Source organism: Salvelinus fontinalis, chromosome 18, assembly GCF_029448725.1.
Source record: "Salvelinus fontinalis isolate EN_2023a chromosome 18, ASM2944872v1, whole genome shotgun sequence".
Classification (NCBI taxonomy): domain Eukaryota; kingdom Metazoa; phylum Chordata; class Actinopteri; order Salmoniformes; family Salmonidae; genus Salvelinus; species Salvelinus fontinalis.
The window spans coordinates 46477794-46606613 of NC_074682.1; the positions used below are offsets into that span (position 1 = coordinate 46477794).

The 128820-nt window shown below is 43.5% G+C and overlaps 3 protein-coding genes and 2 non-coding genes across 13 annotated transcripts; all 5 read left to right on the top strand.

Moving 5' to 3' along the window:
* The first annotated feature begins 14366 nt into the window (after window positions 1-14366).
* On the top strand, window positions 14367-23772 carry LOC129815637 (keratin, type I cytoskeletal 18-like). Its single transcript, XM_055869617.1, has 7 exons — window positions 14367-14952; window positions 16540-16622; window positions 20884-21040; window positions 21606-21770; window positions 22221-22346; window positions 22717-22937; window positions 23598-23772. The coding sequence occupies exons 1-7, from the start codon at window positions 14470-14472 to the stop codon at window positions 23629-23631; spliced, it is 1269 nt and encodes a 422-aa protein (XP_055725592.1). The 5' UTR covers window positions 14367-14469; the 3' UTR covers window positions 23632-23772.
* A 17721-nt stretch (window positions 23773-41493) lies between these two features.
* LOC129815638 (eukaryotic translation initiation factor 4B-like) lies at window positions 41494-75908 on the top strand. 8 transcript variants are annotated; one of them, XM_055869618.1, is made up of 15 exons: window positions 41494-41567; window positions 45275-45427; window positions 45669-45874; window positions 56769-56885; window positions 57287-57341; window positions 58221-58373; window positions 58800-58979; window positions 59534-59698; window positions 59977-60235; window positions 61012-61115; window positions 65745-65985; window positions 66161-66195; window positions 67387-67516; window positions 69399-69546; window positions 75544-75908. In XM_055869618.1, exons 1-15 carry the CDS (start codon window positions 41555-41557, stop codon window positions 75622-75624), a joined length of 2040 nt encoding a protein of 679 aa, XP_055725593.1. In that variant the 5' UTR covers window positions 41494-41554; the 3' UTR covers window positions 75625-75908. The 8 variants fall into 8 exon arrangements, 7 of the variants coding, with proteins under 7 accessions (XP_055725593.1, XP_055725596.1, XP_055725594.1 ...); XM_055869621.1 differs by having other exon boundaries at window positions 69399-69471; XM_055869619.1 differs by having other exon boundaries at window positions 59534-59692.
* LOC129816073 (small nucleolar RNA SNORA16B/SNORA16A family) lies at window positions 49587-49722 on the top strand. The gene has a single exon (XR_008753517.1). It is a non-coding gene; the product is annotated as a small nucleolar RNA SNORA16B/SNORA16A family (small nucleolar RNA).
* On the top strand, window positions 58420-58603 carry LOC129816082 (small nucleolar RNA SNORA81). The gene has a single exon (XR_008753525.1). It is a non-coding gene; the product is annotated as a small nucleolar RNA SNORA81 (small nucleolar RNA).
* A 5871-nt stretch (window positions 75909-81779) lies between the features above and the next one.
* LOC129815641 (protein DEK-like) lies at window positions 81780-97528 on the top strand. Of its 2 annotated transcripts, XM_055869625.1 has the most exons (5): window positions 81780-82440; window positions 90130-90181; window positions 90365-90534; window positions 90701-90769; window positions 91022-97528. In XM_055869625.1, exons 1-5 carry the CDS (start codon window positions 82324-82326, stop codon window positions 91034-91036), a joined length of 423 nt encoding a protein of 140 aa, XP_055725600.1. In that variant the 5' UTR covers window positions 81780-82323; the 3' UTR covers window positions 91037-97528. The 2 variants fall into 2 exon arrangements, 1 of the variants encoding a protein (XP_055725600.1); XR_008753456.1 differs by lacking the exon at window positions 81780-82440 and having other exon boundaries at window positions 82447-90181.
* Window positions 97529-128820: the final 31292 nt, after the last annotated feature.

The following is a 128820-nucleotide window of genomic DNA, read 5'->3' on the forward strand; positions in this document are numbered from 1 at the left end:
AGGTCTAAGCTGTGGTCTGGAAAACCTTGGTAGAGCATGGGTGGAGTAGTTATTGTGGTGCTCGTGAATTTCCTTTCTTTTTCGGCTTTAGACCAATGCCTATTCTCACTTAAAACATAATTTTTTGTTTTTAATAATATAAAGTATTATATGGTTGACTGTAATTAATGTGTTTGTAAACCCCTGTATTGATTTTTGTGTTGTAATTATTGGTAGATGTAAAGCTTGTTTGATGGGAGAACCTGGTCAAGGGGTTTCAATAAAGGTATGTAAGTAAGTAGGTAGTAACAAACTAACGAAGGGCTGGATTCAATCTGTATTGCCGAAGCATTGTGGAACATCCGTATTAAAATGTGAAGGTAATTTCCGATTGAGTCGACATATGTAGTATTTGCCGTGAAAGCAGTCTCCGCAACAGCGGGAACATCTTCAGCTTTACGGATTGAGTAGTACCAAAAGTAAATAAGCTTTATTTTTACAGCCCACTATATATATATATATATATATATATATATATATATATATATATATATATATATGATATTTAGCTCACAATTACAAGGTAAAATGGCAAAAACACATTGATTACAATCACATTAATCATGTGTTGTCCTGGAGTGATTGAGTTTTGCATTATTGTTACTACATCATTTATCTGTAAATACAAATAAATAATTACTGAAATAGGACTGTAAAATCAAATGTAATCAGATGTTCTTGTGTGTGAATGCATACTGTCTTAATCTTCCTGTGCAAGTATTCTAATAGAAAAGACGTGTCATCCAATTTATACAAATGTAATTGTTTTCATAACCTCCTTTCTAATCATTAGAAATGTGTGTTTTACTGTATTCCTATGTTCCTAAAGAGTATGAAGGTTGACTATGCATTTTCCTTGTTAATTAAAAGGATAATTATTGGTTTTCTTACCCTGTAAGCAGTCTAATAACGGATATTGACTTGCGTTGGTTTTGGGCCACACATGCTAAAAAGTTCAACAAAACCAAAGTAGGATTGCTGTCTTATCTTGTCCATAGAAACCTACAGGATAAGGAAACCAATATATATATATATATGTTTTTAATTTGGGTGAACTATCCGTTTAAGAGGCTATTATGCTGTGACTATGCATTTGCAGTGGAGTGTTCATGAAATTGTTGTCATGTAGGGTGAATATTGGTTAAGTGAGATACGTAACAATGTGGGACACTTGCATTTTATGTATTTCTTTAAATGTGTACAATAACATCACCAACAATCAATGCCTGTGTGTTACTGAGGAAGTATGCGATGATGTTTTTAATGGGTACGATGTCATTATTGTGGGCGTGGCATCCTGTGGCATCCTGTGTAATGACACGCATCTCCAGAGGCATAATGGTAAGTAAAATGAAATAGCATTCTCAGGTAAATAATGTTATGGTTAAAATAAACTAAAAACGTATATTCAGTGTATCGTTACAACATGTTTTGTAATAGGATGGAATTGTGAATCAAAATGACTGTAAATGGATTTCATACTACTTTTACGGCTAAATTCTTTAAAACAATGTTGGAGGCAGCTTATGATAGAAATATGGAGATTATTCAATTCTCCGGCAACAGCTCTGGTGGACCATCCTGCAGTCAGCATGCTAATTGCACGCACAATCAAAACTTGAGACATCTGTGGCATTGTGTTGTGTGACAAAACTGCTCATTTTAAAGTGGCCTATTATTGTCCCCGGCACAATATGCACCTGGTGTCACGCCCTGATCTGTTTCACCTGTCCTTGTGCTTGTCTCCACCCCCTCCAGCTGTCGCTTATTATCCCCAGTGTATATATCCCTGTGTTTCCTGTCTCTCTGTTTGTCTTGTTTTGAAAAGTCAACCAGCAGTTTTCCTAGCTCCTTTTTTCCCCAGTCTCTGTTTTTCCTAGCCTCCTGGTTTTGACCCTCGCCTGTCCTGATGCTGAACCCGCCTGTCCTGACCTCGAGTCTGCCAATCACCTGGTACTGTTTGGACTCTGACCTGGTTTATGAACTCTCGCCTGTCCCTTTTGTTATAAAAAATATTGGAGCTCAACCATCTGCCTCCTGTGTCTGCATTTGGGTCTCGCCTTGTGCCCTTATACCTGTGTAATGATCATGCTGTTTAATCAGCTTCTTGATATGCCACACCTGTCAGGTGGATGGATTATCTTGGCAAAAGAGAAATGCTCACTAACAGGGATGTAAACAAATTTGTGCACAATACTTGAGAGAAATAAGCTTTTGTGTATATGGACATTTATGGGATTTTTTTATTTCACCTCATGAAACGTGGGGCCAACACTTCACTTTGCGTTTATATTTTTGTTCAGTCTACTTAGAAGGATATTACCTCACCAACATTAACCCTAGCTAGCGATATTTATAACCATGCAAGTACTGTATATGACCAAAAAAAAGTTTATTTAGCTGTATTTGAAACAGTCATTGAAATTGAGGGATGAGGGGTCTTTCTGGCTGCATTCTACAAAATGTCCACTAGAGTGTAGCATTGAAAATGTTTACCTGATAGGCTTAGATATGGTTCTTTATATTTTATATAAGCTATACAATTAAATATGCACCATATAATTATAATCAAGTATGATATTAATAATAATACATGATAATTATGAATGTTACATGGGCTCCTGAGTGTTGCAGCGGTCTAAGGCACTGCATCTCAGTGCTAGAGGTGTCCTTACAGACCCTGGTTCAATTCCAGACTATATCACAACTGGCTGTGATTGGGAGTCCCATGGGGCAGCGCACAATCAGCCCCACGTCGTTATGGTTTGGCCGGTGTAGGCCGTCATTGTAAATAATAATTTGTTCTTTAACTGACTTGCCTAGTTAAATAATTAAATACATTTTATTTGTATGAATGATTGTAGTTTATCTTGAAATTATGTAGGCTACTCTCTAATTTCTCCTTCTTTACAATAAATAATTAATGCTAATCTTGCCAGTCAAGATGTCCCAATTTGCCAGTATCGACTAAAAAAGGATGTAGTCTCAGGACCATTTGTAAGTAATCCATTCTGTGTTTAATATTTATTTGTTACTTCTTTTGAATAGTGTAGTAGAGTTCCTAAGCTATTAATGATAGTACCATATTGGGGGTTAAGACAATAGGAGGATTTAATAAGGTGAAAGCACATTTTCAGAAAGTGTCCACTTTACAGATACCCACCCTACGTGTGAATGTTAAAAGGGAGCATATTAATTAAGCAGGCCATTGGGCTGACTATGCATTTTCTATAGTTAATGCATTTGTTGTCATGTAGCTGTTGTCATGTCAGTTGGTAGAGCATGATGCTTGTAATGCCAGGAGAGTTGGTTCGATTTCTGGGACCACCCATATGTAACATGTATGCACCCATGACTGTTTTTATTTATTTTATTTAAGCTTTATTTAACTATTTAATGACTGTAAATCGCTTTGGATAAAAGCATTTGCTAAATGGCATATGATACACAAGAATCACTCTCAAACAATGTTCTGCTTTTACCCCTATTAAAAGGTTTAAAAACAAACAAAATAAAGATGATAAATTATGTTCACCGGGATACCACTGGAAGGCATTGTTTGGATTTTTATCTACCCTAACAATGTTACTCTATATATTTATTACCAATTTCCATTGTATATTCACTTTCTGCTTCACACTCATGAAATGTCTATTATTTTGAGATTAAAAATGTGCCGAAATTATAAAATACATCAGCCAATTCAGAAGGGGAGAGTGTCACGGTTCATGAATCCACTGCCTCTCTTTCTCTCTCTCTCTCTCTCTCTCTCTCTCTCTCTCTCTCTCTCTCTCTCTCTCTCTCTCTCTCTCTCTCTCTCTCTCTCTCTCTCTCTCTCTCTCTCTCTCTCTCTCTCTCTCTCTCTCTCTCTCTCTCTCTCTCTCTCTCTCTCTCTCTCTCTCTCTCTCTCTCTCTCTCTCTCTCTCTCTCTCTCTCTCTCTCTCTCTCTCCCATGTTTGTGTGGGCGTGGTTCCCAATCTCGGCCTGATTGTCTGCGCCAGCTGGAATCACTTATCTTCCCTTTATATGTTCTGTAACCAGTGTTTCTTGTTGTCAGATCATTGTTACTTCCCTGAGGTTGTGTCGTGTGTCTGGGCTCTTTCTCTCGGCGCCCTTGTGTGGATTATCTTCTGGGCTCCTTCCTACCCATCCGGACACATTCCCCTGGATTTCTCAGCACGCTATCATCGGTATATGCGCCATAGTCCCTGGGTCGGATTCCGTCTGAGTACAGTCTGTTTGTCCTGTTGCTGCTGTAAACTGTATTTCATTAAACCATCATTGCTTGCATCTTGCATCCGCCTCTGTGTTGGCACAGAATGATCTGAACTTACCATGGATGCAGCGAGTTCAACGAGTCTGACCGAATTCATTTCCCGCAGTATCACGAGAATGGATCAACAAGAGGAGAACATCTCCAGCACAGGTCGGGCAGTACAAGCCCTTGTGACGCAGGTATCCCAGCTGACCCAACAAGTACAACATCTGAGGGGTCTCGCTGCGCCACCTACACCGGCAGTTCAACCCGCCCCGCCAGAGCCGGATTCCCAGCTAGAGCCACGGCTACTGACACCAGAGGGTTATTCAGGTGATCCTGACTATTGCAGAGCTTTTCTTACGAGATGTTCCATGCATTTTTCGTTGCAGCCACGGACCTTCAACCATGAACAGTCTAAGGTAGCATTCGTACTCACACTGCTATCAGGCAAAGCGGCTCTTTGGGGAACGGCGGTGTGGGCGAACCAGGACCCATGCTGCACCTCTTTCCAGACACTCTCCGAGGAGATGAGAAGGGTCTTCGATCGGGCCGTGGCGGGTAGGGAGGCGGCCAGACTACTCGCTGACCTTTTTTTAAGGAGACCGTTCAGTATCGGAATACTCCATCCAATTCCGCACTCTGGCCGCAGAGTGTCAGTGGAACGAGGAGGCGCAGTGGGACATGTTCCTGCATGGGCTGGGGGACCGGATCCAGAGGGAGATCTATGTTCTGGACCTTCCCAGGAGTTTAAATGGACTAGTGGAACTAGCCTTGAGGGTCGACGCTCGTCTGAGTCGTATTGGCCGCCGAGCATGCCCTAACAGACCGTATAACGACACGGAGGGCTGGCATGCCAGCGGCGGGAACACGGCCAGTTCAGCCTCCGCTCACGAACCCATGCAGCTGGGGAGAGCTCGCCTCTCCCGGGAAGAGAGGGAGAGGCGGAGATCCCAAGGACTCTGTCTCTACTGTGGTAGAGCGGGCCACTTTATCCACTCCTGCCCGGTAAAAGATCAGGCCCGGTAGTAAGTATGAGGCTACTATCGGGTGGTGTCACCACAGAGAAGACCTCATCATCTACTCTCCTCCCGGTAAGACTAAGATGGGCCACCCACACGCACGACACCCAAGCCTTACTGGACTCAGGAGCAGAGGGTAATTTTATGGACTTCAAGCTCGCTCACAAACTCCAGATTCCTATCACCTCACTCACGCACAAGATATCCGTCAACGCTCTCAATGGTCAAGAACTCCCCAACATTTCTCACACCACTGAACCTATCACACTCATCACTTCTGGCAATCACACTGAGACACTATCATTTCTACTCATGGACTCACCCCTTGCACCATTAGTTCTAGGCCACCCTTGGCTCACCCAACACAACCCCAGAGTTGACTGGGGTCATAACTCTATATCCATGTGGAGTAACAAGTGTCTTGAGTCGTGTTTAGTGTCTGCTTGTTCATCTGTGTCCGATTCTGTGTTTCTAGAGGAGGCAGTGGATTTGTCTAACGTGCCCGTTGAATACCTCGACCTGAAGGAGGTGTTCAGCAAGTCCCGTGCTGCTTCTCTTCCTCCGCATCGTCCCTATGACTGTGCAATAGAATTATTGCCAGGTGAGTCTCCGCCTAAAGGCAAGTTATATTCACTCTCTGTTCCTGAGAGGGAGGCTATGGAGAGATACATCTCTGATTCTCTGGCCTCTGGATTCATTCGTCCTTCCTCTTCTCCAGCGGGGGCGGGGTTCTTCTTTGTGGGGAAGAAGGACGGATCTCTGCGTCCTTGCATTTATTACCGTGGGTTGAATAACATCACAGTGAAGAATACCTATCCCTTACCGTTGATGTCCTCAGCCTTTGAAAGGTTACAGGGAGCATCCGTGTTCACTAAGTTGGATTTACGTAATGCATATCATTTGGTTCGCATAAGGAGGGGGGATGAATGGAAGACCGCGTTTAACACCCCCAGAGGGCACTTCGAATATTTGGTCATGCCTTTTGGGCTATCCAACTCCCCAACGGTTTTCCAGGCACTCGTCAATGACGTGCTGAGAGATATGATTGATCAGTTCATATATGTTTACCTGGATGACATACTGATTTTTTCTTCTTCTCTCCAGGAACACGTTCAGCACGTCAGACGAGTGCTTCAGAGGTTGTTGGAGAATGGACTTTTTGTCAAGGCGGAGAAATGCATTTTTCATGCACAATCCGTTCCATTCCTAGGTTACATCGTCTCGACTGAAGGTATTCACATAACTCTCTATGGTTGAGTACGCTCACAATTCGTTGCCAGTGGCAGCCACGGGTCTCTCTCCGTTTGAGTGTAGTTTAGGTTACCAGCCACCTATCTTTCCCAGTACGGAGTCCGAGGTCACTGTGCCCTCCGCTCACGCTTTCATCCAGAGGTGCCGTCACGCATGGAGCAGAGCCCGGGAGACTCTTCTCCGGGTGGGGGCGCGCACCAAGGCTAAGGCCGATCGCCGCTGGTCGAAGCCTCCGGTATATGTCGTTGGCCAAGGAGTGTGGCTTTCTACTAAGAACATTCCACTCCGATCCGTTTCGAACAAGCTTGCCCCCAAATTTATCGGCCTGTTCAAAGTCACCAGGATCATTAGTCCGGTGGCGGTCCGGCTCAAGCTTCCTCCGGCGTATAGGAGAATTCATCCTACCTTTCATGTGTCTAAAATAAAACCTGTGTTTCAGGCACGCATTAACCCGCCGGTCCCGGTTCCCCCGCCGCCACGACTTGTTGATGGGGAACCCACCTTTTCTGTCAATTGTATTTTGGACTCTAGAAGGAGGGGACGCGGAATCCAGTACCTGGTGGACTGGGAGGGTTACGGTCCGGAGGAGAGAAGTTGGGTACCTGCTAGGGACATTCTGGATTACTCCCTTATCGATGATTTCAATCGACAGGTAAATTCGCCTGGGAACGCCAAGAGGCGTTCCTAGGGGGGGGGGGTATGGTCACGGTTCATGAATCCACTGCCTCCCTCTCTCTTTCTCTTTTTCTCTCTCTCTCTCTCTCTCTCTCTCCCATGTTTGTGTGGGCGTGGTTCCCAATCTCGGCCTGATTGTCTGCGCCAGCTGGAATCACTTATCTTCCCTTTATATGTTCTGTAACCAGTGTTTCTTGTTGTCAGATCATTGTTACTTCCCTGAGGTTGTGTCGTGTGTCTGGGCTCTTTCTCTCGGCGCCCTTGTGTGGATTATCTTCTGGGCTCCTTCCTACCCATCCGGACACATTCCCCTGGATTTCTCAGCACGCTATCATCGGTATATGCGCCATAGTCCCTGGGTCGGATTCCGTCTGAGTACAGTCTGTTTGTCCTGTTGCTGCTGTAAACTGTATTTCATTAAACCATCGTTGCTTGCATCTTGCATCCGCCTCTGTGTTGTCACAGAGAGATTAACTTTGGAGGAAGCTTCTTTTTTAAGGTAGCTCTCGAGACTAGAGTTTCTTTCTCGGATCAACAGTTATTATAAACTGGGCAAGCACTGCCTATCAGTCCACTGTCATTGGAGTGCTCTGTCCATAAGGTTTCTGGCATTTGAGACAGAATGGAGTGAGAGACAGAGACAGTTTCCCACTTCGGGGAGTGGTTAAATTTTGCCTACTTACGAATTAGTTCAGAACTTCATTGATGGGGATATCAATGAAAACTCCATCGGAATACAAAAAATTGTATCCTTAAGCTTAGCAAACAACTCTCTACCTATCAAGTTACAAGGTTGAGTGGGTGAATACAGAAAATCATGTTCAACATTCATTGGACCTATTGAACAGGGCATGGGGTTTGTTTCAACATATATTACGGGGTGGTATTCCTTTTGTTCTTGACGTATACTCTGATTAACGTGGCAATTATATTTTTTGTTGGAAGCTGTTTTAAAAGCATATAAAATGTGCCGGTTTTGTCTGACACGTTATTTTCCAGACCCTTTAGACAAGGCATCCAACAATATTCAGGACCTCAGGGTGTAACCAAGGCATCCAACAATATTCAGTACCTCAGGGTGTAACCAAGGCATCCAGCAATATTCAGGACCTCAGGGTGTAACCAAGGCATCCAACAATATTCAGTACCTCAGGGTGTAACCAAGGCATCCAGCAATATTCAGTACCTCAGGGTGTAACCAAGGCATCCAGCAATATTCAGGACCTCAGGATGTAACCAAGGCATCCAGCAATATTCAGTACCTCAGGGTGTAACCAAGGCATCCAGCAATATTCAGGACCTCAGGGTGTAACCAAGGCATCCAACAATATTCAGTACCTCAGGGTGTAACCAAGGGCATCCAGCAATATTCAGGACCTCAGGGTGTAACCAAGGCATCCAACAATATTCAGTACTTCAGGGTGTAACCAAGGCATCCAACAATATTCAGGACCTCAGGGTATAACCAAGGCATCCAACAATATTCAGTACCTCAGGGTGTAACCAAGGCATCCAACAATATTCAGTACCTCAGGGTGTAACCAAGGCATCCAGCAATATTCAGGACCTCAGGGTGTAACCAAGGCATCCAACAATATTCAGTACCTCAGGGTGTAACCAAGGCATCCAACAATATTCAGTACCTCAGGGTGTAACCAAGGCATCCAACAATATTCAGTACCTCAGGGGGTAACCAAGGCATCCAACAATATTCAGTACCTCAGCGTGTAACCAAGGCATCCAATAATATTCAGTACCTCAGGGTGTAACCAAGGCATCCAACAATATTCAGTACCTCAGGGTGTAACCAATGCATCCAACAATATTCAGGACCTCAGGGTGTAACCAAGGCATCCAACAATATTCAGTACCTCAGGGTGTAACCAAGGCATCCAACAATATTCAGTACCTCAGGGTGTAACCAAGGCATCCAACAATATTCAGTACCTCAGGGTGTAACCAAGGCATCCAACAATATTCAGTACCTCAGCGTGTAACCAAGGCATCCAATAATATTCAGTACCTCAGGGTGTAACCAAGGCATCCAACAATATTCAGTACCTCAGGGTGTAACCAATGCATCCAACAATATTCAGGGTCTCAGGGTGTGTCTGGGTCTTTATCTAATACCTCTAATTAATTTAAAACGATCAATATCCACCCTCCCATTTTCCTCTTTCCTTCTCTCAGATATGGCACAACTCGTGGTCATGGGATTGAGTAAGTACCGTTGGCATAGCATTGGCTCACACTTTATTTGTATAGACCGGATTTTCCATCTGTAAATGCTCTACAGATGGTCATACTATCTGTTGATAAGTAACTGTTTTCTAAGGTTACGGTTAAGGTTGGGGTTAGAGCTAGGGTTTGGGTTTGTAGATAGTTTAAATATTATCGATAGTCTGTATATAGTCCATCTGTAGATGCTCTACAGACTATCCAAATAAAGTGTTACCTAACATTGTAGCAGTATAATTGTTTTAGCTGGGTAAGTATTCCCGAACTCAGGGGTAACAAAAAATAAGAATAAACAAGTTCAAGTTGATCTAAGAACGATCAAGCTGGGAGCTTTCATTCTTTGACGGTTGTCCAGAACCCATGAAGCACATGAGCTCCTGTTGAGTTTCCCACATTCCTGTTGTTATTGCTATGAGTCAGTCTCCATTTTCTCTTCTCTTTTAATCCCTCTTTCCCTCTCCCCCATGGCCTCTCTGGTCTGAGGATCTCCGGAGCTACTGCACATGCAGCAGTTTAAAGTGATAGTGCCCTCTGAAATCAAAGTTGGTCCGATTTTTTCGGACTTCAAAAATATACCAAATGTTGAGTCCACAAATGTCGCCATCTGTTGTGTAGGAAGTAATAGTAGGTTTGCAGTATCCAAAACCATTCTGTTTATTTGACCGTTCAAAAAATGTCAACTGCACAAAAACAGTGTGGGCACTTATATATTGAGCATGTGAAGTAAATAAGAATGAAGTATTTTGTTATATAACGCATGCCATAATAATTGCATTGAACCTGCAACCCATTGGCATCACCAAACTCTTGTATTTTCCTTTTTTGCAGCCATTTCAGTTGTTGTATATTTTGTGGAGTTTCTGACTTCAGTCGTCTCATTAGCTAAACGCACGCTCCATTGAATTTAAAGCTAGACATGGCCTGTATATAATTTCCAGGTAGCACTTCAGAAGTGCATTTGATTTGCACAATGAAATGAAATGAAACATCTGACAAACTTTGATTTTGAAGTGGACTGTCATTTTAAACGTTTCGAAATGGCATAGAAGTAGTAAGATGAGTCATTCTGATTCCATTGAGAAGTTTCTCTTCCTCAACCATTAAACCATTCTAAATCACTGAGGTTTAAACTCCTTGATATATGATATTACCAAACATAAGTACTGTATTATATGAGAGTTGTTCTGATGTAGAAGGGAAGCTTTGAAACTTGATCAACCATGAAGGTGAGGTAGAGTGACAGTATAAAGAAAACAATGGAAGTGTATGAGCTTTAGCCAACTGTGTGTTTTGTTATTTTGTTCTCTGGGGTACATTTTGTGAATCCGCCCTAGCCAGGGCATACAGTAGTCTCGTCAGAGAAAGTGGTTGGGAACCTACTATTTTCCACTGCTCTAAACACCACCACCTATTAAATTTGAGTCCATCTAGTTAAGGGCAGAGGTTTTATTTTGGAATGTTCAGTTACATTTCAACACACAACCAGCCCTTCATTTAATAATGTCTAAGATACAGAATATCTGATGTAAGTAAAAAAAAAAAGTAACTTTGTCCGAGCCAGAATGGCCCATATTTCTGTAGCGTGAAGCAGCTTGACATACAAGTACACCCCCTGGACAGGATGCTAGTTTATTGCATGGCCTAAGAAGCCATAAAATCCCTTGTGAACATAATTTGAGGCTAGAAAGTTGCTTGTTTATTGTGAGACTAAAAGTGTCAAGAGTCCGAGTAAAATGTTACATACTGGGTTCTTATTCATATATTATGTAATGAATTACTGTATATGTTATTTCTGACACTCACAGTCCTATTCTAGTATGTTTTCTTAAGAACAATGGATATTGATGGTTTTTTTGTGTACTGGATTAAAAATTCAATGGCTCTATCTGTCTGTGTGACTTTATTACCTTTCGGGTGACACAATCAACACTCCTGCTCAATGAGATACAAACTAAAAAGATACCACTAAAAGATTAAAACCATGAAAGGTATCACAGCTATCTGCAGATATCTACTCAAGATAAGATATTAACTGAAGAATTTTGTGAAAATAGTGCCCAGTGATCTATCACTCAAAGGTGACTGAAGAGCACCCCTTCCCTGCCCTCCCCCAACCCTATCCCTGAAGACAGAGAGACATATACACTGTGGTATCAGCATACCAAAGTCTTTGTGCACACCTAATTTGATTAACCTTTACATCTTCTAGGTGTGTTTGAGGGGTTTGGGTGTTTCCTGTTTAATATGGGATATGGGGTCTTTCAAAACATGGTTGTACTACACTGAGTATAGAAAACATGAAGGACACCTGCTCTTTCCATGACATAGACTGACCAGGTGAATCCAGGTGAAGTCTATGATCCCGTATTGATGTCACTTGTTAAATCACTTCAATCAGTATAGATGAAGGGGAGGAGACAGGTTAAATAATTATTAAGTCTTGAGACAACTGAGACATGGATTGTGAATGTGTGCCATTCAGAGGGTGAATGAGCAAGACAAAAGATGTAAGTTCCTTTTAACGGGGTATGGTAGTAGGTGCCAGGAATACTGGTTTGTTTCAAGAACTGCAAAGCTGCTGGGTATTTCATGCTCAACAGTTTCTATGTGTATCAAGAACGGTCCACCACCCAAAGGACATCCAGCCAACTTGATACACCCGTGGGAAGCATTGGAGTCAACATGGGCCAGCATCCCTGTGGAACACTTTCGACACCTTGTATAGTTCATGCCCAATGAATTGAGGCTGTTCTGAGGGCAAAAATGGGGGGTGCAACTTAGTATTAGCAAGGTGTTCCTAATGTTTGGTATACTCAGTGTAAATGCTAATGGAATGACTGTTGTTGTTATCACTGGTTTATTCACAAATTCATCATAAGTCGGTCCAAAGAGGTTTGGTGTGGTAAAGTTAGCCATTCCAAACAAGAGGTGCAGGGAAATAGTTTGTGAAAGTTGGTCAAAGTTAGCTAACATATTCCATTAGTTTTGTTTAGCCCTGCTGAGAAGTGCATCCATATCCAGCTATTTTGGGGTTTGGCTGACCACGTATGTTTAAACTATGCAGCAACCGTTACAAATATGCCTTTTATGGGCAAAACCAGAAGAATGCCAATGCATGCTCAGATTAAAAACTCTTAAATTATTTTCTTCTTCATTCACTCCAGTCTTTTATTATTTTCTTAATTATATGTGTTTGTTTCTTTTTTCCAATTAAAATATTTTCCCCTTTTTTTTTTTACAATGTGATGAAGTTGTAAGCTGGAATGTCAAAGTAGTAGGAAGTACTTTTTTAAATATACAGTACCAGTCAAAAGTTTGGACACACCTACTCATTCCAGGGTTCTTCTTTGTTTTTACTATTTTCTACATTGTTAAATAATAGTGAAGACATCAAAATTATGAAATAACACATATGGAATCATGTTGTAACCAAAAAAGTGTTAAACAAATCAAAATATATGTTATATTTGAGATTTTTCAAGGTAGTCACCCTTTTCCTTGATGGCAGCTTTGCACACTCTTGGCATTCTCTCAACCAGCTTCATGAGGTAGTCACCTGGAATGCAGTTTAGTTAACAGGTGTGTTTTGTTAAAAGTTCATTTGTGGAATTTCTTTCCTTCTTAATGTGTTTGAGCCAATCAGTTCAAGAACTTTGAAAGTTTCTTCAGTGCAGTTGCAAAAACCATCAAGTGCTATGATGAAACTGGCTCTCATGAGGACCCAGAGTTACCTTTGTTGCAGAGGATAAGTTCATCAGAGTTACCAGCCTCTGAAATCAGCAAGTAACTGCACCTCAAATTTCACCTCACAGAGGTGAGACACATCTCAACATCAACTGTTCAGAGGAGACTGCATGAATCTAGGGCCTTCATGGTTGAATTGCTGCAAGGAAACCACTACTAAAGGACACCAAGAAGAAGAAGAGAGTTGCTTGGGCCAAGAAACACGAGCATTAGACCACGGACATTAGACCGGTGGAAATCTGCCCTTTGGTCTAATGAGTACAAATTTGAGATTTTTGGATCCAACCGCCATGTCTTTGTGAGACGCAGAGTAGTTGAAAAGATGATCTCCACATGCGTTGTTCCCACCGTGAAGCATGGAGGAGGTGTGATGGTGTGGGAGTGCTTTGCTTGTGACTGTCAATGATTTATTTAGAATTCAAGGCACACATAACCAGCTAAGGCTACCACAGCATTCTGCAGCGATACGCCATCCCACCTAGTGTGCACTTAGTGGGACTTTTTTCAACAGGACAATGACCCAAAACACACCTTCAGGCTGTGTAAAGGCTATTTGACCAGGACGGAGAGTGATGGAGTGCTGCATCAGATGACCTGGCCTCCACAATCACCCGACCTCAACCCAATTGAGATGGTTTGGGATGACTTAGACCACAGACTGAAGGAAAAGTAGCCAACAAGTGCTCCGCATATGTGGGAACTCCTTCAAGACTGTTGGACAAGCATTCCAGGTGACTACCCCATGAAGCTGGTTGAGAGAATACAAAGCTGTCATCAAGGCAAACGGTGGCTACTTTGAAGAATCTAAAATCTAAAATGTCAATACATTTGGTTACTATATGATTCCCTATGTGTTATTTCATAGTTTTGATTAATTCACTATTATTCTACAATGTAGAAAATAGATTTAAAAAACAACAAAAAACTTAAATGAGTAGGTGTGTCCAAACTTTTAACTGGTACTGTATGCTTCTCATTAGATGCACGCAAAAAATAGGGGAAATAAGGAACCGAGTGAATGAAAGCATGAGAGAAGAGGGAGGAGAGCAGGAAAGAGAGGATGGGGGTGTGGATGTAGGCAGGGTCTTGGAGGCCGGCCTGCGAAAGAGAGAGAGAGGATAGTTGTGTAGGGGGAGTATTAGTTCTCCGGTTCATTCTACCCGCGTCACTCTCTCTGTATCTCAGCTCAGTCTCCTCTCGCTCTCTCTTTCTTCTCCATTCTTTTTAACTCCTCCATCAGCAGTCATGAGTTACAGACCGTCCAGCAGCCACACCTCTTTCCAACGCTCCGCGCCCGTGTCCTCCTACCGGGCCGCCAGCACCTATGGCGGGGCCGGAGGCCAGGGCACCCGCATTTCCTCCACAGCCTACGGGGGCCTCCGCAGCGGTGCCCCGGCCAGCTCCTCCTCCTACTCCACATCCTCCTTTAAGGTGAGCGGCGGTGGTATGGGCATGGGTGGTGGCATGGGCGCCGCTATGGGTTTGGGCATGGGTGGTCTGACCAAGACGACGGCGGCAGGTGGTGGCGGTGGTCACGTCATGGGAAACGAGAAGGGGGCCATGCAGAACCTGAACGACCGTCTGGCCAACTACCTGGAGACGGTGAGGAACCTGGAGCAGGCCAACGGACAGCTGGAGATGAAGATCCGAGAGGCCCTGGAGAAGGGAGGACCAGACGCCCGCGACTACAGCAAGTACAGCCCTATACTGGACGACCTGCGCAAGAAGGTGGGGGTGTGAATGAGAAAGAGAGAGAGGGGGGAGTGATAGTGAGAGATGCAATATGGGGTCTCTTGAGTAGTATCACATTCAAACAAATAATAATACAGTATCATTACAAGAGTGATAGAGACAAAGAGAGAGTGACAGGGAGAGAGAGGGGGTTGTTGATAATGTGTGTAGAAAAAGGGTTAAGGTGAGGAATTTGTTTTGTCTTTTGTTGCTTTAGACAAGTGTGTTCATAGATAATCCTTATTTGATTAACCTATAAATCAAAATATCCATGTAATGTCACCAATGTTGCAACTTTTCTGTGAACTAAAACCCATATGGTATGAGAGATGTCCCTCCAAGAATGAATTTAAGCGTAGTGAAAATGATTTATTCACCGATTTATACTTTGCTTCTCACTCTTTCTGCCTTCACTTCAACATTTCTGTGATGAACCCTGCTTTGTAACAACTGCCTTATAAAATGTCCTAACAACTGAATAGAGGGTGGGGCAGGGTGGGGCAGATATCCCCTTTCCTTCCCCCTCCTTCCCTAGTTCCCTCACTCCTCAAACTAGTCAAAGACTTCCTCAAATGAATCCTTTGGTGGAAGCAGTGAATCATCATCAAAAAACTGACCAAAACCCATAAACAATGTTCCAAGATGGTTTCCAACCCACCGGGTCATTCTCCTGGGTTACTCTGGGGCGTAGTGTGGTGTGGGAGGGACCAGCAATGTGAACCAGATGTGGTGTGACAACACACAAAAAGAATCCCCTGTGAGATTTGAAACACATGGTGGGTGTGCTGGTTGTATAACCATTATAGCTCCACACAGCACAGTCAAAGTCTCTGTAAACTACTCACAGCACAGTCAAAGATCTATGTAAGAATTCCAACAAGATCTCATGAATTCCTGGCAAAAACAGACTTTTGTCCAAAAGAATTCAGAGTCCCTCTATAGCTTATGATGGCACTCTTATGATGAATGTTAGCCTTGTTCCACTTGCCGGACACATAAAGGGACAAGAGTTTCCTTTTTTGTGTGATTCACACCAGAATGCCATGGTTAGAAACACACAGATTTTGGGGTGGGGGGGTGGGGGGGCTCTCTTTATGGTTTTGTGGGGGACAGGAAGCCCCGCCTTTTTCTTTAAACAATGAAAATTGAGAACAGATTCAGCCCTAGAGCGAGAACTAATTTTCCTGTTCTTCCGTTTGTGGTTCCTCTTTTTTCTTAGAGACATGTGACGGTAACCATAGATTCATTTGTGATTCACTCAACCTGCAGTTTCAATATCACTCCCCTGAGAGTCTTAGATTTAAAATGGTGGTGATGAGCAGCAGATCCCGTGATGGAATGTTTTAGTTCTTCTTTTTTATTGCCAGCTCATCTGTGTATGACGCACACAATTATAGTTAGAATTAAGAAGTAAGTGGGGGAAAACATACAGGCCTACAGCTTTCCTCTATAACTGACATGGATTCAAAAGTTAAGTTAAATAAAGCATCATAATGCTCATGTCATCTGCAAAATTGTCCTCCAAAAGATTTAGTCTGTTATTGTCATGTATTCATTAGCATTAACAATCTTTTTCTCCAATAGGTCTTTGATGCGACAGCGGACAATGCTAGCCTGGTGCTCCAAATTGATAATGCCCGCTTAGCTGCAGATGACTTCAAAGTAAAGTGAGTTTACCACTGTAAATGACATCTTTCTGCACACTGGTTGATCCATGAATTTGTATACAATACAAGGGTTCATTTGCGATTTTGTAGATCGTCACTCTGTCAAAAAAATCTATTTATCTGTTTAATTTCATACTGTACATGTGCTTCTCACAAATTAAATTGGTTTAAACCCACTATACACAATTAGGTAGTGTATCAGCCATTCAGTTCAAGGAAGAACTCTCAAGAGTTTGAGATATTCCCCAATTTCGTGGTATCCAATTGCAATTACAGTCTTGTCTCAGTGCTGCAACTCCCATACAGACTCTGGAGAGGCAAAGGTCGAGAGTCACGCGTCCTCCGAAACACAACCGAACCAAGCCGCGCTGCTTCTTGACCAAATGCCCACTTAACCCGGAAGCCAGCCATAACAATGTGTTGGAGGAAACACCATACACCTGGCAACCGTGTCAGCGTGCAATGCGCCCATCCCACCACAGGAGTCGCTAGTGCGCAATGGGACAAGGACATCCCTACAAGCCAAACCCTCCCCTAACCCGGACGACGCTGGGCCAATAGTGCGCCACCCCATTGGTCTCCCGGTCACGGCCGGCTGCGACAGAGCCTGGACTCGAATCCAGAATCTCTAGTGGCACAGCTAGCACTGCGATGCAGTGCCTTAGACCACTGCACCACTCGAGAGGCCTCCCTCCCCAAATCCTAATAATAATCAAAAGTAGGGAGAGAATCAAAATTGACTTCAGATAGTGTCTGAGTCAACACATTTTGGTTGAGCAACTGACTAGATATCCATTTTCCCTTTCATAGTCAACTGAAACACCCCATCATTTCGAGACCTTGGTGCTATAAGGTTCAATCTGATATTTTTGTCAAAAATGAGATAGTCACATAAATGATCTTCAGAAGGTTCTTCAGATGATTGTGAAGTCAAATATTTAAATTAAATAAACTACTGTACATTTTAAATGAGAAAAAAAATGGAAAACTAGAAACGTACATCTGCATAAACCCATTTGAACTTGGCGCTATAAGGTTTTATCTGCAATCCAATCACAAGCCTTAGTACGGTCCAGGCTAGTTTAGCCAGCAATAATGGCATGCATCAAAAATCTTAAAGTAAATGATGTTGTCGCATCATTGTTCAGTGATGACAGTCATTTGTCTGTTGATCATAATACATTTCTTAATGTATATTATGATGTGTTCTGACTATCTTGCAAGGGCGAAATTGTAGTGTAGATATTGGGGGAACGGACGAACAGTAGACAACTTCTTGGGTATGACACTACAAGCTTGGCACACCGGTATTTGGGGAGTTTCTCCCATTCTTCTCTGCAGATCCTCTCAAGCTCTGTCAGGTTGGATGGGGAGCGTCGCTGCACATTTTCAGGTTTCTCCAGAGATGTTAGATCGGGTTCAAGTCCGGGCTCTGGCTGGGCCACACAAGGACATTCAGAGACATGTCCCAAAGCCACTCTTGCGTTGTCTTGGCTGTGTGCTTAGGGTCGCTGTCGTGTTGGAAAGTAAACATTCGCCCCCAGTCTGAGGTCCTAAGCACTCTGGAGCAGATTTTCATGAAGGATCTCTGTACTTTTATATCTTTGCCTCGATCCTGACTAGTCTCCCAGTCCCTGCCGCTGAAAAATATCCCCACAGCATGATGCTACCACCACCATGATTCACCGTAGGGATGGTGCCAGGTTTCCTCCAGATTTGACGCTTGGCATTCAGGCCAAAGAGTTCAATCTTGGTTTCATCAGACAAGAGAATCTTGTTTCTCATGGTCTGATAGTCATTTAGGTGCCTTTGGCAAACTCTAAGCAGGCTGACATGTGCTTTTTACTGAAGAATGGCTTCCGTCTGGCCACTCTACCATAAAGGCCTGATTGGTGGAGTGCTGCAGAGATGGTTGTTCTTCTGGAAGGTTCTCCCATCTCCACAGACGAACTCTGGAGCGCTGTCAGAGTGACCATCAGGTTGTTGGTCACCTCCCGGACCAAGGCCCTCCTCCCCTGATTGCTCAGTTTGGCCATGTGGCCAGCTCTAGGAAGAGTCTCGGTGGTTCCAACCTTCTATTTAAGAATGATGGAGGCCACTGTGTTTATGGGACCTTCAATGCTGCAGAAATGTTTTAGTATCATTCCCCAGATCTGTGCCTCGGCACAATCCTGTCTCAGAGCTCTACAGACAATTGCTTCAACCTCATGGCTTGGCTTTTGCCCTGACATGCACTATCAGCTGTGGGACCTTATATAGACAGGTGTGTGCCTTTCCAAATCATGTCCAATCTATTGATTTTCCGTGGATGTAGAAATCAAGGCCGGTCTGGACTGCACCAAAACAAGACGTTCAAAAAGCGTTGGCGTCGTTCCGTGCATACTGAGGTGCCTACAGTGTTGCCTGAAATGTAATTGTATGAATGCCCTTCTATGTGGTAAGCCTACCATTTGTAAAACACCAAAAAAAGACGACGACTGACCGTGCTTACTGGGGTGTAGCCTACCATGTCGGCCAGCAATGGAATTGTATGAATGCCCATCCATGTGGTAGGCCCACCATTTGTAAAACAGGCCGTTGCATTGGCTTTATTAGTCCTGATTCCTGTGGCTAATTAATTTGGCTATTTAAGCTCTGAATATCAGCTACCCAACTCTATCAGGAGTTATCGTAAGCCTATTTGTATTGTGTTCACCCAGTTGGAAATGCAGAACTATTTAGTTTTTCGCTATGATCAGCTTATCAAAAATGTACGGATACAAACTTGAAACCACTGATCATGACAATGAGGTGAAACACCAGCACGGAAGTTGTGATTGTCAATTCCACATTGTCCATTTTACTTTTACCTATCCTGTTTTTAGGATGTGTTGTTTGTTAACATGACAGCGCATTTTTATTTGATTGGTTACTTGATGAGAGAAACCTGCAGGATGTAAAATGTGTCCGTCTCATTACATCGTCATACATTTTATCTCCAGCCTGTAGGCTACAGAAAAGACCACATACTCTTTCTACCATATGCTAGAAATCTGCTACATGATTTATGTTGGATGATTTTTTTGACAGAACATTGGTGTTGCGCCTGCTGTGATGCGTTTCTCCAAAAGCACCCTGGAGAGGCGCGCTGGGAATGGACAAAGTGGGCACTTCTTATCACAGGGTAGCATCAGGCTCACCTAAAAAGACCAAATGCCACCGGTTGATAGAAATTGTCAATGTTTTTCGGCAGAAGCATGTGAGGTTTTTGTGTTATTGGTGGTGCGTCTTGCTCAATTTAGCTCAGAAAATGCTGCCCTCGTCAATCTGCCGCCATAGGCAGCCACCTAATCCTGCCTAATGAGCGGGCCGGCCATGGTTAGAACCTTCGTAGGAACATTGTTAAATCTCTGAGCTGTTGAATTTAACGTTGCACTTGAAAACGCTCGTAATCTTACGCCTGCCTCAGACCTCTCGTAGAACAGCTAAGTGTGCACAATGATGTGCCAAATCTGTGATTTTGTGAATTTTGAATGGGTAAGCATTAGAATGACACGCCTCAATATTTGCCGTATGTGGTAATATCTCTCTAGGACCTGATCCGCCATCAGTATTGTGAAAGAATTCTAATGCTACGGTAAGATTTGAATGGAGAAAGCTGATCCGAGAGCAGTGCTCCCTTTCTTTTGATCCTACCAGTATCGACACATGCTCTAACGACTCACTTAGCGGCCAATGTCTCTGTGTGGTGTTTTGGGAAACGCATATTACACCTTTGGCCATTGTAAGAAAGATGCATCATTAAAACACACGTAAGTCTAAGTTCCATCGCTATCGGGAAGCCGGGTCCTGTTCTCCCATCCCAGTGGCAATTTCACCCATGCTATCTTTGTATTATTCTATCATTTATATATTCAAATAGCTACACTTTTTTTTTTTTTACTGAACATGTCAAATTCAGAAGTGTCAGATAGAGGCTTATGGCTGAATCCAGATTGAGATTTCAGAGCCACAAGGTTATATCTGCTATTGCACCCCCCTAAAAAAAATGATTTAAAAATGTCTAAGGATTTTTATACTCTGCACTTTAGGTACCTTTAAGGTGAGGGTTATGAAAGAAAAATTCACTACAAAACAGTTCAGAGATCTGGGATGTGAAAACGTTGTTGCTTAATATCTCAGAACAATGCTTTTTCAGATTAAACCTTATAGTCCCAAGGTCACAATTTCCAAGTATTTCATGTCAACAAGGAGTGTAGTGACAGTCTCCCTATGCCCAAAGGTTTGAATCTGAGAATGGCATTCGCCAGTCAGTGGAGGCGGACATTGCCGGGTTGAAGAAGGTCATCGATGACACCAACATGGGCAGGATGAACGCGGAGAGTGAGATCGAGGCCGTGAAGGAGGAGCTCATCTTCCTCAGGAAGAACCATGACAATGTGAGCTATAGTATTAATATTGAATATCCACATCAAATTATAATTTTTCAATTCATATTTTTATTGTATTTGAATAGATTGAAGACTAATATTATTATTGGAAGCGTCTCATGGGGGGGATTCTCAAGACATAACATGCTCAATTTGAGCTACTCCAGGTAGCGACATTGCAGGCTAGCTCAGTGCTGCCCCCTCGCATTGATTGTCTCAAATTGAAGGCCGACTGGGGTACTGCAGGCTGCCGGTAGCAACTTGATTATGCTTATAACTTCTTCTGTGTGCGATTTTAAAATAGTTGGTTTAACTTCATGGCTTCAATGAGACGCGGCAGTTGTTCTCTCCTGATTGAGATTGAATGTCCATGTCAAACATTAGAAGATTTGCATGAAATAGAACATTTCCAGACTAGATTTAAGAATGATATAATTCAGGAAGAATGATGATAACGTGATAACAAAATCAGACTAACCTAATCACTAGCTATGAACTTTTCACATTTCACAGTTGGTAAATTTTGAAATGCCTTACTATTTCTCATGTCTCTGTCTCTCCCTCTCTCCAACAGGAAGTGATGGAGATGAGGAACCAGATCACCCAGTCGGGGGTGCAGGTGGACGTGGACGCCCCCAAGGGTCAGGACATGTCACTGGTCATGGAGGAGATGAGGGCCAAGTACGAGAAGATGGCTCTGAAGAACGCAGAGGACCTCAAAGTGTGGCACGAAAACCAGGTTTGCCCATCCTATCTTTACAGTGTTCAGAAGGAAAGAAGGATGGATATGTTCTTATCATTACTTCATACATACTAACATTACACACCACATAAAGTCCGGGTTTGGCTGGGGTAAGAATAAATAAGAATTTGTTCTTAAATGACTTGTCTATTTAAATAAAGGTTTAATAAAATAAAATAGGTTAATAAAAATAAAGCCTATAATACTCCGTTTTTGATCCGCATTTGGAATTGAAATGGACTACCTCACACCTACAGGCCAATATAAAATTGTGTATTTGCAAAATGTGTAGCTTTCCAATAAAAACTTGTTTTGTTGCACAAACCAGTATCCTATCTGGGTAGTCTAGTCACACAACAAAAGCCTGAACTACAAAACATGAATTCACCTCTCAAGTTGACTCAGCTTCTCTCCCTCTCATCTCTCTCCCTTTGTGCTGTGGTATAGATCTCAGACGTGCAGGTGCAGGTATCACAGAACACAGAGGCCCTGCAGGGGGCCCAGGTTGAGATGAGTGACCTACATAGACAGCTACAGACCCTCGAGATTGAGCTGGCGTCCCAACAGAGCTTGGTAAGGACATTCTTTCAATATGATGATAACATATTTCAGTTAAATTCCTATATTCCACAGAGCAGAAATGGAACTGATAGTAACCCCAGTATGTCCTCTATGTCCAACAGAGGAGGCTGGTGGGAGGAGCTATGGGTGGATGTGCTCATTGTAAGGGCTGGAATAGAATTAATGGAATGGTATCAAACATATGGAAAACACATTTGACTCCATTCAGTGTATTCCATTCCAGTCAATACAATGAGCCTGTCCTCCTATAGCTCCGCTCACCATACCTTAGCCATACCTTCCATATCTCCAAATTCCAACATTCTAATAATCCCAATGTCATTCAACAACATTCCCAAAATTCTCCTCTTATTTCAAACAGAAATCCTCCTTAGAGGACACCTTGCATAACGTGGAGATGCGTTCCAACATGGAGGTGGAGAAGTACAATGCCATCCTCATCCGTCTGGAGGGCGAGCTGACCAACCTGCGGGGTAACATCCAGCATCAGGGCCAGGAGTATGAGGCCCTGCTCAACATGAAGATGAAGCTGGAGGCCGAGATCGCCACCTACAGGAGCCTGCTCGACGGAGGGGACTTCAAGTGAGTGGACGAGGGGATGAGGGAGATTGGTTCAATCCTAAATCGACCCGTAGACCAATTAGATAGGTATAAGCATTATGTTCATAGCTCCACCTTCCACCTTGATAGGCCAGGTGGAAGTTTCATCATATTGGTTATTTCAATCAAATCTTCTCAGATCTCCACAAGTGCATGTGACATAGGGCCTGAAGGTTGATTTGGGATTGGGCCATTGACTGACTATTGGGGTGCATCTTAATCAGTTATCACGCAAGAATAAGAACAAATAGTTGAGGGTCAAATTCTTGATTCAATCACAGCTATGCTTCAAGCTCAACTACCACAATACGCCATGGTGGGTGGATCAAATCAAATCTATGAAGTTGAAACAGGATATAATGAGATCGTGAGGTGGGGGTGACATTTACCATGAGTCAAATTCTTGGAAGTTGTGACAAAGTCAAATGGCAGAAACACAAAATGATTTTGGACACATCTGCAGCAAGTAGGCCTTGCTGCAGAGCTTGAAGCAGAGCTGCCATATCTGTCGGCGCCATCTTACTAATGTGAGTGGATGAGGTAGTTTGACGCCATCTACAGTATAAACCAGGTATAGCATGATTGTTTGTCCTGTTAATGAATGAATGTCCTGTTTTTGAATACCTATTTTTTCTATTCCAGGCTCCAAGACGCTATGGATGAACTGAAACCCTAAAGGAATAAGGCGGGACAAAAGTGATGACCAACTGTCAACTTCATGGAGAGAGATACCCACAGACACGGAGGAGTTAAACCCATCAAATGGGCATAACCATGTCATAAAAATAAAACCTTGATGCAATGGTTTATCATTTAACGTGTTGTTTCTCATATTTATACCTAAACACTGCACCGAGCCCATTTTTTATTTTACCAGGCAAGTCAGTTAATAAGAGCAAATTCTTATTTTCAATGACGGCCTAGGAACACTGGGTTAACTGCCTTGTTCAGGGGAAGAACAACAGATTTTTACCTTGTCAGCTCGGGGATTTGATCTTGCAACCTTTCAGTTACTAGTCCAACACTCTAGTCCAACCACTAGGCTACCTGCCACCCCATTAAACTGAGCCTATTGAACTGAGCCTATTGAACCGAGCCCATTGAACCGAGCCAATTGCAAGATTTTAGGAAAGCTTAAAATGTATCTTCTTTATGTGATGGATAGAAAACTGTAATTCCCTTTTTAAAATATGATTTATTTTTTATAGTACAAAGCAAGGGCAATCAAAAAGTCCCAAACTCACAAACACCCCTTGTGTAGCAATAGAATAAATACAAGAAAAGTTACAAATAACTAAAAGCCATCATCACACATAGGGTTAGTAACAGAAGAAGATAAAAAATGATTAAACTGACAGAAATATTGTCCTGAAATTACCTCAATGTACAGAAAGAGGCACACATAGAGAAGAATGCTTTAGGAAGAAATTGATGCTTGTGCTCTTATTGAATTTAGGTAGGCTACTCAGTTACACTACATTATTGCTATTATAAACTGGTTGCCAATGTAATTAGAGCAGTAAAAATACGTTGTCACAACAGTGGTATAAGGGCCGATATATCACGGCTGTCAGCCAATCAGCAGTCAGAGCTCGAACCACCCAGTTTATAATAGGCAATAAATAAGAAAGACCATATTGCAATACATAGTTTATGCGTAGCTCCTCATTGTGAAGGCCAGCACGTTATGTCATCAATATACAGTATCTGCAAGCTGTCTCTCAAATAGCCTACCACATTACTGCAGTCAAATAGTTTTGAAGAAGTAAAAGAGAAAGAATGCACTTCTTCAGAATATTGATCTGTTTTTGGCAAGGGCTGCAAACAGTCACGGATTATATAGGGAAAACCAGCTGCATGGCGAGCACCTATGCCTATCTCGCAGACAAGTAAAACACTTTTTATGCTTGCTTCGAGGTAAACAACATTGATCCTCCTACATGGGCCCCCGCTGCTCAAGATGACTGTGTGTGCTCTCTATCTCTGTGGCCGACGTGAGCAAGACTTTTAAACGTGTGAATACTCTCAAAACTAGACCAGCTGGTTTAAGGACAGATTCAACCTCTCCCTGTCCTAGTCTGTAATCCCCACATGCTTCCACCATTGTTCCTGTACCCTGGCAAACAAAGGTAACCTGCCTAAATGACTATCGCCCTGTGGCACTCACTTCTGTCATCATGAAGTGCTTCGAGAGGCTGGTAAAGGACCACATCAGCTCCACCTTACCTGACACCCTGGACCCACTACAATTTGCATACCGCACCAAAAGATCAACGGACAACGCAATCGCTATTGCACTGCACACAGGCCTATCCCACCGGGACAAGCGGTTTGAAAATGATGTTCATTGCCTGAAGATGTAAGGAGGGGCTTATTACAGTTGTATTCCAGCCACTAGGGGGTATATGGGTGAAGCCCATGGGAAATGAAGAAGAACATTTTAATTGGACTGGGGGAGCTGTTACATTTGCTGACATGGTTAAAATTCATGTAAACAGTACCTTTCGCGTTGAAATTTACATTATAAGCTCATAGATAAAGGTAAGAAATTTGGAGGCACAGCTGAGATTTATTTTCATGTGAGCACCGGCCCATATTCCTTGAATGGACAATGAGTGAGAGACATTGGGAGAGTTGCTAGCTAGCTAACCATAGCTGGCTAACCACTTAACGAACTTTTGCTATCTTGCCATTGCCTGCATTGTCGTTATTGCCACGTGAGTAGGGCAATATGAGTCGAGAGTGGGAAACGTTGTTGGATGAAATTGAACAGAGTTTATGGACTTTAACTGAGGACAATTTACGGCACCTGTGTGTACGTTGTGGAATAGGAAATGTAGATGACTCTGAATTAAGAGGAAAGAGCCGTCGCGCGTTGCGGCGCAAACTGATTGAAGATTACTGTGAGAAGGAGGATTTAATGGAATCAGAGGATGAGGGGATGTCATGGCTGCTTCAAGTGAAAAACGAAATCAAAGTAATATCAGACTCGGAAGATGCTGCAAAAAGTCTGCCTACAAGCCCCAGCCAGTCGGCGCCAACGATGCAAGTGAACAACGAACCCAATGGAGAGACAGAAGCTGTTGCAGGATGAAAAAAAGGAGGGAGGGGCTCCCCCGCCCAGCAGAGAGGTGGCCCCAGCTCCAGAAAGGCACACACCACAGAGAGAGAGTGGAGTGAGTATGCCCAGTCATAAAGACTGATAGGAGATCAGAATCAGAATCAGCTTCAACAGCCTAGAACATCAGATTGAAAATGGACTGAGAAAAGGATACAGTGAATTAGAAATCACAGAAGCCGTAATCAGAGCTGTGAGCCCAGGGCTTAAGATGAGGAGTTATCTGGAGGGGAAAACAGACATGACACCCTAAGGCACATATGTCAGAGTCAAGGCCCGCGGGCCACATCCGGCCCGCGAGAAGGTTTTTTACGGCCCCTGGGATGATCTTGATTTATTATTAGAACCGGCCCGCAGACCGCAGCAAGCCGGCAGCCCGCAGATCTTTTACACGCACCAATACTACATTTCCCACAATGCAACGGTGACGCACCGAGCAGTAGGCTGCTTCATTTCAATATTTATTGGCACAGCAGTCGTCAGCATCACAGTAAAATTAACTTTCAGATACCCATCAAAAATGGCAAAACGGAAGGTGGACACTGAGAACCGGGGGTTTCAAACAAGGTGGGAGTCGGAGTATATGTTCACGGAGGTAGCTGGAAAACCTGTGTGTCTTCTGTGTGGAGAAAGTGTGGCGGTACTGAAAGAGTATAATCTGAGACGACATTATGAAACGAAACACGCGGACAAAAACAAGAATATGGACATGGAACAAAGGCTACAAAAGGCAGAGGAATTAAAACGAGGCCTCAAATCTCGACAGGCTCTGTTCAAAAAAGCCAAATCACAAGGCCAGGCTGCTGTCAAGGCCAGTTTTATTTTGGCAGAAGAGATCGCTAAATCAGCCCGGCCATTTACGGAGGGGGATTTCATCAAAAACTGCATGATTAAAGTTTGTGACGAAGTTTGCCCAGAAAAAAGGCAACTCTTTTTAAATGTGAGTCTGAGCAGAAACACCATTGCCGAGAGAGTAGACCAGTTGTCCATCAATCTAAAAGAGCAGCTTGTGAAAAAGGGAAAAGATTTCATTGCATATTCCTTGGCTGTGGATGAGAGCACCGACATTTCTGACATTGCCCAGTTGTCAATTTTCATCCGCGGAGTGGACTCCAGCCTAAGCGTGACAGAGGAGTTTTTGGCTTTACGTCCTATGCATGGCACTTTTGGCTTTACGTCCTATGCATGGCACAACTACGGGGCATGATTTGTATGAAGAGGTGTCAAGATGTGTAAATGAGATGGAGCTGCCTTGGGAAAAACTCGTGGGTTTGACAACCGACGGAGCACCTGCGATGTGTGGACACAGGAGCGGACTGGTGGCGAAGATACGGGAAAAGATGCAAGAGGAAAACGCGACAGGTGAGCTGACAGCTTATCATTGTATCATACACCAGGAAGCGTTGTGCGGTAAAGCCTTGAAAATGGAGCATGTAATGAGCATCATCACGCGCACAGTTAACTTTATCAGAGCCAAAGGTTTGAATCACCGCCAGTTCAAGGCATTTCTGACGGAGTTAGAAACGGAGCATGGTGATTTGCCTTATCACACAGAGGTGCGATGGCTAAGCCAGGGAAAGGTGCTTCAAAGATGTTTCGAGCTTCGTGAGGAGATTTGTCTGTTCTTGGACAGCAAAGGGAAAGACACAACACAACTCCGAGACGAAATGTTTCTGTGTGAAATGGCTTTTCTGTGTGACATTACGAGTCATCTGAATGCAATGAACTTGCAGCTGCAGGGTCGGGATCATGTCATCTCTGATATGTACAGTACAGTGAAGGCATTTAAAACCAAACTGACTCTGTGGGAGACGCAGATGCGGAAAGAAAATTTGAGCCACTTTCCCAGCTGCCAGACCATGAAAGAGAAGCTCTCTACCAGTGCGTTCCCGAGCGCACAGTTGGCTGATAAAATAGGTATGCTTGCCGCTGACTTTCGACGCCGATTTGCTGACTTTGAAGCACAAAAAAGCAGGTTGGAACTGCTCGGTAACCCATTTGCTGTTGACGTGGAAAGCTCACCACCAAACCTCCAAATGGAGTTGATTGACCTCCAATGCAATGATGCACTGAGGGCAAAATATGCGGCAGTGGGTGCTGCGGAGTTCGCCCGTTTCCTCTCCGACACAATGCCCCAGCTGCGCATCCAGGCTGCTCAAACGTTGTCTATGTTTGGCAGCACATACCTGTGTGAACAACTGTTTTCTTTGATGAACCTGAACAAAACATCACACAGAAGTCGACTTACTGCTGAACACCTCCACTCAATTCTGAGGATTTCCTCAGCTCAGAGCCTTACCCCGAACATTGATGAACTTGTGGAAAAGATGGGACACCACCAAGTATCACCCTCAACCTCAAACAAGTGAACATTACTGTGCAATCACATATTTAGAGTTTTTACTCAGTTCAAGTTTAAAAGTTAAAGTTTAATATTTGTTTTCACTGCATGTTACTTCTCCTTAAACAAAGTGTTGTTTTTGATTAATAGATTTTTGCACTTTATTTTATTGTATTTCAATCCAATTATATTTTAAAAATATTTCAGTTGAGTGGATGATAGAAAATTGCTATTATTGTTTTTTTCTTTGAAGTAAATTTAGCCCACTTTTGCTAAAATAGAAAATATAGGCTACTGATGGTGCCTTGAATACCGGTTTCTTTCATTTAATGTTCATGTTATGGGGATTTTTATATAAAGGAAATTTGTCTTTTGTGTCTGTTGAAAATTAAAGATTACTGACAGAGCCATAAGAAAATATTGCTTTATTTATCTGATCATATTGGAATATATTTGTTAGGTTTTCAGTAGGTTCAATTAGGTTCACTAGACTATATGCGTCATTTAAAAAATTTTCAATGAACATTCGAACAGTCCGGCCCTCGGCTTGTAGCTAAATTTTTTATTTGGCCCTCCGTCCATTTGACTTTGACACCCCTGCCCTAAGGCAAATCTTGAGGACACATTATGCAGAGAAGGATGCCACTGAACTGTATCACAAGTTGACTAAGACAACACAAGAGTCTGCAACAGAGTCTTCCTAGTCCGAGGCAGAAAGACAGAAAGTGTTATCAGCCTCGTGCCCTATCAAGACTGAAATATGGCACAGAGTTAGTCAAGAGCCAATGCCTACAGGCTATTGTTACTAGATCAACAAATTATGTCTTGAGTGGAGTGCTTGAGAAAATGCAAATTGCCCAGGGCAATGAAAGCAAACGCATGCAAAAGGCCATGGTTTCAGGTAAGTTCACCCCTACTGGAGTGAAAGCAGTACAGAGTGAGGATAAATAGGATAGTGGAGAGGAATGTGACCAGGCAGAACCCCTACAGACCACAGTCCGAAAACAAAATAAATACAATCTCCTCCTGAGTAAAATTGATGCGAACAATGAAGCAATCAAAGAAGTGACCTGACAGGTAACATCATTAGTACAGTCGATGCAGAGCCAGAGTGACAGTTCAGTTAGGAATCGCTCCAACAGAAAACCATGTACAACCAAAAGAGAGAGAAGAAAATGCAAAAGTTATCAGACTGGTCATTAGACTGGTCATCAGACTGGTCATCTGACTGGTTATCTGACTGGTCAACAGACTGGTCAACAGACTGGTCAACAGACTGGCCATCAGACTGATCATCAGACTGGTCACCAGACTGGTCATCAGTGATAGCCATTGGGCAGTAGGATGTAGGATCAGGGGCAAAACACATTCATCAGGAAACGCCTGGGGGTCACCACCATGGAACGCAGAGTGACCTCAGATACATCTAGTTCCATCCAGTGTTGCAGCGGCTGCAGGGCAAAGGGAGAGAGAACCTCGGAGTTGAAGTTGTGTTCATTGGGTCATAAAGCTGCCTATTGTTCCGAAGTGTGCCAACAGGATCATTGGAAACAGCACCAACCTACATGTAAGACTAAGACTGCCCGCAAAAGGAAAGACCACAACTCATCTTGTCCCATGAAACAGAGAGAGTGGGGGCCAACTACTCCAGCTATCCCAAGACATTGTAATGTAGCACAGCTCATTGGAAAAAAATGTAAAGTGTGGTGTTATATGGAGGGCGTAAAGACACAGGCACTTTGGGACACGGGCTCAGGTATCCATCATAAGTGAGGAATGGAGAAGACGGTATTTGCCACACACACAATTAGACCACTGGCAAAAATCAATTTCACATTGCAGTAGTGAATACTACCAACATGACATTACCTTACCAAGACAAACAGTGATAGCGACATTACAGGGATTGTTAGTGTCACCCGGTTCCTGTGCCCAGTGGAGAAAAGGTTACTGTAGCACAGGTTCATGAGAGATCCCCACCGGAGCCCTGACACCAGTCACAGAGTGGTGGGACCCCCCTGTAGATGCACAGCAATAGAGCCATGAAGAACAAGAATTAGTCAAAACAGATTCTCAGAGAAGAATCTGCCATTTTTGCCAAAGATGACATGGACATAGGGTGCATTGAAACTCTCCAAATGGAGATAACATTGACTGATAACATCCCAGTGTCAAAGAGATACAATGGAGTGCCACGCCCCTTGTATGCTGAGGTGAAAAGCCACCTCCAGGGGCTCTTGAACTAAAACTTAATCATACACATCACCTCTGGTCTGTGTACGGAAAGAGGAGTCCAGAAAATACACTTCCTTCAGCACTCCTTGGGCCTTTATGAATGGAACATAATTCCCTTTGGCTTATCAAACTGCCTTCCAACGAAGCATGGAGAAAAGTTTAGAGGGTATAAGAGATACCATATTTGGATGATGTGCTTGTTTTTAGTCAGTCATTTGAACAACATGAGGAAGATGTCCGTCAGGTACTCAGGCAGCAAAATAAATAGTGTGAACTATTCAAGAATGAGGTCTGCTGTTTATGAAAAATAATTTCTGCTGAGGGTTACAGAATGTATGTTAAAGAAATTGTAGAAGTGCAAGAACTGGTAAACAGGCCACCAACAAACGTGAGAGAGCTGAGGAAACTACTGGGGTTTCTAGGGTAATACAGGGGTTATGTACAGAACTTCTCACAACATGCTAAATGTCTCTATGATTTACTAGCAGTGAAGTCAGAGACCCCAGCATCCGGGAAGCGAAAGACCAAGATAGCTATGCAGTCGGGACAGGCTCCGCCCCACCAGAAAGTTATATGGGAGGATGCTCACCAGAGAGTATTAGAACACTTGGTAAGTGTGTTGACTAATACACCTGTGCTTGCATAACCAAAATTTCAAGAACCCTTTTATCTTGCACGTTGATGCCTCCGAAGAGGGAGGTGTGTTATACCAACAAGAAAGTGGCAAACTGATGGTAATTGGATATGGCTCCTCACCCTGACATAAGCAGAGAGAAACTATCACCTTCACTTGGGGAAACTGGTATTCTTGGCCTTCAAATGGGCAGTGACTGAACGGATTCAAGATGATCTCTTTAACGCTCCCTCTGTGATTGTACAGGGATAGTAACCCCTTGACATACAGTACCAGTCAAAAGTTTGGAAACACCTACTCATTCAAGGGTTTTTCTTTATTTTTACCATTTTCTACCTTGTAGAATAATAGTGAAGACATATGGAATCATGTAGTAACCAAAAAAGTGTTAAACAAATCAAAATATATTTTATATTTGAGATACACAGTCTGTAGGTGTGTTTTGGGTCATTGTCCTGTTGAAAAACAAATGATAGTCCCCCTAAGCGCAAACCAGATGGGATGATGTATCACTGCAGAATGCTGTGGTAGCCATGCTGGTTAAGTGTGCCTTGAATTCTAAATAAATCACCAACAGTGTCACCAGCAAAGCACCCCCATACCATCACACCTTCTCCTCCATGCTTCATGGTGGGTAATCCGTTCACCTACTCTGCGTCTCACAGAGAGACGGCGGTTGGAACCAAAAATCTAAACTTTGGACTCATCAGACCAAAGGACAGATTACCACCAATCGTGTTTCTTGGCCAAAGCAAGTCTCTTCTTATTATTAGTGTTCTTTAGTAGTGGTTTCTTTGTAGCAATTCGACCATGAAGGTCTCCTCTGAACAGTTGATGTTAAGATGTATCTGTTGCTTGAGCTCTGTGAAGCATTTATTTGAGCTGCAATCTGATGTGCAGTGAACTTGAATGAAGTTATCCTCTGCAGCAGAGGTAACTCTGGATCTTCCTTTCCTGTGGTGGTCCTCATGAGAGCCAGTTTCATCATAGCACTTGATGGTTTTTGCGACTGCACTTTTCCGTATGCAATTTTCCGTATTGACTGACCTTCATGTCTTAAAGTAAAGATGGACTGTCATTTCTATTTGCTTATTTGAGCTCTTCTTGCCATAATATGGACTTGGTCTTTTATCAAATAGAGCTATCTTCTGTATACCACCCCTACCTTGTCACAGCACAACTGATTGGCTCAAACACATTAAGAAGGAAAGGAATTCCACAAAGGAACTTTTAACAAAGCACACCTGTTAATTTAAAATGCATTCCAGGTGACAACCTCATGAAGCTGGTTGAGAGAATGCCAAGAGTGTGCAAAGCTGTCATCAAGGCAAAGGGTGGCTACTTTGAAGAATCTCAAATATAAAACATATTTTGATTTGTTTAACACTTTTTTGGTTACAACATGATTCCATATGTGTTATTTCATAGTTCTGATATCTTCACTATTATTCTACAATATAGTAAATAAAATAAATCCCTGGAATGAATAGGTGTGTCCAAACTTTTGACTGGTACTGTATGTACTAACTACAGCGAGACTGAATACCACTGGTTATCGCTGGGTGGCGGAGCTGTCTAACTTCAATCTCACACTGAAGTATCGTCCTGGAAAGGTAAACACTGACTCAGACTTTCTGTTACGTTCTCCTTTGCTTGCTGAACATTACATGGAAGAATGCACAGAGAAACACTCGCCTGAGACGGCAAAAGCAACACTCAATAATGTTCAGGCACAATAGCATGACTTGAGTAACTTGGATATCCGTGGTCACGCTAAGGCCATCAGTGCAAGATGAGCTGTCAAGGTAAGGGGGAACAATTACAGACTGACTGTCTCCACACGATCTCATGCAGGTTCAGTTAAAGGATGCAGCTGTATCAAGAATCTTGGAACTGAAAGGGCTAAGCCAAAACCAACAGAATGTCAACAAGAGTCATGCAAAGTCAAACAGTTACTGCAAGAGTGGAACAGACTCCATGTCTCACCAGAGGGATTATTACAAAGGAAAACAGCAAAAAGGACACAAATTGTGGTACCAAGTCAGTATAGAACACTAATTTACAAGTACTTACACACTGAAATGTCCCATAAAGGAACAGAAAGAGTGTTGAACTATCACGACTTCCGCCGAAGTTGGTCCCTCTCTGTCACGCCCGGACCTTAGAGATTCTTCTTATTCTCTATGTTTGGTTAGGTCAGGGTGTGACTCGGGTGGGAAATTCTATGTTTTCTGTTTCTTTGTTTTTGGCAGAGTGTGGTTCCCAATCAGAGGCAGCTGTCTATCGTTGTCTCTGATTGGGGATCATACTTAGGCAGCCCTTTTCCCCACCATTAGGTTGTGGGATCTTGCAGATCTTGGGATCTTGCATCCTGCAGCAAAAAAAATATTTTTGAAGACTTTTCCCCAAAGTTTGCCTTTGTGTCAAATATCCATAACGATCAGGGAGGAGAGTTTGAAAATCAGTTATTCAGAGCCTTGCAGAACTGTACGGGAATAGCCAATTCCAGAGCCTTGCCATATCCTCCACAGGGGAATCCAGGGGAGAGATTTAACCTATTGTCAATGTTGTGCACACAGATTAAGAGAGAAATGCTAACTGGGGTGGTTATCTTAAAATCTGTCTAGGACAGGCGTTCCGCTAGCGGAACCCCTCGACAACATTCCGCTGAAAAGGCAGCACGGGAAATTCAAAGAAATATGTAACTTTCACACATGAACAAGTCCAATACAGCAAATGAAAGATAAACATCTTGTTAATCTACCCATCGTGTCCGATTTCAAAAATGCTTTACAGCGAAAGCACAACATATGATTATGTTAGATCACCGCCAAGTCAAAAAAACACAGCCATTTTTCCAGCCAAAGATAGGAGTCACAAAAAGCAGAAATAGAGATAAAATGAATCACTAACCTTTGATCATCTTCATCAGATGACACTCATAGGACTTCATGTTACACAATACATATATGTTTTGTTCGATAAAGTTAATATTTGTATCCAAAAACCTCAGTTTACATTGGCGCCATGTTCAGAAATGCCTCCAAAATATCCGGAGAAATTGCAGAGAGCCACGTCAAATAACATAAATACTCATCATAAATTTTGATGAAAGATACATGTTTTACATAGAATTAAAGATACACTTGTTCTTAATGCAACCGCTCTGTCAGATTTAAAAAAACTTTACAGAAAAAGCAAACCATGCAATAATCTGAGACGGCGCTCAGAACAACAAAAAATAATTCCGCCATGTTGGAGTCAACAGAAATCAGAAATTACATTATAAATATTCCCTTTCCTTTGATGATCTTCATCAGAATGCACTCCCAGGAATCCTAGTTCCACAATAAATTGTTGTTTTGTTCTATAATGTCCATTATTTATGTCCAAGTAGCTACTTTTGTCAGCACGTTTAGGACACATATCCAAACGCTCGTGCAGGTCCAGCCGAACGTCGGACGAAAACTTCAAAAAGTTATATTACAGGTCGAAGAAACTTGTCAAACTAAGTATAGAATCAATCTTTAGGATGTTGTTATCATAAATATTCAATTACGTTCCAACTGGAGAATTCCTTTGTCTGTAGAGAAGCAATGGAACGCAGGTCGCTATCATGTGAAATGCGCGTGACCAGGACCTGGCTCTCTGCCAGACCACTGACTCAAACAGCTCTCATCTGGCTCCACATCACAGTAGAAGCCTCATTCAAGGTTCTACAGACTGTTGACATCTAGTGGAAGCCGTAGGAAGTGCAAACAGATACAGATCCATATCCTACTGTGCATTCAGTAGGGGCTGATTTGAAAATTGACCAACCTCAGATATCCCACTTCCTGGTTGGATTTTTCTCAGGTTTTCGCCTGCCATATGAGTTCTGTTATACTCACAGACATCATTCAAACAGTTTTAGAAACGTCAGAGTGTTTTCTATCCAATAGTAATAATAATATGCATATATTAGCATCTGGGACAGAGTAGGAGGCAGTTCACTCTGGGCACGCTATTCATCCAAAAGTGAAAATGATGCCCCCTATCCCAAAAAAGTTTTAAAAAGGTAATTCATGCATGTAATTATATCACCGGTGATGCTCCTGGGTTCTCACCATATTTCCTGCAATTTGGAAGGGCTCCACTGCTACCTGTTGACCTTGTATTTGGGTTGCAGATAAAGTAACAGAAGAAATCATACCAGGATTATGCTAAGAAGTGGAAACAACAGATGGCGGAAGCTGATGACATCGCCATAAGAAACATGGAGAAATGAACAGCAAAGTGAAAAGCCTCAGAAGAAAATGAGTTCGGTTCTGGTCTCAGGGGATCGTGTACTGGTGGGGAACATGTCAGAACGTGGGGGGCCGGGAAAGCTAAGATCACATTGGGAGGATCAAATACACGTGGCGGTAAACAGGAAAGGTGATGACAGCCCTGTCTATGAGGTCAAACCCGAGAGGGGTACAGGCAGGTCCTGGGTTCTGCATCGCAATATGCTCATGTCATGTAATTCCCTACCATTTGAGGAGCCAGTTCAAGCACTGAGTAGAGGTCTGTGGAGAAAGGAACCACTCCAGCATAGAGGTCTGGGAGGAGCTGATGGTTCAGAGACTTAATCATTCCATGATGAAGTGGACACTGATTCATTGGGGTCAACCATGACCTTGCCCCACCGGTCGGACCGGCGGGGCAAACCTTTAACACTTAATTTTTTATTTATTTATTTAACTAAGCAACTCAGTTAAGAAAAAATCTTATTTACAATGACCGCTTACACCGGCCAAACACAATCACAGCCAGTTGTGATACAGCCTGGATTTGAACCAGGGTGTCTATAGTGACACCTCTTGCACTGAGATGCAGTGCCTTAGAACACTGCACCACTCAGGAGCCACTTTAGGGCTGCCAAGCGCTTATCAGGATATGAATTAGAGATGTTCAGATTTGTTCATTTAAATATAATAAAAATTGACTTTACTAATCACAGTGAGATAATGTTTAGTAGGAGTTGCGTCTTTGCCGATATAGGTAGACTGGGCATGTCTATATAGTTATTGTCACGACTTCTGTTGAAGTCGACTCCCCTCCTTGTTCGGGCGGTGTTCGGCGGTCGACGTCACCGGCCTTCTAGCCATCTCCGCTCCATTTTTCATTGTTCCATTTGTTTTATCTTGTTCCCCGCACACCTGGTTTACATTCCCTAATCAACTGCATATATACATTCCTCTGTTCCCCCCATGTCTTTGTGTGGGATTGTTTTGTTACGTGTTTTGTATTGTATCATTTTCTTTGTATATCCCACACACCTAGCTGGTTTTTCCCCCGGGTACTATGTTGCAACCCGGAGTATGTTTAATCGTTAAACACGTTTTGCTTATTTATGACTTTGCCGCACTTTTGCCTTTGGCTGGAGGTTTGTTGGACACTGTTGCGTCCGTCTGTTGTTTGCTTCTGCCGAATAAAGTGTGCGCCTGATCACAACTCTCTGCTCTCCTGCACCTGACTTCATCACCAGTAGCGCACACGCTGACAGTTATATGGGTGTTAGTTCAGTTTTCTCAGGTGTTCTCTTGACCAGTACTTACATCCTCTGTTTTGAGGCCAGTTAAATGTTTGGGACAACATTCCATTTTTGCAGGGTAGTGTTGTAAGGGGCTTAATACAGTTGTATTCCAGCCACTACTTGGGTGAAGCCCATAGGAAATGAAGAAGAAAAGTTTAAGTGGACTGGGGAGAGGAAGAAAAACAAACAAAAAATGCTGTAAACTGCTGTTACATCATGCTGAAATGATTAAAATTGATGGGGCTGCAGTGGAGAGGTTCAAAAGCTTCAAGTTCCTCAGCGTGCACATCATAGAGGACCTGACATGGACCCATCACACCGTCATCGTGGTGAAGAAAGTGCGACAGCCCCTCTTCAACCTCAGGCAACTAAATAGATTTTGCATGGCCCCTCAGATCCTCAAGAACTTCTATATAGGCACCATCGAGAGTACCTTGTCTGGCTGCATCACCGCCTAGTATGACAACTGCGACCACAAGGCTCTACAGAGGGTGGTGGGAACTGGGAATGGCCCAAAACATCACTGGGAGCAAGCTCCCCGCCCTCCAGGACATTTACACCAGACGGTTTCTGAGGAAGGCCTGGAAGATTGTCAAGGACTCCGTCACCCGAGCCACGGACTATTCACTATTCACACACAGACTATTCACTCCGCATCAGGTCCACCACCAGGCAATCAGACTGTTGAATAGCTAACCCTAGCTGTCTACCTGCCCAGACCTGCACCTTAGATAATATTTGGGTAAGACTTTCTATTATACAGCATTATACATGTACCCATAATGCACTATGATATAGTAATAATTCAGTATAAGTTTAGTTATAGACACATAAAGACTCATATAAACTCATGCCCCCCGAGTGGCGCAGTGGTCTAAAGCACTGCATCTCTAGCACTCAGTGCTAGAGGCTTCACTGGTTTCGATTCCAGGCTGTATCACAACCGGCCGTCATTGGGAGTCCCATAGGGCAGTGCACAATTGTCCCAGCGTCGTCCAAGTTTTGGCGGGGGGCCAACATTGTAAATAATAATTTATTCTTAACTGACATGCCTAGTTAAATAAAGGTTAAATTAAATAAATGCAATTCTTCTGATGCATTACAGTCATAATCACTTATAATGTACAGCAACATATGTAGCGCTTCATAATTGCTGGTCACTTTTTCCTCAAGGATCATACAGCATTATAATGACTGTCAATGTGATTCATTTCTAACCTTTTTGTCAATGAGCAGCACATCATTATTACTGCATCCTAATCTTTGTTTTGGTGTGTTATAGCATACTTATAAGCCACAATAAAGTAATATTCTTTGATTGCTTTAGGTAAGGTGATGAAAGTCAGACAGCTATTTGCTGACATTGAGGTATATGCTGATGTTGAGGCCAAGTCGCTCACCCACCATTGCACCTTGTATCAAATGGTGAGCTGGACCTTGCTTTACATGCACAGACAGTTACATTGTTATGTGTTCATCTACAAAGCCCTTCTGGGTAAACGACCTTTCTACCTCTGTAGCCGGCTCTTGTTCACCAGTAGCAGTTACCAGACACGGTCTACTAGGTGGTTGGTAAAGCCTCAGGGCAGTTACGGAGAAAGGCAAGACTGACTTTTCCTATTGTGCACCAGAGGCATGGAACAGTCTGCAAAATGTGGCATGGAACTTCACCAAGATGTACTAGTGCCCCTTAGTTTTAGGCCAGAGTTTTAAACTCACTATGTTCAGGAGGAGTGTAAATGTTTCCTGTAGGCCGGATTGCTCTTGATAACGTGTTGTTGTATGTTTTTTTCCCTGGTTAAATAAGCTGTTACTGTACAATTCTAAAGTTGTCATTGTATGGTTTTTTTCCTGGTTAAATAAGCTGTTACTGTACAATTCTAAAGTTGTCATTGTATGTTTTCGTGAAATGTCAGGACTTTTTGGAGGGTAAAAATGTTTGACCATTAAAAATGCTATTTTCCCAAACCCCTAACCCTAAACTTAACATTTATCCTAAACCTAACCCTAACCGTAACCCCAAAAACCCTAACCTTAACCCTAACCTTAACCCTAGCCATAACATTAACATTAACCTGAACACCAAAACCCAAAATCAAACCCCTTAAGCTTAAAATAGCATTTGAACAAATTCAGGACTTGAAAAAAGTCTTAAATGTTAGGACTTTTGGAGTCCGGATTATGTAGGAAAACACGCACACACACACACACACTGTCAAAACTGCTGTTCTATTTATATACTATTTTATTCAATTGCAACACCAAGACATTATCCACTTCATATTTGTAAATAAAGTCATACTTGACATATCACATTCATAATTTATGCTTTAACTAGCTATATATGCAAAAGGTTAGGAAACACTGTCACCACTGATAAATCCACAATAATTGAGAATTTCAATAAGCATTTCTCTACGGCTGGCCATGCTTTCCACCTGACTACCCCTACCCCGGTCAACTGCCCGGCACCCTCCACAGCAACCCGCCAAAGCCCCCACCATTTCTCCTTTACCCAAATCCAGATAGCTGATGTTCTGAAAGAGCTGCAAAATCTGGAACCCTACAAATCAGTCGGGCTAGACAATCTGGACCCTCTCTTTCTAAAATGATCTGCCGAAATTGTTGCAACCCTTATCACTAGCCTGTTCAACCTCTCTTTCGTATCGTCTGAGATTCCCAAAGATTGGAAAGTTGCCGCGGTCATTCCCCTCTACAAAGGGGGAGACACTCTAGACACAAACTGCTACAGACCTATATCTATCCTACCCTGCCTTTCTAAGGTCTTCGAAAGCCAAGTTAACAAACAGATTACCGACCATTTCGAATCCCACCGTACCTTCTCCGCTATGCAATCTGGTTTCAGAGCTGGTCATGGGTGCACCTCAGCCACGTTCAAGGTCCTAAACAACATCATAACCGCCATCGAGACATTACTGTGCAGCCGTATTCATCGACCTGGCCAAGGCTTTCGACTCTGTCAATCACCACATTCTTATTGGCAGACACGACAGCCTTGGTTTCTCAAATGACTGCCTCGCCTGGTTTACCAACTACTTCTCTGATAGAGTTCAGTGTGTCAAATCGGAGGGCCTGTTGTCCGGACATCTGGCAGTCTCTATGGGGATAACACAGGGTTCAATCCTCAGGCCGACTCTTCTCTATATACATCAATGATGTTGCTCTTGCTGCTGGTGATTCTCTGATACACCTCTACGCAGACGACACCATTCTGTATACTTCTGGCCCCTCTTTGGACACTGTGTTAACTAACCTCCAGACGAGCTTCAATGCCATACAACTCTCCTTCCGTGGCCTCCAACTGCTCTTATACGCAAGTAAAACGAAATGCATGCTATTCAACCGATCACTGCCCGCACCTGCTCGCCCGTCCAGCATCACTACTCTGGACGGCTCTGACTTAGAATACGTGGACAACTACAAATACCTTGGTGTCTGGTTAGACTGTAAACTCTCTTTCCAGACTCACATTAAGCATTTCCAATCCAAAATTAAATCTAGAATTGGCTTCCTATATCGCAACAAAGCATCCTTCACTCATGCTGCCAAACATACCCTCGTAAACTGACCATCCTACCGATCCTCGACTTCGGTGATGTCATCTATAAAATTGCCTCCAACACTCTACTCAACAAATTGGATGCACTCTATCACAGTGCCATCCGTTTTTTCACCAAAGCCCCATACACTACCCACCATTGCGACCTGTATGCTCTCGTTGGTTGGCCCTCGCTTCATACCCGTTGCCAAACCCACTGGCTACAGGTTATCTACAAGTCTCTGCTAGGTAAAGCTCCACCTTATCTCAGCTCACTGGTCACCATAGCAGCACCCACTCGTAGCATGCGCTCCAGCAGGTATATCTCACTGGTCACCCCCAAAGCCAATTCCTCCTTTGGTCGTCTTTCCTTCCAGTTCTCTGCTGCCAATGACTGGAACGAACTGCAAAAATCTCTGAAGCTGGAGACTCATATCTCCCTCACTAGCTTTAAGCACCAGCTGTCAGAGTAGCTCACAGATCACTGCACCTGTACATAGCCCATCTGTAAACAACCCATCTATCTACCTACCTCATCCCCATACTCTATTTATTTATCTTGCTTTTTTGCACCCCAGTATCTCTACTTGCACATTCATCTTCTGCACATCTACCATTCCAGTGTTTTAATTGCTATATTGTAATTACTTCGCCACCATGGCCAATTTATTGCCTTAACTCCCTTATCTTACCTCATTTGCGCTCACTGAATATAGACTTTTTGTTTTCTTTTGTTCTACTGTACTATTGACTATGTTTTGTTTATTCCATGTTTAACTCTGTGTTGTTGTATGTGTCGAATTGCTATGCTTTATCTTGGCCAGGTCGCAGTTGCAAATGAGAACTTGTTCTCAACTAGCCTACCTGGTTAAATAAAGGTGAAATAAAATAAAAAATAAAAACATTGTGACCACATCAGTTTTACTACTATGCATACTACTTTCTTCTACTATTTGTTTTTATTACACAAAAGGTATTCAAGTATATTTGAAATGCCTGAAATTGGTCTCTACCATGATATAATATTATTAATAGAAAATAGTAGACAGCAAGTGCAAGGCTGGAGGGATTTGAGGCTCGCGACCAGATGCGCGTTCTCGATTATAAACCTCTGACGCCTTCATCCGGGAATCTGGTACGAACTCGCTCTCCAACATGGCGGCGCCAGGTGAGGTTTATGTGGGTGAACGAGCTAGGTCGGGTGGGAGATTTCAGAGGGTATTAGCTCGACACAATTTAGCAAATATCGTTTGACGAGTGTCTACAGCTTGTCGTGTCAATCTGTGTCGGTGTTCTATGTGTATATTTTCATCAAATTACTGTTTCTCAGGGATAAAGACGCCGCTGCCGGCTAAGGGATCTAGCTAGCTAACGTCGTTAGCTTCGCGAGGCAGCTATTTGCTCAGAGTTTAATAATTTCTTCCCGGTGTTTTTCATTGAGTGATATGTTACGGGTATTGCGTTGACTTTAGGGTGTGCCTTTGGATTGTATTAGACATTTAAGTAGTTCGTAATGTTATTCATAAGCAACTGACACATTGTGTCTAAGTAGTCGACGATTTACTGTGGCGCTAAGACAAGCAAGCGCATTTCTTGTAGGAGGGTCTGGTTCAGTGGCATGGGGTTCTCAAGGAATTTCCCACGTGCGGATTTTGGTAACCGATTGGTGAAGTAGGACAGTTGCTGGACGCGTCCTATCGCTGGCCTCCCCTCAAATGTTAGCACGCTGGCGTATTTAATGATGTCAGCCACATGCCATTAGCATAGGCCTTAAAGTATTCCCGGTAAGCAGTCCTTTGCTGACGAAGCCAGTGGATGTAATGACAATGGCTAGCTAAGCAACTAGCTAGCTCGTTAGCTTACTAACATACCAGTGGTAGCTTCAGCTGTATTCGTTTCAGCTGTGTTAGTTAGCTTGGAACCATCCAGTTTCGAAATTATTTGGTTAATGTTGGCTAGGTTAAGGAAATATGGCTACATTGGCAAGAATGACTCACTGGCTATTTCCCCAGTTTGGTTTCACGTAATTCATAATGATTCACCACGTGGAAGGCACTACTTTGCACCTAGGCCTGACTTACACGCTGTTTGCTAGGATAATTTAATATTTTGTAGCTTGTTCTACAGTGTGTATTAATGGTATTGTTGTCACTCGCTGCACGAGTACCATCACCATTCATTGTAAACCGTGTGTGACCCACTGACAAGATACCAATTGTAAACAGGCTGTGTTTGCGATGCTCTGTAGTGTGTTAAAAGAATGCCCTGACAGCTGGGATTTTCACAATGAAGCTGCCAGCCCTCTTTGTTTTTCCCAGTCCGCGTCAAACCAAAACAAACCGACCAAACCTGCTCCATCAGAAGAGCTGGGTCTCATTGAAACCAGTAGCCAACCAATTTAGTCACAATAACAAATGTAATGTCTGTCACACACACACCTAAAGTGTTGTTGCCCTTGAAGAAACAACCAAACTCTCTGTTGCTGAAAATAGGATAAACTGTAAAAGCACTTATCAGTGATGCCCAATTTTGTTTTAGAGCGTTTCAATATAGTGGCAGTTAATATGCCGTGAGAGAGACCACTCCCTGTTTTAGAAGCAGGTTGGCATTCATGGGAATGACTAGCGTACTGGAGGCAGCTTTGCAGGGTAATCACTAGCTGGCCTTAACCACACTTCTAACCTTATGCCTTAACTTTAAATTTAGACCAAAAAGCACATTTTTGTTTTTGTTAATTTTTACAATATGTAGCCAGCTTCAACTTTGCAGCTGGCCATTCTAGTGGAAATCTCTCAGCTCTGCCTCCAGTACAAGATTAATCTCAATAAATGTCATCCTGCAGTTTAGAGTGGGGCCAAGGCTCATCTGGCTGGCTTTGGACCCACATACACTATGAAGACCTATTAGACAGACACACTGTTTCATTGTCATGGCCTGCACGTCATTGCTCCTTTATCTGACACGATGCTGGACTGGAGCACTCCACAACAGTGAGAAATTACTATTTGTTCGCATGCAGCTGTTGGCATAAAGGGTGGATTGAGGACTTTTCTAAACCAATGCGCTTGTTTTGCCTTCGTCAGAGAATGTCAATGGCAGTTTGTGAAAATGACGTAACATAGTTTCAGGAATTTCCACTAGCTCGGTATAGACACTTTCATTGGTTTCCAACGCAATGCAGGACTGCCTGGAGGTAGAGGGCTGCACTCCTGCGGAATGCCAACAGGACCTGCTGGTCCCAATAGAGATCATAGCAGCCAATCAGCATTTTTCATGCTGCGGTTGGGAGCGGGCAGTCTGTCTGACTATTTTGGGATGAAAATAATTGTTTCGCAGATTTGAAAACGGCTTTCGTTTTGCGTTGTATGCATTAGCCTGCCTACTGTATTAAAAACACCTATTTGTTGCATTATTCACATAGTCATAGTGCTTTAAGTTAAGTAGCCTGCCTCTCCTCCTAGTTAGGTGTGCAAAATCAAGTGCGTCTGTATATGTGTTGTCTCAATTAAATAGAGTAGGCTGCCTATGCATTGGGGGAGAATCAGGTGGCAGTTATCTTTCCAAGGATTTTATATTAAATGTGATTAGACAATAGTTTACTACGGTGTCTGTAAATAAATAATAATGTAAGAAGTGAAGGGCGCTCAACAGACTTGAGTCGAGGTGCAATCAAACAAATAGATTATTGAAAAGACACAATGCGCGCTTAGGCTAAAAATGGTGAGCGAGTATTGCCTCTTCATTTTCTATAAATATTTTTTCCCCATTTGTGTCTGCTTGCAAATCGTCCTCCTAAAAGGTAGGCTATATCCTATATGCTAACGAGAAAGTGCAACTGTCCTCAACATTTTTGCTACTTCAAGTTCAGTATCCATACGTGGAGTTCAAGTGCATGTGTTGTCTCAATTCAAGACTAGGCTTGGGTGATACTGTTTATATCATATACTGGGGTATGTTTTGAAATACAGACGGTATGATTTTCAGTACTGTTTTATACATTTTATTTAGGGGGTGTTGTGTGCTACTCAACTGCTTACAAACTAATTATAAGAAATCTAAGATGTCAAATTATACCGACCCGTATACCCCACTATGGTAAAGAGACGGTATGAAAATCTGCATTCCGCCCAACCCTAGTAGGCTATAGCCTATGCATGGACGGCAAAGCACAGGGCCGTTATCTTTACAAGGGAATTTACTTCCTAAATATGATTACTACATTGCCTAGAAATAAATATTTATCACCCATATTTGTCTCTATCTGAAAACAGTCTCACTCCTAAAACATATCTCAAGAGAAAGTGCACGTCTCTTCAAACTACGTCTAGCCTGTTTGATTATCAGCCAGTAATACCGAAAGCCTAATAATGGGACACGTGACAATCTCTGGCAATTTAACCTATTTCTTGGGTTATTTTTGTGGATTTTGATATTGCCTGTAGGGTGCAAAATTGCTTGGACCATGGCTGGCAAGTGAGCTGTGTCACATACGCCTAAAATAACATTGAAGGACTGTGGTTGGGTTCGGACCTGTTGCGCGTATTAGTAGAACAGAAATCCAGCGGAGTGCGGTATGAAAAGCTGCGGGCGGAATGAATAAATCCATCTCTCGCAGACCTCTACCTCGAGTCTAGTAGTCACAAATCAAGTTAAATGGACCGCTTGTAGTGGTCTATGACTTCGTAATTACATCATACAAAATGTCTTCCAAATGTACCCCCTATCTCTTACGTAAGAGACTGGCAACCATGCTAATCCAGACCCTTAGATTGGAAACTAGGGACTAGTGGTCGTTTTTGGACAGTTCACCTCTGTACATTACATTTCCCTTCAATGTTTCATGCAGCCCACTGATCCCCCTCTCACCCTCTCCAGCTAAGAAGAAGGGGAATAAGAAGGGGAAGACCCTGACCCTCACTGACTTCCTGGCAGAGGACAATGGGAGTGGAGGCAATGCTCCACCACCGCAACCCAGCTATGCCAAGTCCACCAGCTGGGCTGACGAGACGGATGACCTGGAGGGAGATGGTGAGAGACACAACATGATGCTTGATGAGATCTCATATGGGGGCTCATCCAAAGATGCAAACTTACCAGGGTTTCACATTCACTAGGGTGCAATGCTAATAACTATGCAGATCAGTGAAATGTAGCATTGGGAATCATGTCTTGTTGTTCCACAGTACATTTCTATCTGTTTTTGATGACGTTGCACCTGTCAATGAAAAAATATATCCCTCTTCCTTACTCCTCCCACTCTTTCTCTCAGTGTCCACCTCCTGGCACTCAGGGGAGGACAGTTATCGGGCCCCGGCCATTGATCGCAACATCCTGCCCACGGCGCCACGGTCGGCCCGCGAGCCCAACGTGGACCGGTCACGCCTCCCCCGCAGCCCCCCCTACACCGCCTTCCTGGGCAACCTGCCCTACGACGTCTCTGAGGAATCTATCATGGACTTCTTCCGGGGCCTAGCGGTACGTACTAGATCCTGTCAGAACGGCAACTGTGTTAACAAAATCTGTGTTTTCAGTAGGCACAAAATGGTGCAAAAATGCTTTGCACTCCTACCTGGACATGTCTATGTTGTGCCGACTCAACATGACTCTGGTGTGGGAAGGATACCACACACTTTTTACATTTACATTACATTTAAGTAATTTAGCAGACGCTCTTATCCAGAGCGACTTACAAATTGGAAAGTTCATACATATTCATCCTGGTCCCCCCGTGGGAAATGAACCCACAACCCTGGCGTTGCAAGCGCCATGCTCTACCAACTGAGCCACACGGGACCACTTGTATATTATTATTTATATATCTTATTTATTTAACTAGGCAAGTCAGTTATGAACAAATTCTTATTTACAATGACGGCCTACCCTAGCCAAATCTGGACAATGCTGGGCCAATTGTGCGCTGCCATATGGGATGCCCAGTCAAGGCCGGATGTGATACAGCCCGGATTCGTTCCAGGGACTGTAGCGATGCGTCTTGCATTGAGGTTAGGGCAGGTTGGTATAACATATTTTGTGATATACTGGTATTGATGCAGTGACCAGTTTGGGTTTTTACTTTACCTTCTAAATCAAATCAAAGTTTATTTGTCACGTGCGCCGAATACAACAGGTGTAGACCTTACAGTGAAATGCTTACTTAAAGGCTCTAACCAATGGTGTGGGAAAAAAGGTGTGTGTAGGTAAGTAAAGAAATAAAACAACATTAAAAATACACTTGAAAAAAGAGTAGCAAGGCTATATACAGACTCCTGTTAGTCAGGCTTATTGATGTAGTATGTACATGTAGGTATCGTTAAAGTGACTATGCATATATGATGAACAGAGAGTGGCAGTAGCGTAAAAAGAGGGGTTGGCGGGTGGTGGGACACAATGCAGATTGCCTGGTTAGCCAATGTGCGGGAGCACTGGTTGGTCGGGCCAATTCAGGTAGTATGTACATGAATGTATAGTTAAAGTGACTATGCATATAAGATAAACAGAGAGTAGCAGCAGCGTAAAAGAGGGGTTGGGGGGGGGGCACACAACGCAAATAGTCCAGGTAACCATTTGGTTTAGTCCAGGTAACCTTTTGAGGATCTCAGGACCCATGCCAAATCTTTTTAGTTTCCTAAGGGGGAATAGGCTTTGTCGTTCCCTCTCACGAATGTCTTGGTGTGTTTGGACCAATCTAGTTTGTTGTTAATGTGGACACCAAGGAATTTGAAGCTCTCAACCTGCTCCACTACAGAATGTGGACGTGCTCGGTGCTCCTTTTCCTGTAATCCACAATCATCTCCTTAGTCTTGGTTACGTTGAGGGATAGGTTATTCTAGCACCACCCGGCCAGGTTTCTGACCTCCTCCCTAGAGACTGTCTCGTTGTTGTCGGTGATCAGGCCTACCACTGTTGTGTCGTCAGCAAACTTAATGATGGTGTTGGAGTTGTGCTTGGCCATGCAGTCGTGGGTGAACAGGGAGTACAGGACGGGACTAAGTACACACCCCAGGGGAGCTCCAGTTTTGAGGATTAGCGTGGCAGATGTGTTGCTAACTACCCTAACTACCTGGGGGTGGCCTGTCAGGAAGTCTAGGATCCAGTTGCAGAGGGAGGTGTTTAGTCCCAGGTTCCTTAGCTTGGTGATGAGCTTTGAGGGTACTATGGTGTTGAACGCTGAGCTGTAGACAATGAACAGTATTCTCACATAGGTGTTCCTTTTGTTCAGGTGGGAAAGGGCAGTGTGGAGTGCAATATACCGGCATTTTAATGTTTGGTTTGTTAAATGTGATACGCCATGTGTAATGTCACTTTATAGTTCACTTTACTACTTGAGTCATCTCCGTTCTTTCTCTCCATGCTACTTTCCACAATCTAGCCAAGCCCCCTGTCACTCAAGGAGCGCATTTGATGTTTCTCAACCATGCCACTTGCGTTCAGTCTGCATGGTCAATGCAGCACATGTAACAATGTTGACAACAACAATGCGCTTTTTACTTTGCTTCTTAATATAAATCCACTAGAGTTCTATAATGGCACGATTCATTTGTTTCTTACATCAGCAAACAGCTTGTTTGTCTTTTCTTAGCAAGTTGCCCTGAATCTTGAGACACTAAATGTTAATTGCTAATAGCTATCTAGCTAGCTAATAAATGTACTGAGTAAGAGCAAACGTCACTAGCTAACACAGCCTGATAATACCAGTGATGGTGTAGACCTAAATCGGCATGTTTGTGCAACAGTATCTTCTAAATCAGAGGAGTATGAAAAGCAAGAATATGTTAGCTACATGAAGTAGCTAAGAGAGAACATGCAATGTAGCCAAAGCTTATAGGGTCTACTAGGAAACACTTAACATTTTAGTTCCTACCCTGTCACAATAACTCCTCCCTGGCATTTTAATTTGTTGTCTCAAACATCACTGTATTCAAAGTGCGCACTATTATATTCTAACCATAGAACAGTCATTCTATTTCCATGATTCCAACAGTTTTGCTTGAATTCGCAAGTCAAATCGCAATTGCAACATTTGGTTAAAAAGTCCTAGATAGGGCTGCACGATATGGGCAAATTATGTGGCAGTGTGTAAATTCTCAATTGAGCACTAGTGTCAAGTACTTAAGTAAAAATACTTGAAAGTACTACTTAAGTCGTTTATTTTTTGGTATTTGTACTTTACTTTGCTATTTTTATTTTTGACTACTTTTACTTCACTACATTCCTAAATAAAATACTGTACTTTTTACTCCATACATTTTCCCTGACACCTAAAGTTAGCAGACAGGAAAGTTGTCCAATTTACGCACTTGTTAAGAGAACATACCTGGTCATCTACTGCCTCTGACCTGAAGGACTCGCTAAACACACATGTTTTGTTTGTATATTAGGTCTGATTGTTGGAGTGTGCCCCTGGCTAGCTGTTTAAAAAATAAATATGGTGCCATCTGGTTTGCTTAATATAAGGAATTTAAAATGATTTATGCTTTCACTTTTGATACGTAAATACATTTTATCAACTACATTTACTTTTGACACTTAGGGATATTTAAAACCAAATACTTACACTTTTACTCAACTAGTATTTTAGTGGGATGACTTTTACTTGAGTAATTTTCTGTTAACGTGTCTACTTTTACTGAAGTATGACAATTTGGTACTTTTTCCACGGCTGCAATTGAGTGCAGGAAATGCGGAAATGATAGAAGTGATGAAATTTGTTTTGGTTGAATTGAACAGTATAAAACAAAAATATCAGAATGGAGAAAGACTCATTGAAATCACTTGGTGTGTTGCCACCCTAGGATCACTCACTACTCATAAAGCAAATGTACAACTTATTATTCAAAAACTAAAAACAGTCAAATACCATACACATTTTTTTTAAATATAGTGATATAATATTTTGGCCATATCGCCCAGCCCTAATTGAGATGCAATGCCTTAGACCGCTGTGCCACTCGGGAGCCCAAACATGTAGATCTTTATGGAGATAGATCTACATTTTCAACACAGTGTAGATCTGTGTTGATTGACTGCTACTATCAGTATATAGGAAAGGGGAACTGTAAAACATTTACTATTATAAGGGTTTGCACCAAAAACAAATCTATTCGACTCTTTACCAAACTTAGTTTTTGCTGACCAGCCTCGTTATCTTAAGAATTATACACCTATTGAACCTGCCAACAGTGAGCCTCTTGGCACCAATCGAAGCCGTTGCTGTTCTCTTGTAGCAGACACGGTCAAATGGATGCCAAAAACAACACTTTCACCGACGGTCGCTGTTCAGTTTGACAATAACTGACTCAGCAACATTAAGGGGAAGGACACTTGATGCTAAATTTTGCCTAGAAATAGCGTGATGTGTATTTCTTGGCAGTCATTGTGATTATATGACAGATCTAGTATGTGTTATCAGGATTCTAATTTGATTTGCCTCCCAATGATCGCTGCAGAAAAGTTTTCTGTTTTGAAGGAGATATGAGAAACTGAATGACTGTGGTTGTGTTGATGCTTGTGGTCAGCTATGTATACACCAGTTTGTATTCCTGTTAGGGATGCACATTTTGGTCAATTTTGCTGCCGACTAACTGACCCCTCATTAACCGGTCAACAAACATCCCCCCCCATCAGTAAAATGAGGTGACCAACAGAAAATACTATGCATGTATACAAGGAGCAGACCTTTTTCTTTCAGAACTGGAAACATGCAACAATAGCAAACCTGTTGTCTTAGTCAAAAGGCTATAGTTTATTATCGAACATTCAACTCCTGTAATGAAGCAGCCAATAAGTCATTTTTGAACATTTGCCGAAGTTCAATTCGTGGGAAATCACTGTTCTAAACAGCGCACTTAAAGCAATCAGATATGTGATAGATAAATCTCAGTTAGAAACCTAGAGAAGGGGAATCTTATCGTAATGACTAGGATGGGTTGCTAATAGGAGCATTGTGCCTTTGGCTTATGGACAATGAAAGAAAGTTTATACGAAAACCAATAGAACAGAAGAGACATTCTGTATCTTCATAAAATAATTGCCTCCTTTCTATGGTTGGATTTTGGCTAGGCTACTTTGAAGCAAGGTAATACATGCCTAATTTATTTAAAGTTAAACGTTTGTTTCAAACAGTTATATTCCTTCGAGCTCACATTGCAAAGTGGTGTGTGACCGTTGATATAGCCTATGCACTCAAATGCTGTTATTACGAGTTGATTGCTGTAATTACAAGTTAATTGTGGCTATAAAACAGTTAACACACAATTACATTTATAATTGTTATTCGTTGTGCAATGACTGGGCTTACAAAAGCACATGCTCTCGTGATGTCTGACAGGCAATATTCTAGTTTGAGGAGCAGAATAGCCTATGATGTATGATGAACGCGTGTAATAAGATGCTTAACAACTAACAAAATATTTAATCCCACAAAATTATTCAAATGTACCCATAGAACAATAAGCATGACCGGTCAAATGTATTTTCGGCGGCTAACCAATTTTAAAGGTTAACCGTTAACATACCTAATTCCTGTCAAACTGAAGGACACAAACAGGACATTAAACCCACCTGAGGTTAATCATTGCCTATATCTATAGGAGGTGGCTTAACTGGAACCATCAACTTGTCTAGCCTGTTAATATACTCTTGAGTGTGCAAAACATTAGTAACACCTTAATTCTTACGGCTGAGATCCCGTTAACGGGGCGATATGACAACAGCCAGTGAAAGTGAAGGGTGCCAAATTCAAAACGACAAATCTCATAATTAAAATTCCTCAGACATACAAGTATTTTACACCATTTTAAAGATGTTAATCCCACCACAGTGTCCAATTTCATAAAGACTATGATGAAAGCACACCAAACGATTATGTTAGGTCGGCACCTAGTCACAGAAAAACCCAGCCATTTTTCCAGCCAAATAGAGGAGTCACAAAAATCAGAAATAGAGATAAAAGATACAAGTATTAAACATGGAACTTTAGATAAACTTCTCCTTAATGCAACCGCTGTGTCAGATTTTTTTTTAACTTTACGGAAAAAGCACACCATGCTATAATCTGAGTACGGCGCTCAGAGCCCGAATAAGCCATAAGATATCCGCCATCTTTTGGAGTCAACAGAAGTCAGAAATAGCATTATAAATATTCACTTACCTTGCACTCCCAGGAATCCCAGTTCCATAATAAATGTTTTTTGTTCGATATAGTCCATCATTTATGTCCAAATACCTTCATTTTGTTTGCGCGTTCAGTCCAGTAATCCAAATTCATGACGCACAGGTCAGACAAAGTCAAACAATTCCATTACAGTTCGTAGAAACATGTCAAACGATGTATAGAATCAATCTTTAGGATGTTTTTAACAAATCATCAATAATGTTTCAACCGGAGAATTCCTATGTCTTCAGAAATGCAATGGAAAGCAGGTCGCTCTCAGGTGAGTGCGCATGTTCAGCTTGTGCCAGACACCTGACTCAAAGAGCTCTCCTTCCCTCAGTCACAGTAGAGGCATCAAACAAGTTTCTAAAGACTGTTGACATCTAGTGGAAGCCTTAGGTAGTGCAATATGACCAATATCCCACTGTATATTGGATAGGCAAACTTACAAACCTCAGATTTCCCACTTCCTGGTTGGATTTTTGCTCAGGTTTTTGCCTGCCATATGAGTTCTGTTATACTCACAGACATCATTCAAACAGTTTTAGAAACTTCTGTGTTTTCTATCCATATCTACTAATAATATGCATATCTTAGCCTCTGAGCCCGAGTAGCAGGCAGTTTACTCTGGGCACCTTTTCATCCAAGCTACTCAATATTGCCACCCAGCCATAAGAAGTTAATATTGAGTTGAACACCCTTTTGCAACTTCGACACGTGGGTTCATGCAAGCAGAATGCCTCTGAACCCTACCAAGTGCAAGGTCCTATCAGTAACCTTAACAAGAAATCCATCTGTCCCATGCCACCTCTGGATTGAGGGCCAGGATCTGTGTGTGACAGTACAGCAGGTAGCCTAGCACTTAAGAGCGTTGGGCCAGTAACCGAAAGGTTGCTGGTTCGAATCCCAGAGCTGACTAGCTCTGTTCCCTTGAAAGAAACTTAACCCTAATCCAGAGCAATTTACAAAAGCAATAAGAGCACCTGCAAAAAATAATTTTAACATTTTAGGGGTAATTGTATAGAAGCACTTACAGTGGGGCGAGCATGTTGCTACTATGCTAACCAAGAGCAACAGATCACTGTTTCTCCTTCGTCGCCTTAAAAGGTTCCATGTGCCACAGGAAGACCTGGTGAACATGTACACCCGCTACATATGCCCCACCCTAGAGAATGCCACTCCTGCTTGGCACAGCTCACTGACCCAGCCCAGTTTAATGACCTGGAGCATATTCAGAAGAGAGCATGCCGCACCATCCCAGGAGGACTCTCCAGTTATACCTGTCCCAACCTCAGCTCCATGAACGGCATACAACTCTGCACTGACTGCTGTCAGCCTCTTAAAATCTAAATTCAGAGACTGGCTACCCCCTCACTGACAGGCAGGAACGTCCGCAGCCAAAACAAACTGACTACGAAAGTCTAGAACTGAATGGTACACGAGGTCACCAATCCCATATTTCTGCTCATTGATTCATGAGTCACTTTAAAATCGCAGGACATTATTAGTTAATTTGTTTTACTATTTCTATTTTATTTTTATCCATGTGTGTCAGTGGTGGGGAAAGTACCTTATTGACTAAAGTGAAAGTCACCCAGTAAAATCCTACTTGAGTAAAAGTCAAAGTATTTGGTTTTAAATATACACTGCTCAAAAAAATAAAGGGAACACTTAAACAACACAAAGTAACTCCAAGTCAATCACACTTCTGTGAAATCAAACTGTCCACTTAGGAAGCAACACTGATTGACAATAAATGTCACATGCTGTTGTGCAAATGGAATAGACAAAAGGTGGAAATTATAGGCAATTAGCAAGACACCCCCCAAAACAGGAGTGATTCTGCAGGTGGTGACCACAGACCACTTCTCAGTTCCTATGCTTCCTGGCTGATGTTTTGGTCACTTTTGAATGCTGGCGGTGCTCTCACTCTAGTGGTAGCATGAGACGGAGTCTACAACCCACACAAGTGGCTCAGGTAGTGCAGTTCATCCAGGATGGCACATCAATGCGAACTGTGGCAAAAAGGTTTGCTGTGTCTGTCAGCGTAGTGTCCAGAGCATGCAGGCGCTACCAGGAGACAGGCCAGTACATCAGGAGACGTGGAGGAGGCCGTAGGAGGGCAACAACCCAGCAGCAGGACCGCTACCTCCGCCTTTGTGCAAGGAGGTGCACTGCCAGCGCCCTGCAAAATGACCTCCAGCAGGCCACAAATGTGCATGTGTCTGCTCAAACGGTCAGAAACAGACTCCATGAGGGTGGTATGAGGGCCCGACGTCCACAGGTGGGTGTTGTGTTTACAGCCCAACACCATGCAGGACGTTTGGCATTTGCCAGAGAACAACAAGATTGGCAAATTCGCCACTGGCGCCCTGTGCTCTTCACAGATGAAAGCAGGTTCACACTGAGCACATGAGCACATGTGACAGACGTGACAGAGTCTGGAGACGCCGTGGAGAACGTTCTGCTGCCTGCAACATCCTCCAGCATGACCGGTTTGGCGATGGGTCAGTCATGGTGTGGGGTGGCATTTCTTTGTGGGGCCGCACAGCCCTCCATGTGCTCGCCAGAGGTAGCCTGACTGCCATTAGGTACCGAGATGAGATCCACAGACCCCTTGTGAGACCATATGCTGACACATGCACATTTGTGGCCTGCTGGAGGTCATTTTGCAGGGCTCTGGCAGTGCTCCTCCTGATCCTCCTTGCACAAAGGCGGAGGTAGCGGTCCTGCTGCTGGGTTGTTGTCTCCTGATGTACTGGCCTGTCTCCTGGTAGCGCCTCCATGCTCTGGACACTACGCTGACAGACACAGCAAACCTTCTTGCCACAGCTCGCATTGTTGTGCCATCCTGGATGAGCTGCACTACCTGAGCCACTTGTGTGGGTTGTAGACTCCGTCTCATGCTACCACTAGAGTGAAAGCACCGCCAGCATTCAAAAGTGACCAAAACATCAGCCAGGATGTACATACATATACATACACACACGTGTGTGTGTATATATTTTTCTATCGGAGCCTAAACTGGAACCATCAACCTGTCTAGCCAGTTAATATACACGTGTGTGTATATATTATTATCCTATCTATAGGAGGGATTACGTACCATCAACCTGTCTAGCCAGTTAATATACAAGTGTATATTAGGGATGCGAGATTATCGGAATTGGCCGATTAGCTAAAAATGGCAACATCGGTATCGGCAAAACCGATGGCAAAGCTGACGTGCATACCTACAGTGGGGAGAACAAGTATTTGATACACTGCCGATTTTGCAGGTTTTCCTACTTACAAATTATGTAGAGGTCTGTAATTTTTTATCATAGGTACACTTCAACTGTGAGAAATGGAATCTAAAACAAAAATCCAGAAAATCACATTGTATGTTTAAGTAATTAATTTGCTCCCACCGGAGTTACACAGTAATGGCATCACTGCTATTAGCTTCACGACTTACATACTATGGAACGCCGTTTGGGTCTTTGCTTGTCAAAGATACAGTAGCACTGTCAAAGCTGTACAAAAAAAGTCTCCAAACACCGGCCACGAACGATGTGTTTACAATACCGCTTTGGTAAAGCATCATTTGTTCGACTGCAACTTCTGGGGTAGCTAGCTTTAGCTTGGTACCTAGCTAGCATCAATACAACCAGCCTGAAAACAATGACCAGTAGAACCTGCAGTCATTTTCATTATTCTTAGCAATGATTTAGGAATCCTTGTAAGTATTAGCTAGGTTGCCACTTGTTCGCCTATTGAAATTGAACTTCAGTTCATGAAAAATAAATACCTAGTCAGCAACTTAACCCTGTTGCCCAAAGCTAATATTTTAAGCAGCCAGCTAGCTTCATCTGGCTAGTGAGACTCGACCACACCTGGTTATGTGTTGTGAAGCTAGCCACAATAGTGGAATTTGCGGTTTGCCTTCAACATAAAAGTATGTCATTTACAGTAATGCAAATGAATACAAATAGTATAACTATGCCATACTTTTATTTTGAAGGCTAATCGCAAAGTCCACTATTGTGGCTAATCCTTAATGTGGCTAGCTTCACATAGATGGGTCTGACCACCATTTATCAAATAAGAACTATCTTATAAATGAGGGTTATTTTAGATGACACCTAGCTATATAGTTGGCTTGCTATTTGACACGTCAGTGTTATTTGATGTTTATCTTTTTTGACACGCAAGACCCAAACGGAGTTCAATAGAAATCCTGGTAGAGAATGAAACGACTAAACAAATGGAAAACAAAATACAGCAAGTAAGTGAAAGAAATAGGTTTTGATTATGTTTTACTGGTAATGGGGACATACATAAATGCCAACAAATATAACTTTTTTGTGTGTGTGTGTGTAACCTTACCCAGGCAAGTGAGTTAAGAACAAATTATTATTTACAATGACGGCCTGGAAGACGGTGGGTCAATTGTGTGCCGCACTATGGGACTCTCAATCACGGCCGGATATGATAGCCTCGATTCGAGTCGGGGACTGTATTGTCACCTCTTGCACTGAGATGCAGTGCCTTAGACCGCTGCATCCATGTGTGTTTAACTATGTAATTGTACTAGAATGTGTTAAAGGCCACTAAAGTTGTAAATCTCGTTGTTTTTTTGGTTAGAAAAATGTCATATTGGTGCATCACTAGTGTATATATTATCCTATCTATAGTAGGCTTAACTGGAACCAACCTGGCTAACCTGTTCTTGAAACCACCAGTTGTCTTCTGGGGATGGACATTAACAGTGTGACACTTGCCCAATGGGCAAGTCGACAGCATTTTTTATTTTACTTGTCCAAAGGTTAAGATGACTTGCATGAAATGTAGCTGTTTACACAAACAAGCACCATATACTGAACTATCTTCAATGTTAACATGGGGGGCATCAAAAATATAGATTTTATTGAAGGAGTTGAGTCGTATAAATGTTGGAATGTAAGTACTGTAGGTTAGCCTATATGGAGAGAAGTTGAATGTGGGAGGAGACCTGCCAATGTATGCAAAGGAGTTTGTCGCTATCCTATTGCCCTCAAGTACATTTTGATTATTCTCATGATACAGTAACTCATTCTTGTAATGTCATTGCAATATTTCTCATCTGTTCTGAGACTGTCCGCATCAGCGATCACTCATCAGTCTAATTTTTGACCTCATACCAGCAAAGTTCTCCATCAGCTCACTCTCACTGCTCTGTCTCCCCTCTGTTTTCAGATCAGTGCTGTGCGCTTGCCACGGGAGCCCAGTAACCCAGAGAGGCTGAAGGGCTTTGGCTACGCCGAGTTTGATGACGTGGACTCCCTCCTGAGGGCGCTGACTCTCAATGAGGAGGTAAGGAAAGGGCGCAAGGAATAGCACCAGGAAGGATCAAAGGGTCTTAATTCTCATTCTTCAGAACACTGATCAATGCAATGCATGATGATCCACTCACTTAGTTGGGATTCATCCCATAGACATCATTTCAACCCATATCAACATCCATTCAACTTTGGTTATTGACTACAAGGGACAAAGAACAAATGTTAGTTTAGTAACAGTAAGAGAGCTTTTCGTAAATGCGTTAATCAAATTAATTGTTCAAGACCAATATATTGCATATTAATGTAAATGACAGGTAAATTGTTTCCAGCTATCACACTGGAACATGCAGGTATGGAAAGAAGATGAGTTGGTTAATTTAGGCCACATTATTGGTAATGACTTGCTTGTTCCCTGCACCTCTGACCTAACAGAACCTGGGAAACCGCAGGATCCGGGTGGATATTGCAGATCAGTCCAACGACAAGGGTGAGTTATACACAAAATCTGAAGAACATGGGCACCTCCAGGTACTTTCCCCAGTTGCTGGAGTTGTAGGCAGACTCATGCAAAACAGAAAGGGAAATGCCGCACACCGCTGCTCATGCGCCCAGGTGATATTTATTTACGTTTCGACCCTTAGGTCTTCATCAGGCATCCATACCTAAGGGTCGAAACTTTGTAAATAAATATCACCTGGGCGCATGAGCAGCAGTGTGCGGCATTTTCCTTTCTGTTTTCCATGAGTTATACACAACCCATGATTCTAGCTTTCTACTGTACTATGGGAACAGAATGGCCAAATGTTCTATCACTTGACCTGGGCTTTGTAAGCATGATAGATCTTGGGCACAAATGGTAGTAACACATCAAAACTGTAGTAGCATCTTTTTTGTCCGATGTTAGGCTGGATTTTTACTCCAAACGTTCCTCGTAGCAAGATGTCATTGACTTGTACGTAAAGTTACAAGCTAAAGCATGTTCTGGAATCTCTGTGGTTTGTGGAGATGTTGCAGAGTCTCTATGGAGTACATCTACAGGAGTTTAAATCCAGCCTTAGACTTTATGGGGAGGTTTCCTGGGCACAGATTAAGCCTAGTCCTGGGCTATAAAGCTAATGGAGAATATTGCAAGTGCTTTTAGTCCAGGACTAGGCTTATTCTGCTTCCGGGAAACCAATCATATGTGTCAGGAGAACATTTGATGCACATCTCACATTTCTCATAAAATGCCGGGGCAAAAAAAACACTGAAGAAGTGCTAGAGCAACAAAATGTTTACTAATGTGGTGCAGAAATAAAGCACCTGGGGGCATTTACAGTGTGTTGGGCTTTAACTTCTAATTCTATACCTAACCTCCTATGGCCAGAGGGGAGAGATAATGGCCAGATGGGCGGACGGGACAGGATGGGCCGTATGGGAGACATGGGGGGCCCCGACAAGACAGACAGTGACGACTGGAGGGCCCGGCCCACTGCTGATGCTGATGACGGACCCCCAAAGAGAGAGGAATCCGCTTTCGGTGAGTCACTCCCTCTAAGCTCAAAGTGGACTCAGCAAGCACACATCCCTTCTTTTTTAAAGCACCCTGCTAAAATTGGGAGGGCGATGCCTCACGGCTTGGCTCTTGCAAGCATGTAAGCACGGGTAAACCAAGGAAGGAGAGAAAAGGCACAGTGTCGCAAATGAGGCTATGGCGGACCTCTTTCTTAATGTCCAATGTCCTTTGTCTCAAGGCTACGTGCTACACTATTTATCTGAAATGTTAAGCATGCATGGTCATGTTTTAGGCTGTCCATCATACAGTTCAAGTTCTTCAACCTTATGACATGAACTGCGTAAGTTCTGTAACTTTGACTTAATATTGCTTAGATCTCAACAGGCAGTCACTTGATTTGCATGCCTTTCGTAATTGTATTAACTGACATTTTCTTTCTGTCCCTCTCAGGGTCACGCGACCGCTATGGAGACCGTGACGGGCCGAGACGGGACAATGACCGCGGATTTGGCGGCGACCGGGACCGCGGATTTGGCGGCGACCGCGGATTTGGCGGCGACCGGGACGGCGGCAGAGACCGTGGCTTCGGCGGCAGAGACCGCTATGACGACCGGGGAGGTGAGAGCGGAGGTAAAACCACTGCTCAAAACTTAGCATATCATCGACAATCTAGAATACGCTTCACTTTGTTATCCAGATCCTCCTCTGTCAGAATGTCATCAGTCCATCAAGCCTCCTGTATGATTATGAATGTCAATCCATATGCTCTTTTTTTGCTCTTAGCCTTGCTTGGGACTAATTCTCACAGGAAAACCGACTAATGGCACTTCCCGACAGTGCGTTTTTGAAAATCTGAATGTCTTTATGCATGCTCCACTGTACAACATCACAGCTGATAAATCGTGAGGATTTTCTTTCTGAAGGGTGATCTCACTTTGCGACTTACAGCTCCCGTGCCGTCGTGACATTGTCTGTCATTTCCACTAGTATAAATAGTTCAAAATTTATACTTTTCTCGAACCGACACACCATGCTGAGTAGCAAGGTCCTGCAGTTACATTGATCTGACTGTGTTTTTGCTGGTGCTAAAATCTATTCGTTTCTCAAGTATGGCAGCTGTATTTTTTTGTTTTGTGAACAGCTTGTAAAGTCTTGGCACTTGTACTCCCTCTACTCCACCACAGCCTTTGGCTCCCGCAGGGACCGGGATGATGGCGGGCGACGTGCCTTTGGCAGTGGCTACCGCCGTGATGATGACGGGGGTGGTGGTGGCCGCTACGGGGAACGGGATCGCTACGGCGGGGACAGAGAGGACCGATATGAGAGGCGTGAGGAGAGAGGAGGTGAGGGTAATTGACCCTCAAATTACGTTCAATATTATTTTGCTTATTGCAGTATATTCTGTATGATGTCAACCACATGTCCATCCTCTTACACCTGCTGACACCATCCTCCCCTCAGGTCCCCTGCCTAGGTCCCCCTTTAATTACTGAGCAGTGTTGTATTATATAATATGAACAGGTCTCCCTTGGTGATGATGTATCCAAGGTTCAAATGCAGATTAAATTAATGCAAAATATGTCATCCCTAATCCACTGTCCCCCCCCCCCCTATCCTCCACACCCAGGTGGTACCACCCAGAGACCCAAGCTGGTCCTGAAGCCACGCAGCACGCCCAAGGAGGAGGAGCAGGCCCGCAGCGGTGGTGGGGGAGCTGCCCCAGCTGCTCCAGCGACTGCCCCCAGCTCCGGCCGTGCCTCCATCTTCGGAGCAGCCAAGCCCGTGGACACTGCAGCCAAGGAGCGGGAGGTGGAGGAGAAACTCCAGAGGCAGCTGGAAGAGGACAAGACCAGGGGCTTTGATAGGAAACCCCGCGACAGAGACAGGTGTGGTGTTGAGGGTGTAGCTGGAAAGTGCCAGAGCTGAAATGTTCTCTCAAATTTTGTGCACAAATTTGTTTGCATCCCTGTTAGTGAGCATTTTGTCAAGATAATCCATCTACCTGACAGGTTTGGCACATCAAGTAGCTGATTAAACAGCATGATCATTACACAGGTGCACCTTGGGCTGTGGACAAGGTGCACCTGTGTAATGATCAAGGCTGTTTTGTCACTACTCAATGCCACAAGTTAAGGGATCGTGCAATTGGCATGCTGACTGCAGGAATGTCCACCTGAACAGTTGCCAGAGAATTAAATGTTAATTTCTCTACCATAAGCCGCCTCCATTTTAGAGAATTTTTCAGTGCGTCCAACCGGCCTCATAACTGCAGGCCACATGTAACCATGCCAGCCCAGGACCTCCACATCCGGCTTCTTTACCTGCGGTATCGTCTGAGACCAGCCACCCAAATAGCTGATGAAAATGAGGAGTATTTCTTTCTGTAATAAAGCCCTTTTGTGGGGGAAAAACTTGTTCTGGGTGGGTGGGCTCAGCTCTCCAGGGGTTGGGCTCGGCTCTCCAGGGTGTGGGCCTATGCCCACCCGAGGCTGCACCCCTGTCCAGTCATGTGAAATCCATAGGGTAGGGCCTAATTAACTTATTTCAATAGTCTGATTTCCTTATTTGAACTGTAACTTAGTAAAATCGTTGAGATTGCTGCATGTTGCGTTTTTACATTTTTGTTGAATATATTTACTCAATCTTTCTCTTCTGTGCTTAGGGACCCAAGTTGGAGGAGTGAGGAGCCACCTTCTGAGCGACCTGCTACACGCTCCCGCACAGGAAGTGAGTCATCACAGACCGGAAGTACATCTGGAGGAAGAGGTGATCAACCTTATTGATCTTCTGAGTTTTATCCAGTTCTCTTTGTAGTCTCTTTGCTTGTGGTGTGAGCACGCATACATGATCAACTTTTAAATGTCAACCACACTATCCATTGTATTTTCACTGTAGATATGTTTTCTGTCAGCTATCAAATTAGTGGTTCCTTGCAACAGCCACTCCTTTTCAGCAGTATTTCAAGGAATGTGTATCTATGGTGTGATCTGTTGCATAAATATGTGTTTATATACAGTACCAGTCAAAAGTTTGGGGACACCAACTCATTCAAGTGTTTTTTGTTTATTTACTATTTTCTACATTGCAGAATAATAGTGACATCGAAACTATGAAATAACACATATGGAATCATGTAGTAACCCAAAAAGTTTTAAACTAATCAATATTTACATTTGAGATTCTTCAAAGTAGCCACCCTTTGCCTTGACGACAGCTTAGCACACTCTTGGCATTCTCTCAAGCAGCTTCATGAGGTAGTCACCTGGAATGCTTGAAGGAGTTCCCACCATATGGTGAGCACTGGTTTGCTGCTTTTCCTTCACTCCAACTCATCCTAAACCTTCTCAGTTGGGTTGAGGTCGTGTGATTGTGGAGGCCAGGTCATCAGATGCAGCAATCCATCACTCTCCTTCTTGGTCAAATAGCCCTTACACAGCCTGGAGTTGTGTTTTGGGTCATTGTCCTGTTGAAAAACAATGATTGTCCCACTAAGTGCAAACCAGATGGGATGGTGTATCGCTGCAGAATGCTGTGGTTGCAATGCTGGTTAAGGGTGCCTTGAATTCTAAATAAATCAGACAGTGTCACCAGCAAAGCACCCCCACACCATCACCTCCATGCTTCACAGTGGGAACCACACATGCAATAATCACCTTCTCTGCGTCTCACAAAGACACGGCGGTTGGAACCAAAAATCTCAAATTTGGACTGATCAGACCAAAGGACCGATTTCCACTGGTCTAATGTACATTGCTCATGTTTCTTGGCCCAAGCAAGTCTCTTCTTATTGGTGTCCTTCGGTAGTGGTTTCTTTGCAGCAATTTGACCATGAACACCTGATTCACAGTCTCCTCTGAACAGTTGATTTTGAGATTAGGGGTGCATGATATCTCGGTAAACATATTAGCTATAAATGCCAACATCGCTATCGGCCCGATGTCTAGTTTAACACCGATGTGAAAAACCGATGTCAAAGCTGACGTGCATACCAATATAACGTAGGTAGATGATATAATGATGCCACAAAAAATACAGCGCTACACATGCAACACAGCATTCCTAACCCAGCCCACAATGTTTGCTGTGTGGATCTATTTTGAAGTTTCAAAGGAAGATAACAAAAAGGCCATATGCAACGTTTGTGCTGCTATTATTTCCTGAGGGGAGAAAGTGAAATCGTCCAATACCACAAACGTAATTACTAATTAAAAGTGCTTCACCCCCAGATGTTCAGCGACCACTTAGAATAAAAGCAGAAAAAAACTAAACGCACCTCCAACTGAACTAGTTCAAGTCGAGCAGTCATTTGAAAGAGTAAGAGTTTCAGCGAGACAACTGAAAAGCTCAATCCATTAACGGCAAGATAATGGAATTCATTGCCCTTGACAATCAACCGTTCTCTGTCGTGGATGATGTTGGCTTTCGCCGACTGGTCGAGCACCTTGAGCCCCGGTACACACTAAGTAGGTTATTTTTCAGATGTTGCCCCACCTGGAGTTGCACAGTATTGTTGAAATGCATAGCCATTAGCTACTTGCTATGGGCGTCACTGATATTAGCTTCAAGACTGACATTTGGACCAGCGACGTCAGCCCCATGAGCATGCTGAGTCTGACAGCACAGTGGGTCGATGAGGATTTCGTACTGAGGAAAGCTGTATTGCATGCTCAAGAATGTGCTGGTTCTCATACGGCTGCTGCCTTTTCAATGGCATTTGAGAACATGTTTCAAACTTGAAAATCCCAAAGAACAAATACACGCTGTGCTATGTGATAATACACGTAACATGACAAAGGCTTTGGAAGAATGCAGAGTCTCCAGTTTGCCATGCATGGCACACACGCTGCAACTGGCTGTAAACTAATGTTTTGGCCCAAGGCCTACTCAATAAATTGGATGCAGTCTATCACAGTGCCATCCGTTTTGTCACCAAAGCCCCATATACTACCCACCACTGCGACCTGTACACTCGTTGGCTGGCCCTCGCTTCATACTCGTCGCCAAACCCACTGGCTCCAGGTCATCTACAAGACCCTGCTAGGTAAAGTCCCCCCTTATCTCAGCTCGCTGGTCACCATAGCAGCACCCACTAGTAGCACGCGCTCCAGCAGGTATATCTCTCCCGTCACCCCCAAAACCAATTCTTCCTTTGGCTGCCTCTCCTTCCAGTTCTCTGCTGCCAATGACTGGAACGAACTACAAAAATCTCTGAAACTGTAAACGCTTATCTCCCTCACTAGCTTTAAGCACCAGCTGTCAGAGCAGCTCATAGATTACTGCACCTGTACATAGCCCATCTATAATTTAGCCCAAACTACCTCTTTACCTACTGTATTTATTTATTTATTTTGCTCCTTTGCACCCCATTATTTCTATCTCTACTTTGCACATTCTTCCACTGCAAACCAACCATTCCAGTGTTTTTACTTGCTATATTGTATTTACTTCGCCACCATGGCCTTTTTTATATTTTTAATTATATATATATTTTGTTTGCCTTCACCTCCCTTATCTCACCTCACTTGCTCACATTGTATATAGACTTATTTTTCACTATTATTGACTGTGTTTGTTTTACTCCATGTGTAACTGTGTTGTATGTGTCGAACTGCTTTGCTTTATCTTGGCCAGGTCGCAATTGTAAATAAGAACGTGTTCTCAACTTGCCTACCTGGTTAAATAAAGGTGAAATAAAATTAATTAATAAATAAAAAAGCGGCATATCTGACAGTGGCAACAGGTAGGAAGATAGTGGGTCATTTTAAATACTCACAGCCTGCAAGCAATACAGGAGCATCTTGGAGTGAAAACGAATAGGCTTAAGCAAGATGTTTCCACCAGATGGAACAGTACTTTTTACATGATGGAGAGCCTGCTGGAATATAAAGAAGTGCTTGGCGTGTACATAGACGGAGTTACCTGACACTATCAGCACAAACCAGTGGACTCATTGAAAACTTGAACAAACTCCTAGCTCCATTCGAACTGACTCGAGAAATAAGCTCATCAACTGCGTCTGAAGCAGACGTGATACCCTCTGTCATGGCACTGAAGCATCTGATCAACAAAACTGCCGACACAGTCCGTAGGGTTAACTTGCAAAAGTACTCTACTAGAGGCCGTGAACAAGCGATTTGGTGGCATTCTCTCTGAGCCTCTACGGTGTTGCCACCATGCTCTACGCTAGGTACAAGGACTGCTACTTTGATGCAGACATGAAATCTGGTTTACGTGAAAAGTTACACAGCTGGACAAGATGGAAACGGACACAGTGATGGTGCGTGCGCACAGAGGACCCACGACAGAAGAGGCCACAGACAGCTGAAACTTCACTGACATGTTTGAAATCCTGGTTGAGAATTAAACAAATTAACAATGAAACCGCACAGCAAGTAAGTGAAAGAAATAGGTTTTGATTGTTTTACTGGTAATGGGGACATACGTAAATGCCAACTTTTTGGTCAGTGTGTGTTTCAAGTATTTAACTGTACTAGAATGCTTAAGGCTGCCAACTTTATGTTAATGTTTTTTTTTTTGCAAGGGAAATATCAGTGCAACCCTAGTTGAGATGTCTTACATTTATTTGGGCTGCAATCTGAGGTGTTGTTAATTGCTGATTTCTGAGGCTGGTAACTAATGGCCATCCTCTGCAGCAGAGATAACTCTGGGTCTTCCTTTCCTGTGGCGGTCCTCATGAGAGCCAGTTTCATCATAGCGCTTGATGGTTTTTGCGACTGCACTTGAAGAAACTTTCAAAGTCCGTATTGACTAACAATCATGTCTTAAAGTAATGATGGACTGTCATTTCGCTTTGCTTATTTGTGCTGTTCTTGCCGTAATATAGTTTTTTCTGTATACCACCCCTACCTTGTCACAACACAACTGATTAGCTCAAACGCATTAAGAAGGAAAGAAATTCCAAAATGTACTTTTAATAAAGTATACCTGTTAATTGAAATGCATTCCCGGTGACTACCTCATGAAGCTGGTTGAGAGAACACCAAGAGTGTGCAAAGCTGTCAAGGCAAAGTGTGGCTACTTTGAAGAATCTCATAAAATATATTTAGATTTTAACATGTTTTTGGTTACTATATGATTCCAAATGTTATTTCATAATTTTGATGTCTTCAATATTATTCTAAAATTTAGAAAATAGTAAAAAATAAAGAGAAACCCTTGAATGAGTACTTCCGACTGTTACTGTGTGTATGCCTTCCTTTCCTCTTCCGTCTGCACCGAACTTAAAAGACGGCATGGGTGAATATAACGTATTCCTTTTTTTGCAAATTTGTTTTCGATACAAGTTAAAGGAGAGGAGCAGAGGTAGCCCCTTTTACGCCCGAGACAACCCAAACAGTCAGTTTTAATACTGAAATCTCACCCTCTTTTGTCCAGTCTCGCGGCGCAGAGAGAGCGAGCGATCAGTTGAGAATGAAGTATTCAGTGGTAAGGAGGACGACCCTCCCTCTCCTGGAGCTCGCCCTACTTCCGCCAACTCTTCCACATCTTCCTCCAAGGAGCCCCTCAAGGTGATGCCCGCACCACCACCCAAGGAGAATGCCTGGGCCAAGCGCCCTGCGGTGAGCGCAGGGTCCACCCCTGTCTCCCCCAGTGACGCGGCATGTCCCAAACTGAGGTCAGAACACGTTCTTATACGTCTTGTATATTGTATAGCATCTGTGGATAACGGTGTGGCCAATTTGTCACATTACCAAAAGCCTGTCTTGTAGTGACTGAGGCAAAAAAAAATGCTTGGACTTTTTGCTTTGCAAGCGAGTTAGCTAAAGGTCTGAATGTCCGGTCTCTTTCAGCTCAAGTTCTGCAGATGAAAGAGGATCTGGACGGGGTAAGGCACTCGGACTGCAAACAACTTGTGTTTGTGTGTGTTTGTTAGTGGTTCATTCCAAATAAGGTGTAATGGAGACTTTGTCCTAATCTAATCCCAGAGTGGACCAACTAGGCCTTTCGGTCCTACTCTCAGATTAAGAGATTTTGCTCTGAAGTCAAGCGTGAGTTGCTGACACTTTGGGGTTTTATTCACCCCTCGCCCTTGAATGACTGCTGGATTGTGATATCTAACATCACATTCCAATTCTAAAAGGAAATGATTGATTTTTTTCCACTTTCTCGGGGTTTGGTGATTTAGCTAAAGCAGGGTGGATTGGGACGAGGCCACAACTTGACTAACATGGATCAAAATAGTGTAGCACTGCCCAATTATGGTCCTGGATAATCTCTCCTGTTGGTTCTCTTGCCTGTTTCATTGGCTAGCTATCTCAGAACTCCATATTGCAGCTGTAAAGCACTTGTTTGAAGGGTTGGCAAAAAGCAATATGGAAGGTCCCAACTACCTTGCCCACTAGTATTTCACAAAATTATTTCAAATTGATTGTGATGGGACATCAGCAACTTTGAAGTATTGGAATCCAACTCTAATTTACTGAATTATCAGTTGGTATAAAACCCAGGAGAGAAGAGGCAGCAGGAACCAAACTGGGCAGCCCTGGTGTAAAGTTAAAGTGGGGAACCCTTGATCCTGTATGGGTGCAGTGTCTGATTCTTTCCCAGGGTTGTGCTCTGTAGGCACCAAACACCTGATGTTCAACCTTCAACACCCCTTCCCATAATATGTTTTGAAATTTCTCTTTTGTGCCTCCTGAACATGACCCTGTTGTCAAGCTCTTGACAGATTTTTCCATTAATATGTGGTTAGCTCCTGGGAAATAAGGTAAGATTATTCATTTTTTAATGGATATAGTTTATTAATCAGGTGAAGGTTGTCAAGTCAGCAAAAGCAGCAGACCCTGCGGCCATTAAGGAAAATGGGTTCCCTAGGCCTGGGTTGTATTCAAGATCACAAGTTAGACGTGTGCACCTCCCATTTGACAATGTTTTGCTTAACTGCAAATGTTACGATCTTGAATGCAACCCTGGGCCAGAGGCGGTGTGGAATGCTGTTGTGGAGTGTAGCCTTAAGTGGAGTTCCAGCCACCCAAACCCCTCCCTCCATCCTCACTGTTTGGGCTCTCCCTTCCAGAAGAGAATAAAGTGGACGGTGCGCGTCGGGACCGGGGCCCCCCACGGGGGAGAGGGGGGGCTGCGGGGCCTGGAGCAGGGCGGGGCCGAGGAGAAGGGGCCAACAGAGATCGACGAAGGGAGGAAGACAGGTCAGCCCAAAACGAGCGGCATTAGTGGAACAGGCAGGGAGGGTATTGCAGCCAGGGCACCTCTAAAGGCTGGTTTATGGTCGGTACGTCAACTGTTGGAAATTAAGAAAGTTAAAAGCAATGCAATTGCCCCTATTATTAGGTTAAATGCTTGCTAGCCTAATGGAAGTGCCTTCACTAGGGCCTAATACCCCCCTCAGTGAGGATATTCCAGATGCAAGCTGTAATTTCTCAACTCTTCGCTCTCCCAAACATTACGGCACAGCATTAGGACTCGCTTACCTCCACTACAAAAGCGCAAAATTATAATTTGGAGGATTTGAACATCATGTCACAAACACAGAAATGTTGATTTATGTAAATATTGACAAATAATTGATACGGCTACAGAACAGGGGTCTCAGACAGTAGCTCGCAGCCCACCTAATGAGTAGCTTGCCAAACAATTTTGAAAGTACATGCGATTTTCACGTTCCACAGCAAACTTTCATTAACAGATCTCACAAGTGTCAGACACCCCAAGCTCCCAACTAGCCAAAACTATCTGCCAATTAATTCCCATCAATATTGCCCCTGTCTGTGTGGTGCACACGTTTCTCTGTCACTCTGATGTGATAACTGCCTTGTGGGTTGACACATACTTTCTCAATTAAATGTTAAGTACATTTATCTATTTATTTGCAAACATTGCTATTACATGAGCAGTACAAAATCATCGCTAAACCGGCAAATTAGATGGCACATTCCTCACTCGCTAGATGTGCAATTAAAGGGGAATTGAACAACAAAAACTGAGCTACATTTAAAATAAAAAAATCTGATTTGATTAAAGCATGGACATGGACTCTGAACATCCAATTTTGTTGTTTCTCTATGAACAACAAATTGAGTGACAATTCCCCCAAAAATTGAAAACCAGAATTTGACCGAACTTAATTTGAGAATATTAAATGGGGAAAATCACATTTTATTGGGACCCCCTTTAGAGTTGGTTAAAACAAACATTGTTTTACCAAGTATATTGGCAGAACTTAGTGTGCTACTTTCTCTTGTACACTAAGGACCTAGGGAGGAGTTGCAGGTGAGTTACAGGGGAGAGGAGAATGTGCCTATTTGAAAGCTAGCTTGTGACGGTTTTTTTTTAAGTAGCTCTCATGCTAGAAAAGGTTAGAGACCCCTGGTATAGAATTATTACCTGCTCCTAAAGGTTGTAGTTCCTTGTTATGGTAACCGTAATAACTGAACTGATTCGTTTTAGGGAGTAAAATAACTATTTAGCTAGCTAATTCCATGAATGAAAATATCCCTGGTTAAATTACTGGCTGATTTTGCCTTAAAAAAAATACTGTCTTGCAGGCTTGAGTAGATGTGGGGGTTTCTTGCATATGTCATCACACATTAAAAAGAAATCTCACAAAAATGGCTCTTTAAACTGGATGGAAGTGCTTTAGGTTGTGTACATAACCATGTTTTTTCACACCAATGTTAGGCAGTGATCCTCGATTCCTTTCCCTGACATAATTTGTTTTTATCAAGCCCCATACAATCACACCTGAGCTTGAACATTAGTTGAGTAGGCAAGCTTGTGTGGGGGTGTAACAAATGTCATGTTTGGGGTAGCCTACTTGAGGACCGGCGAAAACACTCCTGTTGATGACTAACTGTTAACCAGCCTTTAGAGGTTATACGAGAGATTGTGAGGGTGTGAATACTATTAGTCTTCTCCTGCATTTAGAGTTATGAGTGGATTATATTGGATCAATTTGACTGGGAAAGATTTGGTGTCATACTGTTGAACGGTGTGCTAGTGCACTCACAGGCTCTGACCCTCAAGACTTAGCTGGACAGTGAAGTTTAACTTAGTGTTTATTCTGATTTGTAGAAAGGATAACAGAAGAGACCGGGACTCAAGACCAGCACCAGAGCCAAAGAAATACGAAGAGTCCCCAACTCCCGTGAGTCCTGGTGTCACATCAAGTGCTCTTGACCCACCCCATAGTGGATTTGGATTTTCCTCAAACTCCCACACAGTTGAGTTCAGTTTTCAAAACCTGAAACTCCCCCTGAACAATTTCGTCTTTCACTGAACCTGTCCCCCAAACTGTCTACAGTCCTTTACCCCATAATCTTGTCACATTGGCTTCAGTGTTCTACTGAAACTGTCCATGGCACCACCCTTTTTTTCAATGTCGCCAGCTTTTTCCTCAGTCTTTTTGTTCTTTCTTTTTGGCTTTTATTGCAAAATTCACACATCAGGGAAAAACATGGGTCCCGCTTAATGAAAAGTTTACTGATATTTATATAAATAGTTATCCATACATATTATTGTGGGGGCGATAGGCATTGGTTAAAGCTCAATGTTATTAAATTCTCCCAACCATCATATCTAAGCCAATCGACTTGATTGGAGATATACAACACACTTCCTGCCCCTCGTCCTGAGCCGTTACGGCCTTTACCGAGAACCACATACTGGATGTTTTTAACAGGGTCATTAGCAATTGACTGAGTATTTTCTGTGCCTACCTAGCTCAAATTGAAGACGTCGGATTAAAATGAGGTTATAGCATCCATAAAGGGACAATTGAATTTGAAAATGTTGGGATTGACTGTTAACCTCTCTGGCACCAGTGGGTCGGTAGCGTTCCACCTCGACAACAGCAAGTGAAATTGCAGGGCGCCAAATTCAAAACAACAGAAATCCCATAATTAAAATTCCTCAAACATACAAGTATTATACACCATTTTAAAGATAAACTTCTTGTAAATCCAACCGATTTCAAAAAGGATTTACGGCAAAAGCACCATGCGATTGTTAGGTCAGTGCCTAGCCACAGAAAACCATACAGCCATTTTCAAACCAAGGAGAGGTGTCACAAGTCAGAAATAGCGTTCAAATTAATCACTTACCTTTGATCTTCATCGGAATGCACTCCCAGGAATCCCAGTTCCATAATGTTTGTTTTGTTTGATATAGTCCATAATTTAAGTCCAAATACCTCCTTTTTGTTTGCGCGTTCACTTACCAATTCCAAATTCACAAGGCGCAGGCACTTATTCCAGACAAAGTCAAAACAGTTCCATTACAGTTTATAGAAATATGTCAAATTATGTATATAATCAATCTTTAGGATGTTTTTATCATAAATCGGCAATAATATTCCAACCGGACAATTCTTTTGACTTTAGAAATGAAAGGGAACGAAGCTCGCTCTCACGTGACTAAACTAATGGCATTCTGCCAGACCACTGGTTCAAACAGCTCTTATTCGCTTTCCCTTCATAGTAGAAGCCTGAAACAAGGGTCTAAAGACTGTTGACATCTAGTGGAAGCCTTAGGAAGTGCAATATGACCCCATAGACACTGTGTATTCGATAGGCAATGACTTGAAAAACTACAAACCTCAGATTTCCCACTTCCTGGTTGGATTTTTTTCTCAGGTTTTTGCCTGCCATATGAGTTCTGTTATGCTCACAGACATCATTCAAACAGTTGTAGAAACTTCTGTGTTTTCTATCCAAATCTACTAATAATATGCATATATTAGCAACTGGGCCTGAGTAGCAGGCAGTTTACTTTGGGCACCTTATTCATCCAAGCTACTCAATACTTCCCCCTAGTCCCAAACTTTGAGTTGTTATTTTACCTGAAATGCACAAGGTCCTGCGACAATTAATCCACACATAAAACGGGCAACCGAATCGTTTCTAGTCATCTTTCCTCCTTCGAGGATTTTTCTTCTTTGAACTTTATGGTGAGTGGCATCTAAACTTTCATAGTATTACCACGATGACCGACAACACAGTTTCTTTCAATCGCCCACGTGGGTATAACCAATGAGGAGATGGCACGTGGGGATCTGCTTCTATAAACCAATGAGAAGATGGGAGAGGCAGGACTTGCAGCGCGATCTGCGTCACAAATAGAACTGACTTCTATTTTAGCCCTTGGTAACTGCTCACGAGCAGTGGGTGCAATAATTGAATAATATAGGTTTCTAAATTTATTTTTTAACACGAGTGGTGTAGTCAGGGTGTTATTTTAATGCGTAGGCTATGCACTAAATCAAATATTTGTCACATTGCGCACATGTTAGTCCTATACCATGGAATTGAGGCCAAAATTACAGTATACAATTAGCAAAATGGAACTCAACTGATTGAACATAAATGATTTCATTATGATTGAATAATATAGGCATATGTAGCCAATTGTCTTTAATGCAGTTATCTCGGTTTTCATTTGAAGCATCTTTTTACCCTTTGCTTGTTTATAACAATTGCAAAGACATTAGCGACTTGGTATTGTATTCAACTTCATTCTTAAGTTATCGGTGGTCAGAGGCAATCTTGATTCTTTGTTTATCGGGGAGAGTATGTATGAAGTGACACGGAAGGGCAAAAAAAGCATTGAACGACCCAGTTAGCTGTTCTACGAGTGCTCTAAGGTAAATTTGTGTTAAGTACAACTTTTGTTACAATGGTTTTGGAAAAAGGGTCAAATTTAACAAGGTGGCTACGAAGGTCCTACGGGTGAATTTAGCATTAAGATGCTTTTGCGAAACCGGGTTCTGGACATTAAATTGAGACAATTTAGACTTTGAAGTGCAAATTACATTTCTGAACACACCTTTTGCATGTGGAAATCTGTAATCAATTTCCGGTGTAAAAATAATGGAAACTAAAAATTCTGTTAAGTGTGAAGTAGGCATTGGTCTGAAGCAGGAAAAGAAAATAAATTCACATGAGCACCACATGCTCCACCAAGGTTTTCCACCACACAGCTTTGACCAACTACAGTAGCTATGATGGTATGTATGCAGGTTGTTTAGGATTGAAACCTTCTCATACAGCCCAATTCCTACTCTTCAGATGAATAATGGACTTTACATTGTCCTACTAAAATGTGTAAATACAGTACCAGTCACCAGTCATGGACACCTACTCATTCTAGGGTTTTTCTTTTTATTATTTTCTACATTGTAGAATAATAGTGAATACAACTATGAAATAACACATGGAATCATTTAGTAACCAAAAAGTGTTAACCAAGTCAAAATCCTATTTTTTATTTGAGATTCTTCAAATAGCCACCCTTTGCCTTGATGACAGCTTTGCACACTCTTGGCATTCTCTCAACCAGCTTAATGAAGCAGTCACCTGGATTGCATTTTAATTAACAGGTGTGCCTTGTTAAAAGTTGTTGAGCCAATCAGTTGTTGTATTTGTTTTTATTTAGGATCCCCATTACAATACATTCACAGATTTCACAAGACTGCCCCCTCAGGCCCTTACTCCACCACTACTACATATCTACAGTACAAAATCTGTGTATAGTGCATATGTTATCGTGTGTGTATGCATGTGCCTATGTTTGTTGCTTCGCAGTCCCTGCTGTTCCATAAGGTGTGTTTTATATTTTTATTTTACTGCTTTCATCAGTTACTTGATGTGGAATAGAGTTCCATGTAGTCATGGCTCTGTAGTACTGTGCTCCTCCCATAGTTTGTTCTGGACTGTGAAGAGACGTCTTGTGGGATATGCATTAGTTTCTGAGCTTTGCGCCAGTAGTTCAAACAGACAGCTCAGTGCGTTCAACATATCAATACCTCTCTTAAATAAAAGTAGTCATGAAGTCTATTTCTCCTCCACTTTCAGCCAGGAGAGATTGACATGCATATTATTAATATTAGCTCTGTACATCCAAGGGCCAGCCGTGCTCCCCTGTTCTGAGTCAATTGCAATTTTCATAAGTCCTTTCTTGTGGCACCTGACCACACGACTTAACAGTAGTCCAGGCGCGACAAAACTAGGGCCTGTAGGACCTGCCTTTTTGATAGTGTTAAGAATGCAGAGCATTGCTTTGTTAGACTTCTCCCCATCTTAGCTACTCTTGACTCGATATGTTTTGACCATGACAGTTTACAATCCAGGGTTACTTCAAGCAGTTTACTGTTTACTACAATACTTTTTTCACATCTTCCACACTCACTTTACAGAATTCAAAATTATAATGCTTGTCTTTCATGATTTGGTCAGATAAACTTGGATGTGTTAGTGTTTGTTTTTGGCATGTCATGCCTAAGTTTGCTAATCTTGCCAATGAAAAAATAAAGTAGTTAGCTTATTCATCACAAAACCAACTGATATTGCAATCTGATTCAATGAATGCTGGAGCTGAGTTGTCCTTTTTTTCCAAAATGTATTTTAATTTCAAGAACGTTGAAAGTTACTTCAAGTGCAGTCTCAAAGACCAAGCCCTGTGAATCTGGCTCTCATGAGTAACTGCACCTCAGATTGCAGCCCAAATAAATGCTTCACAGTAGCGTTTCAAGTAGCAGACACCATCTCAACATCAACTGTTCAGAGGAGACTGAATCAGGCCTTCATGGTCAAATTGCAGCAAAGAACCCATGTCAATAAGTAGACTTGCGTGGGCCAAGAAATCCGGTGGAAGTCTGTCCTATGGTCTGAGTAGTTAAAATGTGAGATTTTTGGTTCCAACCGCCATATCTTTTTGAGACGCAGAGTAGGTGAACGGATGATCTCCGCATGTGGTTCAGACTGAAGCATGGAGGAGGTGTGGGGGTACTTCGCTGGTGACACTGTCAGTGATTTTATTCATAATTCAATGCACACTTAACCAGCATGGTTACCACAGTATTCTGCAGCGATACGCCATCCCACCTTGTGTGCACTTAGTGGGACTGTCATTTGTTTTTCAACAGGACAATGACCCAACACACCTCCAGGCTGTGTAAGGGCTATTTGACCAAGAAGGAGAGTGAAGGAGTGCTGCATTAGATGTCCTGGTCTCAACAATCACCTGACCTCAACCCAATTGAGATGGTTTGGGATGAGTTAAACCGCAGAGTGAAGGAAAAGCAGCCAACAAGTGCTCAGCATATGTGGGAAGTCCTTAAAGACTGTTGAACAAGCATTCCTCATGAAGTTGGATGAGAGAATGCCAAGAGTGTGCAAAGCTGTCAAAGGCAAAGTGGCTACTTATAAGAATCTCATATATATACAATTTATTTTGAATTGTTTAACACTTTTTTTGGTTACTACATGATTCCATAGTTTTGATGTGTTCACCATTCTACAATGTAGGAAATAGTAAAGGAACCTTGAATGAGTAGGTATCAACTTTTGACTGGTACTGTGTGTGTGTGTGTGTGTGTGCATACATGTCTGAGGATTAAACATTATGAACATCTGCTCTTTCCATGAGACAGACCAGGTGAAAGCTGTGATCACTTTCATTAATGTCACTAAAATCTACTTCAATCGGTGTAGATGAAGGATTTTTAGGCCTCGAGACAATTGAGTGACAGATTGTGTACGTGCGCCATTGAGGGTGACTGGGCAAGAAAGAGTGAGTGCCTTTGAACAGGGTATGGTAGGTGACAGGCGCACCGGGTTGTGTCAAGAACTGCAACGCTGCTGGGTTTTTCACGCTCTCCAGTTTCACTGTGTATCAAGAATGATCTACCACCCAAAGGACATCAGTCAACTTTACAACAGTGGAGTCTGGCCGTGGCTTGCTATATAAAGCAGGCAGACGGGCATCAACTCATTCAGTTACTGTTCGGATGAACGTTAGAATGGGCAAAACAATCGACTGAGCGTGGTATGGTTGTCAGTGCCAGTATGTCAGGAATGGCCTGTCTTCTGGCCTTTTCACGCACTACTGTGTCTAGAGTTTACCAAGAATGGTGCTACAGTTCTGTGGGTGAAAACAGCTTGTTGATGATTGGTTAAAGGAGAATGGCATGAATCGTGCAAGCTAACAGGTGGGCCACAAACAGGAATATAACGGAGCAAATACTTCTCACTTAAATCTGATAATTTTAAAAATAATACAATGTACAGTTTAGGTGCACATTGTGATATAGTATTTAAGTGTTTGACCTGTTACCTGTAGTAGCACTGTAACATGAAAATGCATAACTAAGGACATTTATTGTAATGTGGGACCAAATGAGCAGCGTTAGGATCTCTCCTGATCTGATTTTTTTTTCTTTCAGAAATTCAGCTCAGCCAGTAAATACGCCGCTTTGCTAATGGACAGCGAGCAAGGAGACGACGCGGAGGACCGCGTAGAATAAAGCCAGAGCGGTGGAGTGAAAAGAAGATCCAGCCAATGAAAGAATCTCACATTAAATATGAAAGTCTCCTCACCTGGTGTAGAGGCACCTGGGAGGTCGTCACTCCTACCTACTTTCCTTACTCGTAACCCTTCCTCCCCTACCCTTTTCAGGACTTTTCAGTTTCTAAAAAGAATAGTCATATACTGACTTGTTTTAAATGGAAAAGAAAAGGAATAGTCGACACAAGAAAATATGGAAAATTGAATTAATTGTAATAAATAAAAAAGTGGGGTGAAAACAAATATTGTTTACATTTGTGATGGTATGCGTTGGGCTCCATCCTTCTCCCCAGTGGAAAAGGATGAGAATTGGTTACTGGATGCTTGCTTGTCAGCCTGACCTATTAAATCTCATGTGCAGTTAAAAAGGCAGTGTTTTTTATTACCTGACAGCTGGCTGAGTAGGATAAAAGTATATATTCTCGCCGATTGGTCCAGCCAATACTCATAATGACATTGTTCTCAATGGGCGGGTGCTTATTTTACCCCGCCGGCGGACACTGAACTACATAAGTGAAGTACTGAGTACTGTAGATTGAGTAATTGAGGACTTTAGAGCACGGGGCGGTGAATGTCGTCACTAACTAAAAGACGATAGATCAGGAAAAATTAGCTGATCAATAAAGGGAGCATTGAATTGTGGCGGTTCTAATGTTTCTTAATGATCAGAAGTTCTCTACCACAAGCATTCAAAAATAAAGGTTTTAACTCCTAGCTGGTCTCTTGTGAGTGGGGCAATCGGCATTTGCCACCAGACTACTAAATTGCAAATCGAGTGCCAACTCTGCCGACACAGCTAATAACCAGACATCCGCTGCAAAAGAGTGCGCCCAATGAAGTATACCTTTTGAGAAATGTTTGAAGCTGGTACTACTAGTGTAGGACAGAACTTTAGCCAGCAAGCAGTGCTACTGATCTATTGAGATGTACCGGGAAGGTGTTTGACAGTGTTTTGGGAAGTAGCTTGGAAATTCTTATTCAAAATCAAATTTTGTCACATGCTGACTACAACAGTGAAATGCTTACTTTCAAGCCCTTAACCAACAATGTAGTTAAGAAAGAAAATAAGTAACAAATAATTAAAAAGCAGCAGTAAAATATCAGTAGCAAGGCTATATTCGGGGTACCGGTACAGAGTCAATGTGCGGGGGCACAGATTAGTCGAGGTAATATGTACACGTAGGTAGAGTTATTAAAGTGACTATGCATAGATGACAGAGTAAACAGCAGTGTAATAATTATCAATATTTTCAGAGACAACCTATCAGATCCCCACTGATGGGCTGGCTCCAGGTGATAAGGGTAGGCCACAACACAACCACCATGTGGGCCCCTCTGGGGTGTGTGCTTAGTCTTCTCCTGTACTACCTATTCACCCACAACTCCAACACCAAGTTTGCTGACGTGGTGGTAGGCCTGAACACCGACGTCGATGGGAGCCTTAAGGGAGGAGGTCAGAGACTTGGCAGTGTTGTGCCAGGACAACAAGCTTTCCCTCAATGTCAGTAAGACCAATGAGCTGATTGTGGACTACAGTTTTGAGAGGGGAGGGCATGCCCCCATCCACTACGACAGGGTTGTAGTGGAGCAGGACGAGAGCTTCAAGTTTCTTGGTGTTGACATCACTAAGAACTTAACATGGACCACACAGTCGTGAAAAGACCACGAGAGCGTCTCTTCCCTCAGGAGGCTAAAAATATTTGGCATGGGTCTTTTGGATCCTCAAAGTTCTACGACTGCACCATTATGTTGACTGGCTGCATCACCGCTTGGTATGGCAAATGCACCACTCTTGACCGCAAAGCACTACAGAAGTGCTGACAGCCCAGTGCATCACTGGGGCCAAGCTCCTTACCATCCAGGACCTCCATATCAGGCGGTGTCAGAGGAAGGCCAGAAAATTTGCCAAAGACTCCAGCCACGCAAGCCATAGACTACAGTGCGGCAAACGGTACCGGAGCATCAGCTCTTGGACCAACAGGCTCCGAGACAGCTTCTATTCCCAAGCCAATAGACTGCTAAATAGTTAGTCCGGGTAACCATTTTAACTACCTGCACTGACCTATCTTGCACTGACACTATCCACATTCACAAGACTATATATACACACACTATATACTCACTCACACACTGCACTGACACTAATGCAAAAAACCCTCACATACACAACACCAACACACTGCTGCTGCTACTCTGTCCTTTATTTTACTTGTATTATGATCTATCCTGATTCCTAGTCCCTTTACCCTGCCTTCATGTACACAACTACCTCAAAAACCTCGTACACCTGAACATTGATCTGGTACACTCTGTATATAGCTCCATTCTTATGTATTGTATTCCATTTGTGGTACTATTTTTCATTCTATTATTTAACTGTATTGTCTGGAAGAGCTCGTAATCAAGCGTTTCACGATTAAGTCACCGTTTTATTGGGCCTATGTGACAAATTAGATTAATTGTTTTACTTTAAGCTATGAGGTTTTGATTATACCAGATTTGATATGGGGAGACAAAATGCATCCTAATTCCCGATTTAAATTGGAAAACATTTAAATGAATTTTTTAATAGGTTTTGAAGTTACTCATCAAAACTGACGATTCTTGTACAGCACTTGTTCTACAGGGGACTTCAAATTGAATTTTAGTTTTCAAATGCACCGTATACAACCGGTGTAGACTTTACCGTAAAGAGTATTACTTACGAGTACTTTCCTACAATGAAGAGTTAAAAATATATAATTTAAATAACACAAGGAATAAAAATACACAAGAATTAAGTAATATACAAGGGATACCATATCAAAGTAATCCAGACATAAGTTACTTGTACAGCACTTCAACAGAGACCTTTAGGTGGGTCTTTGTTACTGTTGGCAGCCAACAGTAATAATGCCTCCCCACAGACTCAACTTAATCTCATCACCATTATCCCCCATCACGGTGCAGATGTATACATTTCTCAACACTCGCTGACTGACGCAATAGTGACAAATTAAAAAGCCATCAACTACATATTTCGGCCAGCTGTTGGTGATTCAGACTTCATTCTGTGAAAATATCTGCATTTGGGAAAACATTTGAGCCGCTCTAAAGAGAATGTAAGGATTACTCCGAGATGACATTTTTAACATTTCAAGCCTAACCTCAACACTCTAGCAAGGATCAACCACCAATTTGACAGAGCTTGAAGAATTTTTTAAAGAACAATGGGCAAATATTGCACAATCCAGGTGTGGAAACATCTAGAGACTTACCCAGAAAGACTCACAGCTGTAATTGCTGCCAAGGGTGTGAGTACTTACGTTAATGAGATTTCTGTATTTCATTTTCAATAAATTAGCAAAAATGTCTAAACATGTTTTCACTTTGTCATTATGGGGTAATGTGTATAAATGGCTGAGGAAAAACATATATTTTTAATACATTTTGAATTCAGTCTGTAACATAACAAAATTGGGAATAAGTCAAGGGGTATGAATATTTTCTGTAGGCACTGTATTTCGTTGTGCCAACTTGTAAATATGTGAAGTACAACTTAAAAACGAATAGAAACAGGAAAATAACAATTTTCTTGTTGGCAAATAGATCAAAGTTTCCAATGGACATCCGTCCTCTTATTAAGGGTGTCTGTCATTATGAACAAGGGACTTATTCATAACTCACCCTATTCATATTATATTACTAGGTGTACCTGTGGATGTATTTCAATGCCGACCTTCAAACTCAGTGCCTCTTTGCTGGACATCATGGGAAAATCAAAATAAATCAGCCAAGACCTCAGAAAACAAAAATTGTAGACCTCCACAAGTCTGGTTCATCCTTTGGAGCAATTTCCAAATGCCTGAAGGTACCACGTTCATCTGTACAAACAATAGTACGCAAGTATAAAGACCATGGGACCAGGCAGCTGTCATACCGCTCAGGAAGGAGACACGTTCTGTCTCCTAGAGATTAACGTTCTTTCGTGTGAAAGTGTGGACCTTCTGAAGATGCTGGAGGAAACAGGTACAAAAGTATCTATATCCACAGTAAAACGAGTCCTATATCAACATAACCTGAAAGGCCGCTCAGCGAGGAAGAAGCAACTGCTCCAAAACCCCCATTAAAAAAAGCCAGACTATGGTTTTCAACTGCACATGGGGACTAAGATTGTACTTTTTGGAGAAATGTCCTCTGGTCTGATGAAACAAAAATAGAACTGTTTGGCCATAATGACCATCATTATGTTTGGAGGAAAGGGGGAGGCTTGCAAACCAAAGAACACCATCCCAACCGTGAAGCACGGGGGTGGCAGCATCATGTTGTGGTGGTGCTTTGCTGCAGGAGGGACTGGTGCACTTCACAAAATAGATGGCATCATGAGGAGGAAAATTATGTGGATATATTGAAGCAACATCTCAAGACATCAGTCTGGAAGTTAAAGCTTGGTCGCAAATGGGTCTTCCAAATGGACAATGACCCCAAGCATACTTCCAAAGTTGTCGCAAAATGTCTTAAGGACAACAAAGTCAAGGTATTGGAGTGGCCATCACCAATCCTTGACCTTAAAAATGTATCGCAGAACTGAAAAAGTGTGTGCGAGCAAGGAGGCCAACAAACCTGACTCAGTTACACCAGCTCTGTCAGGAGGAATGGGCCAAAATTCATCCAACTTATTGTGGAAGGCTACACAAAACGTTTGACCCAAGTTAAACAATTTAACGGCAATGCTACCAAATACTAATTGTAAACTTCTGACCCACTGGGAATGTGATGAAATAAATTAAAGCTCAAATAAATCATTCTCTCTACTATTATTCTGACATTTCACATTCTTAAAATAAAGTGGTGATCCTAACTGACCTAAGACAGGGAATTATTACTAGGATTAAATGTCAGGAATTGTGAAAAACTGAGTTTAAATGTATTTGGCTAAGGTGTATGTAATCTTCCTACTTCATCTGTATATGTAATGTTATTCCATAGAGCCCATTATATGAATTTGTATTTATGCAGTTCCTTGACAAGGACGGCCATTAATCAGCAATAATTTGGTCTCAGTTTGCATTGTGCCGCAGTTAAACCTTCAGATAGAAATGAATTGTTTAACAGATATGATTGTCATGCAGAAATGGAAGTCTGCTCTATTTCAATCTGCACCGTTGTGAACATTTCACCTCAATGAATACACCCCAGGTGTGGTCCTGACCTGAACATAGATGTCAGTTTGTTTCTCTGGTAGTAATCACTCTTTAACCCCCACTGTATACAGAACTCATGATGGCAAGTGGTGAGGGTCCTGCTGTGCCACCCGTCCCCCTCCCTCACGCCTGCTCGACAGGGACAGGAGGGTCCTGGACTCCTCTGCTAAAACAGTCATCAGCATCTTGATGATTTGCCTCAGGAATGCTGACAGGTGTTTGTGTACACATTTTACTATACTTGAGTACTAGAAGTCCTCACAAGAATAGTAAACCACCTAAAATTCAGGGAATTGACATTTTGCCAGTCCTTACTTGTAAAAAGGCTATTTTAGGGTCAGGGAAAATAGGATTTTGAATGGGAATTCATTGTTGGGGGGGGTGTAACTGTGTTTGTGTTCCCCACCTGCTGTTCTTTGCTGTGGAGTGTTATTCCTGATGGTTGGGCCGGAATACCAGCTGGCTCTCCGAGGAGGTCCAGCTCCCCATGTGACTCCCGCAGGACAGGAGCAGACCCTCTCCAGCCTCGCTACTTTTACTAACATCAACATCCCCTTGATATATACAGTTCTAAAGGAACAGTCTTTCATTGTTTTCAGTTGAGAGGGATATTTAGGGAAAATATAGAGGGGGAAAGGGTGAGAAATAGAGAGAACTACAGTACTGATGTCCTGTGTGTGTTCTCTCTACAAGTAGAGTTTTAGGTTCCGGGTGGGTGGACAGGTTATTTGAGTGTGTGAGGCACTCTCTCTTGTTGTTCCCACATGACATAGAGAAGGAGGAGAGGAAAAATGGTAGGAAGGAACCGTTTCACTATCTGCTCCCTTCACGTGCAAAGTTGCAGAGTCCGGGCAGGGTGTCGTAGTGAGCGGCGCTATCTAATAGCTCCCATATGAGAGGAGAGAAAGAGAGAGGCTGAACATACACCAAGAAATGGGGAAGGCTGATGTCAGCCTAGCCAAAACAGCTGCCCCTCTCCCTGTAGGGGGGTAGAGGGGAGGGTCTGTGCAGCAGGCTGACAGGAGGGGGGAACATTGTAAAAAGAGATGGGGAGCGAGAGAGAGCAAGAGAAGGGTGTTTCTTTAAAGGTTGAAAGGGGAGAGAGAGGGCAGTCAGAGAGGTCTAACAGGAGATGAGAGAGAGAGAGGAAGGTTTGTGCAGGCTGGAAGGGAAGGGAGAACAGCTCGTGACAGAGGGAGAAAGGGAGAGATGGGACAGCCAGAGAGAGGAGAGAGGGACTGAGTGGAGGCTGAGGGGTCCAGTCCTGGCAGATTGGAGTGAGCAGTCGGGAAGGAAAGGGAGAAGGGTTTGGGGGTGGCTAAAATAAGAGTGCCAAAGAAGCAAAGGGAGAACCCAGATACACTGTGAAGAAAAGAGAGTGGATCCCTTTGAAAATAAATATAAGGAAGGAGAGCAGGTCCTTGGGAAAACCGGATAACTGACATAAAAAACAAGAGAAGAGTACTACCGTATCTATGGGATGCGTTCACAGTACCCAGCGTCACAATGGAAAGAGATGCGTTCCAGAACCTGATGGATCCACAAAAGTAGTGGTCCACGGTGTCCCTGTTGAAATCCTGCAGCTGGCTGAGGTAAGTGAGGGACTTGTTGACATCTCTGCAATTCGCTAAACGTTTAACCCTTCAGTGGCTTAATTTGTAGAGCATGGCATTTGCAATGTCAGGGTTGTGCATTTGAATCACACTGGGGCAACCCATCGGAAGATGTATGGATGTATTACTGTAAGTAGCTTTGGATGGAAAATTATAATAGTATTACAATATTACCTCAGGAGACAATCATTTGGGGGACTTGAATGGGATATGAATAGATTGACCATGATTCTGTACTATCTAGGTAGTTATACCACTTCTCAATTTATTGTGCTGTGAGTATCTCGTAAAATGCTTTTTAGAGTTGTCTTGTGACCCATCAACATGTAAACAAAACCAATGATTCTAGCCAGGACCCCAGTCTTAAACCATAATGTAGCAACTTCCACCTAGTCTATGGAGAATGCGCTGTCTGTGAGACAACCAATAGCATTTACGGAACATGTATATGGATAGTGTCATGCAGGAGCGCAACTTTCACTGGAGACGGGGTGGGCATGTCCCCCCCACATTCTGAAATTGCATTTTTGTCCCCTCCATTTTTATCATTGGAATGTGATACAAAACGTGGTACGGGTGCGCTTTAGGACCATGCGGACACCTCCGAGCGGTCGTGTAGGCTGTTCATCCAACTGAAAAATATAAATAAAATAATACTAATACAAATGCCACCCCACTTCTAAAACCAAAGTGTCATGTGATATATAACAAACACAATCACAAACGGTTCAGATTGAACTGATTGAAAGTCAGTTCCTCGAGGCTAGATGTGTGTGCAATCGTTTTTGTTCCAGCCCAGCCCTACCACACTTCATCTAACTTAACAACACCCTGATTAGTTGAATCTGATAGTGTATGTGGATAATTGTCATTTTAATCACAGTATCACATGGCATGGTGGTTACAGGAGTTTGCTAATGATTGTTCCTCACTGTCTTTTGGACTCCAGGCAATGTATGACTCCATAGCTGTTGGCAGTATTTAACCATGTCAACCTGATTTAGCATGACACAGGACTTTGTTGGATGCTTTGACCTCATTCATTGATGTTAATGTTGATAAGAAATACAGTATAATTTCCAATGGAGATATTACCTGGTGGAAATTGAATCGGTGGCTAACTTAGAGAATTCTCTCAATCAATCACACACACACATGCAGACAGTAGGGTGTCCTCTCTCTCTGGAAATGGCTCGTGTTTAGTCAAAGGTATTCAAGTATCCCTGGCATTCGCCGCCCACCATGTCGCAAGTCCCATTTAGTTTCCTGTCAGAAGGCGAGAAGGGGTGATATACCGGTTAGTATTAAAAAGGTCAAGTGAAAAGAGAAATTTTTATTTTATTTTACCGTTATTTTACCAGGTAAGTTGACTGAGAACACGTTCTCATTTGCAGCAACGACCTGGGGAATAGTTACAGGGGATGAATGAGCCAATTGTAAACTGGGGATTATTAGGTGACCATGATGGTTTGAAGGCCAGATTGGGAATTTAGCCAGGACACCGGGGTTAACACCCCTACTCTTACGATAAGTGCCATGGGATCTTTAATGACCTCAGAGAGTCAGGACACCCGTTTAACGTCCCATCCGAAAGACAGCACCATATACAGGACAGTGTCCCCAATCACTGCCCTGGGGCATTGGGATATTTTTTAGACCAGAGGAAAGAGTGCCTCCTACTGGCCCTCCAACACCACTTCCAGCAGCATCTGGTCTCCCATCCAGGGACTGACCAGGACCAACCCTGCTTAGCAAATGAGCGAGGGATGGCAGTCGTCGGCGATTGAAGGGTGTTACTCATGCTCCCCGGGGGTCAAAGTTGAAGAGGAAGTGGTGTCCGTTACGCACCTATGCGTTGCGTCTGCTATAGTTGTATTAAAAGTGGCCACATTGCGACATGGCTCCAGTGGGTCTTTTTACTAGTCGGTTCTCAAAATGAGAACTGCATGTATGTATGACTTCACACCAGGGAGGGCTTGACATGATCTAGGTCTGTCATAAATCAGGTCCTGTTGTGACCGTTGACAAGCTCAACTTTGTGCTGTTATGATAATACTTGAATCAATGAAACGTATTGTGACCATTAAACTCAAAACAGGTGCATCGACCAAAATGCAAATAAAATACCAAAATTGTGTAGCTGGTCCGCACTCAAAAAGGAGATACAAGGTTTCTTTTTAGTATTTATTTCATTCAGGCAACGTTTCGGCCTTCATCAGTGTCATTTTCCCCTCTAATCAGGGACTGATTTGGACCTGGAGCGGGCAATTAATTATCAGATAGAACAGAAAAACAGCAGTAGTCCGGACCTCATAGAGTAAGATTTGAATACCCCAGATCTACACTATATATACAAAAGAATGTGGACACCCCCTTCAAATTAGTGGATTCGGCTAATTAGTGTATAAAATTGAGCACACAGCCATGAAATCTCCATAGCCAAACATTGGCAGTAGAATGGCCTTACTGAAGACCTCAGTGACTTTCAATGTGGCACCTTCATAGGATGCCACCTTTCAACAAGGACCAGTTCGTAAGTGCTGTTATTGTGAAGTAGAAATGTCTAGGAGCAACAATGTCTCAGCCGCAGTGGTAGGCTACACAAGCACACAGAACGGGACCGACGAGGGCTGAAGCGCGTAGTTCGTAAAAAATAGTCTGCCCTTGGTTGCAACACTCACTACCAAGTTCCAACCTGCCTCTGGAAGCAACGTCAGCACCATAACTGTTTTTCAGGAGCTTCATGAAATGGGTTTCTATGGCCGAGCAGCTGCACACAAGCCTAAGATCACCATGCGCAATGCCAAGCGTTGGCTGGAGTGGTGTAAAGCTCACCGCCATTGGACACGCTTCACCATCTGGCAGTCCGGCGGACAAATCTGGGTTTGGCGGATGCTAGGATAACACTACCTCCCCCAATGCATAGTACCAACTGTAAAGTTTGGTGGAGGAGGAATAATGGTCTGGGGCTGATTTTCATGGCCCCCTTAGTTCCAGTTAAGGGAAATCTTAACGCTACAGCATACAATTACGTTCTCGATGATTCTGTGCTTCCAACTTTTTGGCAACAGTTTGGGGAAGGCTTTTTTCCTGATCTAGAGAAAAAACAGTGGCATGGGTAAACAGCGATCCATTTGTCTTTATATGTTGTATAATATTCATGTTTATGATGGGCAATGTTGTCTACACGTTACATTACTCCAACCCACAGATACTGCAATGTCACCAATGCACATTGCTCTCTTGTATGCCATTGCCAATGTTTGAGTTGTTCATGTCAATGTGTGAGCCAAAATAGGGTCCTTGTTGACTAGGTGCATTCCTCAATGGAGAGCGATGTTTTGTCTTACACACACTTTCCCATTCCTATTCGGAGAGTTTCATGGCTATTTTTGAGGTGACACTCCTGCTCATGGAAAGTGGGGATATAAATACCCAGACATTGTAGGAGCATAACTCCGGTTTCCCATCTGCCCTCTCACATCCTGGGAAAGGGAAATAGTTTGCTAACATAACATTTGTGTTAGCCACGAACACAAGTGTCTGTTTCAGGTCTAAACGTCCGCAAAAAATAATCAAGTGTCCATGCAGACTTTGGCTATATTTTAGGAATAGCGTCGTCATTTTCAGTTTGAATATTGTCGCTAAAAATCCACAGTAATCCTTAAAAAATTGTACATTTTGGAATGTTCATTCCACTGAAATTGTTACTCTGAAATGTTCGCTGCAAACAGAAGCCTTGCTGAAGAGTTACAGTTCCCCCACACACACAAAATCTACCAGAAGGTATTAATGAAACCCACTATGTATGAATTAATGGCACTGTTCGCTCCTCGCCCATCTCAATATTAGAAGCTGAGTGCTTTGGGCCTGGAATGGTTGGAGATGCCTGGGGAATGAGCTAGCCTTTGGCTTGAGTATGACAAAAGGGGTTGGGGGCTCAAATCCAGCAATTTCACAATAGTCATGCATCTACCACCCAGGACAACTGGGTGAATGTGTTTGTTCATAGACCCTGTAGTCCCTTCCCAACTGAGCTGGTCTTTTTTGTAATTCTGAGGATATTCAATCTTTCTCTCAGACTTTGGGTGCTCTATTCCCGCTCATTGAGCTAGCAGAACTAGGCACAATGTTTGTAGTTACCTTTAGGTCCTTTGAGACGGAATGGATAGTTGAAAGAAGAGTTCCTATATTGTTTGGTACATGAATTTCCACTGGAAGAAGCAGAAGCTAGGAAACTGATTTGTCACACTTCACCTTTCTCACCACTTGGTGATGCTATTGTTTAATGCTTTTCTCACTGTTGACTGGAAAGGGACTACCTGAGGCTTTGGAGCTGGAATGGTTGGAGATGCTTTGTGAAAAAGTGAGTGTAACAGTATAACTTTAAACCGTCCCCTCGCCCCGACCTCGGACGCGAACCAGGGACCCTCTGCACACATCAACAACGGTCGCCCACGAAGCATTTATTAAGAGATTTAGAAAAGTATTGTAACGACCCTGGGTTTATAAGCGCGGAAATCGACTCTGACACCAGAGCATGCTTTTGCGGCACAGTCGATAGCGCGCCGGACCTCGGGCTAGAAGGTCGAGGGTTCGAGACCTGCTCCCTGCTGTTTCATTACACTGGTGTCAGAAGTGATCGGACCTCGCATCCACGACAGTGCGTGTGCTTGGCCGGTGAGCGCGTTCCTGTAAGACGTAAAGTCGCAAGATAGCGCGAGGACGCGCTCTTTGAAAGGAGGGAGTAGTGTAACGACCCTAGATTCGATTTCCGCGCTTATAAACCCAGGGTCGTTACAGTATATAGCTAGCTACAAGTAACTAACGTTAGCCAACTTTGAGATGCGAATGGGACTAACATTGACTTGATAATTTGTATTTATATTCTTTGCATGTCCTTGCAGAGACCACATGGTATATTCAATTACAAACCAAAATAAAAGTTTGTAGTAATGAAAACACGGAGAAGGCTATAGGGGCATGCAAAAAGGGCATGTTAATCAGTAATGGCATCTGTGATGTTTAAAGTACCAAGGTCCACCACAGGTGACAGACAAAGTGGAAAGGTTACCCCTGACCAAGGCCAGAGTGGCATATGGCACTGCCATTAGGAGGTAGAAGAAACTCAGGAGATAACGTCACACCATTAGGCCAAACATAGTGGTTGTTTTTTAGACGGAGGCAAAACCCAGAGCATGCAGAAAGTAGACGACGTCCTTAATAGATGCAGAGCCAACCAGGCTACAAAACCTGATATGACTGAATACTTTGAGCTCATGGAGAAGACGCTGGAGCAACATGGGTTGAAGGATAAACCTTCTCAGATGTACAACTGTAATGAGACAGGGTTCCAGATGGATGCATCTAAAAGAAAGGTCCTTGCACCAAAGGGCTCAAAGAAGAATTGCATCCAGGCACTTGGTACACGTGACCGTGTGTCAGTACTGGCTTGCTTTAATGCGGCTGGTGAAGATGTCCCCCCTTTCAGAATTTTTGGAAAGAGATTCCCAGGAGGACCTTACACCAAGGAAGGTCCAGCTAATGCTCTCTATGGCACATCACCATCAGGATACATTGACAATGAACTCTTCAGGGGGTGGTTTGTGAATAATTTCATCAAGTATGCTGTGAAAACATGTCCCCTGCTGCTGGTGTTTGATGGACACAAAAGTCACCTGGATCCGGAGGTGATTGAGGCAGCAAGAAAAGAAAACGTTGTGCTCCTTCCTCCAAACAGCTGTCACATTCTGCAGCCCCTGGATTTGACCTACTTCTCTGCTTTGAAGACTGGGTTTTTCAAGGTAGCTGGAGACCTTTGCCACTTCAAAAACTCCGTAGTCATTTCCAAGATGGACTTTCCCATGGTTCTCCGTCAGCCGTACCAGCAATGCAAAGAGCGGAAGATTGTAGTCAGCGGGTTCAGAAAAGCTGGGATCTTCCCCTTTAATCCCAGTGCCATAGATTGGAGTAAAAAAGTTCCCTTGACATCCAAAAAGCAACAGCCCCAAAAGACTGCGACTCCCTCCAGCCCCACTCCATCAGCGCCACCACCAGCAGTAACTCCCAGCAAGTACATGTCCCACCCCCTGGTAGCAGCAGGACTGAATAATCTAGAATTGGCTGAGGTCTTCACAGAGATAGATAATCAAAAGAAGACGAGACCAAAGAAGATGAAGACCTCACTGAAAGCTAGGGTTATTACTGAGGAAGAGTATGAGAGGGAGATGAAACTGGAGTCGGCAAGGAAAAGAGACAGCAAGACACCGTCTCCTCGTAGCACAACCCCCCGATGCCGCAGAGAACCCCCAACCAGCCCTGCTACTTCTCCCTCAGAGGGTGAAACTGCATCTCCCGCAGGTAATTATCAGACATTTTAGTTCACAACGCCTGACAGAAATACGTTAATGATCTAGAGTGGCTCATTAATGTTTTGGCTAATTATCATGAAATATATGTAGGCATGTGAATCATGATTAAAAATCCCACCGACGCCATCAATGTACACGCCCACCATACTTAATTTCTCTACTGTCAAATTAAGCAGAAGTGCCCATCGCTCTGCTATGTTTCTTGTCCAACAGTCAAACAAACAAGTAAATCCAGTAGAACTCAGAGCAGGTCACATCAGAGTACTGAGGAGGGGAGAGACCGAGAACTGGAAGCTGAACAATAAATTAGCAGCGGTTCTCAAACCAAGAGGGCTGGGTTGAGGCACAAGAGATTAGACTATGTTGGTAACTCCAACGATGAGGATGGTTATGGTATCAACCAAGCCTCAGCCAAGGTAAGAGGAAATGTGATCATCTTTCACCTGACTGTGATTTAGAATGGGGGTTCTTCAGATCTTGGAGTCTTTCAATACTTTGAAGTTGTTGGTTGAGCGTAGCTTTGAACAAACAGGGCTATATTGAATCTGCTATAATGTACCCGAATCTACGCATTTAAGCTATACTGTAAATATTCCCATAGATATTCACCTCATCCTAATCTTTACATGCAGTAAAGTGCAGAACTTCACTGGAATACTAACACACGTTGTTCCCTGCAGACTATTTTTCCCCTGAAGAGAGTATTGCCAAACACACATACAAAGATTGAGGCAGTACACAGAAATATGTGGCAACCATGTTCAGATGAGGAGGATGTTTCTGAGATCTCTGACCTTACCTCAACAGATTTTGAGGACAACAAATATGAACAGCAGGCGAGTTTAAATTAATTTGGATGATATAGGCTAAATTAGAGACAAAAATCCATATTGCGATGAATTGCCTGAACTGATGCGATGATGGTAAATAGAACGCTAAGTTTAACATTAATGTGCACCACAGTTTTTATTCTCTTTTAAACTACTACTAGTTTAATGGTTGTAGCCATCAGTTGTCCCATTAACAATCACCCATGTTAGCAAACTGATTTCATTGCAAACTTCACATTTCGCTAATGTAGAATACTCATTGTAATAAATGATATCATCAAAATGCCTGTGAAAAGTGATCGTACGGTCGGTGTCGATAATTTTTGGTTTATCGTCCCAGGTCTAGGCTTAATGGCTGTGCATAGCAGGTTGTCATTAGTCTCTAGATCGATTTGAGATTATTGTAATGTCATGTGAATGATGGTTTCTTAGTGCCAGATATTAAATTGGCACCTGTTGGATTACAGATTGAAGCAATGAGGAAAGCAAAGATAAGGCGTTTGATGCAAAGGAAAACAGGTGAGTTTTTAGTCAAGACATTGCAATGTAGGATGTGTAGGTCCGGAACAAACAGCAATGTTAAAACTGCAAGGTAGCCTAATAAATGCTTTCACAGGGTGCTGTATGTGTTTTTACAGCACTGACACAACTCTTTTAAAAAACTTGTGTGTTTTTCATTGTTTCTCTCACTTCTGGTTTAAGTGCTGCTTTCAGAATCAGATGATGACATCACAGAGGACAGTTCGGATGATGGACCCTTGGTTAAGATGATGACCAGGAAGCCATCAAATGAGGAGCTGAAAACAACAGTGAAGAAACTGGTGGCCCATGTCGACCTGGAGAAAGTCACAATGAAGGACATTTTCAAGAAGGTTAGTCATTGTAATCTTTTAGTTCATACACTGAACGCTCACACATTTCCTCATGGATTCATTTAACAGTGCATCTTAACCTGATAGATTAACCTTTTTTTTTTTTTACAATATATAGTCATTGTCGTTACTTACGGTTTGCTTATTCTCTTACGATGGGTTTCAGGTTTTTAAAATGCACCCTCGTCATGACCTGTCAAACAAGAAGTCCTACATCAAGGAGACAGTGAAAAAGGTGATTTCCTTTGTACCATGTTGGACTTCCCATTGCCATAAAAATAAAATGTTGCCAAAAAGATAGCATATTTACAGTAACACGTCTTGAATAAATCTGCACAGCTGGAGTTTAAAATATAAGGTATGATGAGTTCTGTGATTTATTGTTATTCTAGCTTTGAATGGTTGTATTTATCGATTTATCGTCCATGGTTGAATATGGTTTCCAACTCTGTTACACTATTATTGTGTTTTGCCTTTTGTTTTTCAGTTGTTGTCGCAGTGAAGTCTGGAGTTCTTTGCTAATCGCCACCTTCCATGGGGCGGCAGGTAGCCTAGTGGTTAGCATTGGGCCAGTAACCAAAAAGGTTTCTGGATCGAATCTCGAGCTGACAAGGGAAAAAAAATAGTTCTGCCCCTGAGCAAGGCAGTTTAACCCAGTGTTCCCCCATGCACATTTGTGGCCTGCTGGAGGTCATTTTGCAGGGCTCTGGCAGTGCACCTCCTTGCACTAAGGCGGAGGTAGCGGTCCTGCTGCTGGGTTGTTGCCCTCCTACGGACTCCTCCACGTCTCCTGATGTACTGGCCTGTCTCCTGGTAGCGCCTGCATGCTCTGGACACTACGCTGACAGACACAGCAAACCTTTATGCCACAGTTCGCATTGATGTGCCATCCTGGATGAACTGCACTACCTGAGCCACTTGTGTGGGTTGTAGACTCCGTCTCATGCTACCACTAGAGTGAGAGCACCGCCAGCATTCAAAAGTGACCAAAACATCAGCCAGGAAGCATAGGAACTGAGAAGTGGTCTGTGGTCACCACCTGCAGAATCACTCCTGTTTTGGGGGGTGTCTTGCTAATTGCCTATAATTTCTACCTTTTGTCTATTCCATTTGCACAACAGCATGTGAAATTTATTGTCAATCGGTGTTGCTTCCTAAGTGGACAGTTTGATTTCACAGAAGTGTGATTGACTTGGAGTTACATTGTGTTGTTTAAGTGTTCCCTTTATTTTTTTGAGCAGTGTATTATGGAACAAGCACATGCATCTAATCTGTGTTTAAAACACTGGTATCTATAAATTGTCCATTCCATACTGTTTCCACTGGTTTTAATGCAAGCGCTGCAGCTCTCTGTAATGGATTCTCTTGACTGAGGGATTCTATTAGGCTATTTGCACATTCATAGTATTGTAGCCTAGGACCGGGGCGGATTGGCCATCTGGCATTTCTGGCTAATGCCAGATGGGCCTGTCTAGATTTTTTGTTGTTGTGTAAAATGAACATTATATGGCTAATAGCGGGGCCCTTAAGAAGAAAATGGGCCGGTGAGGGGGCCTCGAGAGGGGGAAAAAAGGCTAGTTTGGGGTCCTTGAGGGAAAAAATGGTCCGGTGTGTTCTAAAGTCCAGGCTCGATTTGTCTGTTCCTTCCAGGTTTTATTGTTGCAATGTAATATCTCCCCAACCGGCTGATTTACTTTATAACAAAACATGTCATAGTAACGATAAAATATTTTTATATCATGCTTTTTAGGCTACATACTCCACTGATAGTTGTTGCATATACAGTACCTGTGAAAGTTTTGGACACACTTTTTGTTTTTTCTATTCTTTTTTTTACTATTTTCTACATTGTTGAATAATAGTGAAGACATCCAAATTATGAAATAACACACATGGAATCATGTAAAAAATAAAAAACCCTTCAATGAGTAGGTGTCCAAACTTTTGACTGGTACTGTATATGTTTTAGTAATTTATAGATCTAGTCCCCACATTTGAAGATGTCATAAGTATTTGGACAAATGTCACTTATCGTATAGTGTACCAAAGTAGTCAAATGTACCTGTTACAATTGATATATAGTCTTGTTATATTACAATATAATTCTCCTTTAGATTTGCCTGGGGGAGAACACCTCAGACACCCCCTACCCTCCATGCGTTGTGGAATGAGTGCTGCATTTCTGTGGCAGGGTCAGGTCAGGACAGATTCTGGGAAGTGTGCCATGGGCCCTGCTAAGTAGTTTGGGTGAGGTTGGGGCAGATGAAGAAGATAAAGAAGCTTTGTTTATTGGTTCAAACACCAAGGAGCCCCCCCCCCACCCCCCCCCCTGGATTTAGCATTTATTTCTGTCTGGGGGATATTAATACAAAGGGTGGTGACTGGTGGCCGCCTCGTACCGTACATCGACTGAGACACGGCTTATAGGCATACTGATATGGGAGTGTCTATGCGCCAAATGCAGCAGTACTGTTTTACTGAGAAAGCGCCTTAGCATAATAAGAAGTGTGTTATATTTTACAGTCCAGTTGGGGTAAGACTGCTGTTGACACATAGCTCCCAAAAGGGGGAAAACAGTTTTGTTTTTTCCAGTAATAAAAAGGGTTCTCTCTGTGTTTGTGTGTGTGTGTTTAACGACACGGCCAATGCTATTCAATGTGAACACACACTTTAAGGTTACGAAAGAGAAATGATGATGCAATTGCTTCTACAGTGTCTTCAGAAAGTTTTCATACCAATTTACTTATTAGACATTTTGTTGTGTTACAGCCTGAATTTAGGCTGAGGAACAATCAATGTCGTATTGGTAAGCATCTCCAGTGTATATTTAGCCTTGTGTTTAAGCTTATTGTATGGCTGATAGGTGAATTTGTCTCCCAGTGTCTGTTGGAAAGCAGACTGAACCAGGTTTTCCTCATAGATTTTTTTTCCTATGCTTAGCTGTATTCCCTTTCTTTTTACCCCCCCAAAAAATCCCTTGTCCTTGCCGATGACAACCACACCCATAACATGATACAGCCAGTACCATGCTTTAAAATATGAAGAGTGGTGCTCAGTGATGTGTTGAAACTCAGCAAAAGAAACCTTCCCTTTTTCAGGACCCTGTCTTTCAAAGATAATTTGGGAAAAATCCAAATAACTACACAGAGCTTCACTGTAAATTGTTTGAACACTGTTTCCCATTCTTGTTCAATGCACCATAAACAATGAACACGCACCTGTGGAACGGTGGTTAAGACACAAACAGCTTACAGACGGTAGGCAATTAAGGTCACAGTTATGAAAACTTAGGACACTAAAAAGGTGTGGGAATGACTGAAAAACACCAACTGAAAGATGCCCAGGGTCCCTGCTCATAAAGAGATATTCAATCTTTGTGAGAAATTGGACAACCTCCCTCGTCTTTGTGGTTGAATCTGTTTGAAATTCACTGCTCAGCTCACAGACCTTACAGATAATTGTACACAGAACCAGTCAAAAGTTTGTAGACACCTACTCATTCTAGAGTTTTTCTTTATTTTGACTATTGACTTTATCAAAACTATGAAACTAATGGAATCATGTTGTAACCCAAAAAGTGTTAATCAAATGTATTTTAAAATATGTTCTATATTTGAGATTCTTCAAAGTAACCACCCGTTGCCTTGATGACAGCTTTGCACACTCTTGGCATTCTCTCAACCAGCTTCATGAGGTTGTCACCTGGAATGCATTTCAATTAACAGTTAAAAGTTAATTTGTGGAATTTCTTTACTTAATGCGTTTGACACCAATAGGAAGAAGAGACTTGCTTCTGATGAGAAACACAAGCAATGGACATTAGTCCGGTGGAAATGGTCTGATGAATCCAAATTTGCAATTTTTGGTTCCAACCGCCTTGTCCTTGTGAGACGCAGAGTAAGTGAACGGATGATCTCCGCATGTGTGGTTCCCACCATGAAGCATGGAGTAGGTGGTATGGGAGTGCTTTGCTGGTGACACTGTCTGTGATGTATTTATTTAATTCAAGGCACACTTAACCAGCATGGCTTCCACAGTCCCACTAAGCTCAAACCAGATGGGTTGGTATAATTTGTTTTTCAACAGGACAATGACCCAACACACCTCCAGGCTGTGTAAGGGCTATTTGACCAAGAATGAGAGTGATGGAGTGCAGCATCAGATTACCTGGCCTCCACAATCACCCGACCTCAACCCCATTGAGATGGTTTGGCATGAGTTGGACCGCACAGTGACGGAAAAGCAGCCAACAAGTGCCCAGCATATGTGGGAACTCCAAGACTGTTGGATAAGCATTTCGGGTGAAGCTTGTTGAGAGAATGGCAAGAGTGTGCAAAGCTGTCATCAAGGCAAAGGGTGGCTACTTAGAAGAATCTAAAATCTATTTTGATTTGTTAAATACTTTTTTGATTACTACATGATTCCGTATGTGTTATTTCATATTTTTGATGTCTTCACTATTATTCTACAATGTAGAAAATAGTAAAAATAAAGAAAAACCTTAATGAGTAGGTGTATCCAAACTTTTGGTACTGTATGTTGCACACATTGTTCACTGTACTATGTATGCATTGTAGTCTATTTTATTGTATCATAGTGCTGTCCTCTTCCACGGATGGTCCTATTAGTTTTTTAAAGCTAATTCCAGTCAACCTTTTTAATTAGCAGTGAAACATGGTATCCTATGTTATTTAAAAACTAATTTTACCCATCAATGATAATGAATTATCAAATCACTTGTAACAGAGGAAGTTCCTCCTCTACTTACAGTCTCTGGTTCCACAAAGCTCGCTCTCTCTGGCCAGGGTCCAAGAGCGGAGAGGTTGTGTAAGGCAGCGGGGCAGCCTTTCCCCGGTCCAGACCTGGGACTCCAGGGGTCCCTGTTCACCCACATCCAGAAGCCACCGAAAAAGCATGGACTGGTCCCTCTGGGCACACTTTAAAAGAATCTGGAGCTGCTCAGTCTCAGACAGCAAGCTGGCGAGGTCAGTGATCCCTGCAGTGCTTCAGAGCCTCCTTCCACATCTTGTTCTCCTGTACCATCATGTTTAGCTACAACCTGGCCTGCCCTGAGAACAGTCTTGGTTTCCACTGATGCGATGCTGCCTCGCCAGAGCAGGAGGGCTTTGGGGAACCATGAGACTGAGGAGAAGAGGAGCTTTCTTTGTTAAGTGATTTGGTAATTCACTATCAAGTAAAATTATTGGGATACAATTAGGATGGACAATATTATCATTATTATTTAATAATTGTAACATTTAAAATTTCATCTTTATTTCCAATTCAAATAATAAAGTTAACATGATATTGTTTGGTTATAAGATTCTAACCACCTTTACCAAAGGCTCGTAATCTTCTTTTGAGGGGGATTCAAAACATTTTAAGTTTTCTTCATCAGGCATATAGTGAAATCAATCAAGGTATTTGAAAAGTTTAAATCCCTTGAGATAGAAAGAAGTATTCCAAAATGGTTAGGTACACAAATATCTGCTGCAATGTGGCTGAGACTGAGCTGCTCTTCTCCTTTTTCGCCACTAGGTGCTGCTATTTTATAATCTGCTCTCATTGTAGGGTTGTGAGGGACAGTGACATGACAGGCAAAGATCTGAATACAGTGTGCACAATTTATCCTATTGTAAATGTTTTTATTATTTTAGCCAAATTAATGTGGTAATATTCACATTGGTGTTTTGCGGGTGCTATTTAATGAAGCTGCCAGTTGAGGACTTGTGAGGCGTCTGTTTCTCAAACTAGACACTCTAATGTACTTGACCTCTTGCTCAGTTGTGCACCGAGGCCTCCCACTCCTCTTTCTATTCTGGTTAGAGACAGTTTGCGCTGTTCTGTGAGGGAGTAGTACACAGCGTTGTACGAGATCTTCAGTTTCTTGGTAATTTATCGCATGCAATAGCTTTCATTTCTCAGAACAAGAATAGACTGACGAGTTTCAGAAGAAAGCACTTTGTTTCTGTCCATTTTGAGCCTGCAATTAAACCCACAAATGCTGATTCTCCAGATACTCAACTAGTCTAAAGGACAGTTTTATTGCTTCTTTAATCAGGACAACAGTTTTCAGCTGTGCTAACATAACTGCAAAAGGGTTTTCTAATGATCAATTAGCCTTTTTAAAATGATAAACTTGGATTAGCTCACACAACGTGCCATTGGAACACAGGAGTGATGGTTGTTGATAATGGGCCTCTGTACGCCTATGTAGATATTCCATAAAAAAATCTGCCGTTTCCGGCTACAATAGTCATTTACAACATTAAAGATGTCTACACTGTATTTCTGATCAATTTGATGTTATTTTAATGGACAACAAATGTGATTTTCTTTCAAACACAAGGACATTTCTAAGTTAAGTGACCCCAAACTTTTGAACGGTAGTGTACATATCAGAATCAATCAGACAATTAACCCATAGTTTGACCTGGCCAATAGATTTGTGCATATCTGCTTTGTTGTTGACCTTACTCCCTATGTCGGCAATAGATCTGAAAGAATGCACATTCGAGAAGAGCCACATAATGTTAGCAATGATATATGCTAAGATGTATGGACGTCATTCATCATATATGAACAATGTAAACAGGTTTTAAAAGAGGACCAAACCCTGAGATGAGTAAGGTAAGAGGACTTGTAGTGTATTCATATTTATCATAGCCTAACATGCCGTTATTCATCAATATATCGACAATTTAATTGAAAAACATTTTGTGTAGTCTGCTGCTCACACACGTCACTACGGCAAAAACTTCTGTGTTAGATATTTATGGCGAACTTATTGGTCTGTAACGTTAGCCTACTTCTGTCATGTTTTCATTGCTTATTATCTGCTTGCAAAAGTGAATGACTTCAAATTCTACCAGTTTGCCAAATTATTGTACTCTTACCAAAACTGCTATGCCAATTCATTGACTCCATTCAGCAGCATTTATACTATACTAAACTATATATAACTTTACGAAAAGATATTGCAGATAGAGTGTGATATAACTAGTATGCTGCAAATACTGCCTCCAAAACGTTCTTTTAACTGCAGTAATTTTGCAGAGTAACTGCAGTTACAGTGCCGTTTAACTGCAGTTATTCTGCAGTTACTGTGTCCAAAACACCACAGTGGACTGCAGTTTAAAAACTTTTGTAAGGGATAGGCTAGTATAGCATCTCATATTACACTACCATATTACGTGTAGAATACTTGTCAAAAATTGTGTCATTAAATTTTTACTGAACTTTCTATCCACTTTTACAATTGAGTTTGAGTCCGTTGAAATTTCTGGATGCTTCCCACATATCTTATGTAAGAAGTCTAATTTTCCATGGATGGAAAGCATTACTGACCAATTAAACAAGTTAAGTCACTAGTCTTTGCTAGGGGTGTAGGCGAGTTCACATTGTGTCCACCACCCAAATCCTTTTCCAGATTCATCAGATATTTTCCTTTATCATTTGACTATTCTTTTAGAACACTGGAGTTTGGACACAGAATTGCTTAACTCAAATTGATTCCAGAAGAGCGCACTAATAAGTTATATAACAGTATATAGCCTGATCTAATAGAAAATGTACACTAGTATTGAATGTGAGGGAGAGAGACCGGGACAGACAGAGATAGGCGAGCGGCAGGCGGGCGTGCGGATCCATACATACACTCTGATGCATCCAGTCCCAGTTAGTAGCACTTTAGTGAACGTGCGATGGGACCAGACTTGACCAGTCTGGACACATATCAATCAATCATTGAATAAATGTTCTATGTGTCTATTTTCACACTGTGCTCTGGCAATCTGAATGTCAATAGAATGGCCACTATGCTATTGAACATACTTCAGCTCGACATGTTAAAAGCATGCCAGGGGCATCATCAGTGGTCTACATGAACTCTATTCATCCTGATTGAATGCACCCACACACACACGACATATAAATAATGTCTTAAGCATACGTTATGCACTTACTGTACTAAGACCCATTAATGGTCTATTAAGCTTTAACAGTCTTTACTCAACATGCAATCGATTTAATTCACGCAAAGCTACATATTGTGATTGTGCGTCCTCTCAGAATTTAGGATGGAGGGAGAGAGAGAGGAAGGGAGGAGCGGTCAACAGAGAGATGTACCTTGTGATGGAGTGAGTGAATAAATAAGGTGTTAGGGCGTGTCTGAGGGAGTTAGAGAGACTGTGAGGTCGTGTTTTGGGTGCCTAGTTCAATACCCCTACTGTTCTTGAGGTAGACGGAAAAACGCTAACTTCAGATATGCACTTTCAGTCCAGAGAAATTCACCAGCCATTTAGTCAGAAGAGAAACCCCTGTGTTTGTCGCTGGAGTTGGTGTAAATTGTTGACCCAGACTACACTCTCCTCATCTCCTCCTTTCTCGCTCGAGGATAGATTAATGAGCTAATGTAGTTCACATGCAGTCAGATGCTACTGCTTTAGGAAGGCGTTGCCGCAACGTTCTCAGACATTTGTCATACCTTGCTTTTTGCCCAAAATATGCTAAGAGTGTGAGGCAGGAGAGGATGTAGATATTATAGAGCTACACCCTAACAGAGAATGTTTAGGTGAGTGTGCAACAGTTTAGCTTCCGTCCCTCTCTTCTCCCCAACCCGGGCTCGAACCAGGGACCCTCTGCACACATCAACAACTGACGCCCACAAAGCATCGTTACCCCTCGCGTCACAAAAGCCGCGTCCCTTGCAGAGCAAGGGGAACAATTAGCGCGCACCACCGCTAACTAGCTAGCCATTTCACATCGGTTACATGTGTGCACCCATGCGTGTCTGTGTGCACCCGTGCGCCTCCCCTCCTCTGACCTCTTCATCTCCCAAACGTCTTGTGATTTGACTCACATAAAAACCTTTCAAGTTGTATTGCGACCCACAAATAGGCACAGCCATGTTTCAAGCTAACCACGACTAGCCCTGGCTTTAGCCACAAGCATCAGTGGGTTCCGATATGCCATTTGTTGTTCTATATTTTTACCTTTCTTTGTTTTTAGTGTCCTAGATTTAATCATTGAAGTTGGCGGTCTGCGGAGGCAACTGTTGGTAGTGCCTGGTGCCCTGCCTGGTCCTGCCGGGTGCCCACTGTCTACCATAGATTTCCACTGAAAGGGACGGTGCCAGCCTAGCCAGCTGTGTAAACATCTCCTTTCTTCCTGTTTTGAGGAAAATAGGAGAAGAGGCCTCTTGTCTTTCTCTCTCTCTCTCAATTTCGATTTAAGGGGCTTTATTGGCATGGGAAACATATGTTTACATTGCAAAAGCAAGTGAAATAGATAACAAAAGTGAAAAAAATGATTAAAAAATCAACAGTAAACATTACACAAGTTCCAAAATAATTAAGACATTTCAAATGTCATAGTATGTCTATATACTGTTATGTAATGATGTGCAAATAGTTAAATTACAAAAGGGAAAATAAATATAGGTTGCATTTACAATGGTGTTTGTTCTTCACTGGTTGCTCTTTTCTTGTGGCAACAGGTCACAAATCTTGCAGCAGTGATGGCACACTGTGGTATTTCACCCAGTAGATATGGGAGTTTATTAAAATTGGATTTGTTTTCTAATTCTTTGTGGGTCTGTAATCTCAGAGAAATGTGTGTCTCTAATATGGTTATACATTTGGCAGGAGGTTAGGAAGTGCAGCTCAGTTTCCACCTCATTTTGTGGGCAGTGTGCACATAGCCTGTCTTCTCTTGAGAGTCAGGTCTGCCTTCGGTGGCCTTTCTCAATAGCAAGGCTAACCTCACTGAGCCTGTACATAGTCAAAGATTTCCTTAATTTTGGGTCAGTCACTGTGGTCAGGTATTCTGCCACTATGTACTCTCTGTTTAGGGCCAAATAGCATTCTAGTTTGCTCTGTGTTTTTTCCAATGTGTCAAGTAATTATCTTTTGTTTTCTCATGATTTGGTTGGGTCTAATTGTGTTGCTGTCCCAGGACCAGCTTGCTTAGGGGGCTCTTCTCCAGGTTAATTTCTCTGTAGGTGATGGCTTTGTTTTGGAAGGTTTGGAAATCGCTTCCTTATTGGTGGTTGTTGAATTGAACGGCTCTTTTCTGGATTTTGATAATTAGCGTGTATCGGCCTAATTCTGCTCTGCATGCATTATCTGGTGTTGTACACAGAGGATATTTTTGCAAATTCTGCATGCAGAGTCTCAATTTGTCCCATTCTGTGAATTTTGGGTTGTATTTCTGGTCCTGGCAACTGGACCTTTTTTGGAACACCATTATTGTTGTCTTACTGAGATTCACTGTCAGGTCCCAGGTCTGACAGAATCTGTGCAGAAGATATAGGTGTTGATGTAGGCCCTCCTTAGTTGGGGACAAAAGCACCAGATCATCAGCAAACAGTAGACATTTGAATTCAGATTCTAGTAGGTTGAGGCCGGCTGCTACAGACTATTCTAGAAGGTTGAGGCCGGGTGCTGCAGACTATTCTAGTAGGGTGAGGCCGGGTGCTGCAGACTATTCTAGTAGGGTGAGGCCGGGTGCTGTAGACTATTCTAGAAGGGTGAGGCCGGGTGCTGCAGACTATTCTAGTAGGGTGAAGCCGGGTGCTGCAGACTATTCTAGTAGGGTGAGGCCGGGTGCTGCAGACTATTCTAGTAGGGTGAGGCCGGGTGCTGCAGACTATTCTAGAAGGGTGAGGCCGGGTGCTGCAGACTATTCTAGTAGGGTGAGGCCGGGTGCTGCAGACTATTCTAGTAGGGTGAGGCTGGGTGCTGCAGACTATTCTAGTAGCGTGAGGCCGGGTGCTGCAGACTATTCTGGAAGGGTGAGGCCGGGTGCTGCAGACTATTCTAGTGCCCTCAACAATTCGTTGATATATACAGTACCAGTCAAATGTTTGGACACACCTACTAATTCAAGGGTTTTTCTTTATTTGGACTGTTTTCTACATTGTAGAATAATAGTGAAGAGATCAAAGCCATGAAATAAAACATATGGAATCATGTAGTAACCAAAAAAAGTGTTAAACAAATCACAATATACGCACGCGCATTCCTCTTGTCGCATTTCTTGAGGATTTAATCGACTGATTGCAAGCTTAATACACAAGATACAGCGGTCAGGGTTAGTCAGCACAAGATACAACGGTCAGGGTTAGTCAGCACAAGATACAGCGGTCAGGGTTAGTCAGCACAAGTTACAACGGTCAGGGTTAGTCAGCACACGTTACAACGGTCAGGGTTAGTCAGCACAAGATACAACGGTCAGGGTTAGTCAGCACAAGTTACAACGGTCAGGGTTAGTCAGCACAAGATACAACGGTCAGGGTTAGTCAGCACAAGTTACAACGGTCAGGGTTAGTCAGCACAAGATACAACGGTCAGGGTTAGTCAGCACAAGTTACAACGGTCAGGGTTAGTCAGCACAAGATACAACGGTCAGGGTTAGTCAGCACAAGATACAACGGTCAGGGTTAGTCAGCACAAGTTACAACGGTCAGGGTTAGTCAGCACAAGATACAGCGGTCAGGGTTAGTCAGCACAAGATACAACGGTCAGGGTTAGTCAGCACAAGTTACAACGGTCAGGGTTAGTCAGCACAAGTTACAACGGTCAGGGTTAGTCAGCACAAGATACAACGGTCAGGGTTAGTCAGCACAAGATACAACAGTCAGGGTTAGTCAGCACAAGATACAGGGGTCAGGGTTAGTCAGCACAAGATACAACGGTCAGGGTTAGTCAGCACAAGATACAACGGTCAGGGTTAGTCAGCACAAGATACAGGGGTCAGGGTTAGTCAGCACAAGATACAACGGTCAGGGTTAGTCAGCACAAGATACAGCGGTCAGGGTTAGTCAGCACAAGATACAACGGTCAGGGTTAGTCAGCACAAGTTACAACGGTCAGGGTTAGTCAGCACAAGATACAGGGGTCAGGGTTAGTCAGCACAAGTTACAACGGTCAGGGTTAGTCAGCACAAGATACAACGGTCAGGGTTAGTCAGCACACGTTACAACGGTCAGGGTTAGTCAGCACAAGATACAACGGTCAGGGTTAGTCAGCACAAGTTACAACGGTCAGGGTTAGTCAGCACAAGATACAGCGGTCAGGGTTAGTCAGCACAAGTTACAACGGTCAGGGTTAGTCAGCACAAGATACAGCGGTCAGGGTTAGTCAGCACAAGTTACAACGGTCAGGGTTAGTCAGCACAAGATACAGCGGTCAGGGTTAGTCAGCACAAGTTACAACGGTCAGGGTTAATCAGCACAAGATACAACGGTCAGGGTTAGTCAGCACAAGATACAACGGTCAGGGTTAGTCAGCACAAGTTACAACGGTCAGGGTTAGTCAGCACAAGATACAACGGTCAGGGTTAGTCAGCACAAGATACAACGGTCAGGGTTAGTCAGCACAAGATACAGGGGTCAGGGTTAGTCAGCACAAGATACAACGGTCAGGGTTAGTCAGCACAAGATACAGCGGTCAGGGTTAGTCAGCACAAGATACAACGGTCAGGGTTAGTCAGCACAAGATACAGGGGTCAGGGTTAGTCAGCACAAGATACAACGGTCAGGGTTAGTCAGCACAAGATACAACGGTCAGGGTTAGTCAGCACAAGATACAACGGTCAGGGTTAGTCAGCACAAGATACAACGGTCAGGGTTAGTCAGCACAAGATACAATGGTCAGGGTTAGTCAGCACAAGTTAAAGGTTCAGTAAAATCAGTCAGGTTTAGGTTAGGGGAATATTAACCGAACACCAAAAGGTTAGTCAGTCAGGTTTAGGGTCAGTCAGGTTCAGGGTTAGTGTTAGTCAAGGTTAGGGTCAGTCAGGTTCAGGGTTAGTGTTAGTCAGGGTTAGGGTTAGTGTTAGTCAGGGTTAGGGTCAGTCAGGGTTAGGGTTAGTGTTAGTCAGGGTTAGGGTTAGTGTTAGTCAGGGTTAGGGTCAGTCAGGTTCAGGGTTAGTGTTAGTCAGGGTTAGGGTCAGTCAGGTTCAGGGTTAGTGTTAGTCAGGGTTAGGGTCAGTCAGGTTCAGGGTTAGTGTTAGTCAGGGTTAGGGTCAGTCAGGTTCAGGGTTAGTGTTAGTCAGGGTTAGGGTCAGTCAGGTTCAGGGTTAGTGTTAGTCAGGGTTAGGGTCAGTCAGGTTCAGGGTTAGTGTTAGTCAAGGTTAGGGTTAGTGTTAGTCAGGGTTAGGGTTAGTGTTAGTCAGGGTTAGGGTTAGTGTTAGTCAGGGTTAGGGTTAGTGTTAGTCAGGGTTAGGGTCAGTCAGGTTCAGGGTTAGTGTTAGTCAGGGTTAGGGTTAGTGTTAGTCAGGGTTAGGGTTAGTGTTAGTCAGGGTTAGGGTTAGTGTTAGTCAGGGTTAGGGTTAGTGTTAGTCAGGGTTAGGGTTAGTGTTAGTCAGGGTTAGTGTTAGTGTTAGTCAGGGTTAGGGTTAGGGTCAGTCAGGGTTAGGGTTAGGGTCAGTCAGGGTTAGGGTTAGTGTTAGTCAGGGTTAGGGTTAGTGTTAGTCAGGGTTAGGGTTAGTGTTAGTCAGGGTTAGTGTTAGTCAGGGTTAGCATTAGTCAGGGTAAGTCAGTTAGGGTTAGTCAGTTGGGGTTGGGGTTAGTCAGTCAGGGTTATGGTTGGTGGGTTAGGGTTAGTCAGTTAGGGTTAGAGATAGGACACGAAACTACAGAAAGGGCAAATTACTACCGGCTTCCGCTCTTTAAGGAGGCAACTTTATTGTGTGTATCGACTTTGTTGTTCGAGAGCTATAGCACTCCTGCCAAGGAAGCAGTACAGCATCAAATCCTTGGTTTGTGATCTTGTATTTGTCACACACACTCACACACACATAAGGGTGTTCTCCTCCACTAACACACACACACACACTCCGAAATATAATGTTGTGTGACTAGGCACTAGCTGCTGTGTCTAACGCACCATGCATTAAAAGAGTTTCAAGTTCCTTGGTGTCCACATCACTGATAAACTATCATGGTCCAAACACACCAAGACAGTTGTGAAGAGGGTACAACAACACCTTTTCCCCCTCAGGAGACTGAAAAGATTTGGCATGGGTGCACCATCGAGAGCTGGTATGGCAGCTGCTCGGCATCCAACCGTAAGGTGCTGCAGAGGGTAGTGCGTACGGCCCTGTACATCACTGGGGCCAAGCTTCCTGCTATCCAGAACCTATATACAGTGCCTTGCCAAAGTATTCATCCCCCTTGGTGTTTTTCCTATTTTGTTGCATTGCAACCTGTCATTTAAATGGATTTTGGGGGATTTCATGTAATGGACATACACAAAATATTCCAAATTGGTGAAGTGAAATGAAAACCCTAACCCTAACCCAAAATTATAATTTTTTATAAAAATAAAAAGTGGTGCGTGCATATGTATTCACCCCCTTTGCTATGATGCCCCTAAATAAGATCATCCAATTACCTTCAGAAGTCGCATAATTAGTTAAAGTCCAACTGTGTGCAATCTAAGTGTCACATGATCTCAGTATATATACATCTGTTCTGAAAAGCCCCAGAGTCTGAAACACCACCAAGCAAGCGGCACATTGAAGACCAAGGAGCTCTCCAAAAGGTCAGGGACAAAGTAGTGGAGAAGTACAGATCAGGGTTGAGTTATAAGTTGTAAGGCAACAAAATAGGAAAAATGCCAAGGGGGTGAATACTTTCACAAGGAACTGTACTAGCTGGTGTCAGAGGAAGTCTGAAAGAATTGTTAAAGACTCAAGTCATGGACTGTTCTCTCTGCTACCGCACGGCAAGCGGTACCGGAGCACCAAGTCTAGGTCCAAAAGGCTCCTTAACACCTTCTACCCCCAAGCCATAAGACTGCTGAACAATTTATCAAATGGCCTCCCGGACTATTTACATTGGTTCCCGCCTCCCCTTTGTTTTTACACTGCTGCTACTCACTGTTTATCATCTATACATAGTCACTTCACCCCTACCTACATGTACAAATTACCTCAACTAACCTGTACCCCCGCACATTGACTCGGTACCGGTACCCCTGTATTTAGCCTCGTTATTGTTATTTTATTGTGTTACTCTTTATTTTATTTTTTACTTTAGTTTATTTAGTAAATATTTTCTTAACTCTATTTCTTGAACTGCATTGTTGGTTAAGGGCTTATAAATAAGCATTCAAGGTCTACATCTGTTGTATTTGCCAGATGATAAATACGATTTTATTATATATATTTTTTTAATATATATTATATATTTTGGTTTTCCTCTTCTGTGGTATTATAGTAACGGTAACACTACCAAAAACAATAGTGGGGCAGAAAGGCTTGTGATGAGAGGAGAGGAGAGGAGTATGCATCACACAGAGTAATGATCATGAAAAAGACACTAAGGTGGGTTAATATAGAAATAACTGTGGTGCTCAAGATGCTCGCGAGAGAGCGATTGACAGCAGGCACAAATAAGTGTGCGGCAGCTGGAGAAAGAGCGAGAGAGAAATGGAGAGAGAGAGAGGGAAGAAAAGGGGAGTATGATTAGACAGCTACCATCTGGGAATATTCATAAATACATGAGGGACACGAGACATGGCTACAAATGTTGTTTAAAAGCTTCACAGCAGAGAAATGGCTACAAATGTTGTTTAAAAGCTTCACAGCAGAGAAATGGCTACAAATGTGGTTTAAAAGCTTCACAGCAGAGACAAGGCTACAAATGTTTAAAAGCTTCACAGTAGAGTCAAGGCCATAATTGTTGTTTAAAAGCTGCACATTTCGCTTGTTTGATTGCCTTGCGGACGGAATGTAATCAAACAAGTGAAATGTAGGTATAGGGACAAAGTAGAGTCGCAATTCATCGGCTCAGACACGAGACGTATGTGGCAGGGTCTACAGGCAATCACGGACAACAAAAAGAAAACCAGCCACGTCACGGACACCGACGTCTTGCTTCCAGACAAACTAAACACCTTCTTTCCCCGCTCTGAGGATAATACAGTGCCACCGATGCGGCCCACTAACCGAGGACTGCGGGCCCCCCCCCCTCTCCTTCTCCATGGCCCACGTGAGTAAGACATTTAAACGTGTTAAACCTCACAAGGCTGCCGGCCCAGACGGCATCCCTAGCCGCGTCCTCAGAGCATGCGCAGACCAGCTGGCTGGTATGTTTACGGACATATTTAATTGCTCCCTATCCCAGTCTGCTGTCCCCACATGCTTCAAGAGGGCCACCATTGTTCCTGTACCCAAGAAGGCAAAGGTAACTGAACTAAATGACTATCGCCCCCTAGCACTCACTTCTGTCATTATGAAGGGCTTTGAGAGACTAGTCAAGCATCACATCACCTCCACCTTACCTGCCACCCTAGACCCACTTCAATTTGCATGCCGCTCCAATAGGTCCACAGACGATGCAATCGCCATAACACTATCCCATCTGGACAAGAGGAATACCTATGTAAGAATGCTATTCATTGACTACAGCTCAGTATTCAACACCATAGTACCCTCCAAGTTCATCATTAAGCTTGAGGCCCAGGGTCTCAACCCCGCCCTGTGCAATTGGGTCCTGGACTTCCTGACGGGCCACCCCCAGGTGGTGAAGGTAGGAAACAACCCCTCCACTTCGCTGATCCTCAACACTGGGGCTCCACAAGGGTGCGTGCTCAGCTCTCTCCTGTACTCCCTGTTCACCCATGACTGCGTGACCATGCACGCCTCCAATTTAATCATCAAGTTTGCAGACGACACAACAGTAGTAGGCTTGATCCCAACAACAACGAGACAGCCTACAGGGAGGAGGTGAGGGCACTCGGAATGTGGTGTCAGGAAAACAACCTATTGCATCTTGCCTATGCCGCTCGGTCATCGCTCTTCCGTATATTTATATGTATATATTCTTATTCCACCCCTTTACTTAGATTTGTGTGTATTAGGTAGTTGTTGTGGAATTGTTAGATTGCTTGTTAGATATTACTGCACTGTTTGAACTAGAAGCACAAGCATTTCGCGACACTCGCAATAACATCTGCTAACCATGTGTATTTGACCAATAAAATTTGGTTTGATTTGAGCCGAGACAAGGCTACATTGGCATGGCTGTGAATTGCACTGTTACCCTACTAATGTGATATACAGTTATTTAATCATACAAGTTGGATGATTATTTGGTCAGTTCCCTCTCATCTGTCGCTTTCTTCATAACATTTCTGTTTAGTCTCTCTCCCATGTCCTCTCTCCAATTCTCTCTTCCTCTCAATATTTTTTCCTTCCTCTCTTCCTCTCCCTCTCTTCATTTATCTCTCCTCTCTCTTCATCTACTCTTTTTTCCCCCTCCCTCCCTCCCTCCCTCCCTCCCTCCCTCTGTATGTGTGTGAGTGTTTGTGTGCGTGTGTGTGTGTATGTGAGAGAGAGAAAGGAAGTGAGGGAGGGAAAATATTACTGTATCGTATGCCTGCACAGCGGCAGCATGTGTTACTGTTAGATGGAGAGAGAGCGAGAGAGGCACTGTATAATGTTCTCTCTCTACAGAGAAGGTTCTTCTGTGACAGAGAGAGAGTTAAGAGGGAACTGAAGCAGCTTGCTGAAAGGTAAAACGCGCTCCATGGTTCATTCATGATATTGAGGAAATAGAGTAGTCTGGAGTTTATAATGGGCACTGAATGGAAAGATTATACTGTTTGAATCTTTCCATCTTGTGCACTGCTTTGTGTACTGTGTTTGCACTATGATTTGTTGAACCCTTATCTATTATAGTTTTTCAAGTGGCAGACGTGACTAGAAGAGAGTATTGAGTAGTCCTGTATATAGAGTATTGAGTAGTACAGAGTATTGAGTAGTACTGTGTACAGAGTATTGAGTACTGTGTATAGACTGCGGTACAGCAAAGCTGAGAAGTATGGTAAGAGCTAGGTAGTTGAAAGCGGTGGAAGCGTACTTGGAACGCGTGTGTGTCTGTTGTGTGTGTCTAGACGATTCTGTTTGAGAGGACACAGAAGCAACAGAGTGTTCGGGAAACAACCAGCTGTCCTAACAATATCTGTGGACCTACCTCTTCTGGTCGTCTGAGCTATACAGATTTTCATGATATATGCACTTTGTCAGCTGTTCAGAGAAACCACTGGTCTGTTGACATGAACTGAGGTAGAGATTAGAGTGATATGTTACACTCATGTATTAGTGTATGGATGGTTTAGAATATAAAAGGGTAAAAAGGTCACCTGTTTTTATGGAGTTCGTCCCATTTTTTATACTTTATTAATTTGTGGACTAAGAATTTGTATTGCACTGTGCAATGAGCTGCTTACAATGCATTTCAAGTATAATTTAAGCCAAATAACTACAGATAGTAGCAGGGTGTCTTGATAGGGTGAAATTCTCTCATGTGGAATACCTTGGGCAACATAGCAAAGACACGTACAGGATGTGGTGTTCTAGTAACCAGATAGAAGCAAGACATGCTATCCCTTCATAGCAAGCTCTAGGTATATCAGGAGATTGCTTGCAAGTCAGAAATAGTTCTGTCAGTTTACATAGAGCTCTCTACTGTAGTGCTAGAGCTCATTAGCAAAGGAGGTGAAGTGGATTGTTCTTTAGAAAGGACATGCAGCCTTAGAACTAAGTGCAAAAGCAGTGGACTGAGCAGATGTTACGGTGTTGAGCTTATTGGTCATCTCCGTCACCATTCCAGCTGAAACCTCTGCATGTACTGTAATGTAATCAGACCCCTTCCCTTTTTCCACATTTTGTTACGTTACAGCCTTATTGTAAAATGTAATAAATCTTTTTTTTCCTCATCAATCTACACACAACACACCATAATGATAAAGTGAAAACAGGTTTTTAGACATTTTTGAAAATGTATAAAAAAGAAAAACAGAAATACCTTATTTACATAAGTATTCAGACCCTTTGCGATGAGACTCAAAATTGAGCTCAGGGGCATCCTGTTTCCATTGATCATCCTTGAGATGTTTCCACAACTTGTTTGGACTCCAGCTGTGGTAAATTCAATTGATTGGACATGATTTGGAAAGACACACACCCGTCTATATAAGGTCCCACAGTTGACAGTGCATGTCAGAGCAAAAACCAAGCCATGATGTCGATGGAATTGTCCGTAGAGCTCCGAGACAGGATTGTGTCGAGGAACAGATCTGGGGAAGGGTACCCAAAACATTTCTGCTGCATTGAAGGTCCCCAAGAACACAGTGGCCTCCATCATTCTTAAATGGAAGAAGTTTTGAACCACCAAAACTCTTTCTAGAGCTGGCCGCCCGGCCAAACTGAGCAATCAGGGGAGAAGGGCCTTAGTCAGGGATACGATGGTCACTCTGACAGAGCTTTTTTCACATTTTGTTACGTTGCAGCCTTGTTCTAAAATGGGTTGAATTTTTTTTTGCTCAGTCTGACAGAGCTCCAGAGTTCCTCAATGGAAATGGGAGAACATTCCAGAAGGACAACCATCTCCGCAGCACTCCAGCAAGTAGGCCTTTATGGTAGAATTGCCAAATGGAAGCCACTCCTCAGTAAAAGGCACATGACAGCACACTTTGAGTTTTCAAAAGGTACCCAAAGGACTCTCAGACAATGAGGAACAAGATTCTCTGGTCTGATGAAACCAAGACAGAACTATTTTTCCTGAATGCAGAGCGTCACGTCTGGAGGAAACCTGACACCATCCCTACTGTGAAGCATGGTGGTGGCAACATCATGCTCTGGGGATGTTTTTCAGCGGCAGGGACTGGGAGACTAGTCAGGATCGAGGGAAAGATGAACGGAGCGAAGTACAGAGAGATCCTTGATGAAGATCTGCTCCAGAGCGCTCAGGACCTCAGACTGGGGGTGAAGGTTCACCCTCCAACAGGATAACGACTCTAAGCACACAGTCAAAACAGCGCAGGAGTGGCTTCGGGACAAGTCTCTGAATGTCCTTGAGTGGCCCAGCCAGAGCCCGGACTTGAGCTCGATGGAACATCTCTGGAGAGAACTGAAAACAGCTGTGCAGCAACGCTCCCCATCCAACCTGACAGAGCTTGAGAGGATCTGCAGAGAGGAATGGGAGAAACTCCCCAAATACAGGTGTGCCAACCTTGTAGTGTCATACCCAAGAAGACTTTAGGCTGTAATCGCTGCCAAAGGTCCTTCAACAAAGTACTGAGTAAAGGGTCTGAATACTTATGTAAATGTGTTATTTCAGTTTTTTATTTTTAGTACATTTGTAAAACTTTCTAAAAACCTGTTTTTGCTTTGTAATTATGGGGTATTGTGCTTAGATGATGAGGGGAAAACAACTATTTAAAAAAGGTCAAGGTGGCTGAATACTTTTCAAATGCACTGTATATGCTTTGGTGGATGCATATTGCGTAAATGTCTTAAGCCTTCTCCCCACTTAGTATGGAAGCAATAAAGGGAAAATGTGCCCACACACAAACGTGTGTGTTTATATTTACCCAGGGTTTTTCATTTCCTGTGTGGCTGAGCTGGGAGATACAGACAACAATAGGCCTCATCTAACTGTTATTAGAGGGTTGCTATTTTCCGTGCCGTGGCCATGGCAAGACCTCTGGTACTACTGAGGCTTATAGGGTCTTTTAGTTGTTTTTTTGTTATGGGCATGACTTTTATATTCGTAGGGTTTATTCGATTTTTATTAATCAAATATAGTTGCTTTTGCCTAGGAAGTTGGCTAGATGAGTTACACTGAGTATACCAAACATTAGGAGCAACTTCCTAACACTGAGTTGCACCCCCCGCCCCCTTTTGCCAATAGAACAGACTCAACTCGTCAGGTCATGGACTCTACAAGGTGTTGAAAGTGTTCCACAAGGATGCTGGCCCATGTTGACTCCAATGCTTCTCACAGTTGTGTCAAGATGGCTGGATGTCCTTTGGGTGGTGGACCATCTTTGATACACACGGGAAACTGTTGAGAGTGAAAAACCCAGAAGTGTTGCAGTTCTTGACACAAACTTGTTCCCCTGGCACCTACTACCATACCCCGTTCAAAGGCCCTTACATTTTTTTGTCTTGTCCATTCACCCTCTGAGTGGCACACATACACAATCCATGTCTGAATTGTCTCGAGGCTTAAAAATCCTTATTAACCCGTCTCCTCCCCTTCATCTACACTGATGTTGATTTAACAGGTGACATCAATAAGGGATCACAGCTTTCACCTGGACTCACCTGGTCAGTCTGTCATGGAGAGAGCAAGTGGAATATCCAGAAGCATGAAAGGGTTAGAGAGAGAGAGAGAAAGGTTTTTGTGTACAGGTTTCATGCACACTTGATCATTTGCCTGTGTCAAAAAACATGGTGAAATAGCAGGGCCTGTACACTTTGTAAAGCTGTTACATGAACAGCAAGTAGAGATCTGAGTTGACGGATGAACAAACAAACAAATGCCTTGATGAGCGCTCAGAGCAGTGTAGGGTCTAAAGTAAGGAGGTCTTCCAAAATCTCTGTCTGGTCTCAATGGTTGAAAGGCATTTTCAGCTGTTGATACCCCCCCAAGCATTCTTTCACTCACTAACTCACATGGTCGCTCGCTCATTCACTCTCTCTCTCTCTCTCTCTCTCTCTCTCCCCTTCTCACTTTATATCATTATTTCTCTCTGTCTACCCCAAGGTCTCCTCTTCTCTTTCACCCAAATGCTCTTCTGCTCCCGCCTTCTCCTCCAAGCTTTTTCTCCCCTTTCAGCTCTGTGTGCCCACTCCCTCTATCCAATGTCTCGCCTCCCCATGCCTTGTACCCCCCCCCCCCCTCCACCCATCCTCTCGTGCATTATCTTAATCTCTGTGTCTTTTGTCATCTCGTTATAGTAGTGTTTATTTGGGGGAAAGGGGGAGGGGAGGTACATGCTTGTGTCCCATGGCGGCATGACTGTGGTTAGTCTAAATTTGACTGTAGCCCCTGTACATAAGGACCTGTGGGACAGACAGACAGGCAGGCAGACAGACGGAAACAGAGAGAGGGAGAGAAAGAGCATGCTTTCTCACTGGCTACTTACTTATTCACAGCAACATGGCTTCTAAATCTAGCCTGTGCTCTTGGTGGAATGTTGAAAGGTTTGCGCTGTCTGTCTCTTTGACTCAATTACACAGTGGTTAAGAGGAGAGAAGATGCTTAGAATATATAAGATGTAATATATTATAAGATCCTTGAGAGAGTCAGACTTTGAGCTGGAGTGGAGATTGTGTGTGTCAGTTGTCTGAACTGCTGTCTTAGAATATTCTCAGCTCAATAATCTCAGGATTTAACTGGTTACCTCACTATGTTAAAAGTGGATGAGTTACTCACTTCTTCCCCCTCTCTCCTCCCTTTCTTCCTCTCTTCCCTCTCTTTTTGCATTAGCAACTGGAAATTAGGTCAGTTCTGTCTTGGAAGTCGTCCTGATAAAACCTATTATTGGATGACAGACAGAAAGTAACCTCTAACCTCTGACTCAAACAGTCAAAATTAGTCTTTGATCCCACTGACTCAGAAGACCCAGCCACTTTCTTTATTTGCCTTTTGCCTTCCTGCTGTTGAGACCTGGCCCAAAATAGCGCCAGACAAAGTTACAGCCAATGACCAACATTGAATATCCAATAGTAGGCCTACAAAAGCAAAAAAGGGTCACAAAGTAGTTTGAGTGGAAATTCCGCCCCAATAGCCTAGATCTCTGGAACTGGGCATACAGCACTCCCAAGTCTCAGGAAGGCAGTAGTGATGCACTTATCTATCCGCTTCATCTAGTTAGGCTCGTGCTTGACACAATTTTGAGCAAGATGTCTGTGTCCTGAAAAAATATATTGTGGTTCATTGGAATCCATTTATATTGTGCCGTGATTGCATTGGCAACATCTTAAAGTGGTATTTTGCAGTCATATATGGCATTTCCATTCATTGGAATCCAGTCATCTTTCCATCACAGTAAAGTTCTACTAGGTTGTTAGGTTACAACTGCACTGAGGAAGGTACTTTGTCTAGTTCTTCTTTCTATGCCCATGACTTGGCCTCTCACTTTATCCAGTTTAACACCATTATTACAACCAATTAATTAACAGTGGCTTCCTACCCTGTGGGATGAATCTCTATTCAAAAACTAGAGATTATTGCATTATAAAGGGAACAGAGCCCTCTGGGCCCTGGTGAAAAGTATTGCATTATAAAGGGAACAGAGCCCTCTGGGCCCTGGTGAAAAGTATTGCATTATAAAGGGAACAGAGCCCTATGAGCCCTGGTGAAAAGTATTGCATTATAAAGGGAACAGAACCCTCTGGGCCCTGGTGAAAAGTATTGCATTATAAAGGGAACAGAGCCCTCTGGGCCCTGGTGAAAAGTATTGCATTATAAAGGGAACAGAGCCCTATGAGCCCTGGTGAAAAGTATTGCATTATAAAGGGAACAGAACCCTCTGGGCCCTGGTGAAAAGTATTGCACTATAAAGGGAACAGAGCCCTCTGGGCCCTAGTGAAAGGTATTGCATTATAAAGGGAACAGAACCCTCTGGGCCCTGGTGAAAAGTATTGCATTATAAAGGGAACAGAGCCCTATGAGCCCTGGTGAAAAGTATTGCATTATAAAGGGAACAGAACCCTCTGGGCCCTGGTGAAAAGTATTGCACTATAAAGGGAACAGAGCCCTCTGGGCCCTAGTGAAAGGTATTGCATTATAAAGGGAACAGAACCCTCTGGGCCCTGGTGAAAAGTATTGCATTATAAAGGGAACAGAACCCTCTGGGCCCTGGTGAAAAGTATTGCACTATAAAGGGAACAGAGCCCTCTGGGCCCTGGTGAAAAGTATTGCATTATAAAGGGAACAGAACCCTCTGGGCCCTGGTGAAAAGTATTGCACTATAAAGGGAACAGAACCCTCTGGGCCCTGGTGAAAAGTATTGCACTATAAAGGGAACAGAGCCCTATGGGCCCTGGTGAAAAGTATTACATTATAAAGGGAACAGAACCCTCTGGGCCCTGGTGAAAAGTATTGCATTATAAAGGGAACAGAGCCCTCTGGGCCCTGGTGAAAAGTATTGCACTATAAAGGGAACAGAGCCCTCTGGGCCCTGGTGAAAGGTATTGCATTATAAAGGGAACAGAGCCCTATGGGCCCTGGTGAAAAGTATTGCATTATAAAGGGAACAGAGCCCTATGGGCCCTGGTGAAAAGTATTGCACTATAAAGGGAACAGAGCCCTATGGGCCCTGGTGAAAAGTATTGCATTATAAAGGGAACAGAGCCCTATGGGCCCTGGTGAAAAGTATTGCATTATAAAGGGAACAGAGCCCTCTGGGCCCTGGTGAAAAGTATTGCACTATAAAGGGAACAGAACCCTCTGGGCCCTGGTGAAAAGTATTGCATTATAAAGGGAACAGAACCCTTTGGGCCCTGGTGAAAAGTATTGCATTATAAAGGGAACAGAGCCCTCTGGGCCCTGGTGAAAAGTATTGCACTATAAAGGGAACAGAACCCTCTGGGCCCTGGTGAAAAGTATTGCATTATAAAGGGAACAGAACCCTCTGGGCCCTGGTGAAAAGTATTGCACTATAAAGGGAACAGAGCCCTATGGGCCCTGGTGAAAAGTATTGCATTATAAAGGGAACAGAACCCTCTGGGCCCTGGTGAAAAGTATTGCATTATAAAGGGAACAGAGCCCTCTGGGCCCTGGTGAAAGTATTGCACTATAAAGGGAATAGGGTGCCATTTGGGACGTTACCCAGAACTATTGTGCTTTCCTGCTCATCTGGGTTACGTTCAATGGGATGCAATGTTAGAGAACATTCACACAGAAATAGACCATGTGGAACAGACATGCTTCTCTGTCATGTAGGACAGGGATTCGTGTCAGTCTCTATGCAAGTCATTTCTATCTGCTCCCGAACATGACCCTGGTAAACAGGTCACATGGTCATGATGTCATCACTTCCTGTTACATAAAACACACATACACACATACTGTACACACACACACACACACACACACACACACACACACACACACACACACACACACACACACACACACACACACACACACACACACACACACACACACACACTTCCACTGGAACTCTGCCATCGATTTTATAATGGCATAATGTTACTGTTCTATACCAGGGTTCTATACCACTCTCTCTCTCCCTCAATTGAATTGACATTCAATTCAATGAACTTTCTCGGGAAATGGCAAGTCAATGTCTCCCACATTGCGACAGTGAGTAGAACACATCAAAAGTAACAAGGAGAAATTAAAAAAGACATATTTTCTTCCTGTTCATCCTTTTCAAACCTCTCTCAACTCTTCTCTATCTCTTCCTCTCTGATTCTGACTCTCCCTTTCCCTCCCTCCATCTTACTCCCTTTCTAGCACACTCTCTGTCCATGTTTCTCTCTCTCTCTGTTTTTTTCTTGTCATGTTAGGGCAGGCAGCAGAGTGGAGTGGTTGAAGTGAAGTGGTAAACTCAGCTGTGATCTAGGGCTGTTCAACTGGCTGATGATGGTGTTTAAAGAGCTGCCTGCAGAAGCTCCCTCACCCCAGCAGCAAACAATCTGACACAGCACAGACCTTTCTCTCTCTCCGTCTCCGTCTCCGTCTCCGTCTCTCTCTCTCTCTCTCTCTCTCTCTCTCTCTCTCTCTCTCTCTCTCTCTCTCTCTCTCTCTCTCTCTCTCTCTCTCTCTCTCTCTCTCTCTCTCTCTCTCTCTCTCTCTCTCTCTCTCTCTCTCTCTCAATTCAAAATCATATTGTTTTATTGGTATGAAATACAATTTGTAGAAATTGCCAAAGCAGTACAGGGGTACAGCATTTCAGTAAATACATTACAATACAATGAGGATAATGAAATTCAGTTTATTTCAGTAGTAATAATAATAGTACATATATAATCATGTATACAGGTACAACACTACTGCTGTTGTATTGTGGAATCTTCAGTCGATACGTTTAATTCAATTAAAATAAGATTATCAAAAGAAAGCATGGCAAATAAATCATCTATTTATCGCTTTCTTTCTTTCTCTTTCGCTCTCTCTTTCTCATTCTTTCTCTCTCTTTATCTCTCTCTCTTTATTTTACTCTCTCTTTATCTCTCTCTTTCTTTCTCTTTCTCTCTCTTTATCTCTCGCTCTCTTTATTTTACTCTCTCTTCATCTCTCTCTTTCTTTCTCTTTTTCTCTTTCTTTCTTTTACTCTCTCTTTATCTCTCTCTTTCTTTCTCTCTATCTTTCTCTCTCTTTCTTTCTCTCTCTCCCTCTCTCTCTCGCTCCATATTTCTCCTCACCCTGTCCATCCCTCCACCTGAAACACAAGCGAGGGAGAGAATTGTATGTGTGAGAGAGGGAGAGAAGAGAGAGGCTCTCTCTCTCCATCCATTACACAAACAACTCTCACCCCATCGCTCGTGTTTCTGTCCCCCCCCCCCCCCCGCTTCTCTCTGACTCTGTGTTTAGTTTCATATCACACCTCTTCACATTTTGCCCTGTCGAGTTTTCAGTCCAGTCATCTGCTGTGTGTCAAAAACAAAGATTAGATTTTCTCTAGTTTAGCACAAAATGGCAGATATGGCTTAGTCAGGGTCAATGGGTCACGGTCTGGCTGCTTTGTATATTGATGTGTGTGCATCACATGGTATTAATGACTTAGAACTGGTACACAGTGTGTGTGTGTGTGTGTGTGTGTCTGTGTGTGTGGTGTATGTGTGCATGTGTGCGCACACTGCCAGGAGTGAGTGAATCTTCTATCTTCATGTGTTCATTAGTGTGTGGAATGAAGAGGAGGCCTCTGTGCAATTAGGAAACGTCTGACAGGACGTGAGAGGTCAAATGCCACTCACGTCCTGTCAGTGCAATGATGTAATGAGGTCAGAGGTAAAATGGAATGACATTTAACTGTTGGGGCGGCATTCTGCTCCACAATCCTCCTCTCCAATGTCTGCAGTGTGCACTTGCTCGACTCCATATATTATATTGGTGTAAGGTAAGCTTAACTAGTGGGGGTTTACCTTATTTCTTACACCAGACCATTTTAACAATGAGGGGAAATGCGGAACAGGAAGCGGGGTAGAGAAAAGGACCTAAGCTTATGGTTTTGTGAGGACTCGGGTTGTGTCCCAATATCTGAGATGGCCTATTTTCCTCATCTCCTTTCCTTCATGACCAAAAAGATCAAACTTGATCAATACAAATTCATGGAACATTGAGGACAACATACATTCTGTATTATCACATTTTGTGAGGATCGCAATTAAGAGAAGTATAGAAGACGACACTTTTCTGTCTAGGAATACAGAGAACTTTACACAGATTCACCTCTGGGACATGATGCTGCAGAGTGCAAACCGGTGTGTGTCTAGTCTAGCATCACGCCCCTCTCGTCTGCCAAATGGAAGAGGTACTCTGGAGTCACGCCCCTCTAGTCTGTCATATGGAAGGGGTACTCTGGAGTCACGCCCCTCTAGTCTGTCATATGGAAGGGGTACTCTGGAGTCACGCCCCTCTAGTCTGTCAAATGGAAGGGGTACTCTGGAGTCACGCCCCTCTAGTCTGTCATATGGAAGGGGTACTCTGGAGTCACGCCCTGCTGCTCTGTCATATGGAAGGGGTACTCTGGAGTCACGCCCCTCTAGTCTGTCATATGGAAGGGGTACTCTGGAGTCACGCCCCTCTAGTCTGTCATATGGAAGGGGTACTCTGGAGTCACGCCCCTCTAGTCTGTCAAATGGAAGGGGTACTCTGGAGTCACGCCCCTCTAGTCTGTCATATGGAAGGGGTACTCTGGAGTCACGCCCTGCTGCTCTGTCATATGGAAGGGGTACTCTGGAGTCACGCCCCGCTGCTCTGTCATATGGAAGGGGTACTCTGGAGTCACGCCCCTCTAGTCTGTCATATGGAAGGGGTACTCTGGAGTCACGCCCCGCTGCTCTGTCATATGGAAGGGGTACTCTGGAGTCACGCCCCTCTAGTCTGTCATATGGAAGGGGTACTCTGGAGTCACGCCCCTCTAGTCTGTCATATGGAAGGGGTACTCTGGAGTCACGCCCCGCTGCTCTGTCATATGGAAGGGGTACTCTGGAGTCACGCCCCTCTAGTCTGTCATATGGAAGGGGTACTCTGGCGTCACGCCCCGCTGCTCTGTCATATGGAAGGGGTACTCTGGAGTCACGCCCCGCTGCTCTGTCATATGGAAGGGGTACTCTGGAGTCACGCCCCGCTGCTCTGTCATATGGAAGGGGTACTATGGAGTCACGCCCCGCTACTCTGTCATATGGAAGGGATACTCTGGAGTCACGCCCCGCTGACCTGTCATATGGAAGGGGTACTCTGGAGTCACGCCCCGCTGCTCTGTCATATGGAAGGGGTACTCTGGAGTCACGCCCCGCTGCTCTGTCATATGGAAGGGGTACTCTGGAGTCACGCCCCGCTGCTCTGTCATATGGAAGGGGTACTCTGGAGTCACGCCCCGCTGCTCTGTCATATGGAAGGGGTACTCTGGAGTCACGCCCCGCTGCTCTGTCATATGGAAGGGGTACTCTGGCGTCACGCCCCGCTGCTCTGTCATATGGAAGGGGTACTCTGGCGTCACGCCCCGCTGCTCTGTCATATGGAAGGGGTACTCTGGAGTCACGCCCCGCTGCTCTGTCATATGGAAGGGGTACTCTGGAGTCACGCCCCGCTGCTCTGTCATATGGAAGGGGTACTCTGGAGTCACGCCCCGCTGCTCTGTCATATGGAAGGGGTACTCTGGAGTCACGCCCCTCTAGTCTGTCATATGGAAGGGGTACTCTGGAGTCACGCCCCGCTGCTCTGTCATATGGAAGGGGTACTCTGGAGTCACGCCCCGCTGCTCTGTCATATGGAAGGGGTACTCTGGAGTCACGCCCCGCTGCTCTGTCATATGGAAGGGGTACTCTGGAGTCACGCCCCGCTGCTCTGTCATATGGAAGGGGTACTCTGGAGTCACGCCCCGCTGCTCTGTCATATGGAAGGGGTACTCTGGAGTCACGCCCCGCTGCTCTGTCATATGGAAGGGGTACTCTGGAGTCACGCCCCGCTGCTCTGTCATATGGAAGGGGTACTCTGGAGTCACGCCCCGCTGCTCTGTCATATGGAAGGGGTACTCTGGAGTCACGCCCCGCTGCTCTGTCATATGGAAGGGGTACTCTGGCGTCACGCCCCGCTGCTCTGTCATATGGAAGGGGTACTCTGGAGTCACGCCCCTCTAGTCTGTCATATGGAAGGGGTACTCTGGAGTCACGCCCCGCTGCTCTGTCATATGGAAGGGGTACTCTGGAGTCACGCCCCGCTGCTCTGTCATATGGAAGGGGTACTCTGGAGTCACGCCCCGCTGCTCTGTCATATGGAAGGGGTACTCTGGAGTCACGCCCCGCTGCTCTGTCATATGGAAGGGGTACTCTGGAGTCACGCCCCGCTGCTCTGTCATATGGAAGGGGTACTCTGGAGTCACGCCCCGCTGCTCTGTCATATGGAAGGGGTACTCTGGAGTCACGCCCCTCTAGTCTGTCATATGGAAGGGGTACTCTGGAGTCACGCCCCTCTAGTCTGTCATATGGAAGGGGTACTCTGGAGTCACGCCCCGCTGCTCTGTCATATGGAAGCGGTACTCTGGAGTCACGCCCCTCTAGTCTGTCATATGGAAGGGGTACTCTGGCGTCACGCCCCGCTGCTCTGTCATATGGAAGGGGTACTCTGGAGTCACGCCCCGCTGCTCTGTCATATGGAAGGGGTACTCTGGAGTCACGCCCCGCTGCTCTGTCATATGGAAGGGGTACTCTGGAGTCACGCCCCGCTGCTCTGTCATATGGAAGGGGTACTCTGGAGTCACGCCCCGCTGCTCTGTCATATGGAAGGGGTACTCTGGAGTCACGCCCCGCTGCTCTGTCATATGGAAGGGGTACTCTGGAGTCACGCCCCGCTGCTCTGTCATATGGAAGGGGTACTCTGGAGTCACGCCCCGCTGCTCTGTCATATGGAAGGGGTACTCTGGAGTCACGCCCCGCTGCTCTGTCATATGGAAGGGGTACTCTGGAGTCACGCCCCGCTGCTCTGTCATATGGAAGGGGTACTCTGGCGTCACGCCCCGCTGCTCTGTCATATGGAAGGGGTACTCTGGCGTCACGCCCCGCTGCTCTGTCATATGGAAGGGGTACTCTGGAGTCACGCCCCGCTGCTCTGTCATATGGAAGGGGTACTCTGGAGTCACGCCCCGCTGCTCTGTCATATGGAAGGGGTACTCTGGAGTCACGCCCCGCTGCTCTGTCATATGGAAGGGGTACTCTGGAGTCACGCCCCGCTGCTCTGTCATATGGAAGGGGTACTCTGGAGTCACGCCCCGCTGCTCTGTCATATGGAAGGGGTACTCTGGAGTCACGCCCCGCTGCTCTGTCATATGGAAGGGGTACTCTGGAGTCACGCCCCGCTGCTCTGTCATATGGAAGGGGTACTCTGGAGTCACGCCCCGCTGCTCTGTCATATGGAAGGGGTACTCTGGAGTCACGCCCCGCTGCTCTGTCATATGGAAGGGGTACTCTGGAGTCACGCCCCTCTAGTCTGTCATATGGAAGGGGTACTCTGGAGTCACGCCCCGCTGCTCTGTCATATGGAAGGGGTACTCTGGAGTCACGCCCCGCTGCTCTGTCATATGGAAGGGGTACTCTGGAGTCACGCCCCGCTGCTCTGTCATATGGAAGGGGTACTCTGGAGTCACGCCCCGCTGCTCTGTCATATGGAAGGGGTACTCTGGAGTCACGCCCCGCTGCTCTGTCATATGGAAGGGGTACTCTGGAGTCACGCCCCGCTGCTCTGTCATATGGAAGGGGTACTCTGGAGTCACGCCCCGCTGCTCTGTCATATGGAAGGGGTACTCTGGAGTCACGCCCCGCTGCTCTGTCATATGGAAGGGGTACTCTGGAGTCACGCCCCGCTGCTCTGTCATATGGAAGGGGTACTCTGGAGTCACGCCCCGCTGCTCTGTCATATGGAAGGGGTACTCTGGAGTCACGCCCCGCTGCTCTGTCATATGGAAGGGGTACTCTGGAGTCACGCCCCGCTGCTCTGTCATATGGAAGGGGTACTCTGGAGTCACGCCCCGCTGCTCTGTCATATGGAAGGGGTACTCTGGAGTCACGCCCCGCTGCTCTGTCATATGGAAGGGGTACTCTGGAGTCACGCCCCGCTGCTCTGTCATATGGAAGGGGTACTCTGGAGTCACGCCCCGCTGCTCTGTCATATGGAAGGGGTACTCTGGAGTCACGCCCCGCTGCTCTGTCATATGGAAGGGGTACTCTGGAGTCACGCCCCGCTGCTCTGTCATATGGAAGGGGTACTCTGGAGTCACGCCCCGCTGCTCTGTCATATGGAAGGGGTACTCTGGAGTCACGCCCCGCTGCTCTGTCATATGGAAGGGGTACTCTGGAGTCACGCCCCGCTGCTCTGTCATATGGAAGGGGTACTCTGGAGTCACGCCCCGCTGCTCTGTCATATGGAAGGGGTACTCTGGAGTCACGCCCCGCTGCTCTGTCATATGGAAGGGGTACTCTGGAGTCACGCCCCGCTGCTCTGTCATATGGAAGGGGTACTCTGGAGTCACGCCCCGCTGCTCTGTCATATGGAAGGGGTACTCTGGCGTCACGCCCCTCTAGTCTGTCATATGGAAGGGGTACTCTGGAGTCACGCCCCGCTGCTCTGTCATATGGAAGGGGTACTCTGGAGTCACGCCCCGCTGCTCTGTCATATGGAAGGGGTACTCTGGAGTCACGCCCCGCTGCTCTGTCATATGGAAGGGGTACTCTGGAGTCACGCCCCGCTGCTCTGTCATATGGAAGGGGTACTCTGGAGTCACGCCCCGCTGCTCTGTCATATGGAAGGGGTACTCTGGAGTCACGCCCCTCTAGTCTGTCATATGGAAGGGGTACTCTGGAGTCACGCCCCGCTGCTCTCACATATGGAAGGGGTACTCTGGAGTCACGCCCCGCTGCTCTGTCATATGGAAGGGGTACTCTGGAGTCACGCCCCGCTGCTCTGTCATATGGAAGGGGTACTCTGGAGTCACGCCCCGCTGCTCTGTCATATGGAAGGGGTACTCTGGAGTCACGCCCCTCTAGTCTGTCATATGGAAGGGGTACTCTGGAGTCACGCCCCGCTGCTCTGTCATATGGAAGGGGTACTCTGGAGTCACGCCCCGCTGCTCTGTCATATGGAAGGGGTACTCTGGAGTCACGCCCCGCTGCTCTGTCATATGGAAGGGGTACTCTGGAGTCACGCCCCGCTGCTCTGTCATATGGAAGGGGTACTCTGGCGTCACGCCCCTCTAGTCTGTCATATGGAAGGGGTACTCTGGAGTCACGCCCCGCTGCTCTGTCATATGGAAGGGGTACTCTGGAGTCACGCCCAGCTGCTCTGTCATATGGAAGGGGTACTCTGGAGTCACGCCCCGCTGCTCTGTCATATGGAAGGGGTACTCTGGAGTCACGCCCCGCTGCTCTGTCATATGGAAGGGGTACTCTGGAGTCACGCCCCGCTGCTCTGTCATATGGAAGGGGTACTCTGGAGTCACGCCCCTCTAGTCTGTCATATGGAAGGGGTACTCTGGAGTCACGCCCCGCTGCTCTGTCATACGGAAGGGGTACTCTGGAGTCACGCCCCGCTGCTCTGTCATATGGAAGGGGTACTCTGGAGTCACGCCCCGCTGCTCTGTCATATGGAAGGGGTACTCTGGAGTCACGCCCCGCTGCTCTGTCATATGGAAGGGGTACTCTGGAGTCACGCCCCTCTAGTCTGTCATATGGAAGGGGTACTCTGGAGTCACGCCCCGCTGCTCTGTCATATGGAAGGGGTACTCTGGAGTCACGCCCCGCTGCTCTGTCACATGGAAGGGGTACTCTGGAGTCACGCCCCTCTAGTCTGTCGTATGGAAGGGGTACTCTGGAGTCACGCCCCTCTAGTCTGTCATATGGAAGGGGTACTCTGGAGTCACGCCCCTCTAGTCTGTCATATGGAAGGGGTACTCTGGAGTCACGCCCCTCTAGTCTGTCATATGGAAGGGGTACTCTGGAGTCACGCCCCTCTAGTCTTTCATATGGAAGGGGTACTCTGGAGTCACGTCCCTCTAGTCTGTCATATGGAAGGGGTACTCTGGAGTCACGCCCCGCTGCTCTGTCATATGGAAGGGGTACTCTGGAGTCACGCCCCGCTGCTCTGTCATATGGAAGGGGTACTCTGGAGTCACGCCCCGCTGCTCTGTCATATGGAAGGGGTACTCTGGAGTCACGCCCCGCTGCTCTGTCATATGGAAGGGGTACTCTGGAGTCACGCCCCGCTGCTCTGTCATATGGAAGGGGTACTCTGGAGTCACGCCCCTCTAGTCTTTCATATGGAAGGGGTACTCTGGAGTCACGTCCCTCTAGTCTGTCATATGGAAGGGGTACTCTGGAGTCACGCCCCGCTGCTCTGTCATATGGAAGGGGTACTCTGGAGTCACGCCCCGCTGCTCTGTCATATGGAAGGGGTACTCTGGAGTCACGCCCCGCTGCTCTGTCATATGGAAGGGGTACTCTGGAGTCACGCCCCGCTGCTCTGTCATATGGAAGGGGTACTCTGGAGTCACGCCCCGCTGCTCTGTCATATGGAAGGGGTACTCTGGAGTCACGCCCCTCTAGTCTGTCATATGTAAGGGAAGTCCCCCCTCAATTGTACAAAATAACATGGCAACTTATTGGCACCGAGCGGACCATATACACGATGGGATTGTGTGGGATTTCACATTGCATCCGGCGCTGTTTCGTCCAAAGTTGATGGCAAATGCCATATTGTAAATGAGCTGTGTAACACCCCAAAAATCCTATAGTGGGCAAGTGTGTTCCATCTTAATTTTTCATAGGCTTACTGTAACGCAAGTCAAGACCCAAGAGTCATATTTTGAAATTTTGAAATATTGAAAGTTTTGGCAAAAACTTATCACCCCCTTAAAAAAGTGCTTTCTGGACCGTTTTTCGAAATTCTTTCGATTTTTATGTCAATTACACATGTGTAAGAACTGTATGAAAATACTTTTGTCAAATTTTATTAACATAATTTTTTGGACATTTTTATTTGGACTTAAGGAATATGTTTTGTGCATTTGGAATGTGATTTCTTAGGAAGTCAAAAGTCAAAAGTCAAAAATGTCAAAAATTTGGAAAAAACGTATCACCCCCTTTAAAAAAGTGCTTTCTGGACCGTTTTTCGAAATTCTTTCGATTTTTATGTCAATTACACATGTGTAAGAACTGTATGAAAATACTTTTGTCAAATTTTATTAACATAATTTTTTGGACATTTTTATTTGGACTTAAGGAATATGTTTTGTGCATTTGGAATGTGATTTCTTAGGAAGTCAAAAGTCAAAAGTCAAAAATGTCAAAAATTTGGAAAAAACGTATCACCCCCTTTAAAAAAGTGCTTTCTGGACCGTTTTTCGAAATTCTTTCGATTTTTATGTCAATTACACATGTGTAAGAACTGTATGAAAATACTTTTGTCAAATTTTATTAACATAATTTTTTGGACATTTTTATTTGGACTTAAGGAATATGTTTTGTGCATTTGGAATGTGATTTCTTAGGAAGTCAAAAGTCAAAAGTCAAAAATGTCAAAAATTTGGAAAAAACGTATCACCCCCTTTAAAAAAGTGCTTTCTGGACCGTTTTTCGAAATTCTTTCGATTTTTATGTCAATTACACATGTGTAAGAACTGTATGAAAATACTTTTGTCAAATTTTATTAACATAATTTTTTGGACATTTTTATTTGGACTTAAGGAATATGTTTTGTGCATTTGGAATGTGATTTCTTAGGAAGTCAAAAGTCAAAAGTCAAAAATGTCAAAAATTTGGAAAAAACGTATCACCCCCTTTAAAAAAGTGCTTTCTGGACCGTTTTTCGAAATTCTTTCGATTTTTATGTCAATTACACATGTGTAAGAACTGTATGAAAATACTTTTGTCAAATTTTATTAACACAATTTTTTGGACATTTTTATTTGGACTTAAGGAATATGTTTTGTGCATTTGGAATGTGATTTCATAGGAAGTCAAAAGTCAAAAGTCAAAAATGTGAATAAATTAGAAAAAACTTATCAAACCCTTTAAAAAAGTGCTTTTTTGGATTTCATAGTCAAAAATAACATTTTGTTTTTAAAAGGCCAAAATGAAGCATTTAAAACGGTTTTGAAAAATGACACCTGGTACCCAAAACATGAAACATAGAATATTTTTTGACTTTTTTTGGAAACCTCCTTAAATCACTCAGGCCGGACCCCCATTGACTCGAGAAGAAAAAAAAAAAGAAAAAATTCCAGAAGAAAAAACAGAATATTTTCTGACTTTTTTTGAAAACCTCCATAAATCACTCAGGCCAGCACCCATTGATTTTTGCCCGTAGAATAGTGCTCCCAGAGCGGGTATGGAATTCTGGATGCCCCCTAAAAGCAATTTCAACCATGGCACCTGGTAACCCAAAAAAAATACCAGGTGCACGAAAAGTTTGGACTTAGAATATTTTTTGAGTTTTTTGGAAAAACTCCATAAATCACTCAGGCCATTGACTCGAGAAGAAAAAACATAAAATATTTTTAAGAAAAAACATAGAATATTTTCTGACTTTTTTTGAAAACCTCCATAAATCACTCAGGCCAGCACCCATTGTTTTTTGCCTGTAGTATAGTGCTCCCAGAGCGGGTATGGAAGTCTGGATGCCCCTAAAAGCATTTAAGGCTCTGTGTGTGTGTGTGTGTGTGAGCGAGCTTTTCTTTGACATCTGGTTAGAGAAATGACTGATTTACACTTCATGAGGGTTGCCTAATCACACACTTAAAGTTTTGGAAAGATCTGACTTTTTTAACCCTTTGAAACAGCACCTATGACCCCATTTTAAGGCACTTCCGGTTGGCACAGGAAGCTTTAAGTAAACACCTATCCTGATCGGGGTATGCTTTTATAGAATCCTGAGTTTTAAGTCTATACGTTAAGAACTGACTGATTTACATAGGGTTGAATGCACTATATATCACAAACTGCTGGTTGGCTATGGCAAAACACTTTTAGGGTGAATTTATCACTTCCGGTTGCTCCAGGAAGCTTAGAATCAACACAGGTAGACCTCATAGTGGCCTGATGGACTGACATCAAAGACAGGTTCATAAGACATTCATAACCCACATAGGGTTTATTTAAAGAATGCACGTTACATTTGCATATGATTCAACAGTGAAAAACATCACATCATATTGCAAACATAACACAGTGTTATATTTGCAATATGATGTGGTGAATCATATTGCAAACATAACACACAGTGTTACATTTGCAATATGATGTGTTGATTCATATTGCAAATGTAACGCGCATTCTTTAAATACTTTAGAAATACAAAATTGAACATCCTGATGACCTCAGGATGGCCGGCCAGTGTTAGTGGTTCCTCTCCATCGCTCGTTGCGTGGAAATTTCATCATGTCGATTTTGCTGATGGTACCCCCGCGTTGAAACATATTGCAATTGTACAAAAGTCAACTAGCAAGTCGGTGTCCATCAGTCAATTGGATGTTTTCAGACACCAAACTGATACCATCTGACACCAAACTCACTTTTTCCAACTCCTTTAGAAGCCAACTATAACATATTTCAGAGCAGGCCCAAAATTCACAGCGCCTTCCATTTAAACCATAATAAACCAAATAATACGTAGTTATGTTCTAGCTGCGGGTCCAATTTTCACATTATGTTTAGCCCTATGTGAGGCGACCTCGAATCCCAAGTTTCGGCTCGATAGGTCAATCGGTGCCCGAGCAAAACCCTAATTGGTGCTGAAAATCCACTGTTTTCATTGCCTTGCTACGGGGTCCTTGAATGAGCAATCAAACAGGCTCGTTGGGGTCTGTCTTTATGGGCCGAGCCGGTTTCAACGCACCTAGTCTTGAGACTCTGAGACTTTTCTAAATGTCGTCCATTTCGTTGAGCTGAAATGAATTGAAAACATAGCAAATACACGAGGCTGTTTATCGGTCCGAGAACCTTCTAGAGCCACATAAATCACCGTGCACAATCGACCTGAGGTCTAGAACAGGTTTGTAAATTTTCAGAACTCTAGGTCTGACGGTTCTTTAAAAGTTCAAACAAAAGTAACTACTACATGCACTGTCTGCCTCTTAGCCCCTCAGTGTGTCCCTCCATCATTTCTGTTGATTGTGTATTTTTTTTTTTTTTTGAAATCTGATGGGATAAATGACTGATTTACAGTTCAGGAGGGTTGTCTATTCACATATATGAAGTTTTGGAAAGATTTGACCTTTTTAACCCTTCAAAACAGCCCATTTGACACCAATTATGGCACTTCCGGTTGGCACAGGAAGGTGAAAATAAACACATATACTCACTGGAGTATGCTGTTTGAGAATCCTGAATTTTAAGTCTATACGTTAAGAATTGACTGATTTACATAGGGCTGAATGCACTATTTCTCTCAAACTGCAGGTTGGCTATTGCAAACACTTTTAGGGTGTTTTAACCACTTCCGGTTGCTCCAGGAAGCTTAGAATCGACACAGGTAGACCTCATGGTGGTCTGATGGACTGACATCAAAGACAGGTTCATAAGACAATCATAACCCACATAGGCTTTAGGTTGAATTTAGAGGTGCAGTCAATGTATTCCAATGGGGAGACATTTCATTGTAAACTATTTCATGTAAACACCTTCTTTTAACTGTGAAGGGTTAATGCCACAAGGTCAAGGTTAGGCTTGCACAGATCGGGAGGACCTTAGGATTGTTCCTGAGGTGAAATTGTGCATCTAACATTAACGGTTCTCTCTCTGTCTCCCAAAAGCAAATGAAATTGACATTGAGGTCAAAAGGTCATTTGTGTCCGTTCTCTTGTAACGGTCGCTGCGCTCAGACCGAGCGAGCTACGGTCAAGCGGGGCGTCTCGTTGAACTCGGCACGGCCTGGAGATAATAGTAATGCCATTGCAGGCTTTGTGTGTCGTTAAGCACCGTACTTTTTCACTCCATCATTGCTTGTGTGTGTGTTTGTGTGTGAGAGAGAGCTTTCCTTTGACATCTGCTTAGAGAAATGACTGATTTACTGTTCATGAGGGTTGTCTAATTCACACAAATGAAGTTTTGAAAAGTTCTGACCTTTTTAACCCTTCGAAACAGAACCATGACTCCATTTTAAGGCACTTCCGGTTGGCACAGGAAGCTATAGTTAAACACATGTCTTGACTGGGGTATGCTGTTAAAGAATCCTGAGTTTTAAGTCTATACGTTAAGAATTGACTGATCTACATAGGGTTGAATGCAGTGATTTTTCAAAATTGC

Coding starts and splice junctions, on each gene's coding strand:
- LOC129815637 (XM_055869617.1), top strand. CDS start 14,470: ATGAGTTACAGACCGTCCAGCAGCCACACCTCTTTCCAACGCTCCGCG. Junction 16,623..20,883: donor GCAGATGACTTCAAAGTAAA/GTGAGTTTACCA, acceptor CTATGCCCAAAG/GTTTGAATCTGAGAATGGCA. Junction 21,771..22,220: donor AAGTGTGGCACGAAAACCAG/GTTTGCCCATCC, acceptor GCTGTGGTATAG/ATCTCAGACGTGCAGGTGCA.
- LOC129815638 (XM_055869618.1), top strand. Junction 65,986..66,160: donor GCGGCATGTCCCAAACTGAG/GTCAGAACACGT, acceptor GGTCTCTTTCAG/CTCAAGTTCTGCAGATGAAA. Junction 69,547..75,543: donor TTTCCTCAAACTCCCACACA/GTTGAGTTCAGT, acceptor TTTTTCTTTCAG/AAATTCAGCTCAGCCAGTAA.
- LOC129815641 (XM_055869625.1), top strand. CDS start 82,324: ATGGGATGCGTTCACAGTACCCAGCGTCACAATGGAAAGAGATGCGTT. Junction 90,182..90,364: donor TTTGATGCAAAGGAAAACAG/GTGAGTTTTTAG, acceptor TTCTGGTTTAAG/TGCTGCTTTCAGAATCAGAT. Junction 90,535..90,700: donor TGAAGGACATTTTCAAGAAG/GTTAGTCATTGT, acceptor GATGGGTTTCAG/GTTTTTAAAATGCACCCTCG.